This window comes from Puccinia triticina, chromosome 1A (genome assembly GCF_026914185.1).
Source record: "Puccinia triticina chromosome 1A, complete sequence".
Lineage (NCBI taxonomy): Eukaryota > Fungi > Basidiomycota > Pucciniomycetes > Pucciniales > Pucciniaceae > Puccinia > Puccinia triticina.
Window position 1 is genome coordinate 3,151,115 of NC_070558.1, and position 119,649 is coordinate 3,270,763.

At 48.8% G+C, this 119,649-nt stretch overlaps 19 protein-coding genes across 19 annotated transcripts; 8 read left to right on the top strand and 11 right to left on the bottom strand.

Annotated features, from left to right (window-relative positions):
- Positions 1 to 416: 416 nt before the first annotated feature.
- On the bottom strand, positions 417 to 1,212 carry PtA15_1A394 (uncharacterized protein; the record flags this gene model as incomplete). Its single annotated transcript, XM_053165417.1, has 4 exons — positions 417 to 571; positions 648 to 744; positions 823 to 1,085; positions 1,173 to 1,212. 4 exons carry the CDS (start codon positions 1,210 to 1,212, stop codon positions 417 to 419), a joined length of 555 nt encoding a protein of 184 aa, XP_053016611.1.
- A 1,330-nt stretch (positions 1,213 to 2,542) lies between these two features.
- On the top strand, positions 2,543 to 3,054 carry PtA15_1A395 (uncharacterized protein; the record flags this gene model as incomplete). The annotated part of the gene is made up of 2 exons (XM_053165418.1): positions 2,543 to 2,599; positions 2,662 to 3,054. The coding sequence occupies 2 exons, from the start codon at positions 2,543 to 2,545 to the stop codon at positions 3,052 to 3,054; spliced, it is 450 nt and encodes a 149-aa protein (XP_053016612.1).
- Positions 3,055 to 11,347: 8,293 nt separating this feature from the next.
- Positions 11,348 to 13,816, top strand: PtA15_1A396 (uncharacterized protein; the record flags this gene model as incomplete). Its single annotated transcript, XM_053165419.1, has 5 exons — positions 11,348 to 12,000; positions 12,076 to 12,826; positions 12,925 to 13,051; positions 13,118 to 13,449; positions 13,547 to 13,816. The coding sequence occupies 5 exons, from the start codon at positions 11,348 to 11,350 to the stop codon at positions 13,814 to 13,816; spliced, it is 2,133 nt and encodes a 710-aa protein (XP_053016613.1).
- A 334-nt stretch (positions 13,817 to 14,150) lies between these two features.
- Positions 14,151 to 14,486, bottom strand: PtA15_1A397 (uncharacterized protein; the record flags this gene model as incomplete). The annotated part of the gene is made up of 2 exons (XM_053165420.1): positions 14,151 to 14,260; positions 14,360 to 14,486. The coding sequence occupies 2 exons, from the start codon at positions 14,484 to 14,486 to the stop codon at positions 14,151 to 14,153; spliced, it is 237 nt and encodes a 78-aa protein (XP_053016614.1).
- Positions 14,487 to 17,711: 3,225 nt separating this feature from the next.
- Positions 17,712 to 18,487, bottom strand: PtA15_1A398 (uncharacterized protein; the record flags this gene model as incomplete). The annotated part of the gene is made up of 4 exons (XM_053165421.1): positions 17,712 to 18,097; positions 18,191 to 18,280; positions 18,358 to 18,366; positions 18,463 to 18,487. The coding sequence occupies 4 exons, from the start codon at positions 18,485 to 18,487 to the stop codon at positions 17,712 to 17,714; spliced, it is 510 nt and encodes a 169-aa protein (XP_053016615.1).
- A 7,302-nt stretch (positions 18,488 to 25,789) lies between these two features.
- On the bottom strand, positions 25,790 to 27,627 carry PtA15_1A399 (uncharacterized protein; the record flags this gene model as incomplete). The annotated part of the gene is made up of 3 exons (XM_053165422.1): positions 25,790 to 25,911; positions 26,019 to 27,380; positions 27,477 to 27,627. 3 exons carry the CDS (start codon positions 27,625 to 27,627, stop codon positions 25,790 to 25,792), a joined length of 1,635 nt encoding a protein of 544 aa, XP_053016616.1.
- Positions 27,628 to 28,793: 1,166 nt separating this feature from the next.
- PtA15_1A400 (uncharacterized protein) lies at positions 28,794 to 30,299 on the top strand (the record flags this gene model as incomplete). The annotated part of the gene is made up of 3 exons (XM_053165425.1): positions 28,794 to 29,337; positions 29,417 to 29,739; positions 29,814 to 30,299. 3 exons carry the CDS (start codon positions 28,794 to 28,796, stop codon positions 30,297 to 30,299), a joined length of 1,353 nt encoding a protein of 450 aa, XP_053016617.1.
- A 697-nt stretch (positions 30,300 to 30,996) lies between these two features.
- PtA15_1A401 (uncharacterized protein) lies at positions 30,997 to 33,667 on the top strand (the record flags this gene model as incomplete). Its single annotated transcript, XM_053165426.1, has 8 exons — positions 30,997 to 31,034; positions 31,118 to 31,145; positions 31,231 to 31,286; positions 31,384 to 31,417; positions 31,487 to 31,634; positions 31,706 to 32,329; positions 32,416 to 33,386; positions 33,488 to 33,667. 8 exons carry the CDS (start codon positions 30,997 to 30,999, stop codon positions 33,665 to 33,667), a joined length of 2,079 nt encoding a protein of 692 aa, XP_053016618.1.
- Positions 33,668 to 34,882: 1,215 nt separating this feature from the next.
- Positions 34,883 to 35,932, bottom strand: PtA15_1A402 (uncharacterized protein; the record flags this gene model as incomplete). The annotated part of the gene is made up of 3 exons (XM_053165427.1): positions 34,883 to 35,388; positions 35,465 to 35,590; positions 35,662 to 35,932. 3 exons carry the CDS (start codon positions 35,930 to 35,932, stop codon positions 34,883 to 34,885), a joined length of 903 nt encoding a protein of 300 aa, XP_053016619.1.
- Positions 35,933 to 37,855: 1,923 nt separating this feature from the next.
- PtA15_1A403 (uncharacterized protein) lies at positions 37,856 to 39,709 on the bottom strand (the record flags this gene model as incomplete). Its single annotated transcript, XM_053165428.1, has 10 exons — positions 37,856 to 38,069; positions 38,206 to 38,300; positions 38,363 to 38,406; positions 38,541 to 38,574; positions 38,656 to 38,721; positions 38,799 to 39,059; positions 39,125 to 39,308; positions 39,392 to 39,455; positions 39,537 to 39,557; positions 39,649 to 39,709. 10 exons carry the CDS (start codon positions 39,707 to 39,709, stop codon positions 37,856 to 37,858), a joined length of 1,044 nt encoding a protein of 347 aa, XP_053016620.1.
- Positions 39,710 to 45,185: 5,476 nt separating this feature from the next.
- On the bottom strand, positions 45,186 to 57,342 carry PtA15_1A404 (uncharacterized protein; the record flags this gene model as incomplete). The annotated part of the gene is made up of 15 exons (XM_053165429.1): positions 45,186 to 45,409; positions 45,523 to 47,425; positions 47,490 to 47,983; positions 48,081 to 49,409; positions 49,471 to 49,617; positions 49,696 to 51,807; positions 51,884 to 53,101; positions 53,182 to 53,548; positions 53,650 to 53,981; positions 54,059 to 54,292; positions 54,368 to 54,461; positions 54,531 to 56,664; positions 56,770 to 56,881; positions 56,977 to 57,236; positions 57,326 to 57,342. 15 exons carry the CDS (start codon positions 57,340 to 57,342, stop codon positions 45,186 to 45,188), a joined length of 10,977 nt encoding a protein of 3,658 aa, XP_053016621.1.
- A 4,139-nt stretch (positions 57,343 to 61,481) lies between these two features.
- Positions 61,482 to 62,340, bottom strand: PtA15_1A405 (uncharacterized protein; the record flags this gene model as incomplete). The annotated part of the gene is made up of 5 exons (XM_053165430.1): positions 61,482 to 61,633; positions 61,716 to 61,775; positions 61,838 to 61,930; positions 62,010 to 62,090; positions 62,199 to 62,340. The coding sequence occupies 5 exons, from the start codon at positions 62,338 to 62,340 to the stop codon at positions 61,482 to 61,484; spliced, it is 528 nt and encodes a 175-aa protein (XP_053016622.1).
- Positions 62,341 to 65,453: 3,113 nt separating this feature from the next.
- On the bottom strand, positions 65,454 to 67,358 carry PtA15_1A406 (uncharacterized protein; the record flags this gene model as incomplete). The annotated part of the gene is made up of 11 exons (XM_053165431.1): positions 65,454 to 65,493; positions 65,586 to 65,641; positions 65,722 to 65,822; positions 65,924 to 65,989; positions 66,071 to 66,279; positions 66,350 to 66,478; positions 66,550 to 66,558; positions 66,654 to 66,802; positions 66,887 to 66,973; positions 67,047 to 67,137; positions 67,213 to 67,358. 11 exons carry the CDS (start codon positions 67,356 to 67,358, stop codon positions 65,454 to 65,456), a joined length of 1,083 nt encoding a protein of 360 aa, XP_053016623.1.
- A 1,105-nt stretch (positions 67,359 to 68,463) lies between these two features.
- Positions 68,464 to 69,138, top strand: PtA15_1A407 (uncharacterized protein; the record flags this gene model as incomplete). Its single annotated transcript, XM_053165432.1, has 3 exons — positions 68,464 to 68,584; positions 68,643 to 68,741; positions 68,816 to 69,138. 3 exons carry the CDS (start codon positions 68,464 to 68,466, stop codon positions 69,136 to 69,138), a joined length of 543 nt encoding a protein of 180 aa, XP_053016624.1.
- An 867-nt stretch (positions 69,139 to 70,005) lies between these two features.
- On the top strand, positions 70,006 to 70,388 carry PtA15_1A408 (uncharacterized protein; the record flags this gene model as incomplete). Its single annotated transcript, XM_053165433.1, has 2 exons — positions 70,006 to 70,082; positions 70,157 to 70,388. 2 exons carry the CDS (start codon positions 70,006 to 70,008, stop codon positions 70,386 to 70,388), a joined length of 309 nt encoding a protein of 102 aa, XP_053016625.1.
- Positions 70,389 to 70,999: 611 nt separating this feature from the next.
- On the top strand, positions 71,000 to 72,048 carry PtA15_1A409 (uncharacterized protein; the record flags this gene model as incomplete). The annotated part of the gene is made up of 3 exons (XM_053165434.1): positions 71,000 to 71,054; positions 71,105 to 71,412; positions 71,821 to 72,048. The coding sequence occupies 3 exons, from the start codon at positions 71,000 to 71,002 to the stop codon at positions 72,046 to 72,048; spliced, it is 591 nt and encodes a 196-aa protein (XP_053016626.1).
- A 4,174-nt stretch (positions 72,049 to 76,222) lies between these two features.
- Positions 76,223 to 76,643, bottom strand: PtA15_1A410 (uncharacterized protein; the record flags this gene model as incomplete). The annotated part of the gene is made up of 2 exons (XM_053165436.1): positions 76,223 to 76,360; positions 76,431 to 76,643. 2 exons carry the CDS (start codon positions 76,641 to 76,643, stop codon positions 76,223 to 76,225), a joined length of 351 nt encoding a protein of 116 aa, XP_053016627.1.
- A 9,618-nt stretch (positions 76,644 to 86,261) lies between these two features.
- On the bottom strand, positions 86,262 to 87,307 carry PtA15_1A411 (uncharacterized protein; the record flags this gene model as incomplete). The annotated part of the gene is made up of 5 exons (XM_053165437.1): positions 86,262 to 86,320; positions 86,421 to 86,524; positions 86,633 to 86,847; positions 86,945 to 87,055; positions 87,221 to 87,307. The coding sequence occupies 5 exons, from the start codon at positions 87,305 to 87,307 to the stop codon at positions 86,262 to 86,264; spliced, it is 576 nt and encodes a 191-aa protein (XP_053016628.1).
- A 5,982-nt stretch (positions 87,308 to 93,289) lies between these two features.
- PtA15_1A412 (uncharacterized protein) lies at positions 93,290 to 93,684 on the top strand (the record flags this gene model as incomplete). The annotated part of the gene is made up of 2 exons (XM_053165438.1): positions 93,290 to 93,558; positions 93,621 to 93,684. 2 exons carry the CDS (start codon positions 93,290 to 93,292, stop codon positions 93,682 to 93,684), a joined length of 333 nt encoding a protein of 110 aa, XP_053016629.1.
- Between the last annotated feature and the right edge of the window lie 25,965 nt (positions 93,685 to 119,649).

Genomic DNA, 119,649 nt, shown 5'->3' on the forward strand with positions numbered 1-119,649 from the left:
CATCACATAACACACGAGTCCCTCTCTCCCGGAGGGGCTTTGCCACCAACCAAACGCTTTTCCCATCAAAGCTCACCCGAAGAGGGGGCCTCCAACAAGGTTGATAAACATTGATTTGTCTTGAGTTGTCGACATGAGTTGGACTTGGACACCGAAAAAATAATATATGACCTGCCATTGCAGCGCATGTCAGGGGGACGCTTATAAATTGTTCTTTTTAGTTTGCAACTCCTCTGATCACATCCAGGAGTGAGACGACTTGAACCAAAAAACATTTGTGTACAAACGAGATGTGTGCCTATAAGAGAATGTGCGCCATAAAACCACATAGAAAATGTCACGTTGAGAAGGAGAATGTGCATTGATGTCCAGTTCGAAGTACGATGCAAGTACCTCAGATGGGGTAGAAAAAGAGCTTAATAGAATGGGTTAAGTTTAAAGCCGCACTGCGCGAAGAGTTTCAGATCAAGGCCTTCACCGGTTTTGTGGACCTCTGACTTCAAGTCAGCTTTCCCGGCCTTGAGGAATGAAACCATCGCATTAATGCTGGTCGAAGTGCTTCGAAAAGTGTCTAAGGATGAATTATTGATAATTTCAGTTTGACTAGAAGGATTCCTCAGCCTACGAGTGGAAACTGATCTACGCACTTGCACAACCTTTCAGCATAGATGGATGAGCCTTTAAGGTTATCAACAGAGGTTGAAACTCGACCAGTATCTTAACGAAACCCTTGGAGAGTTTGGACTGCTCGTTGGTTCATCCACAAGCAATTTTTAAGCAACATGGCTCCTCATGAAGACGGGGAGAGGTGGGGTAACTTACCGGAGATCCCCTGTGTTGATTGTAAGTCTTTGAGCAGCTATTAGCCAGAGCTTGAAAAGATTTTTGGAAACCAGCAAACGTTCCAACAACAGATTTCAAATCGTTAGCCTTGCAAGCATGCTCCAATGGCTCGTGAGCCTTTCGAATTTCGTCGTGGATATCACTGAATTCAGTCTTCAGCGCCGCAGCACTGTGGTTGACAAGACGCGGCCTCAATTGGGACGAGATAGAATCGCCATTCGAGAGGACGACTTGCGCTAATACTAAAGGCAAGAACGCAATTTTTTTATATCAAATCAACCTTCTGCAACATTTTCGAGCTCAAAACTGGCGATTCTGTAAAGACTCACGTGAAACCAGCGATAAAGCGATCAACAGTCGGAGGAACATTGTGAGATCGAGACTAGTGCAGGTGATGGGACAGGAGTTGGTTACACTTCAACCCTTAGCAAGTATCCAGCGTGGGATATCGATGAGAAGAAACTGGCGAATGGCCGGAATATGAAAAGGAACTGGGGTATAAACTCCATTGAAGAGAGAGAGGACGCCTTATAGGGGCACCTCGAACAGAAACACAAGGACAAACAACTCCTGGTTACAAGCGACTACAGCCGTAAAACCGCGGGGCGAACTCCGTACTACGCACCTACCGCAGCTTAGGCCCCTCTAGGGACCCTACTGGTGGTAGTGTGGGGGACTCCTTCCTGCCCGGGGGCTTGGGGAGGGTGTCCCCTCTTATCTCACTTTGCTTCTTAAGGTTCAGGGAGGCGCGTTGGTTTTCCTTCGCGCTTTCCCTAGGCCGACTTGAGCCCCATTGGGGGGGGGGGGGGGGGTCCAAGCCGGCCGTGTGTGGGTCAGGGGGGCTTTGTATCCCATGTCTCTCGAGCTTCCGGAGACTCCTCAGATTCTATTCTGGATCCCGGTGGCTCGAGAGGGGTGAAAAACCCCCCGGAGCAGAAGAAAAGGAGCACGCTCTTGGGGGGTCGGTGCTAGACCCTCCATGATCTGTGCACGTCTCCTAGAGTGTGATCTGTCGAGGTGGGTGGGTGGTGTCGAAGAGAAAACGGAGAGAGTGCGTAGAAGATGGGATTGGGATGCTCTGATCGAGGGGAGAAGTTGTGAGCTGGGGAACGGAAAGGGTGCTGAGAGAGCTCCCTTTTGTGTCCCCCTCGCTGTCCTTTCCCCTCGGGGCCCATCCTAGCTTAACGAAGCCTCTCAAACGGAGGGTCCGAGGGACCCCGCCCGGAGGGCTCTCCGTAGGACGGGAGGGGCCGCTTCGCGGCCAGCCTCAGCGAGCCTCCTGTAAAAGCCCCGGGGAAGGAAGAAAAGGTACCACCCGACTACACGATCGTAGCGGGCATCAACTCTCCCCCGGAGAGGTATAACACCAGGCCATAACACCTCCCAGGGGGGACTTGTGTCAAGTTAGGGGCCCATCCTTGGGTCACCTATCTCGCCACGTATCTCAGAGGCGCATCAATGCCTCTGCTGCCATGTCGACAAAGCTTGGGTGCTAGTCCCCCCGCCAACTGAGGCTTCTCACTTCCTAGGGGGAAGGCACCTGAGGACACTGTAAACCAATTCATGTAGCCTAGCTCCCGCGTATGTGTGAGCTGGGCTAGAGTAGAAGGCTACTCCCCTGCACCTGAACCCAACCACTCAACCACTTGAGCACCGGGCCGGCCTCTGCTCGCGAGTTGGCCTTCTTGCGGACCAACATATGCTACCAACCACGGAACAGCCGAACAAGGCCTGTCTCAACTGCAGAGCAAGAAGGGTATGCACACACCCGCATGCTCATGCCTTATCATGCTAAACCTGGCCTTTTGATCCATGTAGACCAATCGTGATGCAGTCAAGCCAATATGTTTGTCGTGCAAACACTTGGGCCCCAAGCAGCAGTCGCAGTGCAAGTACGGCCAACCAGCAGAGTGGCTGGAATCAATTGTTTGTCCTAACCGGACCCAGCAGAACCAGATATTAGAACTCGAGCTGAAGCTGGAATCTCTCGAGCGCACGCTAGCCCAGCTCAGCACCTTGGCTGCCATCAAACATGAGCAGCAATACAACCCATCCCCACATCACTTCACCGGCATCACCACTCTTTGCAAACCCCAGAAACTCATTGAGCTGGCAGAGGCTGCCGTACTCCGTTGTCAGTATTATGTATCCGCCCTCATAGGTCTCAACCTCAGGCCGGCCTCTGCTCACGAGTCAACCTTCTCCGCTTGAATTGATATTTCAATTTATCATATCCTCACCCAACATCAGCTATATTCTCTGTTGGAATTTCACTTGTTTCAGCTCTCCTAACCATTTCTTTTTTTCTTTCAATGATTGAAACTTGTTTCATGTCTCCTTTATTCCGGTGAAATTTTTCTTATTCATTATGCTTGAGTTATTCACACCCACAAGTCAAACACATTGTATCTAGTCTATTTAAACCACCTTAGACTAGAAGAAAACAAATCATCAGTCTTGACCATCTGTTCCTGTGTGCGCACTTGAGCCCACTGTGCGCACTTGAGCCCACCCACTGTCTTATCTGCGTCGAGTAAGTTATTTGGTCCTTTTTTTCAGACTATTTGTCTGCTATCGGCTAAGCCGATCTTTTTCTCCGCCCGCTCCGCTTGCCTCCGGTTGTAATTTCTTCATTCTCTGTTAGCCACCCAAAGTATCAGTTGTGAGAAATTGTTTTGTAGTCATTTTACTTTAGCCTCTTGATATTTGTTCAATCTGGTCAATTGTGTTTAGAGAAATAAAGTACTCATTTCTTCTTGAGCAACCCAATTGGCCCGTGTCGCCATCACAATGCTTCATCAAGTTGGATTGATTGTCCTTGCCTTTTTTGTAAGTTTTACAGCACATTTTGCATTTGTACTTAAGCTTTGGGCAGGTAGTCTGATTAATAAAAGGAATAGGTGATCAGTGAGTAACAAAAAGTTAAGAACAAACAAGAAACAACATACCTCCCCTTCAGCATACACAGGCTCCTCAACGTACAATTCAATATTTTTGTATTTTGTCACAGTGTTCCCTCAATTCTTTTTTCGCTTCCTAGCCTTAGCATTCTCTCTGTCCAATTCCTGAGGGAGGTTCAGAAGCAATAGTGCTGCATCATCATTGGGCTTTTTGCTTTCTGAATCAGACTCCAGAGTCTTCAAATTTGGTTTGGTGGCTTTTCTTGGCATTTGAGGTCTTCTTCTGTTTGTTTGAGCTAGCCCGCTTTTTTTTTCTGAGAGGAGTTCTTCTTCTTTTTCTTCTTGGAAATTGATTTTTGGACTAGAGATGGCACTTGGGTACCCGTTTGCGGGTACCCGGCACCCGCCAGCAGGTACCCGGAACACCCGCTCAGCACCCGCCGGCGGGTGCCGGGTGCGGGTGTTCAGTTTTTGGGCAGGAGAAAAACGGGTACCCGCCCATCTTGGTGGGCCAGATGGATCGGAGGGATCTCTCCACTTGAAGAGGTGGGAGGTGTACATACCACCTCAAGCGGAGCAATCCCTCCGCCCAGAGGTGTGTACACCTCCTCAACCGGAGGGACTCCTCGACCGGAGGAGTCCCTCCGGTCGAAAAGCTCGTGCACCTCTTTGACTGGAGAGATCCCTCCGGTCAAGGAGGTACTATATCCCCGGGAATCCAGGAGGAATCCCCGGGTCAGCGAGTATATTGATGACCGGGAGGATTCCCTCCCGGTCATCGATATCATCAATGGCTGGGAGGACTTCCTCCCGGTCATCAATAAATAATCAATGGCTGGGAGGACTCCCTCCCGGTCATCGATATAATCAATGGCTGGGAGGACTTCCTCCCGGTCATTGATATAATTGATGGCTGGGAGGACTTCCTCCCGGTCATCAATATACTCGCTGCGATGACCGGGAGGAAGTCCTCCCTCCCGGTCATCAATATAATTGATGGCTGGGAGGACTCCCTCCCAGTCATCAATATAATCGATGGCTCGATGGCTGGGAGGACTCCCTCCCGGCCATCGCAATGAGCTTGCTGACTGTGGTAATCCCTCCCGGTCAGCGAGTGTATGTATTGCTGACCGGGAGGGATTTCTCACCGGCAGTGAGTATATCAGAGCGGGTACCCGCCCCTGCACCCGGCACCCGCCAGCAGGTACCCGGTATACCCGCCGAGGACACGCCGGCGGGTGCCGGGTGCGGGTGCGGGTGTTGAGATTTTGCAAAATTTCAGGCGGGTACCCGCACCCGCGGTGGGTACCCGGGTGCGAGAGGCCATCTCTATTTTGGATGTTGGTTTTGGAGGAATCAAATTCACTTTTGTCAAGTATGGAACGGCGGCTGCCGTTACTCAATCAAACATAACTTCCATGTGTTTTAACAGGGGTGGTAACTTGGCTTGATTGGTTTGATGGAGGTTGAGGAGGAAGGTCAGAAGATGGCAGATTGCCTGAAGGAGGTGGATAGGCAAAGCCACAGGGAAGTGTGGAAGGATTCATCAGCCCAGATGGCAAGTTTTTGAGTGGAGTGCTGTATTGGCTGGAGCAAAAGAAGCAGAGGTTCTGTGTTGAGATGCTGGAGCAAAAGTGGTGTTGGTTTTGTTTCAGTTTGAGCAAAACACCTTGTTCATACTCAATCCACGTCTGAGGTGGGGCAGGGACAGAATTTGGCAGCAGGTCAGCCCACTAAGTGATGTCTTGAGGAATTTGCAAAAAGAATTCTTCTATCACATGCAATCTCAAGGCACCAGTGTCATATTGAGAGTAGATTGTCTGCTCAATTGCAGTGTAGCACAATGCCAATCTTAAATGTAGTTTGCAACCTCTCACAGATTATGTGTGTGATCACCTCAAACTCATTTCCATGCAATTTGTACTCAGCTCAATGGTTAGAGCATCACTCATGAATGCTGAGTATTTGAGTTTAACTCTCACAGTACACAAGGTTGTGGGTTCAATACCCACTTCACTCAAACCATACTTTTCACAAGTTCAATATGCCAGTAGATCAACCCAACGCTCAAACCCGCGAGACCACTGTGACCACTATCACAGGCAGAGTTCTTGCCAGCAAGACTAATGACATTGTGCTTGTCCTGGTATCCTTTGTAAAAGTGTTGACATACATGGACCAGCATTCCCCCCTCCTCTTTCTCATTGTCTCCAAGGAACATCACACTCACACTTGCTTCATTCCCCAGTTCCAGAATGGGTATGTTGTCCGGAATTGGCTCCCTTGTGCGCAAAGACACAGGAAATGGCCTCTGGGTTGTCTTTATTGGCCTGGGATGTAAGACTATGAACAAGGTCTACAACATGCAGCACATCCTCTATGAACAGCCCTGGGCCAAGAAATACAAGACCTTGATTTTTACAGGGAGGCGGACATTATATGTAATGTGAAAGCCATGTGTGCAAAGATTGCAGCAATCCAAGCAAAGCTTGAGAAGCCCAAACTGGGTTTCACTTTGAATGTATTCTACATCAACCAGAAGCAGTGTGTGTTCCAGTTCCTGCTGTGACTGGAGATGTGCAAGGAGGCACTATCTAAGGAAGGATTTCATCTGGCCACAGATGATCTCAAGAACAGAGAAGAAATCATTGAAAGGCTGCATGAAACAAGGATCAAGCATGTCAGCTTCAAGATATGCATTTAATGAGTGCCGCCGCAGGGACACAGTGAGCACTGAAAGCAATTAGGAGCGCAGGGTGATCTAGTGCCAGTGCAGTAAAACCTGCTCAGGTCAGGGGTTCAATCCCACATGTGAGCATTACATGATAGTGTATCAGGATATGTAACTGAATTTCACATGTATTGTATCATCTGTTCCAATACAACACTCTGCTCATCTGTGTATCGTAATCAGCTGGCGGATACATGTATCAAAAATACATGTATTTCATTGGCAGCCCAGTACAATACAATTTATACACTGTATTGGGTGGACTTTAAAATACAATACACAAAGATACAAGTACATGTATTGGAATTGTTGCACCGTTGCTGGTGTATATACATCCAATCTAAGTTAGGTTTCAATACAATTTTCATCTTACTACTCCGCATCCACCTGTGTGCCACAGCGGGTTGAAAAGGAACCCCGGGCTGCAAGCTCAACATCAGCCGGATTGTTGCTTTGCAAACAGTCTGATGTCAACTGTGGGCTGATACACTAACTGTATTGTTAGTTTTTTCCACTGTGATACACAAATAATACTTTATCCTTGATTTTCTGTCAATAAAAATACATCTTTTTGATGTTATTCTTTTTGGCTTTTATTGTATTGTTAGTGTAGCTGAAACATATCAGGTTGAAAATAACCAAATCCTATTTTTATGATTGTTATATGTTGTTATTCCTGATAACAAATACAATAACTGTTAGTTTATCTCTGTAATTAATTATAAAATTACTTTCATTTGTAATGATATTTCTGGTAGTAAAGATGGTTTTGAGTTGCAAAAAAATGAATCTAGGACATAATGTTTTGAGAAGCATTTTCTAGAGGCCAAAAACCATGAAGTTAATGTAGTGCAGAAGATTGTTATTTTAACTCTGACACACTAAATTTCAGTGAAATCTTGGTTATCCAAAAGAAATACACTACCTGTTAGTGTATTTTTAGTGTATCCTGGATAACAATACCCAAGATCTTCAATGAGAAACTTTGGATACACTAGAGTGAGCATAGAACAGGTTAAACCCCGTTCTCAGGTCAAGAGAATGGGCCGCCAGAGACTTTCTAGTTTCAAATAGATCAAGAGAGCTTCAATCGGGAAAGGCCGGAAGGGAGTAGTAATGAAGTGCTGTGAACCACTACTCCTCCCCCCGGCCAAAGATGAATGATTGAGAAAAGCTATCTTGAACAAGAGCTCTCCCTTGGACCAAGGAACAGCACACGCCGTCACCAAGTCACCAAGGATGTGGGCCTTTGAGCAAGTAAAGGCCCATCAGAATCATAACAAACCATATTGTTGCCTCGCCAGTCCCGCCCTTGTCCCATCAACGTGTTTGCCAGCCTGTCCTTGCCTTGATCTTGGTATTCTTGAATTGGTTGCCTTTTTTGCCGCAGACCCTCTCTGAGAGTGAGGTTGCGTTTTTTCCCTTTTCTATTGGTATTTTTATCCCAACAAACCAATCCTGGGTTTTTTTCAACGTCCAAAAACCCCCTTCACTGGGCCCCAGAAGTCACAGGCCTCAAAAAACCTCTGCGCACCAGTGCGCAGACCCTGTAAGGAGCGCAGAGGGCACTTAAACACCCCAGGTGCTCCTGACCCCTCCGTTAAACCCCTTTTTTGAGTTTATTAAAAATTACTTATCAAGTTATTTAGCATTTCTTCTGCGCTTTTGCCACGCGCACCACCGCACCGTTGCGCAGTCACCGGTGTAGCTAGAAGAGTATTACTCTTGGCATCACCGCGCCTGACAATTGTGCTATAATTGGGGATAACAATACCCCATATGTCTTGCCACATAACCATGGATACACTAACGGATATTGGCCCGTAGGGTAGTGGCCCATTGTTGCTGATGTGATTACCAGGTCAAGGCGCTCATTTCTGCCAACTCTCTGATAACTGCATCAGAATTTGTTGAAGCTGCAAGAAAAGGCAGTGATGATGTGGAAAAATGGGCCAAGACAAAAAATGCTCACCGGCTGAGAACAAAACCAGGGAGCCCTAAAAGGGGGCTAAGGCTGCTAGCTTGTGCGGTGGAAAAAGGCACACGCACTACAAGAGACTGGATGTTGGTCTCAGGGAACAGGCGCAGAGAACTGATGAGTTTTATTTCTTCTGTAAAGCAAGGTTATAAACTATTACAACTGGGGGACAAGTTGTGGGCAGAAGGTGGACATAAATACATAATATTCATCTGGAGGGAGGAGAAAGGAGGGAAAGATGTCTGACAGGGAGAGAAATGGAAACCTGGGCAGTTGCAGTTTCAACAGAGATGACTGAAGTTTATATGCTCGAAGGCCCATCTCTTACAAAGCTGTGCCAGTGACCATGTAAGGCCGTCAAATAGGCAGCCTGGCGCCGATCCCTTCGCCGTTGCCGGTTGGCGTGTTCTGGTTTCCAGTCAGAGAGTCGTTCTAGTCCTGATCGCGCCCGCTGCTGCTAGTGTGACATCATCCAGTGCTATGTGAACCGTTGGCACCCCCGGCCCCGGGACATGGCGTCGGAGATTGACTGGTTGTCCCGGCAACAGCCTTGGAGGTCGGGGGCCGGGGGAGTGACACTGACGGGTCGATCGAGCAGTGATTCACCAGGGGAAGCAACCTCGACTGGTTGAGACACCACCCCAAGCAATACCAAGCCGACGCCAGCGACGAGCCATCAATCAAATCCCCCACTCAGCCATCCATCCAATCATCGTCACAAGCAACTTCACCAGCACCCCATCCTTCAAACTCCAGCACCCATCTCTTCGGAAGACTTTTGCTCGCACTCCTAACAGACTATAAAACAGGATGGTGAATAACATATGTTCTCAGAACTTCCTTACCCTTTGATATCCATACGTACCTACAGCAAGCTGACTTTCTCCTTGCATGATTGCTACATGAACGATTCGTCAGGCTGCTCAAAAATCCAGGTATGTGTGAAGATAGATCATATTTTGTCTGTTCTGTTCTAAACGAGTCGCGAGGCTTGGATCTATCTTTTCCTCGTGAGAGATCTTATACTTCTGAAGGCTGGGATCTTGCTGACCGTATGATGATTGTGTTCCTCAAACTGAATAGAATCCAGCAACGAAGAGAAGCCAAGTTTGCGGAAGCATTAAGGACCGGCGCGCACAAGAAAACAGTGCCCGATGGCCCCAAGGTAAGACCAATCAAACACAAACCCCTACACGCCGCCGTCGTTGAAAACGTGGTCAATTGCTTGCTGACATCTGATTTCCTTGTACCCAACGGAATATGAATTGCACGTCGTCGGGTAGGCTTCAAAACCGAAGTTTCCACTCTCGATTATCTACGGCTTTCTGGCCTTGTTCTTAGGAGGCCGTGAGTTGGATCTCCTGAAATTTCTGTCTTACTGACTCTCAGCTTATTTTAGGCTTGTGCAAAAGAGCTGCTACTGACCTTTCGGTTTGATATCGCCTCTCTCTCTCTCTCTCTCTTGCGTGGATTTCCGGGTTGGAGACTACAGTCATCTTCGAGTTCCTCCGATTAATCGTCTAGTCGTTGTGATCTTATCGACTTACAGATCTCCTATCACTTGAACTCATTCTCTTCGCTTTCCCGTTCGGGCCCCCTTGTAGCGCTCTTTATTTTCCTGGGGGGCGGTTTGTGTTGCTCTTATCCTCCGCCTTCGATTAAACATGTGACCGGTCCTCTTTTCGGCGAAGCTGTGTTTGTATATACATGCATGTTTTGTTAGATAAAGAATGGGGAGTAGTAGTACATAGACTGGTTTTGTTCTTCTTTCTTTGAACCGTTGATCTTGGGAACACTACTTTTGTCATGGGTACATACATAAAAATAAATAATTGCAGCTGATTTCTCTCCACTCGTCATTAAAAAGCATACATAGCTTTATACAGATCCAAAAGTTTGCAAATCAGGTGTGATCCCAGTAAGGTTACTTGTTAACTGATTCGCCATGAACAGCACTTTCATCTCTCCATTGGACAGTGGCCCACATCGTGCTAAATATGTGATGCATTCTCTTCACATGATCTGATCATTACCAAGAGTGACATCATGTGGCGTAGCAAATCTTGACACGGTCAGTCAAGCAATTTTTGAAGTGTTTCGTGACGATGCTACTCGAGGGTTCTTCCAGGGGCTCATGCCGTCAGTTTGGAGAGGCGGCGCAGGCGGGTGGACAACGCTTTGCTCTGCTGCTTCCATCTCCCAGCTTTTCTTCTGATCCGCCCCGAGCTTTCGTTTGTCTGGGAGCTGCCGTACGGACCAAATTCTTGTGCCAGTTGAGATGCTTGTGAAGGATTGATTGGCAGGGGATTCCTGTTTGTATGTATCAGCGCATCCTGGCAGGAAATCGACAGTTCTTTGATCAGCTGGGCACTCTGGGATTGCAATGACAACGGTCCTGCAGAGGCCTGGAGATCCCCAACAAGATGTTGGTTGTACATGCGACTGGCCGTCGGAAACGGTGAAAGACAGGGGATGTATGTATGGGGCTGTATGTATGTATGTATTTTTTTATGTAAACTTTATCTTCCACCCATCTCCTAGCTTAACTAAGCCTCTTGAACGGAGGGTCCGGGGGACCCCGCCCGGAGGGCTCTCCTCCCTGCGGGAGGTGCGGCTTCGCCGCCAGCCACAGCGCTCCCACCAGGGGGGACTTGTGTTAAGTTAGACCCATCTCGAGGTTCCCAAACAGTTTGTGCTCGCCCAGACTGCCACAGATCATTACAAATTTCGACACATCCACCCGGCCGACGTTCCCTCTGAGCCGACTCCCCCCGCCTCGACGCTTCTCGAGACCAGCCAAGAACCCCAGCCAGCAGCCCCTGCATCGCCGCAATCGCCCGCACGAGCATACAGCAGCCATATCTGCACAGTTTTCATTGTTTTCTGCAGCTCACGATGTACTCTGACGAAGACCAGTCGTCGATTGTCGAGCTCGTCGACCAGTCCTTCACCCCGCCGCTGAGCTATTCCGAACATTCCAGCCGGTCGTCTGAGAAGGACGAGGATACCGACTCGGCCTCCCTGCCTAGCACTCCCTTCTCCGCCAGCCGGGTCGACTCCCCGGGGCTCACCGATTCCCGTCACTTCCAACGCCCGCTTAGTCATCACCACCCCTTCCCCAAGGCACCCGCCGGCCTGCCCAGCCCCAGCCCCAGCCCCACCCAGCTGCTCCGAGGACCACCGCCCCCCGCGGAGGCCCAGGCACCCTTCTCCGGCGTCGGCTGGCGGCTCGGCACCAAGCAGACCGATCCGAACATCTTCAAGCACTCCAGCTCATTATCATCCGATCCGCCCAACTCCAGCCAACTCCTCCATCAGCAACCCGCCCGCTCGTTCGATCACGACCCGGACTTCGTGCCCTTCCCCGATGACCCGCACTGTCTGCGCCACGCCGAGTTCGGATTCGATCCCAACGAACATGAATTCATGTGGACCAGCCGGTTCAGCCCTTCAACGAACCCGCCAAAACAGGAGATTTCTGCCGAGGACGCTGGTTACTTCACCTATCTGACCACCTATTGGTCATACCTGCTCGTCTTCTTGATTGGGTCTGTCTACTTCCTATTTCCCCTCTTCGAAAGGGAACCTGCCTGATGTGTTCTATTCATGACTTCTTCGATCAGGCATGTTCGCGATGCGTTTGGCAAAACATTCTCTGCCCAATCTCACGCTCATTTGAAACTGCACAACGGCTATGCCGCCTTAAACTCAGACTTCGATTCATTCTTTACGCGGCGAGTGAAATCCAGACTGGACGACTGCTTCGGAAGGCCAGTCACCGGAACGCCTGCCCGGACAATCACTTTGCTCGATCGGACCTCATCCGACAATTGTGTCTCGTTCAAGTACACTCAAACCACCACTCAGGCTCTCAACATTTCATCCTACAACTATCTTGGCTTTGCTCAATCCCAAGGATCATGCTCTGATGCGGTAGAGGCAACGATTTCTGAACTCGGTGTTAGCTCATCAGGCTCTAGAGATGACGTTGGAACGAGTCCGCTGCTCGTAGAAACCGAGAAACTCTTGGCCCAATTTGTTGGAGCCGAAGATGCTATGTTGGTCTCTCAAGGGTTTGCGACCAATTCGACCACCCTGCCTGCTCTCGTCGGTAAGGGCGCCCTAGTGATCTCGGACGAATACAACCACAACTCCATCCGCTTCGGAACCCGGCTCAGTGGCGCTATGGTCAGAACCTACAAACATAACGACATGAAAGATCTCGAGCGACTCTTGCGAGAAGCCATCAGTCAGGGGCAACCCCGTCGACTCAGGGCTTGGACCAAGATCGTTGTCGTTGTCGAAGGGATTTACAGCATGGAAGGCTCCATAGTCGATCTACCGAACATCTTGCGCTTAAAAGATCAATACAAGGTGCCCTTCAATCATCATCAACCTCAAGAAGGAGAGGAAGAAGAAAAAAAAATATGAAATAATTGTTGATATGTGGCCTTCACTCTGTTTCTCAACAGTTCTACCTTTATCTAGACGAAGCTCATTCAATCGGGGCATTAGGACCCAACGGCCGCGGCACGTGTGATTATTACGGAATCGATCCGTCCCGCGTTGACATGCTGATGGGCACCCTTACGAAATCATGTATGTGAATGAATCTGTCTCCTGGGAAGCCATCAAGTGAGAAGCTTGCTGACGATTATCGATCAGTCGGTGCCAGCGGAGGATACATTGCAGGAAGCAAAGCAGTGATCCAACACATGCGAAAGACCTGCCATTCTTCGATCTACGCCGAATCTCTATCCCCACCAGTCATCTCGCAGATCCTCAGCGCCGTCAAATCGATCATGATCGAAGAAGCCCCAGTATTGTCGGGGCTATCTATCACCCGCCAAGCTGCTATGCCAGAAGGAAAACGACGATTGAGACGGCTCGCTTTTAACGCTAGGTACTTGCGCGCTGGATTGAGTAAATTGGGCTTTATCGTTATTGGCGATCAAGATTCTCCCGTGGTCCCATTACTGGTTTATCAACCCGGAAAAGTCAGAATTCTGCTAACTTTTTTAATTTATTTGATGTCACAAATCTAATCAATCGGCTTTTTTTTTTTTTTTTTAAATAACTTGTGGGGAAAATAAGATGTTATTATTCTCAAGACTAATGTTACAAAGATATTCGATAGTGGTAGTGATAGTAGGATATCCTGCGACGCCTCTGGTCTCAGGGCGAGTAAGGTTCTGTGTTTCGGCGGCGCATACGAAGCAAGACATCGATCAGATCCTGATTGCCACCAACGAGATCGGCGAAGCGTTGGGGATGAAACTCAACTGGAAAAAGTGCCAGGCCGACCCCTGGACTGTCGACAGAGTCATCAGTAATGCCAAGGAATTGGTCCTTGGATCCGCCTGATTTGCGCCCTTGACTCCTCCCATCCTTCTAAAGTCCTCGCCAATTTTCATTCTCCCCAATCCCCTTCACGGGCTCCTTCCCTACTCGCAAATAACCTCTCTCTATTTCTCTCTACCAAGATCTTTAAATTAGTGTCTCTTCTCGCGGCTTAGTTGTTATTCCCTTCCTGATATATCCGGCACGACCATGTCTCTCCAAAAACCAAAGCAAATAAAAACATACACCCTTTTTCTTCCTCTGTTCCTGCACCAGGACATTCGTTGGCACATGTCTCTGCCATTCTCGGCAGCATCTTTGTGTGGGCTATTATTGGTGGGATCCGTTAATCTAAGAATTAACTGCCGCCAAAGATCGGATGGTCATTGGAAGGTCTGATGAGCTGAACTGGATGGTTATCTGAAGATGTGAAGCTAGATTCCGACGCGTGTAGAGAGGTTCCGACGCCTAAGAGACCATTCCGAGGACCAAGGGGGATTTATTGATGAGCAGAGAGATGTAAAATATGTAGATCCACAACAAAGGGATCACCGATAGCAAACGGACAGAGAGATTGTCGACAGTCGATGATACGAGACCGGAGCTGAAGGTAGAGATACAAGATATGTATGTAGGCCGGCCGGTAGGCGAGGAGAGCCTGTGGTGTCGCTGGTGTCGGGCGGTGGATGCTCATGGTAGACCGTTCGGTCCTTCACATTTGATCGATGAACGCTTTTAGGTTGAAGGGTTCAACCCTTACACGTGTGGTTGGGACTTGTGAGTAAAAGTAAGGTGTTACGCAAGCGGGGTGGGGTGCTGGGTGTTACAGCATTCCCACCGCGGGCCCTAAATCGGGGCCCTAGTTGGAAATTTCAGGAGTTTACCGCCTCAACCCGACCCACCGCGGGCGCTATTTGCGTCAAAAATTTACGGCCGTCCCTAAATATCGACCTCGAGTCCCTACATGTAGGGACTCATGTAGGGACTCCTAGAGACTCACCTACCGACTCCTCCATCCCCCCTCGACTCCCTTTCACGGAACAAAGTCACGTGAAACTACAACTCCCACCATCAGTCACACCCCCGAACAATATGTACCTTGATGGCCAAGGCAGGCCGGCCATCAAGAGCTACTCCCCTCGACGGCCCGTTTGTTCCGGTCATCGAGAGGAGTACATACTCCCCTTGATGGCCGGTTCCTTCTGGTCATCGAGAGGTGCACATACTCCCCTCGATGTCCGGTTCCTTCCGGTCATTGAGAGGAATAGTACTCCCCATGATGACCGGAACAAACTCATGGTCTGTTCTGATCATCGAGGGGAGTACATACTCCCCTCAATGGCCGGTTCGTTCCAGTTATCGGGAGGAGTACTCCCCACAATGACCGGAACGACCGGTTTGTTCCAACCTCATCGAGGGGGGTACATACTCCCCTCGATGGCCGGTTCGTTCCAGTTATCGAGAGGAGTATATACTCCCCACGATGACTGGAGCGACCCGGTTTGTTCCGATCATCAAGAAGAGAATTCCCCTCGATAACCGGCCTTTCATATGATTGACGGGGGAGTGGACCGGGGGCGACGTGTGCCTTTCATGAATTTTTAGAGACCTCGCGGTGTATGCCGCAGCAGTTTCGGGCGCTAAAACTGGCTGCGCACTCCCAGAGATCAAATTTTAGGGCCCCGAAAATACCGCCCGCGGTGGAAATGCTCTCAGTAAGCTGAAGTTTTGGCGCTGATATCTGAGATATTCAAATATCCAGATATTCAAAAAACCCCACCACCAGGAAAAATCAATAGTCACTAGATGACAACTGACATGACACCTGCTCCAGCTGGCTATCCAGCCTCTAGTGCAATTTTCACGAGCTGATCCTCAGCTTTGTCCCAGGCACAGCTGCCTCCAGTCTTGGCACAGGACAAGCCACTGCTCAGCCTTTGCCTGAGCAAGAACGGGCATTGATAAATGCACACCTGTCCTCCGGGGGCACGCCCACGACCACGCCCTTCGAACAGGGCGTGTGGGACCGCGCACCCTTTATCAAGGGCGTGCACGCCCCCACATAGGCGTGCACAAGCGTGCACCGTGCCTGCTCGCCGAGAGCCCCTCGGTGGGCAGGCGCAAGTACATATACCTGCTTGCTGAGAGCCCCTCGGCGGGTATGGTGTATGTATCCCTGCTCGCCGACAAGGATAACTCTTGGCGAGCAGGTATACAAACACCTGCCCGCCGAGCCTGCTCACCGAGAGCCCCTCGGCGGGCAGGTGCATCTATACCTGCTCGCCAAGAGAAATCCTCGGCAAGCAGGCATACAGATCCCACCTCGCCGAGAGCCTCTCGGCGAGCAGGTATACATATACCTGCCCACCAAGCCTGCTCACCAAGAGCCCCTTGGCGGGCAGGTGCATTTATACCTGCTCGCCGAGAGAAATCCTCAGCAAGCAGGCATACATATCCCACCTCGCCAAGAGCCTCTCGGCGAGCAGGTATAGTTGAACCTGCCCGCCGAGGGGCTCTTGGCGAGAAGGTATACTTGAACCTGCCCGCCGAGGGGCTCTTGGCGAGCAGGCTCGGCGGGCAGGTGTTTGTATACCTGCTCGCCAAGAGTTATCCTTCTCGGCGAGCAGGCAAGGCTCTTGGCGAGCGGGGATATGTATGCCTGCTCGCCGAGAGGTGTATGCCTGCTCGCCGAGGATTTCTCTTGGCGAGCAGGTATACATGCACCTGCCCGCCGAGCCTGCTCACCAAGAGCCTCTCCGCGAGCAGGTGCAAGTATACCTGCTCGCCGAGAGGCTCTTGGCGAGGTGGGATATGTATGCCTGCTTGCCGAGGATTTCTCTTGGCGAGCAGGTATAAATGCACCTGCCCGCCGAGGGGCTCTCGGTGAGCAGGCTCGGTGGGCAGGTGTATGTATACCTGCTCGCCGAGAGGCTCTTGGCGAGGTGGGATCTGTATGCCTGCTCGCCAAGGATTTCTCTGCGCGAGCAGGTATACATGCACCTGCCCGCCGAGGGGCTCTCGGTGAGCAGGCTCGGCGGGTAGGTGTTTGTATACCTGCTCGCCGAGAGTTATCCTTCTCAGCGAGCAGGCAAGGCTCTCGGCGAGCAGGTGCATGTATACCTGCTCTCCGAGAGGCTCTCGGCGAGGTGGTATCTGTAACTGCCCGCCAAGGGGCTCTCGGCGAGCAGGTATACTTGCATCTGCCCGCCGAGGAGCTCCCGACGAGCCATGGTGCACGCCCGTGAACGCCCATGTGGGGGCGTGCACGCCCTCGCACGCCCATACAGGGGTGTGCATGCCCTTTCGCCCTTTATCAAGGGTGTGCGGTCCCACACGCCCTTTTCAAAGGGTGTGGGCGAGGGCTTGCCTCCGGGGGACGGGTGTGTGTCTATCAACACCCGTTCTTGCTCAGGCAAAGGCTGAGCAGTGGCTTGTCCTGTGCCAAGACTGAGGGGCAGCTGGGCCTGGGCCAAGGCTGAGCAGCAGCTTTGCCTGGGACAAAGCTGAGGAGCAGCTTGTGAAAATTGCAAGCTAGAGGCTTCAGCTGTGCCAAAATGGGCACTGAGCTGTGTGCCAGCCAGCCCTGAACTAGCAGATGGAGTAGCTTTGGAGCTGAAACCAGAGCTGTGTTATGTCAGTTGTCATCAACTGACTACTTTTTTTTCCTGGTGCACCATTCTGGACCTTAGGACCCCGGGTGATTGCCTCTATGAGGGGGTCTATAGGGGGGTTTTAGATGGAGCACTCAGGTGGCATCCTGTGGATGGATTGCTGATGGCATGTGAATGGACAGACTCCGACTGAGGCGCAGGCCGATGGAAGAAGAGGACAAGCTGACAAGAAAAGGCGGAGGGGAAAAGGAAGGGGGCAAGACAGATGGCTATTGGGGAAATGCTACATAGTCTGAGATAAAGAACACCTATATACGGTCTTGTAATCCTGGTCGGCCTGGTGCGTGGCCAGCGGGGACTTGCGGAGCAGGGATGCCAAAGTGATCTGCCATCTCTCGGCCGAGATTGAGCTGGGTGTTGGTGATTTCTTCAATTCGAGTCAAGCGGTTTTCAATGTTGCCAAGTCGGGTGTCAATAGTGACAAGCTGGGTCATAATCCCTTGATTGTTGGCACGACTTTCCTCCCGGAGTGCAACAACGGCTTGGTTGGTGGCACGACTTTCCTCCCGGAGTGCAACGACGGCTTGGTTGGTGGCACAACATTCGGCCTGAAGGGCAAGGGTGACTTGGGTTTGGGCACGGGTTGCTTCAATAAGGTCTCTTATCTCAGGGATGAGGATAGCACCCAATGGTTCTAGGATGGACATACATACAAGGAGTGCTTCATTCAGAATTCAAGAAAAAAGGGCAATGAACTTCAAATAGGCATTGAGATTCAGGGACTTACCAGTCTGGGTAATAGACAGAAGACTTGTTTTCACCATTGAGTTCGTCGCCTCGGCAAGCGGAGTAGAATCCACGGGCACCATTGATTTACCTGTCAAACCAAACAGTTTTCAGCTAAGTCAGCAAATCAGTTCGGATGTTGAAGGGGATGTGGGATGGATGGCCTACAGTAGATTTCTGTGGTCTTTATAAATCAGTCAGATCAGACAGCCACATCAACAAAGGTTGGGGGGTTTGCTATGCGTGGTGGTTTGTGGGGTAAGACCGGTTGACCTGGTATGGGGGTGAACAGGGCCATGTGAAGTTTAGTGAGTGGGAAAGTGAGGTAAGGAAAGGATTAAGGATTAGGTGTTTGAGGGAGAAAATTACGAAAAAGGAGGAAGAAAGTGACAAACACATATACTGAGAAGGGTTCTGAAACCAACCAGGTACTGCCATAAGCTCTTCTGATCATCAAGAACTAGGCTTGGCAAAGGCATAAATATTAATCAGGTACTTGAATCCAAGCTCCGACTCATGAAGTGGTGCGGGCGGGCACCAACCTGTCCGCCCTGAATTCAACCGCGGGGTTGAACGTGGTGGATTGGTCAAGCTTGGCTGTTGGCCTGATCCGCCGACATGGCATGTTGGTGGGGTTGGCTTCAACACCTTGTCAGATGGGTTGTATCCTGCCAACCCATCCCCGCCAAGACCAGCGTGCCCACGGCAGAGACTGGTTGGGCACCACATGAGCCCAACCAACCTTACACAGCTGGTGGCGCTCTGAGCCCTCTGGACTCAAGCAGCCACCAACAGCCATCAACAGCCACCAACGCACCTGACCCAGCCAGAAGAAAAATAACACACACAATGGAACAGCCTATGTATAATTAGCAATTGTACATCCCCAAAGCCAGGGCCAGTTTTACGGCGCCAACAGCTGAGCTGTTCCCGCTGTGATCGTTGCCGTTGAGGTGTTGCACGCCAAGAACTTTGCTATGTACGTTTCTGCTTTTGTTTATTTACAAAAATGCTCACATAATTAAGGCTGCCCAAAGAAAATTTCTGTCCAGCCGAACTTGCCTTGAGGCCAACCTACTTGGCTAACTCCCTCCTCGGGGGAGCAAAGCAACCTCCAATTGCCAAGGGGAGGGTCCCTGCGGGACAGTGTCCCCCTCCACAAAGAGAGGGACTGATAGTTTAAGTTAGCCTTGAGAGATGCCAAAAAATTTATTTCTGGTTTGGTTTGACACAAAACACACCGGTCCGGGTCCACCGTAATACAATAAGCACCACAAGCGTTTTATGCCAACAAAACTGACCCTTGCCCATGAAATGTTTCAGCAATGCCAGCAGTTAACCAAAGATGTATGAATATATTATCTAGATGATAAGAATACCTGAGCCTGTTTGAGGGAGAGGGGATAAGAATAATGGCATATGGCTATTGAGCTGTAGATAAGCACAAGAACCTTGGTAGATGGGCAAAGATGTAGTGCCAGAGGCACTTTTCAAGAGTGCCGGGGCACTATTCATAGTGCCAGAGGCACCGCAGACTGCAAATCTTGAGAGAATGTGAAATGCTGAAACTGCACAGATCATGAGGTATCCCTTGGAGTGCAACCACTGTAAAGGGCGTTCACATTTGTTGGCTAAATTTTCAGGTCAAGTTAACCTGAGGTTTGATTTCAGGCTGAGGCTAGCTAACTTTAGCTGACCTTAGCCTGAAATTATGCCGTTTGCTCACCCGGGATCCGGACCAGTGTGATTGCCGGTTGGGTTACATTGCCAGAAATTGGCAAGTTAACCCGGCAAATCTGAATGCTCTAACTGTATTATGTATCCAACATAACCCACATCCATACCCTTTTGAAATGATTGCATATACAGCTTTTTCTCGAACTCTTGTCCTTGAAAATCTGGATGGTTCTTTTTTTGTGGGACAAAAACTTATGCTCAACGTATATCAGCAGCACTGTGATCATAACTGGTCAATCATGTTCATGACCACTAGTGGAGGACTTCCCATATCTGCAGCCCCCGCAGAACCAGAGCTGCAGCCATAAAACCTTAATTTTTGCTGGGAAATGCAGTTGCAGGGGCTGCAGATCTGGTTCTGCAGGGGAAGTCCTTCATTCTGATAACCACTGCCATGGTGAACATCTTGTGTTGTTCCGCGCGGATTCATCATGTGGGGGTTTCAATTGGGTTTCATGTGCAGTGACTGTGCTTGCCGCCGCAGTTGTGGCTGTGCCGACTTGTGCGGGCCAATTTGACCAGACCTTGCTGGCATGAGCGGCAAACCCCAAATGTCTGTTGGTAAGGACACTTGGACATGAATGGTGGCTAGCAGGCCAATGTATGCTGCTGATGTGGATCAGAAGCAATGATGGTGGGTGAAATTCACAGTGACAGATGATAGTAGACACCAGTGCTATGATACGCGGCACGCCCTTGAGAAGCAGAACCATCATCCAAAATCAAAAATGTTGTACGGTGGGGTGGACAAACTCCACAATTGGAGTATAGGAGTTGGAAGAGGCGGGCAAGTCGGAGCAATAGAACCCCACGGATTCTAGTCACAACAGATTAAGAGCCTAAGTTCTACCAACAGCGCTAGCCATCTCGACTCGACTCCTGGCGACATTCAAATTGGTGTATGGTGACGACTCGTTGAGACCGACCTGAACTAGCGGGACCCTTACCACCACCAACAAGAGTGAAACATCCCAAGCAGACGAAGGCGTATAAGGAGCTCCTAAAATTACCTCTGCTACCTCCTTCTCCAATCGAAGAAAAATCGGATCCTATAGACATCGATCGGCCTCCATCTCCGTTCATATCGGCAATATCTTACATTTTTTCCAAGACAATAACTCGACACATCGACGAAGGATTATCGACCTCGGCTCCAACTCCAACCAACTATTGTCTCTTTCAAAATCCATTTGGACTAGCTCTCACGGCATTCATTCCGGTACCTGAATACCAGCCGACGTACAACGAACCACAATCAACTTCACCAGTTCACTCACCATCTGAAACGTCATCATCCAGTCATTCATTGATCGTCTCGGATATATCGGCTATCCAAGAATTCCCCGGCTTCTCCATGTCACAATCGACCTCCGAAATATCCCCGAAGACCAAATTTTTACAACAACCGGGGATCTACAAGCAAGACGTAGAACCCTTGGCGGCCAATGGAACTAACTTCACAAAATGGAAGAGAAGCCTTAACCGAGTGTTACTTCTCACACTTGGTATTCCCAATCTATTCGACGACCCGAAGAACTACGCCAAGGTCAAAGACCAGGAGAATACGAGCATCCTGTACCTCATACAGATCACCATCCACGATGAACTTCAGTCAATCACGGATCAATTCACTACCGGAACTGAGGCGTTTGATGCTCTCCAAACAAACTTCCAAGGGACAGTACTCTTTCGACAGATGGAACTCATCGACAGACTGCTTGAATTTCGCATCACGGGTCCTACGACCGACCCCTCTCAGGTCCAAGGTTTTTTCAACAAATTGTTCGACACGCTTGCTGATCTCAAGAAGGTGGGGGCAGCATTGCCTCCTGTGGTGGAAAGCCTTATTCTTCAAGCGGTTTCACCAGTTCCTCCTTCGATGTCTCGGTCACAGATGTTTCAAAACATTTCCCTCCAACTCGGCTCCAAAGAGGGCATTACGGCACGGGACGTCCAAACTATCATTACCTCAGCGTACGGCGAGAGTATTCGATTTGACTCGGGTCAACAACCAAATGTTTCAGTCTTCAGAGCTTATCCACCTCCAACATGGACGGCTCAGCGGCAACCATCCTGGAATCCGACACACCTCCCGTCCACAACTCAACCTAACCCGCGGGGTGGATTCACTGGACAACAACGACAACCTCCGACAGCTAAGAATCCAACTCAACGCCCTCAGAACGTGGGTATGCCTGGGCATCCCACCGTTGACGACATATCGGCCGCACTCAATAACATTTGAAAGGGAAATCAAGGCCCGGCCGACCCAACAGTGCACAAAGGAAAACCATGCTCCTACTGCAAAATGTTGGGACATTGGAGATCGTCGTGCCCGACTCTCCGCAGCGATGCCAAGCTGCCTCCTCCCAATACAGATCTTGGTCGCCCCGCTTCCGGTTACGCCCGTCAGGCCGCACCACCAAACGACCCACCCACCGTCTTTGATCAGAATGCGGCAGTTCGATCGGCGGTGGGCGCGGATGCGAATGGTGCCGCCGGCGCTGGCACGGTTTTGGACTCTGGGGCGACCCACCACGTGAGCGGATCTTTCCTATCTTTTTCCTATCTTCGCCCTCTCCAACCGCCGATGAAACTGAATCTTGCATCATCTACGGGTTCGATGTTGGCGACTCACAGTGGTCACCTGAAGATGGTCAATGGGGATGGTACCCTAACAATCCCAAAGGTACTATTCAGTCCGGAAATGACCGGAACACTCCTTAGTCTAGGACAACTCATTGAATCCGGCTTCCGACTGCTCTTCCTTCCGAACCACAACATAGTTCTGACATCTTCCTTTGCTTCAATCACCGCTTGTTTCCACAATTGGTCGTGGATTATCACTCCTGAATCTTTTCATTTCTTCCAGCCGTCTATCTATCAAGTATCCACACGGTCATCCTCCAAGTTAACAACTCCGGCATATGACTGGCATTGCCGCCTTGGACACGTGTCCGACGCAATAGTAAAAGAATTCCTTCAACATTTCATCCCATCTTTCAACCTCAAGTCTTGGCAACCCTTCATCTGCGAAACGTGCAAACAAACAAAAAGCGAACGCCGACGACACTCTCTTCCGGAAGTTATTCCACGGGAAAACCGACTTGATCTTATTGTGACGGATGTAATGGGACCATTTGATCCTGATATCTCCGGCAATTGTTTCCTACTCACTGTTCGTGACCACGCGACCACTTATTCTTTTGTTTTTCCTATCAAATCTTGTTCCGAAGTCCCGAATATAATCATCGCTCTTGTGAAGAAGTTCGTGTTACACTTCAATTCCGCCCCCAAATTTATCTGCTGCGACAACGCCAAGGAATACACGGTTCAACCATTAACCGATTATCTCGACTCAATCGGCAGTAAGATCATATTCACCTCTCCATACACCCCTGAACAAAACGGAGAGGCGGAACGTCTCAATCGCACCCTCGGGGACATCGCTTGTTCAACTTTGGCCCATTCTGAGCTACCGTCAAAATTATGGTCCCATGCGTATCGATGTGCATGTTATCTCGTCAACAGGCTCTCAAATCAGCGATGCAAGACAACACCGCTGGAGATGTGGTCAGGCCGCCAACCTAATCCAGACTCATTCCACCCATTTGGGGCTCGGGCAGCTGTTCACATTCCAAAAGAACGACTTCGCAAGTTGGATCAACGTGGATGGACCGGTTACTTGGTCGGATATCAAGATGATGAGAGAGGGTGGTTTTTCTGGAATCCAACGTCGCAGAAGGTCGTAAATTCAGAGTGTGCAAACTTCCTTGACTTTCAAGGAAAGCCTTTGTTTCCGGCACCGTCCGAGTTTGCTAACAACCACCTTGTTCGTAAAGTTCTGGCTTTGGGACAAGAGCGAACAACTGAAATATGTGACGAACAGGATTCTCAAATTCACACTCTACAGGCAATCTCTGACGCGGAAATCCCGACTAACCTGAAGAACGCTCTCAAATCCCCCGCATCATCGGCATGGCGTGACGCATGCATGTCTGAGTGGTCTCAGCTTGAACAGATCGACACATTCGACATTGAGGAAAAACAGGACAAGCACTCGATTGGCACTTGTTTTGTTTTCGACATCAAGAGGAACTCTGACGGTTCCATCAACAAACTCAAGGCTAGATTTGTGGTTCGCGGCTTCAAACAAAGACTTGGCAAAGACGTTTGGTCGACTTTTGCTCCAACAGCTTCACTCTCAACACTCCGGGTTCTACTCACTTTATCGATCAAGAACAGGTGGATCATAAACTCTTTCGACATCACGGGAGCTTTCGTACACAGCCCGATCGACGAGACCATTTTTGTAGATCCCCCGATTGAACTGTTCCCTCACTTGGCAGGAAAAGTTCTCCAACTAAAAAAGGCCCTTTATGGAACCCAACAAGCCAGCCGTTGCTGGTGGAAGCATTTCAAGAGTCTTCTTCATGGATGGGGTTTTGAGTGTGACGAGGTGGAGGAATGTCTATACAGGTACAAGAAGGACGACTCGGTTATAATTGTGTGGATTCATGTCGATGACGGGATTGTTTTCGGTAATAATCAAAGCGATATCGATCTTTTTCGGAGAAAAATGGAAGGCAGTTTGAGGGTGAAGTGGGACGCACGGCCGGATAAACTAGTCGGCATAAAACTTGATTATACAACAGACTCCATATTTTTAAGTCAACATCTCCTGGTCGACCAACTGATTCAGAAATACAAGGAAGAAGTAAATCCTATCCTAGTACCCACCAACACACCGCTGCCGACTTGCGACCTCACTACGTCGTGGGGTGAACCGGTTTCGGCAACCTTGTATCCATCCTTGATCGGCTCAATCAATTACCTCGCCTTGGGGACCAGACCTGACATCAGCTTCGCCGTGAATTACCTGGCCAGATTTAGTTCAAACCCCAACGAATCTCATTGGAACGCTCTATCACACCTGGTTCAGTACATCAACACCACCTGATCGAAACGACTTCGGCTACATCCTGTGGGAGACGATCTGGTTACGTGGGTGGATGCAAACTGGGGGGGAGAGTTTCAACGATTGACTTCCGGATTTATCATCACACTACTGGGTAGCCCAGTGGCCTGGGGTTCTCGAAGACAAAAGGTAGTCGCAACTTCGACGTGCGCGGCCGAATTTATTTCACTAGGGTCGTCGGTAGACTTTCTACTGTTTCTTATTCCTATCCTCAAATCCTTCGATATCAAACTCGCATTTAAAATCAAGTGTGACAACCGTGCGGCCGTCCTTGTTTCGGATGACAACGCCTCAAAAGGTCGCATGAAAAGTCCAGAGCGGAATTTCTTCTTTGTAAACAATGCGGTCCGGGAACATAACATCAAGCTCGATTGGGTTTCAACATCGGACAACTTGGCGGATTTCTTCACCAAAACACTTAGATCGAACCTTCACTCGCTATCAATGGATAAAATTTTCACTTGATTATTAAATTTCTTCTCTTATTTTTTTTTACTCCTTTAAACTCATATCTTAAATCATCTAGACATATTCCTATAAAAGAAAAAATTGTTTCCTACACATCTCCTCATGTTTTTTTTCTTTCTTTTTTTTTCTTCTATCCTTTCTGGTTGTACTCATGGTGTGGAGTTTGAGGGGGGATTTTGTACGGTGGGGTGGACAAACTCCACAATTGGAGTATAGGAGTTGGAAGAGGCGGGCAAGTCGGAGCAATAGAACCCCACGGATTCTAGTCACAACAAAAAACACGTAGATACTTCTATGTTTGGAACCTTTCACAAAAGATTGAAACCTGCTTTTGTCAAGTGTTTTGTAATTACAAGGTTGCAAATGCAAATTCACGACTTGGTATGCCTATATCTTCACATGAGAAATTGCGTTGATCTAAAGACTGGCAGAACCATGAGATTCTAGAGGAAGAAGTAAGGATGTAAATGCAACAGCAAAAAACAGAGAGCCACTAATGTAGACTGGTAAGGAACTCTTTATATTTGTACACATGAACACTTTGATAAAGGAGAACACAGGAAATCCAAGCGATGTGTGCGGGAGACAAGGAACCAAGTCAGCCTCATTTCGCAATATGCATAAAATAATTCAATAAACCACTTACCAACAGGAGCTAAGGTACCACAGATTCTGCCAACTGAAGCGGTCAGAGCGTTGCCAGTACCTCTATTTTTTGTGACAAAGATTTCCGGAGTGTAAGAGTATAAGATGGACAGTAAGAAGTTGGTATTTAATCCAAACAAACAGTTCCAGACCAGGAGTATACTAGAGGATTTAGCGGTTAGGGATCCGAAAAGAGAAATGCCAGTCAAGGCGGACGTGATGGCCAGTGAGCCCTTTCGTCCCAGTTGCGGTGTTTGCGTCATTAATGCCCCTATTGCTGAGCCTGGTAATCCTACCGCTGCGATAATCAATGAGTTTCGATAGGTGGTGGAGGTTTCGTCGCCAAATTTGATGCCTCGCTGTGTTTCAATTAAAGGGATGAACGCGTTGTAGAGTGGGAATGCTAGTCCAATGAGAGCCCAGATCGTGGTAATTAATCCGGTCGACAACGCAAGTACAGGTGTGTTAAACAGGCCGCTGAGGTGTTGGAAATCGAACCGCCTCAATGTCCGCATCAGTAGCGTCTTAGGACTGGTCAATTCATTACTCTTCTCGACCACGTTTTCAATAGATCCAAATTGTTCTAAGTGTGCGATGGTAAGCGAGCATTTGACTCCATTGCGACGGGCGACTTCTTGCACAACCGCTACAGCTTCTTCTGGTCTTCCCTTTCCCATCAGGTACTTAGGGCTTTCGTGTATTTCGATAGTAAAAAAACGGGCCAAAAACATCAAAAATGCAGCGCTTCCGACGGAAATCAATAGCCATCTCCAGCCTGCATTCTCGCCTCTGGTACAGCTCTGAGCTTTGGGTTGACATGAGAAGTTGGATAACAACGGCCAGGCGAGAAGTGTGACGAGAAGTTGGGCTATCGACCAAAAGATCGATAGAACTGTTAATAAATACTGATGAGAGCCCGGTAAAAATTCTAGAAATATCGCCGAATCTACTGGTAAATTTCCACCGACGCCCGTCGACCAAAAAAATACACACAGACAGATGGATATAAAGTTTGTCGAAGAAGCTGAGAGCAAGGCAAAGATGGCCGTAGTGAAAATCGTTATGTTGAAGCCTAATTTCCTTCCAAATATATCGCAACCAAAACCCCAGATCAAAGCGCCGAACAGCAGGCCGAGGTTTTGAGAAAGCGTTAGGAATGCGGGCTGTTTTGCGCTGAATTCTTGAGAGACGGGGACAAGTATGAGTGAAGTGACGATCGGCCATAAGTTGTCAGCCGCCCAGCCGAATCCAACGACCACGAATAATTTCCATTGATATCGTCCCATCCCAATCTCTTGCATCGCTGCATTTAGGATTCGGGCTTTAGCTTCGTATATTTTCTCTGAGTCTCCCTCTACTTCGCCTGTTCATTCCACGATTCAGAGGAGAAAAAGTTTGTTAACATACACGTCTTCAATCAGCCCAGAGTGAACTTTAAACGAGCCCCCAAAATACGTGCCTCGGAGAGAATCTAACGCCAGATGATCAAGCAAAGAAGGGTAAGAGGTCCCCAGAGCGCGCGCGCCGGTTTTTCCGTTAGAGGTGCGATCATGCGTCGAAACAGGATCAGAGTTACCACTGTGGTTTTCGAACGAGCGCACATCCTCCATGTTTCCCAGGGTTGATCGAAAAGTGATAAGCAGACGTGGAGGAAAGACAACAGAGTGGCTGCTTGAAAATACGTTTTTTTGCAGGCTTCCCCCCAACAATCGTCAAAAGCCCTTTCCGGTGTGCCTCAAGGGTGGAATCGCTTTCAAAGGATCACTGCACGTGACCTGGTAAAGGTAACTAGCAGCAGCGAACTGCAGATAACCAACTAATTATGTCATGTTTATGTACAGTCGTTATGTTATGTAATTGATGGGAATTTGATTGGAAAAATCCCCATCAAAATAGGGCGGAGTTTGTTTTGAGTTCTGCAGATACTCGCGGAGAGTTGTACGAGGTATCCAGCAGCAATTTACAAAGGGTATCAGGGGGTCCGGCCATGCTCCCAGAGAAGGGAGCCGAGAGTTGGAATCCTCCAATCGAGAGGGACGAGGAAGCCAATCCGTCATTAGTCCTCCCGTCCTCTTGGACCAATACATCAAGCAGAAAGGTCCGAGAGGGAGGGAGAGACCGGTTATGTGTCACTGGATCTACATGGATGCACCCAGAGTTCAACTTCGCCAAACGCTTGTAAACTTCACACTGCTGCGGAGTTTTTGCCATGACGTAATGAGCAAATAGAAAAAAAAACAATCGGTCTGTTCTCAGTCGAGGCGAGGTTCGATAAGGTTTGTAGGCGATAAGCTAGATGGCCTGCGTCTGCAATACATGACTAACTTCTGGCGAAAGTTTCCGAGAGAAGTTGTTCTCCTCGCGCGCAGCGAATGCGCAGCCCTGAAGCTGCGTGTGTAAACAGGTCACGGTCGAGATCTACAGACCCTGCAGAACCAGATCTGCAGCCCAGCCCCTGGGAGTGCTTTTTTTTCCCCGCAAAAATGAAGGTTTTCCTGGCCTGAGATCTGGTTCTGCAGGGGGCTGCAGATTGACGGGATGTCCTCCAGTTATTGGAACACCATTGTCAGATTTCCCCATGGTCGGAGGTGATCGCCCAGGTAAATTCTGCGCGCAGAAATTATGCGGCGGGCTGGAAGTGCCAGAAAATGTACGACTTCAGAGAGGCCACAACCTGCCACGACCTGGAGAGCTCTGGAGCACAGCTTGCGCTCTTATGCCTCTGCGTGACATGCGCATAGAAATGGTGACACTTGGTTTTATTTCTGTGATATGTATGCGACTTTTCCTGATACTTGTCGGCGCAGCTGAGACCACCACAGGGAAAAAGTTGAACAGTTTTATCGAACTCGGCAACAAGTTGATGAGCCAACCAACACCATGTCCGCCTTCGATCGGTCCATCGCTTCCACCGAATCGACCACCAGAAGATGTAGTAGGGGCTGATGAGTTAATGAAAGCGGCTGGATGGGACACCATCCCACTGTTTATGAAGGACTTGCCCAAGGAGCTCAATCAATCCGATCCGAAGGCACCGGCCAACCACTCGCTTGAAGCTCTCCAGGCGCTGATTTACGACGAGGATGAAGACGAAAAGCTACGGTCACTCGAAGCTCTGAAGGCACGAGCAAATGAACTGTTTGGGTGCCGAGATTACAGACAAGCTTTAGGGTTCTATAAACAGGCCATCGACATATTGGAAAAGCCGGCTTCTGCGGATCCTTCACACGCCGAGCCCGAATCAAAAGCCAACGCCAAGATTCCCCAAGAGCTCCGAAACTCAATATATTCAAACCGCGCTGCCTGCCATCTTTCCTTAGGTCGGTCAAACGAGACTGGGTTTATTTTAACTTCTCGGACTGATGCTTTCGTGCGTTTGACCTACCTTGGTCGGATCAGGGAATTTCAGATCGTGTCTAACGGATTGCGCAACAGTTCTGAGTCCCCCTCTCCCGATACCTGCGACCAAACTAGTCCGGAAATGCTTCTTTCGGAGTACAAAAGCTTTGGCATCACTCGAACGATTCGATGAGGCATTAGATTGTGTCAACAAATTATTGGCAATTGATCAGCGAGACCATCTCACAGATGATGAAGAACCTCGAAAACTAAAACAAGAAATTGAACGCCAAATCGCCCATCGTCAGGCTGAAAAACGGGCGAAAGAATTGGCTATTGAAAGGCGAAAGGGGTTGGAAAAGGCTTTGAAGCATACACTTCAAGTTGAGCTATTTTTCCTCAAGCTTTCCAAGGCCTGCTTCACTAGACTAATACTAATATAATCTTTTGTTTCTAGTCACGCGGAATTCTCGTCCCAACTCACTGTCCGTTTCCGCCACCTGAATCGAGTCTACCCGCAGGATTCGAGCCCGTTCATTTTGAAGAGATTCCGACGGACATCGAACCAGCCAGGCTAGTCGAGACGATGAAGGAGATCCCGCTGATATACCCGGTATACGTGCTCCGACCAAAGGATGAATATCCAACGAGAGATCTCGTACTACGTTGGCACGAGGATGATCAGATAAGTGCTCATCTTGAGGCACTTTGTGGTGGGACAGATAGCCATCATCTTTATCTGATTACCTCCAAGCAGAGGATTCTCAAGTGCGGCAACAACCTCACCATCAGGAAAATCTTAAACTCAATCTCCAAGAATCAGTCCGGCGATTCTCTGTGTCTGGGTGATCTGGGGAATTTGGAATTCTTTCTTTTGCCAGTAGGGCAGTTGGAGAAAGAGTGGATAGATATGACAAAAAGAAGTTTCTCTAAAATGTCCTAGCTGTCTCTACTGCCTGTTTCCTTTGGCATCTGTGGTTGATGTTGGTCATAGAATCTTCAGGCATGACAACTCCGCAAGGGACCTCGGTCACCGTGATGTTTTAGAAATGTAGTGGTTCTGTTAATCAATTCTCCAGGGATAATTGTCACAAACTCACAGGCTTCAAGGAAGTCTTGTCTGTACGGCAACGCTTTCCGTCTAACGAAATTTCATTGGTATATCTTGAATTTCTTCTGGCTACCTCGGGGATATAGGTGGCTAGAGCATATCCACTAGTTTCCACAATGGTATGTACCATGATAAAGCTCTGCCGCCTGAATTCCTTGCGGGTGTATATGTAATAATTATTCGAGCAAATTTTGTCCTTTCTGATTAGAGGCACTCGTACAGTCCATGATCAATTCAATAGTCTTAATTAGCTTGATCAAGGGGTGATGAAAGATGGTGCTCCAGTCGTGTTTGCAGTGACCCGGGCCGCGTCGGCGTGCGTCGCGCCGCATGGTTGGAGCTAGTGATTACATAATCCGAGAATTTTCCGTGACATAACGGTGTGATGAATTTATTTGGCTGGGCGGTTCCTTTTCGATCCTTGGAGATTCGCTTTGTCTTGCATCCATCCATACGCAGGTCCACCAGCCGCGAGGAGGGCCAACTCATCACAACATAGACTTCTCATCCAATATATACTCCCAGCACGATGGTCAAACGACAAGCCGAAAAACAGTTAACCGACCGGTGCGCGCCATGTCTACTTCTTTGTCCTTCTAAGCATGCGGTGTAGCAGTACTCACCTTTGTTCCCCTTCCTGCCCTTTTCAGGAATTGGAACGACCAGGAACCCGATGATGTGAGTTAGAACTAACGGCCAGGCTGAAGACTCATGAGAAGGGCTTATTGCTTTTCAGTACTGACACCTGATCTCGTCGATGTAGACTCCATCTACAGGAGCACTGAAAACTGCATCCCTTCAAGCTATCAGTAAGAGGCAGTAAGTGTCGAGATCTCTCCGCCTAAACCCAGTACCATATCCTCAATAAGTAATTCACCGGCCCCTTTCTGCTTCACCCTTTCTATTATACGTACAGGATACGTAGCTTACCAAAGAAGACTGGTGCATCAGTTGAGTCGTCTTTTATGATTTTACTATTGTCACCAAACATTAGCTTTCTCTGACCAACCCTGATACAGGCATCCCCAGCTGCTTCGCAATTTGGGGCCGTCCCCCCATTCCCTGCCATCAGTAAACCTGCCTCGACACTATTTAGCCAGCCATCTCAATCGGTTCAACCTACACCTTCTCTCAATCTATTTGGCAGTTCGAGTAGCTTTGGAGCTGGCGAGTCCACATTTTCCTGAACTAATGATCTTAACGGGAATGACGTCTAACCTTCACCTATCAATATCTAGCCAAACCCACTTCTTTTGGGAGCGCTCCGTTGGCCATGTCGACCTCGTCTAGCTCGACTGAACCTCCGAACACTGAAGCGTTGTTCGACTACTATGCATCTCTACGTGGTCTGAATCTATGTGCCACAAAGGCCTTCGACGAACTCATCACGAAAGACGCGTTTGTGGACCTTAGCAGCGCCTTCGATCATGTCAAGCAGAAATACAACGAACACCGCCGTGAGATTCAAGCCAAACTTGAACGAGTGCAGCCATCTACAACCGATAAAGCTAGCATATCTTCAACTGCCGAGGCACCCGCTAAATCACTTTTTTCCTTCGGCTCAAACGGAGCTCAAAAGGCATCAAGCATCGGAAACACGTCTTCTACTGCCGAGGCGCCTGTGAAATCTCCGTTTTCCTTCGCGTCTAACGGTGCCCCAAAGGCATCAAGCACCGCAAACACATCTTCAACTGCTGAGGCAGCTGTGAAATCTCCTTTTTCGTTTGCGTCAAACGGAGCCCAAAAGGCATCAGGCACCGAAAGACTTTTTACATCCCTGCCGTTTTGTCCTCCAGAGCGTCTTTCCGTGTCTGAGTCCGAGCAGCAACTCTCTCCCGATGAGACCGAGAAGACCAGCTTACGTTAGTTGACATTCCACCTACACTAACATAACATCCACCATGGCCCTGGTTATTGTTGACCGAAGTCTTTTGTCCTACTCATCTAGCTTCTACCAATGGTTCAGCAGCACCAGATGGAAAGGCTGGCTCTAGACCCGGCGCGTTTACAATGGCTGCACCCATGCGACCTTCGCCTTTGAGATACGAAAGTCAGAATTCCCCAGCAGCCAGCCCGGCCCCGGAATCTGCAGAAGAAGCCGCGAAAAATCCTTCCAGTTTAGCTCCGATCGCTGAGCTCTCCAAACCTGAATCTTCGCTCTCATTAAATGCGGAGACTGGCAACCCGCAACCAAAATCGAAAGAACCGAATTCCGATGGCTCTTCACCCACACCTCTTCTGTTCTCGGACAGTAAAAACAAGGCATCTTCTCTTTTTGGGGCCGCTGGGGCGTCTGCAGCTGGGAATTCACTTTTCGGGTCGTCTTCCGCGTCAAATCCTTTTAACTTTGGTTCCTCGTCGTCACAGAACTCGCCGCCCAAATCGTCTAGCCTCGGTTTTGGGTTCGGGGTAGGAGCCGCTGGAAGTTCCGGTGTGTTTGGTGGGTTTGGCTCCCCAAAGAACGCTTCTAACCAAGCTACCCCCTCCAAGAATGCATTCAACCCCGTCGGCTTCTCGTTTGGCGGCAGTCCACCAACCTCGTCTGCCATGCCAACCAAGACATCGGAAGCAGTTCCGTCTCAACCGGGATCAACGACTAATAATTCCAATAGCAATCTGAACGATAAACCCAATACGAGTTCAGACAACGTACCGGAAAATGAAACGAAAAGTTCTGATGATCTGGTCACTACGACAGAAATAAAAGCTATCGATTCAAAGAAGGGAGAGGAAGAGGAAGAAACCCTCTTTGAAACTACTGGTAGAGTTTATGCTTTGTTGGACAAAAAACAAGAAGATGGGAAGATCCAAAAGAGCTGGGTCGGTTGGGCTATCTCTACCGTCAAATTGAACAGGCATAAAGTGACCCAACGATGTCGCATCTTGGCTAGAAGTCAAGTCAACCAAAGCATCCTGATTGTAAGTTGTTTCTCTCCGTAGACAAGAATGCTGTCAGGATGAATCTAATCATCAATCTTGCATTGGGGGTTCCCTTCTTCTCGAATTTGTTTTACTTGAAGAACTTCTATGTGAGACCGAATCTTAAACCCGAGAATCGAGGCAATGCGGTGGAAGTCTTAGGCTTTAATCCCGAAGGTACCCACCTACAGGCTTACAGAATCCGACCTTCATCGGTCCAAGTGGTCGAAGAATTCTTAAAAGCCATTAAGGGTGTTGTAGAATCACTATCCGAATCTTGAGCAAAAAAAACCCATGAGCTTGCAGCCGCCGTAAGTAATGGAAAGGAGAATCGACCATCTCACTGCTCAGTTATGGTTGGCGCTTCTTTTTTTCCGTTTTTTCCTCGTTTACGCACGTTCAACAAGATCGTATTCGAGTAAATGTACATTCATCCCAAAACGTACACCTTTCAGTGATAAAAATGCCCCGAAATCCGATCACGTCGTTGTCTACCAATTTTTCTGTGTATAGTCACCCCCAATCCCCTCACCTGTTCATAATCACCTACATGGAACAAGTGATCCCATATTTGTTTCTCCTTTTTATGGTAGACAGCATGATAATAAAGATGATCAATTGTTTGAGAAAGAAGTTGTCAGAGATCTCAGAGAAACAGAAGCATCCTTTTCCGCACTCATCAGGTTTGGAAAATGTTCAATGGACCCCGGAGAGAAAACTGTCATCATAGCTTATTCTGACTTTCCTTCATTGACAGATGAGTGAGCATGAGCCCGCATCTTGCGCATTATTGACCCAGTACCATGAGAATAGAACCAAACAAAACCTTCCATGGTAGCCATACTCCAATATTTTGCACACACTCTTTTCCTCTTTCTCAGACGCCTTCGGGGGACTATCTGAACTATCTAGAAGTCCAAATGGGTTTTATTGAGGTATTTTTTGTAGAGACAACTAATTTTCAGCTTCTTTGGGGGATCCAGCTGCACTTCACTTTTGATGAACACTTTTTGGAATGTTTCTTCTCATGCAGAAACAGCTGAATGAACCCAAAAAGTTTACTTGGATCAAGCCAAAAGCTTACTTCCAACCTCATACGACCTTAGGCTTCAGTACATTCAAAATAAAATCTCGGATGTATTTTGCACCAACAAAAAAAATTGAATAAGCCTCTTCTGACTAGTAGTAAAAACCACCAGATCTATTTTGTGTGTGTATATGAAATCCAGAGGGAAACCCCGTGTGTTGAAATGATAAAAAAGAGCAATCATGTAAACAGGAGGAAAAAATAAATACCAGAGCTGAATGGTTCTCTCCCTTGCTTTGGGAAAGTAAACTTGCTCCTGGCAGATAGTTTTCCATCCTAGCATAAACATGTGGAAAAACATACTAAACAGAAATTGTGTGAACAAAAATTATCCAATTTGGGATCACTAAGGCATACTAAAATCCAGAACAGAGATCCGGTAAAAGAACTAGAAAATAAGTGATATGCGCTATTTCGGTTCAACTTCCCTGACCTCATCTTGTGACTTTTTCTTTGAATTGCGTAGTGTGAGTCTGGGAAAACAACCTTTCTGCTTCTTCTGGGATGTGGGCAAAGAATCCATCTTCTTCTCCTTGGAATTTCCGACTATGACACGCCGCTCCACCCATCCAGCAACATTGTTCAGTGGCTGTAGTTTTAGCAGTAGAGCTTCAAGTTTAGCAATCTTCTCCGTAGAAAGCTTATCGAATTCTGTTGCGTCCTCTGGCTCGAAGTTGGAGAAGTCCTCTTGATAAGCAACACGGAAGTTGATTTGAACTACTGGGGTCTTTGAAAGCGAAAGCTCATAAGTACTGAGTTGATCAATCTTCCTAAGGATCTCAGAAAGCTCCGGGACAGATTTCTCCATAGCTTCGATGTCTTGGCCCACAGTTACTTTGTGTTTGAAGTCGTACTTGTAATGGTATTTTAATCTGGTTGTGAGGAGCTCTGAGACTACCCAAAAGGCCGGATGAGCTAGATTTCATCAATAAACTCAAACATTTGATCAGTATCACCCATCCTGGATTCCATATTAGTTTTGAGTACTTACGCTTGCCCATAGGCCATGGGAGATCATAGGGAGGCTTCTCGCTCTCATCCCGAAGTGCTGCGGGGTTCTTGATGAGATGGTCCAAAACCTCACTTGCTCGTTGAAATAGAAACTTGCTTCTGGAAGCTAATATAAATCATGTCTTCTGAATTAATATTCTTCAGCAAAAATCAAGTATGAATTTCTAAATAACTCACGTTCATCTTCTGGATAGTGAGGGAATCTATTGGGATTATACAGGGAGTGTTTTGTGGAGCTTCCGCTCACGCTGGGTGATTCAACATCGGACAATGCTCTTGGGCACTGCATCACATTTTCAACTTCAACCTCTGCGCTTGGAACCACAATTTTGCGGTCGCGGTCGGCTTCCGCTTGCCCGATGGCATTCTCAGCATCTTTCCCATCGAACGATGCTTCGCTATATACAATTAGGAAGCTGATGAGGAAGATATACAAAACAGAAGGCATTATGCTTATGAGATACGCAATGAAAGAAATGTGCTGGTAGGTCCAAAGTGGGTTTTGAATCGCCTTTTAAGTTTATTGGCGAGTGTGCGCTTGCCTGTCCACAATAGCCATGCTTGCCATTTATGAACGTTTCAAAAGGCGATTGGTGGGTGACAGTTGTACAAAGCAAACATACTCAACTACTCCCATTTTGTGATTTCAATGGCATTAAGTCGCGCGGGCTCAGAAAAAAATTAAGCTTTCTCTCAAAGCAGTTTAAAAATCTTGATAGAAATTTGTATTGGGTTTCAGCGAAGGGCAAAAGTATGAACAATCAATGGTCTGGTCCGAAAAAAAGATACACGGCGCGTTCAGGTGAGGGAATCGGCAAGCCCTAGTGTCATCCATCCATATGGTACAATGAATTATGATTTTCACTGCGGCGCACAACCAGGTTGCAGAAGGCGTCAAACGTTTGACAACCTTGCTCCTGACTGCTACATCTTCTGTCAGCCTGCTATGTTCCGCACTATCCCTAGTTTTGCCAACTCTAAATCTAAAAAATCGCTCGAGGTTTTGGCCAGGTTTGGCGATCCCAGTCGTGATTTTTGTGGATCGGAGCTGCGTAATATGGATAAGTAATGCGAGGCCGTTTGTCCCTCTCCAACATGACACAACAACGACCCAACATCGCTTGTCGCAGTGAGGTAGAGGAAATCAAAGGTCCTCATGTCGGTCGGAGATGCGTTGCTAAGTATTAATCAGGATAAGAAACCAGCTGTCGTGCACAAACTATGGATGCGGTTTAAGGTTTTACTTCGAAAAGGTATCAATGCGCCGCCGCCTGGTTTTTACCAAGCTCTCCAAAAACATTAGCGTGGTGAAAAAAAATGAAAATAGGCATGGGCAGTTCATTTCCCGTGGGACCGGAGCGGCGACATGCTGATTTTCAATTTAAATTTCCTGTTGAAAGTCAAAAACATCCTCGAAATGAGTCGGATAATTGGCGGCCGTGAAGGGTCGATTCGTTGATGCGCAGTTGTTTTCTTTTTATAGAGCGCAAAATTGAGACTGATGACATCCCTATCCGAGTTAGTATATCGGCTAGTATGTCCGCCTTTCATGTTGAAGGGCGCGGAGGAGACGGGTTCGATTCCCGTACTCGGAAGGCAAATCTCGGCTCAGAGGGACAGATTCGTTTGTTGCTTTTGAAGCGGGTCTCGTCACCGTGCGACCGGTGGCCTGCGCAGGTTTTTTATCAACATTCTTTGTATATAGATTGCACGACGGCACCACAGGAACTGATACAGGATCTCTTGTAGTTGGCGATTTTTGTTGCGCATAAGATGTGAAATCATCAAGACATAAAAGACTGGTTGGTCTTGACAGTGCAAATCAATATAGGAGTTTTGTCTCAAGCACGTGTTTTTAAAAATGTATATAGAGAAGGGAAAACATCTCGGCAGCCCCCATGTCTGAAGGAGTCAATCTGGCAGGTGATGTAGTAATACTATTATTTACTACGGACAGCAACATTTGAAAAGAGAACTTTGAACAATGTTTTAATGACCAGAGATGATGTGGTATAGATTACAAGGTTCACTAAGGCTACCTGTAACTAAGTTGGCTCTGAGCTCTAAACCCTATTGGCTATTACTAGATGTCAGAGATGAAACTCACAAAAGAGGTGACGAAAATGTGAATGACGCAAGAAGCAGATGAACGTAAAACCACAAATTTAACAACCAAAGGGAACAAATTTAACGGAATCATAAAATACTATACATGGTCAATCAGGGTGGGTCCTGCGGGGCGGCTTAGAAACTTGACATGTAACGAAGTGAAGAGATGAAAATTTGGCTTGAAAAGGCGTTTGCAAAAAGGTGTCACAGTGAGATGTTCAACACCTTGTACAGTGACCAGGGTCGGAAAGCCCGATACTCTTCAGGAGCATGCAGTGTGATTGTCTTTGCCTGATGTGTGTGAATGAGAAACAGGTCCAAAACATGATTTTTCCGACCTGTTACGCACGATTCCCTGAGAATAATAGACAATCTTAAGGCATGTGGCCCAGAGCTTTTGGCCGGCTATTCCAGTCGGATCTCTTGCATTGGGATGGGGTGTGGCTGGTCTCCCGGGAGGTACCAAGTAGGACCCTCTGTTTCGTCCACCAGAAACGTGATTTGTAAAAAGACGAAGTAGGAGGGGAATAAAAACGCTTATCAGTAGGTTGCAGCGACATTTTTCAATAGGACTGCAAGCCAAACCCGCAACTGTTGTCCAATTTGACGTACCCCAATTCCAGTCTCTCCACTTCCGAAGCAATAGCAGCGTACAGTGGTGTGAAGGCTGCATCTTTCGCCTCCACGATAAGGGAATTGGGACCTTTCTGTTATTATTGTATGGTTGCTGTCAGTATGGTGGTGGTGAAAGGTTGTGCGGGGAACTTACGTGGGGAATAAGCCGCATGGTCAACTCGCGTAGTTTCTTGCTGTCTGTTAATTTGGTAATGTCAGTCATGAGTTCAAATTCAAGAGGCCAAATCTCACCTATGATCCAATCGATTGAGACGGGAGTGTGGGACGGCCGACGGCGAAAGGCCATTTATGAGATGGAAAAACATACCCACTTTGTAGCACTTGATCACTTATGAAGCCCGGATGCTGATGAAAGTCGTGGAAGCGTCATCCACATCGTCAGTTGGGGCATCTTTCTTTTCATTTTTCGAAAGCAAGGATGCATACCACTGCAAGGCAAATAATCCCAGTCCCTTGTAAGCGTCTTTGTAGTTCGCGATTAAAAACTATTATCTTTTTTTGTTTGTTGAAGTATAAGGTTAGTTAAACGCTTTCGATCAGGAGATGAGTTCATCACGTAAGAGACTCACGGAAAGCATACTATTGCCATGCCTTTCCAAGGCCGAGCATCGCCTTTGATTTAACCCTTGCGAACTGGCGAAATCCGGTTCACTGTTCAACTTGTGACTTGCGCTTGTGATGTTGACTATTCTAGCATGCCGCCCATCAGCAACTTGCGCCGTCCGCTTCATCAAGGGAACTAAGCGTTCCGTCAAACAGAAGTGGCCAACGGTGTTACATGCTTGAATTTCTATGCCATCCTCGCTGAGACTGTAAGATGAGCAGCGACTCTGGCAAAATGGACGATCCTTCAATCAGCAACATACAATCTGAAATTTAACCAATAGATACTCACAACAGCAGCATTATTAATCAAGATATCGAGCCTATTCTCGCGCTTTAGGAAAGTACTAGCAGCATCCTTACATGTTCGGAGTCGCGTCAAATCAAAGTGGATGTAATCAAATGATCCATCTGGCAATTCTTTACGAAGTGAGATGATGGCCCGCTGGGCTCGCTCTTCATTTCTACAAACCAAGCTGATAGACACCTTTCGCGTTACCACCAAATTACGTCCGATCATGGAGAATAGTAGAATGAACAACTGTTTATTTCCACTTACTACACTTTTGCACCTTTCCTAGCCAGCTCAAGACTGATGAAGTAACCGGTCCCGGTACTGCCCCCTAGAATGGTTCAGAACAACAACATAAGAAAATCTGCATAGGTTAATGCATGTTCCTGGAGACTCTGAGTGATTTACACACCTGTCACGATGGCGACCCGGCCTAAAAGAATTCAGAATGATGATGAAAACGTGTCGGCTTCTGAATGAGCACATAAGATAATCAGCATTACCAAAATATTCATGTAGCTCACCAGTGAGATCAGGGCTGTCTGACAAGTTCCAAGAAGTGGATTTAGGCGTCTTGCATAGCATGTTGCAACGCGCAATGAACGTTTTCTGGACGACACTATCGAAGTTGAGTTCCACGGGGTTATTTCAAGAAAACTGTCCAGAGGTAGGTATGGGAGGCCAGAAACCTAAGGTCAATCGCGGCGCTGTCAAAAACCGGTTTGCAACCACGAACTTTCTCGGACCGATACTTTCAGGTTAGACGATGATAGAATATCTGGATAAGGTGGACCGACTGCGGAAGGAAGTTGTTCTAACTTCTGGACAATGGATGTTTAGCTGCGGGCCAGTGTGGCAAGGAAAAACGGAATCGAACTACATGCAAACAGGGAAGAGAATCTTACGTGGAAGTCCCACACAACGAGAAAAGTCTGTTTGTATAGCTAACCACAGGCGCGCTGAGTATGTAGGGATAAATACACGTTTGCACGTCGATCAAGATTCAACCCTAATAACCAGGCAGGGGACCACGTGAAGAGCTGCACAACATGTAAACAATGAGCCAGTGATCATTCTTGATGGCCTCCCTCGGCTCGATCGGTCGGATAATGTTGAACAAATATGTAGCAGTAGTCTGCAGTAGTTCGTGAATGGAACACTATGGATTACACTGCTTCGTGGATCACGGGGAACGACCATGTTTATGAACATCGAAAAAGAATTGGAGTGCTGCTATGTGGATGCCGAATTCGGGGACTCTTGAGTCTTTAGTTAGCTCCGGCAAGCTGGGTCCGATTATGTACAGAGCCCCAGATCCCATCGCACATCAACCCTCCCAGGGTATCTGGAACATATTCTTAACACGGCCGTTGATGTCAACAACAGGCGGATTCTCTACACGTGCGCTGCACTGGAATTGGCTGGAGTATTGATGTCATGAAAAGGGCCGCTAGAATCAGGTGTCACCCCTTGTCAGCCCCATGAGCCCATGCTACGGTCGAGGGAGTTTGCCACGGATTATGATCAGCATCGGCTTGCACGATCTTTGGACTGTAGGTGCGAGATGATCCGCTAGAAGCCATTTCCATTAGAGCGGGGCGCCGATAGGGGTCGATCCAACTTGTGCAGCGCAAGTCCCGATCCCCTACCGGTATACGGGAGCGGAAAGGGCTGATATAGTTCGGGTTCCTGGCTGGAGAGGCCTGCGCCGATCGGAGGGCCTTTTCGTATTTCTTTCAGGAGATCTTCTTCAAAGCTCAATCCGACTGAATGGGTCAGAGTTACTCAGTTAGCAGAAAACAAACAACCGCTAACAGTTTTAAGCGAAGCGGAGTTTTCGATTGAAATAAGGCTGAATTTTAGTGTAATAGAAGCTAAACAGAACTATTTTCAGGGGGCATATTTCTATCTCAAGCTGGCACATATTTATGTCAAGAAAGCTGTGAGGGATGGATTGGAATGTTCTCAGTTGGACAAGCCCCCGTAACCCCACAGGTTGATTTGGTTTTTTCTAACTGTGCAATGGCTTGGCGATGGAGCCAGTTGAATTTTTCTGCATGCAGGACCATATTCAGGTGCCACAGCAACAGCGGTCCAGGTCCTGGACTCCATCACCCAACCTGCAATGCAAAAGGGGGGTTTGACCAATTTCCTGAATGTTAGTGTTTCTGCAATCTGGTCCTGCATCCAGGAAAATTCATGCTTGAAACCCCCCTAATCCTGTGTTCAAAGCTGATGTGCATAATTAATGAGAAAATCATAAATGTGTATTCTGTGGGAAGCCTGCAGAGTTGACGGGATTCTCTGCCAGCAAGTGTTAAGATCAAAACATGCATGCAGCCATGCTGGAACAAATCAGACTCAAGCCAGCCAGCTAGGGATGAAACCGGGTCGGGTTCGGGTCGGAAAACAGTGCCCAAACCCGACCCGGGTATAATTGCGGGTCGGGGCGGGTCGGGTCGGATTCAGGTTAGCACTGCCCGAACCCGACCCTGCTTGTGATGAAGTCGGGTCCGGGTTGGGGCGGGTCGGGTCGCGGGTCAGGATTCGGGTCAAGCCATATTTATGGCTTATTTCCATGCCAACAGCTCATGGAAATCATTCAATCAATCTCATTCTTATTTAGTAATTCTGTCTTATTTATTCAATGTAATTCTGTATATATAACACAATATCGATATTTTTTCAATGAATGTGAAAGAGGTTGGATAAAAAAACATCAGAACTTATACTATATCAGTCGGAGTCAAGCTCAGATTCTTCGGGCTGTTGGTCAGAGAGGCCCTCGTTGGTTCTAATCCAATCTTGCCCGCAGACAAGGGCTTCGAGTGTTTTGGGATTCAGCTGATTTCTAGAGGGGCTGAGCACTCTTCCCCCAGTTGAGAAGGCTGACTCGGATGCTATTGATGTCATTGGTGCTATTAAGAAGTACCTCGCCAGTTTTGAAAGGGTTGGGAATCGGACTGCGTTCGTTTTCCACCAATCGAGGATATCAAACGACGGAGTATCGACGGCAACCGTGCCTTCTTGCAGATAGAGATCAAGTTCTGCCGTAGCCGTGACTGTTGGTACAGTCTTTGTCATCTTGCTTGCAAGGTACTCCTTGAAGCAACTTTCCTCGATGTCTTCAAACGTATTTTTAGAATATAAAGTTGTACTATTGTTGATTGATTGAGAGCCTTGAGAGGCATTCAAAGTGTTTGATTTTGGTTTTGCGTTGGAGGCGAACTCGTTGAACAAGGCGTAGAGTTGTTTTGTTATGCCATCGATTTTTTTCGGAACTTCACATTTGTCTGTGTCCGAATCACAGTTTTTGAGGAGCAGAAACTCGATGAGCGAAAGCTTGTATCGCAGATCGAAGACGAGGAAGATTGCGGCCTACTCTTCAGGGTTTTTCCAATATTTGTCGTACTTTTCTTGCATCGGTTCCACTAGATTGCAAAGTTCAGTCGGTCCGGATTGAAGAACATCGTTCAGCTTCTTTTTTATTCTAACTATATTCACATAAAGCATGTGGGCTGTTGGACAATGAGTCATGCACAGCTTCAATGTTGCTGCGGGTTTGAGAATAAACAATTGAAAATGAGTACATTATTCAAATGGATAGAGTAAATAAAATGAATATGTCAACTAACCAGTGTTGAATATTGAAAGAAAATCTTTCATTGCCGTGATCTCCTCCCACTCTTTGGCAGCAGGACAGTTGTTATAGTTCGCATCTTGCAGGGCTAGATTCTCAAAGGCCTCTCGGTACGGTATAGACGAATTGAGCATATGAAATGTTGAGTTCCAGCGCGTTGGCACATCGAGTACTGGCTGGGCTAGATTTCCAATATTCGTCAACTCAAGAGCCTCTTTGAATTGTCGCTTTCGGGAGGGGGTACTTCTGATATATCGGACAGAGTCTCGGATCTTGCTGATGGCGGGAGAGAGCTGATGCAAACCATCTTTGACGATCAGGTTGATGATGTGTGCGGCGCATCGCACATGGAAGAACTTCCCTTCCATTATCGGTGGGGATCGACTTTTGTCTTGAAGTAACTGTTTGACTCGAGCCACGGCAACATCGTTTGCAGCGGCGTTATCGACAGTAATAAAAGAGACTTTGTCAATAGCTTTCCATTCAACAATCGCTGAGAAGAGCTGCTCAGCGATTAGCAATCCGGTGTGAGGTGGCAGAAGTTCCTTGAACGAGATGAGTCGCTTTTTCAGAGTCCAGTCGGACGAGAGGAAATGCGCTGAGATCACCATGTAGGGGGTTTGATTTGAAGTCGTCCAGAGGTCAGTTGTTAAGGCAATTTGATTCGCTTCGACGATCTCAAGGGCAATATTGGCTTTGGTTGAGTGATACATCTCCAAGATGTCTTTCTTGACGGTTATTCGACTATAGAGTTTGAACTGAGGTTGTAAGCTCGCCACAAATTCCCTGAACAGCTTACTCTCGACCGACTTGAACGAACATTTGTCAGTAACGACCATCTTTGCAAGAAGATCACGGGACTTCTGCTGAGAAAACACCCAATTGGCCGGTGTCGAATTCTTTGAGATTTGCAGCATAGTCTGCCTGCTTCGTGATCAATAAGAGGTGCATCGTTTGAGGTGTTGCCAAAGGTGTTTCGTTCCGCACGAGCTTTTGGCAGATAAAGTTTGCTGGCAGTACCGACATTGTCCTCTTTTCTCTTCACCTGTTTCAACATTCAAACAAAATAAAAATAAATAAACATTAGAATATTTTTGATTCAGAGAATAGAGAAAGTAACAACCAACCTTCCCCACTGGGTTTGAAGTGGTTCCATATCTTGCTCGTGGTTTTACGCGGTTTTTGGCCTTGAGACGAACTTTTTTCTCCGGTTTGGGAAGCTTTGTTTTCCGAGCGGGGAGCTTTTTCTTGGGATTCACGGGGCTGACTGGGGTCCAGGACTTGGACCTCGTCTTCGGCCTCACTTTCCGCAGGTGACTGGTGGTCTTGATCAATAGAGCCCTTGGCGTCGTTAGTTGCCCCGGTATCGTCTTTGGTTGAGGAGGGGACGTGCTTCTTGCGCTTGAGGGGGCGTACTTGTTGAGAGCGGGTCCTGGCCATGGTGAAGTCGTGGGTAACGGGCCGGTAGCTGAGAGCGGCAGCCTGAGTATATGTACATATATTCAGTGCTGACAGGCCACAGCCCCGCAAACTATGATTGGTGGCCCAGTGGGAGCGCCGGCCGCGCAATTGATGTAGTCTGGGAGCGCGGGGCCACGTGTTTTACATGGGTACCCGCCTGCTGCGCGGGTCTGTAAACGGGTCGGCGGGTCGACCCGACAGCCAAAATGGCTGCCCGAACCCGACCCAAAAATCTGGCGGGTCTGAGGCGGGTCGGGTCGAAAATGGGTTTTTGTGACAAAGGTCGACCCGAACCCGGCCCCAGACCCGACACGGGCCGGGTACCCGCCGGGTCGACCCGACCCACTTTCATCCCTAGCACCTGACCGAAACCATTACACACCAGACAGCCTTCGTATATACGACGTCTCACACCGTGAAGAGAGTTATTTTGAGATGATGATGATGATAGATAAGACCACACAAAAGAAGACCGACGACTACAAATGATTTCGGTTTTGGTTTTTTCAATATATGTTAAAAAAAAGCGGGGGTGCGGAGACACAAGACAAGCAAAGAAGAAGCCACAGAAGGACAAGCGGCAGAGGCGAAGACGACCCCTGGCCCTGCGATCTGCCCATAAAAAGTTAACCATATGTATATGTATGTTTGTGTAACGGAGAAGCAAAAAAGAAAAAAAGAAAAAGAAGATAAGATAAGATAAACACAATTCAAATAGGAGGGAAGTACGGAAACCAAGACCGGGAAGCGTAAGACACAGCGGAGATATGTATATATAAATGTGTGGACTGAGCGGAGATATATGTATATATACTGTGTGGACTGAGGGATGATGAACGGATGATGGAAAGATCAGAGACGATAGTACGGCTGAGGAGAGCGATGGAGAAGCAGCAAGACACCGCGCGCGGGACGTCTGCCCCCGGACGGGTCGCAAGCCCGGTTGGTGGTGGGGTCAGGTCACCGGTCGCCGCGGCTCGGCCCCCCGAACGCGCGTCCCGCGCCACTGCTTCCGCCGCCACTGCTGCTATTACTGTTGCCGCCGCCGCCGGGGCCGTTGCTGTCGACGGGCCAGTACGACGACGACGACGACGAGGGGCCCGCGCCTCCTCGGACCTTGGCCCTGCCCCCGCGGGGGGCATACGACGACGAATGATGGCTGGGGAGCGGGCTGCGGAGCATACCTGGGAAGCGACGATACAATTAACATCAGTCTTTCAAATCTCTCTTAAAACACACACACACACTCGATCTCCTCATGAAGGAGGCAAGCGGATAAAGAGGTGGCCAAGCTTACCATCGTATCTCGCCCGCTCGCTGCCTTCGTTACCGCTCTGCTGGGACTGACGAAATGAGCCAGGGGGGCCGGGGCCGGAGGTGCCCAAGATAGGAGTAGTGATAGCGCGATGGCCGGAGAAGTGGCGCATGGGCGGGAAGCCGGGGCCCCCGCGATGGGGAGGGTAATGGTAGGGCGGGTTTCGGGGCGGTGCGCCGGCATGGTGGGTCGGGTGCGGAGGCAAGCCGGGGTTTGGGGGCAAGTCCGAGAAGGACTTGCTGGTCGTACTTGGCGCATGCACGCCGCCTGAGGGACCTTGGCTAGAGTGGTGTGGGTGGTCGTTGTGGCCGGGGCCTGCAGACTCCGGAGGCCAGGAGGCGCGCGATGAATTGGAATTCGATGGCACTCGAAGCGTTCTGCTCGGAGGGTCGCGACTTGATCCAGACGAGATATTCGACGGGCCTCGGGGATTGGCTCGAGATTCAGACAGACCTGAGGGGGCAGAGGAGGCGGGCGAGATACTTGGCTTGTAAGCCAGAGGGGACAGGGGGATCTTTGGGCTGCGTTGACTAGACAGGGCCGGCATGGTCGATCTTGAGGGGGGAAGATGTGCAGCTGGGTGATCTCCGCGAGGGCCAGGAAAGGTAGGATCTGTAGGAGTTTGGACCCGAGACTTGTGCGTATTCGAGTCGATCGGGGTGGGCTGCGAGCCCCCACCACTTGGAATCGGAGGAGGTTTTCGATGTTGATGGGCCGGGAGATACGAAGCGACGGGGACAGGAAGCGATGCGACATGGACTGAAGGGGAAGGTTTGGGAGGATCAGGACGATTATATTGAGCAATATTGGCCGGGCCGGAGGAGGCGGTAGACGCCGATTTCGAGGCCGACAGTTGCTGAGAAGGCGGCTGAGTAGTGAGCGATTCTGGTGCAGGCGAGGCCGTTTGTCCGAGTGGCCGATCATCCGGTGTCTCGGTGCCGGGGAGCTTGGATGAGTCCACTGCCACACGTGGAAGGGCAGATTGCTCTGTGATAGCAGGCTTCAAATCACCCTTAAGACTGCTGGTGGAAGTGACGGGGGTCGACTCGAGTGGTGTCCGACTTGGCGACTTTTGGCAAGGGGGGCAAGAAGCAACGGCACGAGTCCCGCGACCCGACGATGTCTCCTCAGATGGAGACCCTGGCGGCGAGGGCGAACATTCCAACTCAGGTGAGCGAGGAGACTCCATGCCCATCAAGATCGAAGGCGATATCGGAGGGAAGTACATCGTTGTAGCTGAGGGACGCGATTCAGATGCAGCATTCACAGTATCGTCAGCCGGTTGGACGTTGTCTACGTTTGGCTTGCGATCAGACTGCTGAGGTGGGAGTGGCGATAGATTCAGCCTGGTCGAGCGCGGGGGCGAGGATCGGGCCTCGTCGGCAGCAACGTGGAGCGTCGATGTAGATTCTTGCTGGCATGGTTGAGCGTGGGGGAGCGGGACTTTCTGGAATAACTGGGGGCTTGCCGTTGATGATTGCGGATTGACTCGGGAAAGCTCCAGCTCAGGTACGGCCGGGGACATCGATTGGGACTGATGGCGCTCCTCTGACAGCGACGGTCTTCTTACTTGGCGTCGACGATAATCGGCGATTGATAGGCGGGGCTTCGGAGGAGGCGGGTGTTGGACGACGATAGGCGAAATGTCCATATCTTCCTCGCTGTTGTCTTCGGTTTGCGCTGATCGAATCGCCGTTTCGGTGCTCGTCGAAGCTCCGGCGCGCTCAGTCTTGATGGGAGGGGGAATGTGGTCTGGTCTGTTCCCATCTTCACGAGTCGTGGCTTTGAACAGCCGAGGCGGTGACGGGCCATCTGGAACGACGGTGTTCGAGCTAGGCCCTTCGTCAATCTCCATCTGATCCGCGGGTTCGTTCGAGGCTGGGGGCTACGAGGCACAAAATAAAAGTCAGGACAGCCAAGACATAAGAGTGTGTTTTATTTAGACTCACAGTAATCTCTGCATCTCGTATTGGCCTTCGATCAGCTTCGCTCAAGGACGGAGGCTCGACGTCTTCAGAAGCAGTGGTCGTGGATAAACCGTTGGGCCGTTTTTCCTGTGACTCCTGAGCATCAAGCTCCTCTACATGTGGCTTTTCCACATCGGGTGTCTTCTTTTTCTGCTCTTCGTCTGGTGGCTGTGAGTCTTCACGGGGAACCTGTTGTACGACCTCATTGATCGTCTCTTCCTGCGCTTGATCCTGTTTTTCACTAGTGATCACTGGTGTTTCTTGACCATGCATCTCGACTTGCTCTTTACGACCGAGCCTCTCTCGTTGCTGGTCTTGCTCGTCAATCTCTCCATCTGATGGGGTCGACATGGATTCGATCGCGACACCATCGATATCGTCTTCATAGGCGCCAACGACAGGCTCTTCACAACCTCGAGCGCTAATCTTGACCTGCCGCAATTCTGAGTTTAGTCGAGGTATGTTCGGCTCCAAAGCTATGGTAAAAAAAAAAAAACAAAGTCGAGACGCGTTTAGCTCAAGACTGGTGCTCGGGCTGATAGGGCACATGTCATGCGAGAAAACACAACTGACCTGTTTGCTTATCCGACTTCTTCAGGCTGACCACATCAACAGCCATGTTGCTGCGGTCCTCGGCGATATCCTGAGGGGGAGGCCTCGTTGGAGAAGGCGAGTCGGGCAAAGGGTCAGGTATCTTTGCGTCATTGTTGGCAGACTGGGCGCGAGCTTTCTCTTCTTTTTTGAGAACCGAGGCGACTAATTCAAGCTTGCGAGGGGACAAGGGGAGCAGGGGCTGGCTGGACGAAGAAGGCGGTAGCAAGGGAGGCAAGATGGGGATCGGTGGCGGGGGCTGCTTCCGTTGAGGTTCTTCGGCCACCGTCGTCAAAGGCGGTCGGTTGGTCGTGAAATGGATCAGGGGATTGGCGAGGGGGGCGATAACGACCGGTTCGGTGACTTGGCGAGATCGGTAGTCCTTCAGGCTGATCCGCTTTGGGGCTGCCTTTTTTGGCTCGACAGGAGATGGTTCGGCGGGGCTTGGTAAGGGCGGATTAACTTCAAGAGCAGATGTACTGGTGCTACATTGTGGAGGTGGCGGATCGGATAACTGGGCCACAGCTGGTCTTTCGATGACGGAGGAGCTTCCTTCAACAGGCGGTTGGGTGCCTTCGGATTCTTGTTTCTCGATGACAGCCATGGCGGGATTTGTCTCTTGCGTCGGCGCAGGAACGGCGACGCTCGAATTGACTGCGATTGGCTTTGAAGCAGGGACCGGGTCGAGTCGGCCCACCTTCTGCGCGATGACAGAGGCATTGACCTTGGCCAAGGAGTTTGAAGCAAGATCAGCAGCTGACGACAACGTGGGGATCGGCGAGACTCCATCGCTCCGCTGCAGCTTGCCAGCCGTCCTTTCGACGACCTCCTCCTCATCGTCGTTGTTTTCAGAAGGCGACGAGGACCTGATCGTCAAGCGCATCTTAGAGCCCGGCTCCTTGACCGCTGGGGCGGCGGAGACATCTTGGCCCTCCTCCTCCTCGTCGTCTGACTCCAGATCGGAGAGACTACTGGTCTTGTTACTGTGATTACCTTTCCGGTAGCCAGTAGGGAGAGGAGGCTTGAGCTTATCGACCCCGCGGAGCTCGGGCTTGTTGTTCAAGCGTGTCATACCGCTGCCGGCCGGAAGACCGCCTCCGGGTCGTGCTGAACTCGCCTTCTTGACAGGCGCCATCCGCACAGGAGGCTTGAGGATATTTTTACTTCGGATCCGTTTCCGGTTGTTGAGGTAGCGCGGGGTATGCGAAGACAGCATTTCCTCATCGCTCGAGCCCAAGATTGTCGTCGAAGCATCGGAATCCAGTAGGTGTTCGTCCGTTCCCTCAGAAGGCTGACTGAGAGCGGAGTCGTCTGAAACGGATACACAGAATCAGTCAAGTAGATCTTCTGGGAACAAAGAAGGAAAACGTACCTTGAGATTCAAGATGCGATTCAACATCCACACTGGCAGATCGCTGAGAAAGTCTCGTAGGCGAGCCAGCCTTTGTTTGTTCTACGGCTTGGTTGGGGACCATGGGCTCGGGTGACGGCCTGATTGCTTCTTGAAGGGTTTCGGGGTCTTGAACAGAAAGAGGTGGGTCAGGAATGGTCGGGACAACCTCCGCTGCAACTTGGTTTTCGGTCGGCGCTGCTTCACGATCCTCATCATCATCTATCCTTCGAATCTGAGTGGTGTCAACATCGTGAACCGGCTCCGGAGATTTTGGAGAGACAATAGAATCAGCTACCATCCGGTCCGCCGCTAGATCCGCTACCGATTCAACTGTTTGCCTAGAATCTTGAACCATCGATGCGGTACTGGAATCCGACGGCGGCGTCAGACGAGAAACCGGGAGCTCGTTCTGGTCGTCCGTTGCGAGCTGACTTGGGCCGGGTTGCGCTGCAGTAACGCCATCGGGCTCGAGGTGCTGAGCGACCATTGCAGGCGAGTCTTGCTTGGGGCTTCTTGGAGCCGTAGTCATCTCTTCGCCACCCCGTCCGACCGAGGCCAATTGGGGTGGCGAGGGTCCGAGATCTTGAGCCGGCAGTTCAGTTGATGCCGGTACAACATCGCTCCGAAGTTGATCGATGTCTTGCTCGATGTGGCTGGCCTCCAAAGGCAACACAGATACAGGCGCCGCACCTACCGTCTTTCCAAAAAAGGTTTCTGGTTGAGAAGCGAGCGACGGAGGCTTCGGGAACTGATACCCAGGGCTAGGACCAGGCGGCGAAACCTGAGTCGGCGGTTCTTCGACCACTGCTTCAGGGTACACTTCTTCCTCTTGGACTTCACCTTCCTCGGGCGTACTCGAGGGTGGCTTTATTTCTGCTGGTGAGGCTTCGGCGGGGAGAACAGGCGGGCCATCGACTTGTCTTGGCGGCTCCGGAAGATCGACAGCCGCTTCGGTGATGCTGCTCTCTCGTGGTTCCGGTACTTGAACTTCCATCGCGTGATCGGGCTGATTTCTTGCCACGCCTGTCGGACTAATGTCGTCTTTCCTTGTCTGATGAGCTTCGGATGCTCGCGTGCTTGGATCCGAGACACGTTCACTATCCGCGGTGACCTGTTGCGGGGGAGAGACCTCTGCGAGTTGAGGTACCACTGGCGACTCTACATCAACGTCTTCACTTGCACGCTTGTTGGACCCTGCATCATTGGGATGTTGCAGATGGGTCAAGTTCGACGGGCCAGGTAGATCGGCCAATGTATCTGGTCCGGGCAAGACGATGGATGACGGGTCGACACGTGCATCACTACTTAGATTGGTCTGCTGGGCGCCGGGTAGTACAGCGGATGGCGATGGATGAGAAAGTGGGCGTTGGTTCGGTTGACTCTGAATACTGGACTGTTTTTCGGGCTCCGGCATCTGCTGCTGAGTCTGGGCTGAAGGCGGTGGATGGGCAGTTGAATCCTGGCTAGGCTCGACCTCCGGCAATGTGACTTCCTTCTGGACGACTGGATTCGGCACAGTCGGACCTGGTTGCCGCAGCTCCCCGACATCGCTTACCCGACGGATCTTGTGGACTGAAGGCTTGCGGTTGAAGACGCTTCGACTGCGGGGTCGTTTCTGCTTCTTGGCTGCCGGTTTAGCTGTCCGCGAAGGGTCAGTCTGGACGGGCTGAACGGTCGAATGCAGCCACCAATCGCGCCGCAATCCAAGCAAAGGACCCAAGTCAATCTTCTGTTTCTTCTGTCGGCTAGCAGTCGGTGCGCTAGCATTCGAAGTCGCATTTCGGCCGACCTTTGAGGGCAAAGGGTTCGGCTGTTCCAGAAACGAATACAAGACCAGTCTGAACCGTTCTTCAAATGTTAGAGGTAGGGTACTTTCCTGACGTTCCTTCAGACCGGAGATCGACGTCATTTCACCACCTTCACTATCGAGACAACCGTCTTGGTTAGACGGAAACATCGGCTCGCCTGCGCTCAAGCACCCGATCTTCCACATCAGATTGACAGCGCAACTTTTCTTTCGCTCGCATCCACAGAACATCAGCCCGAAGAATGTCAGCGTCACGGCGGCTAATTTGCAGCTCAGTAACTTGAGATCGCTGCGGGACCAAGGCAGAAACTGGACCCGAACAGGAGGCAAAGTGGGGCTCCTTTGTTGTTGAGCTTCGAAGGTGCTGGAATGGCTGAGTAATCGAGGCAAGAGATGGACTAGGTGTTGATCGTCCCACTCCCAGGGCAATATGATTTCTTCGCGGCGAGAGATGTCACTGGCGGCGAAGATTCCGAACGATACTTCCCACGGCAACGGCTGTTCACAATCTACACAAGTATACCAAAAAAAAAAAAAATGTCAACAATAATGAAAAATACAGTCCGATTTATGAAAGCTCCTAACCGGCGGTAGACCAAAGGTTATTCGAGTGATGATGACGATCCAACCCTGGCGTAGGAAAAGCGCACGAGCGACCAGATGGCGTTGCACTCCGAGATAAGTCAGGTCCGCTAGCAAGTTCGGGGTCATGGGAGCGAGGAGCCTGAGGGGTCATGATGATGTTGATGAACGCGTTGGGATGACAGCCGTTCCGGATAAACCGCATCTCGTTGCCATACTGTCGGCTGTCAATCACGAGTCCGTCGTCGATGTGTGCCGAATCGGGGTCCCGAAGAAGCCGTTTCTCTAACTGCGTAGACCTGAAGAATTTCACGTAAGGCTTGTTGCAACCAAGACTTGTGTATTGGTTATAGATATCCTCGGTGTATTTTTTCATCGAGGTGATCGAGCCTTTGAGGGAAGCGATGTAGCTGCCGCGAGAGATGGGCTGGGTGCTGAAAACGCCGTGAGTGATCAATCGCGGTAGCGAGGACGTCGACGAATTGTTGAGCGAGTTAGAGAAGGTGGGGCAAAACGGGCTGGTAGCTAATGATGGGAAAAAGTTGATATTAGACGGCGGGATGGCCTTGATCGTCAGTTTCGGGGGTGGCGGAAGCTCGGACATTGTGACTGGAAGGAACTGTGTGCTGGCGAAGGCGTGAGGCACGGCACGTTGAGACTTGACAGGCGTGTCGGTGGTTTGTGTCAAATGATCGAGGACTTGAAGGGGCGACTTGCAGGGTTCTGTTGAAGTCGAGAGTGGTTTGGTAGAAGCCGCGACAGCGGCTCTTTCGGCAGATTCGACTTCTTGACCGGGCACCTCCGCATCCGGACCAACCGGGACGTCCTTTTCGGACAAGCTTTGGATTCTCAAGTACTGCGTAATTAGCTGCTGAACCTGAGATTTGACATCCGCATCCATGTAAAGATCCTTCAGTGTTGGTGTATACTCATAACGCCAGGCCTCGTATCTATCATCCGCGTCTGCACCGTTCGGAGCTGACGCAGTGTGGTCAGTTTCAACCACATTGGCAGTATTCGAACCAGAAGCTACTTGGTCGAGGGGTTGCTTCGAGGAATTCAGCTTGGGTTGGGCGAATTTCGTCGGCTTGCGCCCAGGTTTGCGAGGAATCGAGTCCTTTGGCACGGCCGAAGCGTCAATTCGCGGGGCAGGCATTGATGAGAGACTTTCTTGTAGGCCGGACAAGCCTAGTCCATTATCGGGATAGGATGTTGTTGGCACTGAATAGAGCAAACACACACGATGGAAGTGTGATTAACATCGATCCGTCAGTCAGAATCGGTTTGTACAAAGTACTTACGTTTGTCAAGGTGACCCGCAGAGGTTGCCTTACCCTTGCCTTTCGCGTTGCCGGTCGGACTTTGTCCAGAAGGTTCGCCCTGTGCAGATTCGTTAATGCAAACTCCGCTACTTACCCTGCTCATCGCAATGCTAGCGGCAGGCGAGTCAACCAATGATTCGGAATCATTTGCGCCTGCCTGGGTAGATAGACTGGGAGAGCCTGGGGTGACAGAGTTGTCGTCAGCTGGCGGGTTCCGTGATCGAGTGTCCGCTTCTTTCTTGAGTCTCTGCCGCTGTATTTGCTCGGCCCGGGAGGCCATTTGGATGAGTTGCTTTCTGCGCTCAGGAGAGGGATCGCACCTGTCACAAAAGTAGTGCTCTGGAACCTGCAGGAAGTGACGATAAAGTAAATCACGTGGAAGTATGAATCAGGTGGAATGAGCTTGAGCGACGATCTACGCGGATATAAGCAAGCGGCGAAACTGACCTCATCAATCGGCACGTTGACGCAGACTGCATGCTGCCAAACCTCACATGTCTCGCACTGAATAGTGAACCCGTCGTCGGTGGTAACGGAGCAGATGCACCTGATCACTCCGTCATCTGCCACTTCGTCTGCCCCATCTCCAGTGCTGGATGGCTCTGTTGATGACTCGCGATCTGCATTGCTGACCGTAGTTCGGCGCGCAACTTTGGGTCGGGTTGATTCAGGGGAGACGTCGGCGGCCGCATCCTTCTGTTTGTCCTGAGCCGGAGGAGGATACTTGGAAGCAGGAGAGGAAGGGCGTCGTAGGGGCGAAAGCTTCGGTTTCTTAGCTTCTGTGAACAAACCCGGAACCGTGGGGATAATCAGCACCAGCGCAATCTGCCTATGAACTTTAATAAACAACAATTACCTGTCGAAGGTCCGGGTTGCGGGACCGGCCTTGGATGGGTTGATGGTCCAACGCTCGGTAAACCTTTAGATCTTGGCCGTTCGAACTGAGAAGCCTTAGGTGATGATTTGGAAGGCTTCTGGCGGCTTGTTCCAGGATTACTCGACGAGGAGGCTGTTGATGCGTCGGCGTAGCTGAGTTGAGTCTCGACGATGTGCGCTCCGGCTTGAGGCCTTGACTGTGAATTTCCTGCATCTGAAAATTCCAAAAAAAAAAAAAAAATCCTGATCAACTTGACTATCGAGGGCAAACATTAATTACGTGACTTACTGGAGAGCTCGTGCACTTTCTCTGTTTTACCGGATTTGAGAGGCCGCCGAGGATGGTTACTTACCACGCCATTTTTCTTTTGCTGATGGGACTCCTGGGAATGATCAAAGGAATGCTGTTGTGGTGATGGAAAGCCATTGATGGGAGCTTGCGACCGACTGACCTGCTGAGCTGGGTGAGAAGATACAATTCTTGAGCGGCCGTCAGGGGAGTTCAGGATTTGTTTCGAAGGGGGTTCCATCTGTGTTGGTTGGCGCTGTTGGGCTGTGCTCGGATGCTGCGGGTATTCGTAATGTGTCGATAACTGCTGTCTCTGTGAAGGACTGGGATAGGAAGGGTGCTGCATGGTGATCGGGCTGGCTAACGGCTCTCGACGGAGATAGGTTGCGTGTTGGGTTGTGATATTTTCAGGCAATGGCTGGGAAAATCGGGCTTGATCACCAGCCGGTCGGTCTGGCGGGAATCTCGCCCGAGGAGACTGCTCGGGCTCATGATTGTAGGACTGGTGGGAGCGTGGATTTTCGTTCCGGTGGAAACTAGATTCTGCTTGTGTAGGGTGACCATGCGCGGTCTGAAACCTGGGAGAAAGTTCGTGCATGTACACGGGCTGGGGGCGCGGCTGACGAGAGGGCTGAGGCTGATTGGATAGATCTGTTGAGCGCGAGCTTCGGTGGCGGGGGGGTCCTTGCGCAGATGAGTGGAGCTGTTCAGGAAGGCGGTCAACTTGACGGGGCGAGCTGAAATGGGGATCGTCAGATAGATGAGCAGATGGATGTGAGTGTAGATGAGAGGAGCGTAGAGGGTGCGCTGAAGATATTGCTTGCTGACTGAGCCTTTCGTGCGTGGCTTGGGAGGGATATAGATCAGCATTTTGATGGCGAGGTGAGAGTTGAAGTTGGAGATCGGGGGAAGTCAGGGTGATCCTTCGAGGCTCTGGCTGATAGAGTCGCGGCCGATCGGGTGAGGTGGTGGGTGAATCGACATGGTGAGGATGTCGAATCTGTTGAGGCGGCAAACTCATGGACATGTGTTGAGCATTCTGACTGCTGGAAGAGGTCGCGGGACGGGATGCTTGGTAGGGCAGCGAGCTGTTGGATATGGAGGGAGAGGGGCGAGATGTATCGGGATGCTGAGGTCGATTCTGGGAAGGATGCAGGAACTGATGTTCGTAGGACGGACTTTGATGGTGCGGGTGCCGATAGGAGTGCTTCGAATCGGGATCTGCACGGGAGGGAGATTGGGTCGGGAGGGTGTGACCGTCGGGAGTAGAAAGACTGGAGTGTTGGCTTGCCTGGTGGGCAAAGCTAGTCCGGAGATGCAGTTCGGGTCGGTGATCGTGCGGGTATACGGGTGAGTGGTGTTGTTGAGGATGAAGGGGCTGGCGATGGGTAGGATAGGAGTGGTAGTAGACGGCAGGGGAACGGGTGTGATGGGTGTCGTTGGATCCGGCGGGATGAGGATTTTCAGAGCGGTAGGGATGTCCATAGCCTGGGTGGGCACGCTCGGGTAGGGGTTGATTGGCGGTGAGTGGTGTGGATGGCTTGCTGTAGGTTGACCGAGTTGGAGTCTCGGCGGGATCAAGCGTCGATAACATCGTGCTGCGGGAAAGCTGAGGTGAAAGGCCGGCGGAAGATCGATGGTGAGACGACCACTGCTGTTCGGCACTTGGGGGGCGTTGATGAGAGGCGGATGAGAGGGGTGTTGAGGGCTGGTGGGTTTGAGGGTTGGCTTGTGAGGTGGAGGGTTTGTTGATCGTAGGTCGTGGTCTGCTTCGGTTGGGATCCCTCCTTAAGATTGATGATTCGGCTGTTCCATCTGCTTGGCGAGGTGCGGTTGAAGAAGGGTTTGGAGGGCCAGGATGGTTGGAGAGGAGGCCGGCCAGACTGGATGGTACTAATTCACATGCTTCAGAGGATGGGGGCTTGTGGTTTTGGGGATGGTTCGACAAGTAGCTCGGATGGTGATAAGCCTGGGAGCTGGGGTTGGGTAGGATGGTTAGCAGGTGGCCAAGAGCCGAGAGAGGGTGTGTGGTTTGATTGATGATGCTCAACTGATTCAAGTGATGATTCGCGGGGGAGTGTGTGGGTGGGGGGGGCCAGGCGGAAGAGGTGCGGCGATTGGTGGGTTCGGAGGGCTGGAGGATGTGGCTGCTGTGCTCTGGACGGTGTTCAGGAGGCGGCGAAGCTGATGATTTACGTTTGAAGCCGACGATTTTCCGGGGCTCTTCGTGGGGAAGACGATACTGTGGGTGGTGGAGGGCGTGGTGAGCCGAGGCGGATGGATGGGGCAGCGGGGGGCTTGGTTTTTGGAGCGGGTGATGGCTGGGGGGTTGTTGGTGATGGTCGCCATAGGATGATGATGGGTGATGGTGGGTGGAGTAAGCGTTGGTCAGGTTAGAGGACCCTTGGGCAGCGGGGGGCGGCAGATGGGGGGGGTGGTGGTGGTGAGGGCTATTGAGCTGATGAGACGGAGGCTGATGATAGTTACCAGCGGATCGGGTGCTTGTCGAAGTGGCTCCGGAGGGGTTGTGGGGCGGATGGGCGGGGCGGCTGGCGGGGGGGATCGAGCGAGAGGGCGAGGCAACGCTGGTTTCCTGGGTGGGCATCTACTGGCTGGGGGCGGAGACTGGATGGGGAGAGGGCAGGATGGATCAGCTGGAGAGTTCTCGGGAGGCTCGCAGTCGCTCGAGAGTCGAGAGGAAGCGCTTCGACTGTTGCTGGCAGAGGGGGGGCTACCCGGGGAGGGTTCTCTGCGGCTGGCGGGGGGCTCGGGTGGGCTGTTCGGTCTGTGGCTGGCAGCCTGGCTCGGTGGCCGGGGGAGTGCTGGGCAGAGGGAGGGTGAATGCAGTTGGTCGGCCGGAGGGAGGGAGCTGGCAGGGGCAGCCGCTCCTCGGGGCGAAGACACACACACACACACATACTATGCACATACGCCTTCTACGGCTAAATAGAAACTGACGAGGCCGGACAACTCATTTTTAATTTTGCGTTCAAGTTGGTAAATATATTGCGCAGTACCATCTTGTGTACATACGCAGCTGTGCGAAAGAGCGGATCAAGAGGCCTTCGAGAGCCCAGCCCCAAGCTCCACACTTCGCCCAGGAATCCAGCTCAGGATGATGAATGCAAACAATGCGGAGCGCCAAACTGCTCCCGTCAGCCAGCAGCCAATTCACAAACACGCAGCACCCGGACAGCATATGTATTGCCCGTGAAACTTGCCGATCAGAAATTGGGCATTCCGATCGACCGATACATCGCACTGGCCGATCATTTCCACACACAACTTCTTATTTGATTATCAGACTCAGCCAAACCCAAAGCGAGCCTTGTGGGGTGCGGTATTTATCCTTCTAAGGAAACTCCCACCACCATCGCAAGGGGTTCTAGCTCATCGGTAGAGCGCTCGCTTAGCATCCTGGTTCAGGCGTGTGCGAGAGGTACAGGATTCGACTCCCTGGTACTCCATCTCTTTTTGTGCCCACATAGCAGGGCCCTCTCAGCATCCACATTCCATGGGCACGTGCATTCTGTTTTAGAACAACTGACTGCACACATGGCAAGGAAATGCTCAATAACCTGGCACAAGCTGAAAAACCTAGCAAACCTGAAAATCACAATACTCCAAGTTCTACTCAGTCCTCAACTCCTCTAACTTACCCCCAAGACCCTCTCTTTATGGAGGGGGGACGCCATCCCACAGGGACCCTCCAAAGGAGGGACTTATACACTGTGCACCAGTGCTTGCCCTACTCTTTTTTGTTTTTTTACTGTTTTCCATCCTATTGCTTGAACCTCCTCAGTCGTGAGGAATAGCATGAAGGTTCCTCTGGGCCAAATGACCCCTTCCTTCTCCTGCATCTTGTAGGATATGTAGCATTATTTTTGGACCTTCTCACCATTTTATACTGTCATAATAAGACTTTCAAAGTACTCCCTGTACTCTGACTGGTGGCTTTACATCACGTAAGCAGCCTGTGGATGTATTGCCCATGGAAAACAAGGAAAAAGACCAATGTTAAAGTGAGTGGGGCACTTGATTTTTGGCATGCTTGTAGAGAAGAAGCAGGTGGTCATGGGACACTGAACAAGAAAAGAAAAAAAAGTTGAGTGGATCAAATTTGATAGTGTTTCTAAAATAATGCCCTGCCAAATGCCAAAAAGAGTAGGGTGGGTAGGGGGGTATATGGCGCAAGTCCCTCCTTCAGAGGCTTGCTTTGCAAGGGGCTCCCCGCGCCAGCCAGGCTGCACCAGACCCTCCAAAGAGGGTCTTGTGATAAGTTAGTCAACTCCTCATGACACACCTGTGTAAATCTTCCAGGGTCATCTTCCCATCAAACCTTCAACCTTGTTCCCCAATCTCTTCTCTTTCATCACTCTAGTAAGCCTCAATAGACACCTCCACCCAAGCCAAACCAACTCCAAAATAAGTTGAAAAGACCCCAAAGCTCATACTTGCTAAGACATCCAGATACAAAGATCAACATCAATCACTTAGAGGGTCAAAAACTCAGCTTAAATGATCCTGGAAGTACATATTTGATCTGCAAGGTGGTAAACAGATAGGGAAACCATCAACAACGTACCAATCATATAAAAGAATGAGGGGCTTGTAAGACAGGGGTAGTTTATGTATAGCTCTCTCCTTGAGGTCAGGATCCCTCCTTGAGGTCAGGATCCCTCCTTGAGGTCAGGATCCCTCCTTGAGGTCAGGATCCCTCCTTGAGGTCACAGGTACACCACAATCAGAGCACTCTGGTGTCTTTTGGGCCCTGGGGAATGTGCCCAGGTGTGCTCTAGGAGGAAAGGTTCAAGATGAAAATGAATACACTTCTTGGTAAGATTCTTGTTGTATTAAGCAGTCCTGGAAAGAAACTGAATTCCTGGGCACACGTGAGTAGGAGGACTACAAGTCAATAGGGGGGTTCACAATCAAATTCTACAAAACTTTGGAGCTAAACTCAAGGCCTTTATTATGAACAGGATTTTAGGATTTTGGTAAGTTGCACAGTTGCCAGTTGTACTGCTAAATCAGTCCAATTTATCAATTTGTAATCATAAACACCTTAAAATTGGTCCTAAAATTTTGTAGGTTTCAATTGTGAACCCCTCTAATGAGAGAGGTCTCCAAGAGATTTTTTTTAGCAAAAAAAAGATAATATCTTGCCAGTAGGGCACTGACATATACCTAGATAAGATACCAGCCTGAGTATTTATGGTTGTTTCTGGGGGATTGGGGAGGGAAACTGGATGACTTCCCATTGATTCTGGGAGCCTCCCAGATCTCAATTTACACAACCAAACTCTTAATTTTCAGGAGAAAGTAAAATGTTTTCCTAGTAAGCCTGTAGCTCATTACTTTCATGTGTACTCACCAGGGGAGAATTTGACACACTCTCCAGAGAGTGCCAGAGTCTAATTTTATGTTGTTCTGGGTCTGATGTGAGTCAGATGTGGATTAGGAAATGATTGATAAATTCTTCAGATGTCAATGGGAAGTGTGTCAGAAGTGATGCCAAATTGTCACAGGACCTTGTGCAATGTTGTTGAGAACCATTCAGTTTTCTAATGACAAATTAATTAAAACCTGTAATGAAATCATAGCTAATCAATGCCCAATTATTACTCATTTATGGCAAATTTCTGTTCATCAATTTCACTATGTCAAAGGGGTTTGACCCAACTTAAATGTGACTTGCAGGGGTTTTCATGGCTTTCTGACTGGTTTTTACTTGTAATGGAGCTGTGAAAGGCCCCTCCATTGATTTGTCACCCTAATGTATGCGCGTACACAAAGGTGACATTGGCGAAGTGGAAAGAAACTCACATGCATATGCATGGAGACATTGGAAAACAAACAAACACAAAAACAACTCATAAGCTCATATATGGTAAGAAGCCAAGATGTCTAGCTGAAATCTGGGACCACGCACCTCCAAGCTTGACTTGACTCATATTTTCACCCTACTTTCATCCTTTTTTGGGGAAATTCTAGATGATACCGGCCTTATTTAGGGAAATATGCCAATTCAGATGGGCCTTTCACATCATTCTAACGGGGGTGTACATGTTGTTGATGTGCGGGGGGCCCAACCTGAGATTTGTAACAAAATTACACATGCGCACATGAAAGTTAAATAAGCAAAGTTAAAACAATGACCACCTTCATGTGCATGTAAAAAATATGAATTGAACCCCAAGAATTCATCTCAATTAACAAACAGTTCAAATTGAATTATGATTTGATTGTGACCATTGTGTCTTAGTGGTTTCAACCACATTCCAGTTGTGTTCCAGTTGACTTCTGCATGACTTCTGGATTGTTTATGCATGAATCCAGGATCAGTTTCAGATCACTTGTGGATTAGTTCCAGAATTTTTCATCAATTCTTACACTAATTTCATCAAAGGCATCCAGCACAGTTACGCAAAAAGGGTACAGTATGGCACTCTCTGGAGAGTGCGTCAAAATCTCCCCTGGTGACTGTTTGTTGTTTTGGTAGATGTCTTAATTTAGGACTTGGAGGGGCATCTAGAGCTCTCTAAATGCCAACCAGCAAACATCCACTGTTTTTAAAATTCCAGCTTGAGTCATATGGGGCCCTTCTCAGAGATATGAGAAATTGGATCCCTTTGGGGCATCAAGTGGGAAGAAAAGAGGCCACATCTTCTTTTTGAGGTTTGGGAAGCAACTTCAAAATTCCAATCCTAGCTCCACAATTGGAGAATGGACTCTCAAAAAGACCTCAAGCTGAAAGTTGGTCCTCAAGACCACTGGCCAGTCTTGGAACAGTCTACACAACATCCAACTGCCTTTCTCAATATCTTGGGGGTTGTTTAACCAATATGATATTTAACTGGTGGTAATCAGTGTTTGTTCAACAGGAACTAGAAGCTGGCTACCAGGCCAATGTGATAGGTAGAGAAGAATGCTCACATAACTGAATATGATCAAGTGAAGAAATGATTAAAGGAAATAGATAGCCAGGCAAAAAGAGGAAGTTACAACAGCTGTAATAAAGTATGCTTGACGGTTTACATTAAGTTTACAAAATCCAACTTCAAGGTGAGATGATCAGATTCCTTAATCATTAAGTGGCATGATATGGATGCGGTCAATTCCAGGAAAGCCACGTTGATACGCCACCTGGGTTACTTGTGCTGGCGCTAGAAGCACGTGAGGCTTTGGATCCATGTTTTGGTGAGGAGTTGCTGACACAGTTTGAAATCGAAGGAGTTTGTTCGTCTAGAGTGCAACTCGAGCAGACTGAATTGGGAAAGTCATTAAAAAACGTTGTTGTATTGGCTCCTGTGGTAAAACGCAACAGCATAAGGGTGGTTGCACTTACCAGCGGCCCCGGTACACTGATCGTAGCAGGTAAACTGCTCATCGCCCGATGTCCAGCAATCTGTTCCAAATCAGCACTCAATCAACATTCAACTCCTTTCAGACGTAGATCACCGGACTAACTTGTTGTTTTCTGGTTTTCATCTACGTAATATTTTGCGCATTCAATCGAGTTCACGGAGACATTGGTAGTCTGCGATACACAATTCGTACATTCTGGTCAAGCAGCGAGCACGACTCGTCAGTAAAAGGCTCTGGGAGATTCTGGTACTCCGCTCTCTGACATGGGACATACTTCTTGTGCCTTCACATGATTTCTGATCACAGATGAAGAACCTTTGTGGACTTTGAGCATTGCGGCAAGTCATTTGGTTCCCTAGATTTATAAGTTGGGGCAATATCTAAATGTCAGCTTTTGAGTGGTAGACTCGCAGACAGCATGAGCCTTGCCTTGAATAACAATCTTCTTGAGATAAGTGCTTACCTGTTGGATCACCACTCGTGGTGATAGGCTGATAAACATACGTGCATGTTTGCGGTGCTGAAGGAGTCGATAGAGGAGCTGAATCTGATACCAGCGCCAACAGGCAATACAGGAAGAGGTGGGATGGTTGTCGAGAGCGCATTTTGGTTTCGGGGTGAAAGAGGCTAGTTCGTGTGATTTAAATAGTCGCTGGCAGTAGGTCCTGCGGATAGTGAGTTTGGAGGTCTGTCTACTCCGCTGGTATGTCGGACGGGTTTCAGAAATCCAAAAGGGAAGCTGCAGAGCTGAGTCGGTGATTTTGGAAGCCTGGAACGATAAGGCTGAATTCAAAGTGTTTGTCAGGTGACCGGCAATGGAATATCTCGGGTGACAATAATGCGTGCTACTGGCGCAGGAGGGTATAAATAATTGTGTATTACTCCAGACACTTGCCCTCCTATGACCAGTCGACGCAGAAAGGCATGCGTACACAATATGAAACTTACAACACAATTCTGGGGTAGGACCAAGGTAGCGTTGCAACGATAGTATGCACATTTGTTTCAGCGGTCAATTCCTGGAGGCAGCATCAGGCAGCATCTGCTTTTACTCTCGATGTGAGCTGTTTATGTAAAGATGTCACACTTCTGGTCAGCTCCGACCCGGGCTTGCTCAGAAGTATGGGGAAAGGCAGGGAGGTCTTCTACTTCCGGCGGTTTACGCACGTTGCATCCACAGACCACGGCACCTTGCTTTTGCTCTCCGATTAATCTTCTTAGCCTGCCGGTTGGTCAGTCTAGGCGCCCTCATCCACACACTCGCCTCGGCCCATCTATCAGTTGCTGGAATTGGCGGGTTAGCTACCTTCTCTGTGCTTCGCTTGGATGGATTTTGGCTCACAAGTTATGATCTGATTCGTAGCGAGCGGAACTATATAGTACGAGCCGACTCAATCTTCGTTCATCATGAAAACATCACTACATTCCAGCCTTTTCGTCTTGATGATCATCCTAATGGTAGATCAAGCTATAGGTCCCAACCCAATCATTTGCATGATTAGGAATCTTTTCGAAAGGGGAAAAGTTGGTTTCCAGTCATTCTTTGGGGCTTCCGATGGATACAAGCTCATTCAAGATCCTTATTTGAACAGTTCCCCGTCTCTTTCACTGTTCCAAAAAACAAAGTGGGGAATCTCGCGGTACTCAATCGTCCGACTTTGCGGGTATACAAAGTGGAGATGCCTGGAGGACCCCGATGGGTCGTTTATGCTCTTGTAGAACTCGAAGCACCCGTACGCTTCAAGGTGAACTTGAAAGATAACGATAAAGCACTGGAAGAAGAGTTCACCCTCTCACCAGCCCACGCACAATTCTTATCACGAGAAAAATATCCCCATGATCGAGATTTGCAGATAACAATCATCTCCATGGGGAATTCCAAGGTTACACCCATTTGAACCCTAGCCTAAAACCACCATCCAGAACCCCTCACAGTCCAAACAACGCAAATCTGGGTATTTGAACATCTCAGATACTCTGTCAGATGACAAGACACAGAAGAATAAAAAATATTTATGTATTTCTGTAAATATAAAAACACAGGAATAAGCAACACATTGGTCCCAACCTAAATAAGTATTGTCACAACTCACCAGTAACTTGGCCCTTCCCTGTAAATTGACAAGTTTTAGAAGACAGTTAATGTTCAAGTTTTGGCTATTTCTGTATGAATTTGTTAGTCATAATATATGTAGATGTAGCAACACCCAACCCTGTCAACGCAAAAGTATCAAATACTGATAAAACAGGACCCACAGCATGGGTTTGGTGGTCTAGTAGTATGATTCACCCTTAGGGCTTCCGAAGCGCTTGGGTGAGGTCCCGGGTTCAATTCCCGGCCAGACCCTTTTGCCCCATGCGCCGCGGGAATATCCTCCACTCAGCCGGCCCGGGCCACCGAGCACGGCCGCCGGGGTTTTTTTTTTTTTGCGACAGCCTGACAGGAGATCACCAAAGATCTGAATGTACGTCATCCTTACTGATCATTGTGACGTATATGGCAATCCTTTTTTGAATTTTGGCTGAGAGACTGATGTAGCAACCCTCGCGAACTGCCCTCTCCCAGGACCCTGGAAACCCCCTATAAATGGGGGTAATGAAAATGTATGAATTTTTTGGCAAAAACCCAAAATGGTAGGCACAAAAACGGTATGAATGGGCTTTTTTGGCCTCAATGGTAAGCACTTCAAGTGTATGAATTTTTTTCCTGGGTAAGGGAGGGTAGTTATAACTAAGATGTATGAAATTCCTGAGAGTGCAACAGAAAAGCCCCTTCCCCCCCTCAGCAGCCCCCCTTGTCTTAGGGCCTATATCATTGGCATAGGGCATCAAAAGTCAACAGCAATGGTAGGCATTAAAAATGTAAGAAAAACTGGAAAATCCCCTGAGTGTAGGCATGAAACGTGTATGAATCAAGTCAAAAAATGTATGAATTTTGGCGAAATTCTGGATTTTACATTACCCCCATTTATAGGGGGTTTCCAGGGTCCTCCTCTCCCTCGCAAATCTCAAGATACCAAACAAACAGCGCGCATGTCATCGAGATCATCCCTGATCATCCTCACTAATACTATTCATTGATATATGTATGTATATGTAAATAATCGGGAAACATGGTTTTTTCTGAGGACACGTGTAAATAAATAGTATAAATATGTATATGGGTGTGTATGAAGAGGATTCGAAAAGAAAGAGAGAAAGAACATAGCATATTAAAGGAGATAAATAACACATAGGAGGGACAGAGAGAGAAGGTATGCGAACAAGACAGAGACTAGGGGAAGCGGACAAAACAGAAGGAGAGTGAGTTTGTAAGGAATGTGGGAGTGGATGTGTTTGTGTATCTGTGTGCTTGTATGATTGTGTGTGTATAAAATAGTCAGGTGGCGAGGGAAGAAGCAGACCACATCAAAAACCCCGGACAGAACCAAAAAAAGACAAAGTGACTAAATCAAAAATCGAAGCGAGTCATCATGGAGGGAGGAGAGATGAGAATGAGAACCCAAAAAGACCATGAGTAAAAAATTGCAGACCATTCATATAAGTAAGTAATAAAACATGACACAAAATAAGTAATAATGATGATGGTTGAGGTACGATTGTAGTGGGAACAGAGGGCATCGAGGGATGGGATGGGATGGGATGGTTTGAATGAGCTCCACGGCGGGAATTTTGAGAGAGAAAGAGGGAGAAGACACGTGCTCTCGAACGATGTTCTTCACAGAATGATGCTTTGAAGGTTTCGCGTGATGATTATGCTTGATGCGTTGATGAAGGGGGATTTCAAATCAAATACGTTTTATCAGATTGGTAGGAGCGAGCAGACGGAGATCATCAATGGAGCACTCACTCTGTCACCGAAGCCATCACCACTCGCATCAGGGACGTGTCAGTCGCACATGTATACTATCACCACACAGACGAAAAGCTCCATTCGGTTAATGACATGGGTTGTGAAGTGTGGGCGAGGAGCGATGGGGGCTTACATGGGTGTAGATCTCTTTCTTCGTAGATCGATTCAGCCGGACAAACCGATCCTTGAAATACGATCGAGCAGCTTCGTAATCAGTATCATCACCTTGGTAATCTGTGCGAGTTCAGGTTTGATGGACAGAGAATGGAGGTAAAACGATGGTGAGTCTTGCGCTGAACGTCATATTGAGCAGTATTTGTGGAGCTTTTTCGTACCCGGAAAGTGTTTTGAAATGGGCGAGTAGCAAAGTTTCTGCTTGAACAAATCAGTCTTGTTCAAGACTGTACCGAAATGGGAGATTTTTGAAAAACAAAAAAACGTAAGTTTGCAATCAAAGCATATTTGAAGGATAGGAACTCAACAGAGGATCATAGAAGTTTGAGTAAACCACTGTGAATTTGTGATGGTGTCGAATAGCATCAGCGCTTCTTGCATCTGGTTAGCATCACCGTCCTCGAGCAGTCGGGCATCGTAACCAGAGATGGCGACCAGAAACAAGACGGCAGTGACGCCCTCGAAGCAATGAATCCATTTTTTACGTTCACTCCTCTGTCCTCCCACGTCAAACATTCTGTAAGATTATGTTGGCCCATGTCAGTCACCGTGATCAGAAAAATGGAAATGTTGGGGTCGGGACAGACCGATAGGTCAGCTCGGACACGTTGAACGTCGTTTCTGTGATTCCGGTTGTTTTTCCTCGACAGTGTAGGATATCTAGATCTGTGGGGACATATGAAGGATGGAATAGCCTGTCCAATTCAGGAAAAAAACTGTAGGGCACAGCACAGTCATGAGTGGGTCACTTCAGCAAGCTATAGAGTCCAGAGATTATGTGCTCAACTAGTTCATGCTGCATGCGAGATAGGAGGGAGAAGTCAATGAATATGTTCCCAACATGATGGTTTGTCATGTGTTCTTCGTGGACGGATGTGTGAGCAGACGCACTTTTCGGGCAGAGCCCATTCGTTTCCCGAGTCCATCGCTTTCCTGATCCCTCCATCGACCCAGAAAAGACTGAGTGGTTCGAGGTATTCGATAGGAAACGGTTGTCGGGGTTCGAGATCTACGTAATGGTTGAACATGGGTACGAATCTCTGGAAAAAAAAGGGGGGAAAGTGATGGTTTTTAGTTGATGTCCGCTGGTTCGAGATCGGATGGAGGCTGTGTGGGAGACGGACCATGAGATCGGCGTTTTCTAGCTCGATTTCTTCCTTGCTCATCACTTCAAGACATAAGCGCATGCCCTCGCAGATGTTCATGAACACCTAAGCTCAGCCGCAAAGATGTGTGTGTGACTGGGTGAGTATATATTAGTTGAGTGGGGGGTTGGAGACGAACCTGCTGGCGATAGTGTTCCTTCTGGGAAGAAGTGAATCCGCCGCGGTTGTGGACGATTTGCATCTGTTTGAGGACGGTGGTCTTGCCTGACCTGGGATTGGTGATGAGGGGAAGGAAGCAGGTGAGTGATGTGGAGAGGTTGAGGTTGGATGGGAGTGTGACTGACTCTCCAGCGCCGAGGAGGAGGATCTTGACCTCCTTGGTCATCTGTTTCTCATCTTCCTTGAGTGTCTTGTCGATGATCTTTGAAGCCTTGACTTGCTGAAGATGTTCTGGGTCGGAGTTGAAGACGCTCGAGTAGCAGTTTCCCATTGATAGGGAGTTCTTGCGGTTTGCGTGGTGTGGTGTTGTTCTGGGTGGGTGGGTGGTCAAGAAGAAGAGAAGCGTGAGGGAGGGAATCAGGCAAAGGCCGCGTGTGGGGAAAATAAATAAATGAAGTGAATAGTTGCTCGTGCTTTTCGTTGGTTGGTTGGTTGGTGGGATGTTTTTTGTTTTTTTTTAATCGTTTTGTTTTGTTTTGGTCGACTATGTATTAGTTTTGTTCAGTCTGCATGGGTTTGGGGGGAGATCCTTCCAGGCACAGCACACTCTGCAGATGATTAATGTGATGCGCACAAGCTGGCTGCCATGAGCTGGTCGAGTGGGATTGGGCGCAGTGGGAGTGTGCCGGTCAAGTGGGGCGTGGGGCCTGCGACTCCCCCGTTCGCCGATTCCCATTCCCACTCCCACCAACCGCCCAGACGCACCCAGCCCAGCGGCTGAACACAAAAACCCATCAGACACGTCTCATCAGCAAGCCAATCACACCCATACAGCCCTCCAGACCCACCATCCCACTCTGGAACACTCACTTCAAAAATCTGTATCGCGCTTCCTCAAAATTCCGATCGGCAGCTACGTAAAATGCCCAAACTTGCATCCATCATACACTAGGGTTTAAGGGCGGCGGAAAGAATCTCTTAAGAGTACATTCGGGCATGCGCTGGACCAGGCCCTGTGGAGGGGATCCAAGTCCCTCCTTCGGGAGCGTCCATTAGTGCCAGCCACTGCCATCCAGGTACAGTAACATATGTATGCACCAGCCTCTCCGAACACGGGGACTGGTGTCAAGTTGCGCCTGGCGGCCTGCTGAAATTTGCTCCAGCCCAGCCAAATTGGGCAATTTCAGATGCTGTAATTAGCAGGTGCCCTGATGGTTTATGAGGGGTGGGTTCATTGGGCAAGGTGGGCGAATCTGCTGGACCCCAAAACCCCAGTCAACTGTATAAAAAGGTTGCTGCAACTCACCAGTCACCAGGATCGTACATATTTATTCCTTTGTACGCATCCCCTTCCGACCATCCAATTCAACTGCTCACAAGAAGACTGACTCCATCCAATATTTTCCTTGACGAAGATTCCATTTCCAGCCACAAACATGGCAACTTGGCTTGTACAAACGACCAGCTTACCACAGCAAAGCTCCAACCCCTCAACCCCGCAGGATCTCATTAAACACCATGTGTTTATAGCAGAGATGACTGCCCTCCAACAGCTCAGTAAGTGTCTCATCTTGGCCAGTTCAATTACATTGCTCTAACATGTATTCTCTGCCAGATGATCAAGCAGACCGTCAGCTTGACACTCAGCTTGCAAAGGCAATCGTCGAAAGGCACAAGATTGTCCGTGAGCTCATTAGGCCTGAGGGCTCAGACAGTAAGTTTATTGCTTTTTTTTGGTTTGTCCGATATGTGTGGCATTCAACTAACTTTTCATTGCCATCAATATAGTTCGTGACTTGTTGAGAGAGTGGAAGGACAAGTTCGCTGAACAATTAGAGGAAAATCTCACAAAGTTTAGATCAGAGCTCGGGGTCATTCAAGATCAACAAGATCAAGAAACCCACAAGATCAAGAAACTCCTTGAGGAGCTCACCGAGAAGGTCGAGGGGGTAACTGAGAAGCTAGAGGAGTTGGATGAGCATACAGTCAAAAGCTTTGATCATGTTTTTGCCGAATTGGAGGAGCTTCGACGTTCGACTGCAATCCCTGTCTCAACCATGGAACGGATGATCCGTGCTGTCAACAAAGCACCCGAACTTCCCACCGCCTAGCAATGAGCAAGTTCTTTGCTACTCTTTAAGCTAGCTGTTTTTCTGGATCATCTACCGTTCAACTCCTTTGTAATCTTTCCATTTCCTTGGCAAATACATTCAATAGGGGGGTTCACGTAAGGCTGATTTCGAAAATCAGCAACCAAAACCAGCAGATGCAGCTTTTGAAAATCGTGAGAAAACAAAAAGGTTTGGCTGGGCAGCTCCCCTTTGGAAGCAATCTGCAAGGCAAAAACCTTACTCACAGGTGCATGAGCAGACGAAATCAGCATTGCTTTTTTTGCAACGTGAACCCCCCTAATATGTCTCATTTCCGGGAAACCAATCCATATTGAAAAAAACATGAAATGATATGTTAGGTTGCACATGTGTTCGTTCGTGCGGAAAGGCTGGAGCACCCAGCTGACCGCCTTGTATTTGCCACCCCACACAGAGCCCATCTCCCGAAGCTTGAGCCATACATTCATCAAGTACGCCGACTACAACCGACGTCTCTCCTTTTTCCTTTTGTCATCATACGATTGACTAGCCCCCAGCTCGCCTCCCCAGCCCGAGAGCACGCAACATACCGGCCGATCTGACGAATCTGGGATAGCCCTCGAGGACTTTCATCTATTGACTTTCTGCATCCCCTTGGGATTATCCGAAACACAGGCCTGTTTGCCTTCTCTCAGCTTTGTAGCAGTGAGTCAGCAGATTGTCTCACCGACTTCAGCTCTAGGTCAAGAAAAAGAAAGAGAGGGTATCAAAGGTAACAGAGATGCCTTTTTTCCCAAACAAACAACAGATTACTGGTGGGCGACGTCATCGGACCATATTCGGAGAAAGCCTATCCTACCACCCGGCCCGACTGGGCTAGCGATTAACATGATTAGTCTGAGTCTCCAGACATTTGGCAGGCATGGTTGTTGGACGATGTGTTGCAGGAGTCATGAGATTGAATCGTACGTCCAAAAATCTATGGCTTACTGCTTTGGATGGGCGCTGATCGGACGATTAAGTTTCCTGTAATTTACAGGAAACTTGCCCGGCCCAGCACTGATCCCGAATCCCCGATGAGCAATTTAATTAGACCAGCTTCGCCGGGTCACCGAGGAATATTCATTGACCCTCCCCTCGCTGTCTTCGTACATTGTCCGGTTGGAATAATCCTAGGCCCTTTGATCGGCGGGTATTTGGCCAAGGCTGCGAGCCAATATCCTGAAATCTCCGGAAACATCCAGTTCTTGGTTGACTATCCCTGTTTCTAACCCTGCTTCATTGCCGGGATGATGAATCTTTCAGCGGTGACCATAGGCTTCTTCTATTTGAATGAGGTGTGTCGAAACTTTCCCGAGGTCTAATCACTACAAAGCACTTCCATAAACACGACGACTGACCTATTTATGCGACCTGACGAACACTCGCCTCGAAATAAAACGCTCGGAATCTACCGCTGAGCCACGCACGAAAGTGATGAAGTCGAGGAACTCGGCGGCTCGGAGCCCGGCGAGAGTCTTGCCAAGCCGAAACCAAAATTTTCAGCGATATTCACGCCTACGTGGTTATCAGTGTTCTCCTCGGCTCCCTCTGGGTGTTTTTCCAGATGTCTTCCTTGGCTACTCTGATTCTACTCTTTGCCTACACTCGTAAGTTACTCAAATCCAGAGAGGCAATCATTCTAGGCCGCAACTCGTAGTTTGCTTTTTTCTGTTATTGCTTAGGGTTTGAGGATGGTGGACTTGGGCTTAATTGACGACAACTGGGCAGGTGCAAAACGGGCAAGCAGAGCATGAAGAGGGACGAGGGCTGAAGCAAGATGTGCTGCCCATGGCAAAAGAGCAGAGAGGCCTATGGAGTTGATGCTGGCTCTTAGGTGGCTATGGTCGGCTTACTCTTCGTCTTGGCTATCAAAAGCTTCGGTAAAATGTCGCTCGGTATGTCTTGCATTTATTCATTTGTCAGATCCATGTTGGCTGACCTCCAGTACCTTTATTCGAATATTCTCCCTTGAAAACGCATATCATTTGGAACAAGATCTGGCAAACTCTGCCGCCCTCCACATTCGGTGCTCTGAATGGCCTGGCTCAAGTAAACAGTTTCCCTTTTTCTCTCTGTGACGAGCGCTTGGCCGAACCCATCTTCCCCTCTTCTCTTTCCCGCCCTTCTTCTCGCACAAGTCGTTCTCAGGCTTGGACGTTTGGCCCGTTCATCACCAAAACGCTCGTATCGATCAGCATCAAGGAACAGTACCTGGACGGAAACTTGATCTGGCTATGTCAATGCGGATTCCTGGTAAGCATTCAACTTCCCTGGAGAACCAAGACTCTCTTTGGACAACTGAATTGCAATGAAGAAAAGAAAAGGTAATTAAGGAACTTATCACGGGGACAGGTTGTAAATTTCCCGCTCCAGTTGTCTTACTTGACTCTCTTTGCTCAGATGATTAGAATCCAACCCACCCAGGTCAGGAAAACAAAGCTTCGCCCAAGGCCCATCAACGTACTGACAGAGATCATCCAGAAGATTGAATCAGATCAAACGGCAGATTGAAGAACTTTCAGCCAACTTGGCTGTCCAACCTTCCTTCCTGTTAGGGGGGTGTTGCTGGATTTGGAATGCGCCTCCTACCAAGAATTGAGAGGGCAAGAAACTGTTCAACCCCTACCTGCTTCCTCTTCTCAATTGCAAGTCGCTCCGGAGCACGCGCACAAACTGGCAACACGATCGTCTACATCTGTTGCGCGAGCCCAACCTAAGCCCTTCTTGATCCAATTCTTGTCCGCCGAGTACCCGCCACTCGACCCTTTCAGCATCCGTCCCGGCTGCACGCGCCGCCGCTCATTTGGCCAGCTCGTCCTGAAAATCAAAGGCCGCCAAATCGCTAAATACTTTGCTGAAGATCTTCTATCCGGCCTTCTGTCTCATTAATCTGGCTAGAGTTTCATCTCGCTCTTGTTATCTTCTTGTTGTTGCATCAATCATCATAGGAGCGCCCTCCTTGTCAATATTCATCATTTTACTATAAGTATTCTTCTCCCTATCGCTTATCTCCTCTGATACCCTCTGCTTATTATTACTTCTCACCTTACACTTTCTTGTTTATTTTCCTGGAAGTGTGTCTGAGAAATTCATCCATTTGGCTGTAGTTCCTCGCCTGGTACTTGCCCCGGACTACTGCGGCGCGGTGTCCGCGGCAAGTGCGGGAAGTGAGGCAGAAAGGGGTTTCCCATTTTCTTGCCTCAACCAAATGAGCTCTTCCATTTTGGCAACAAAGCAAAGAAGGTGTACACCACGGACGCAAAAGATCGAAAGCCTTCCAAAGTTCAATTGAAAGATGTTTGAACTCCCCGCCAGCAAGAGGGGACGTCGCCAACTTCGTCAAACTAGTTGACCAAGTGAGTTCAAACTGAGGTTTTGAAGTCCTTTCAAAGGCCCTTTGTATATAATTCAAAGTACCCGTTGTGGTGATCAGTTCTGGAACTTGTGTCAAATTGTCCACGGAGCAATCAGTGCGGCGCACAGGCGGTGCGGAAACGGTGCGGAAACGGTGCGGAACGGAGCGGAGCGGAGCGCACAACTGAAGGCAGCGGCGCGCGGAGCTCGACGGCGGAACTGGACTCAGACTAAGCAGGCCAGCGCGGACTGGATAGCGGAGGTGGTGATTGGGGGAAGCCGTGGCAGCCAGAAGGGCGGCGTGTGGGATCCTGACATCATAGGCTAGACAGGGGCGTGGAAGCTAGAGAGAGGAGTTTGACGGCGGTCGAAGGCAAGCGGCAGAGACGACAGGTGTTGGCGTGAGAGCGGAGCTTGGCGGATGACGTACGTGTGTGTATAGCGCCTGACGGATGACGAGTGTGCGTGTGTGAATGGAGTTAGCGGATGGCGTGCGTGGGAGGCGGGCGGAGGATATCTTTTAGTTCTCTTCCTTTTCTCTATAAAACCACGGTGGGGGAGGAAGGATCCGGGGGGATCATACTCCCCACAGACTCTCTTTTACGGTTTTTTACTTTACTTTGCGGATTGTTGTGCTTCTTTTACTTTGCGTACGTTGCGGACTTGCTTTACGTGTTACCATTGTGCTTGCTTTACGGCTGTTTTCTTGCGGTTGTTGCGGAGTTATCTTCTTTATGCGGCGGAGCTTTATTTTACTGTTTACTTTGTGGAGCTGGATTATTTTACGTTTTTTACTTTATTTACCCCACTCAGAGCCCTACAACACGGTGGAACTGTGGAGCGGAGTTTCTCCAGATCACCCGACTTTACCTGGGAATCATCTTGGAGCGGCGGGGTCCTGACATTTCTACGCAGTGTCCACTTTTGTTCATCACACCGTGACATTGAATATTGTTTGGGTGGAGACTTTGAATACAACATGAAGTTTCTTCAAATAATAATGGAATAACCTTCAAATATAATTTGAACTCCGCTGAGTTCAAATTATAATTGAAGGTTGACTTCGGGATACCATGGGATTTTAATCAAAGCAAACTCAATTGAAATTTGAACGTACCTTGGAGAGTACTCAATGTTTGAAATGAAATCAATATGTCTGGGATGCAGACCCGGGGAATTGATCCCTTGTACCCGCCCCACACCCCCCCTAGCAATTTCCTTGTTCTGCTTGCCAGGGTTCAAATGGCTCAGAGCCCCACAAGGGGCACTCATTTTGTGTACATAGGATTGTAATATCATTGCTTATTGTGTATAATCTTGTGTATCTGGGAGGTAGGTGTAGCAAACTAACAAGATAATAAACAGTGGGGGGGAGACTCGTGTATCTGGGAGGTAGGTCTAGCAAACTAACTAGATAATAAACTGGGGGGGGGGAGGAGGCATATGGATTGGAGGAGAGAGATAGATGTAGGGAGAGAGAGAGAGCAAGAGGGAGGGGGAGGAAGGAGCGGATAAGTGACACTAGTTTGGTGGTCCAAGTTCAATCTTGACCTCAGGCGTATTTTGGGCTTGGAGAATAGATTGCGCACGCGCCTCGACCTCTTCTTCAGATGGAGGTTGTTGATCTGTTGGTTCATGACTCCGGATGGTTTTCACATCATCCCAGAGTTGCTTGTCAATGTCAAAAACTAGCTTAGCATAAGCGGTACCATACCCCGGGGACTTCCTCCTTAATGAGGCAAGGTCCTTGTCAATGTCATCCCAGAATGACACTTGCTTCGACTCGTTCTTGTTGCGCAGGTTGACCATGAAGCGGATGTAGCACATCCTTACCTTGGCCCCTGAGGTAATTCACTTGTCCGAGTGAATCTGCTTCGCACCGTGTTTTTTGAACGTCGGATGGAACAAGGAGTAGATGTTGGCAATGCAAGTCCAAAGGGATGGTACCTTGTCCAATCCTTTTCCCGTCATGCCGGCCTTGAGCAAACTAGCCAGAATCGACTTCTGCTCTTTGATACATTTGGAAACAAGGGTGTCGAAGTGCTCCTTGGCTGCGCCTTTGTTGTAGTTGGGCGGTAGATGAGTCGCACGGAATTCTGGGGGTTCCTTTGTAATGGCAGCCTGGCAACACCCAATATCAGTTTGTTATCGGCAGGGCATAGCACGGTGGTATTTGACGCGTTTTTTGGGCCCCTTGAATACTGATTTGTCGAATATTCGAGTATTCGGAGATATTTGACGGAAAAACTCCAAAATACATTAAAAACACCAAAAAATTACATTTTTTGTGTTTTTGACTTATTTTGGCCCATTTCTGGGCCATATAATTTTGAGGAGGTCATCCTTCGAACATATAATGGTGCCAAAGGCGCTTATAATATTGCCAGAGGCATATCTCATAATGGCGGACGCACTATTCAGAGTGCCGGACGCACTTTTGATAGTGCCGGACGCACTTTTCATAGTGGCGGGCGCACTTTTGATAGTGGTGGACTCACTATTCAGAGTTCTGGACACACTTTTGATAGTGCCGGACGCACTTTTGATAGTGCCGGATGCACTTTTGATAGTGCCAGATGCACTTTTGATAGTGCCGGACGCACTCTTCATAGTGGCGGATGCACTTTTCATAGTGGCGGACACACTGTTGATAGTGGCGGAATCACTGCCGGATGCACTTTTGATAGTGCCGGACGCACTCTTCATAGTGGCGGACGCACTTTTCACAGTGACGGACACAATTTTGATAGTGGCGGACTCACTATTCAGAGTGCTGGACACACTTTGGATAGTGGCGGACTCACTTTTCATAGTGGCAGACACACTTTTCAAAGTGGTGGACGCACTTTTCAAAGTGGCGGACGCACTTTTCAACGTGGCGGACGCACTTTGCATAGTGGCAGACACAACTATTGTAGTGGCGGACACACTTTTCAAAGTGCCAGAGGCAGATTTTTTTTGTGTTGCATCAAAGGGGCTGGTATAGGGCCTGTGCAAACTCATCTGGGGCCTTTGGGCCCCAGAGAAGCTTGCATTGGCCCTCTACGCGCCCCTTTGAGCCATTATTTGAATTTTTTCAAATATTCGAGCTTAAATTTGCCCAGGCATTATTTGACTTGAATTGAATTCAAATACAAATACTCAAATCGATTCGATTCGATGTGCTATGCCCTGGTTATCGGAGCAGGCTGAGGCAGGAAGAGATTTGCATACCGTGACACAATTGAAAGGTGTGTCTGAGACCTTCAAGCAATGTGACGCCCGGCTGCCATAGGACTGAAGGTCCTCTTGAAGGAGGAATTCTCAAACAGTGTTTTGGAGGTAAGACTTGAACTGTGTACTATACCCCTGCGTGGGGTCGGGCGTGGACTGGGGCGGAGTCGGGTCAGCAATGGTCATCAGCAACGGCTGCGGAGGAGGGGGGCCCCGGTGGAGTGCCAGCAGCAAGATGGCCAGTGTGCGTTCCTCTGCGGACATCTACAATGAATATGGAGTTAGTTCTTGTAACCCCAGCGGATAAGCTGAAATCTCACCTGGATTAGGGGCTGTGCACGTTGGATCAAGTCGGGGCTGAGGGTGAAGGTGCTCTCGATTGTTTGGAGGGCGTTCCCAATCAACTCAAGGTTGTCCGGGCGGACTCCAACAGAGCCCGTAACACTCGATTGGGAAGAACGGCTATGGGCCGGACTGGTACTAGGGGAGCTGTAGTTTATGCCGGGGTTGGCTCCAGGCATACCAGGACTGGGATGCGGGGCGTATGGGGAGGGTGGTGGACCCATTCAGGTATATCCTGCGTTTGGTGCGGCCCAGCTTGGCTCAGGCAAGATGAAACGGCTGGGGTAGGGGGCTGTTAGGGAATAGGCTTACAGGAAGACAGGGGCACAAAACACTGCCCTTGGCGCCAAGGAATCACTCACCAGGGTCAATTGGAGCTTGAGCAAGGCCCAGAGATCCGATTCCCCAATCCCCAAGGGCTCGCATGCCCTGATCAGGCTTGTTGCTGAGTTGGATCCCCTCGTGCCCTTGGCCTTGATGTTCAGGGTGCGCCATTGGGTGGGGACCGGTGTTGTATCCGTGTGAGTCCAAGCAAGGCCCATGTGGAGACATGTTGGAGTAGTTGTACTGCCCATGATTGAGTCGTCCGTGGTTTGCAAGGTGAGGATTTAACTGCTGGCCCCGGGGCACTGTTGGATCGGCAGCCAACGGATTGGGGTTGCTGTTGAGCTGATCCCATGTGGGGTGCCCGCTGTGTTGAGTTGTCTGTTAGTCTGCTACCATGATGTATCACCACAGTATGGAGGGCTGTTGGATTGACCCATGAGCACTACCAACCAACCACCCAGCTGGCAGCCACAAGCGTCTGTAGCCTAGTTGGTAAAGGCAGCACTCTAGTATGTGTCTCAGCATAGCTGAGGTCGTGAGTTTGACTCTCACCAGACACGTCTTCATTTTACAGTCTCTACAGGTTATGAGCCCAGAGCTACCTGAGCGCAACTTGCTTACAATAGAGACTTGATGAATTTGTGAATTCTTACTTGTAAGACCACGCAAACCCCTATAAGCCTACATCTAGATCATGGGTTCAATCCCTACGCTGATCATCTTTCCTGGGTCTCATTCCCACTCTCTCTTGGGGTCAATCCCCACTTCCCATCATGTAGCAAGGGGGGGTGTTGAGTTGTCTGTTAGTCTGCTACCATGATGTATCACCACAGTATGGAGGGCTGTCGGATTGACCCATGAGCACTACCAACCAACCACCCAGCTGGCAGCCACAAGCGCCTGTAGCCTAGTTGGTAAAGGCAGCACTCTAGTATGTGTCTCAGCATAGCTGAGGTTGTGAGTTCAACTCTCACCAGACACGTCTTCATTTTACAGTCTCTACACGCTGAGGGGCTGCGACATGTCTCGGCGATCTTCCTAAAGTGTTTTGGGAGACCAGGAGTGATAAAATTGTTGGGGTAAGTCGTATCAGGGCCATTCAGATATGGGATAGTGGGATAGGGGACTTACGGGTGATGATTGATTGGTTTCAGATGTTCCAAGGGCAATATTGAAACTGGTGGGATTGGTGGGATGATGTTTGCAATCTTCTTGGTTGGCAAAGAGCAAAGATCAAGACAAAAGTGCTTCAATCAAGACGTGGCCGAATACTCACCAAAGACAAACGCGAGCTCATGTTGCACGTAAAGGCCCGGTGACCTCTGATATAATTTGACTTTCCAAACAAGCCGGACTTCTGCCCGAGTCGGAGAAAAACCTGGACATTTGCTGCGGACTAGGCTGCAGTGTGGGCCCAATCTGCCTGCGCGCGGAGCCAAATCCTGCCCTCCGTGCAGTCTCTTTTGAAAACCTTCAACCTGCTGAAGCACTTTTTGGCAGATTTATACCCTCATTCTATCCAATCAAATTCTGCAAGAAGGTCTCAATCAAATAAATATCTTCAAAAGCATCAAATTCAATCTAGCAAAAAGCCTCCCTCCCTACTTTCATAATTATCCAGCCATTCAAGGTCTTCAAGGATTACAAAATACAAACATAGTGACCGGGGCCAATCCTCCCTGCCTGCTGCTCATGAATCCCCCAAATCCAAGCGGTCACCAATCAGTGGCTCCAACCAATCATCCTGGTGAGTGCTACATTGGGTTCTGCATTGGTGCATGTGGTGAGATTCTGATGAGGTGTTGGATTATGTTTCATAATATGTTGACCTCAGGTTTTGAGGCAAATTTAGATCCTGATGGCAGATACCTATACAGATGTGTGATATGTAAATCAAAATGGGCCAAGGAGAGCAACATTCCATTACACCTTCAAACCAGAACACATATGAACAATTGGACGGAACTCCAGAGTTTCCAAAATGCAATGGCTCAATCAAATTCTCAAGCACAGGGTTCTACCTCTGCACTCCCTCACACTTGGGACCAGGTGCCTGCAGTGCCCCAAGTTGAATTTCATCATGAAGATATTGCTTTCCCTCATATGGGAGCAGCAGAGCCTCATATTGTGGATGTAGACATGAATGACAGTGATGCTTTTGGTTTTGGATCAAGCAAACAAGGCGAAGTCATGGGTGGTGAACAAGGCATGCTTCAGTGGGTGTAAGGACTCCGTTTGAGTCCTTCACTGGTCGTCGTTGAGGGGCACGAAAGACAAGGCAAAAGCCTAAGAAACCGTCTAGTACCAACGTAGGGGCTGTATTGCAGGTATCTAGCCGGGAGAGAGTGAAGCTCTCTCATATGTAAGTACAACTAGATCATAAGGGATTGAGAAGAATGAAAGATAGCTTACCTAGCCGGGAGAGAGTGAAGCTCTCTGCTGGACTAGGGAAGTAGCAGGAGGAGACTAAGTACTCTTGTAGCTTATGTAATACTTGTGATAGCTCTTGTGAAAGGTTATTGTGAGACTCCAGGGATGGGGGCTTACAGTGGGTTCATGATGCACTGATGGCTGGTTTGATGGAAGATGAAGTGTTATCCCCTGGTCACGATGAGGATGAGGATGAAAAATCAGATGCAACAATGGAAAATTTGAATTGGTTTCCCTTCAGGTCCAAGGGTGTGAGTAGTTGATTTACCCTTGAAAGTTGAAGTATGAATCCTGGCTGATCGGACCAAGCCATGACTACCATACAAACTCCCAGCATCTGGTCTCAGCACTCATGCTAGGCCATCTGCACAATTGCTTATCCCGCACCATGTATCACCAGTTGCGGGCCATGCTACTTGTGTGTGGCATGAAGTTGCCCCATTGGGACAGCATCAAACAAAACCGGGATTTGATCCGGAAGACTGTAGATGTGAAAATCAACAAGCATGTCTCCATATTTAATAATAGAGAATGTCAAAACGGACCCAGGTATAATTTACACCGCCGGTACCCACGTGTTTTTTTCCAAAAACAGGCACCCGGCACCGCATCCGGCACCGCCTGGTGGGTACCAGCGGTCTTTTAGGCGGGTACCAGCGGTCTTTTAGGCGGGTACCAGCGGTACCCGCCAGATTTTTTTCATCAAAAAGGTCACCAAGAGGTGTCCTTGATGACCGGAATGGACGCGTCATCAAGAGGTTCTCCCCTTGATGACCGCAACAGGTCGGTCATTGAGGGGAGGACCTCTCAATGACCAGAAAAGCAATGACCGACCTGTTCCGGTCTCATTGAGGGTGCTCCCCCAACAACCAGCACACACTTGTCATCGAGGGGAGTGACAACTCCCCTCAATGTTTGCACCAGGGACCATCCTCGATGACCGGTCCTGGCCAATGACCGGTCTATTGTCAGTCATTGAGGGCAGCTCAGAGCGGGCCAAGGGCCGGGGGTTACCCGATTAACCCAGTGGGGGAAAGCGGTACTTAGGGGCGGTACCCAGGTACCGCACCGCTTTTTCCAAAAAAACGGGCACCCGGCACCGCCTGGCGGGTAAGGTTTTCACCGGAGTTTCTCCGGCAACTCCGGCGGATATCCCAGATATTTGCCGGATTGAGTTTCCACTTGATTATTCCTTGAATTATTTCCCAAATATTGGGATAAAAATCAAGGAGTATTTGAAATCCCAACAAGTGGGGCCACTTTGAATTTTTTTCAATAATTTTCCATCACTTTGAACGGCGTTCGGAAAAGATGCAAGGAAGTGCGTCCGTGGTGTAGGGTTTGGGCGCAAATCAATCCCTCACCTGATATCGTGCAGACAGGGTGGGCGGGAGGAGTCAGAGCAACCCTGATGATCTGAGGGGGGAAGTGTTGCAGCTATGAGCTTGAGACTTCATCTGCAGGGGGACTCTGTAGAGACTGTACAATGAAGATGTGTCTGGTGAGAGTCGAACTCACGACCTCAGCTATGCTGAGACACATACTAGAGTGCTGCCTTTACCAACTAGGCTACAGACGCTTGTGGCTGCCAGCTGGGTGGTTGGTTGGTAGTGCTCATGGGTCAATCCGACAGCCCTCCATACTGTGGTGATACATCATGGTAGCAGACTAACAGACAACTCAACAGACTCGAGCTTACACCCGTGTTGGGAGTTACAATTACCAAGGGAATAACTCTATTCATCTCATCAGTTAGAGTTATGCAATCTTGTACAAGTGTCTACTAGCTACTGCGGCTGCGCCCCCTGTTGTATGTAGTTTACTCAGCTTGTCGGAACCGGTCCCGCTCTTTCCTCACCAAGAGTTGGACCAATACCAACCAATCCTGAGCTGATCCGGCGACGTGTTTCTTGTTGTCAGGTGAGTAATCAATACCAAGAGTTGGATTGATACCAAGCAATCCTGAGCTGATCCGGCGACATGTTTCTTGTTGTCAGACTCACAGAGAGTATCAGTTCTTATACACCGCGGGACAAGTGGGGCGTCAAATTGGCGGCAACCGTGGCGCCAACCCCGCATGGGAAACTACGCCTCAATGGCGCGCTGTGACAATACCCTCCACAGGCGCTCGCTATACACCCATGTGGCGAGTGGGGTGATGCCCCACATGCGTCACATAAGTCGAACAACCAGGGGGAGAGGATTGACGCCTGTCAGTGTGGGAAAAAGAATTATCTGACTGCTTGCAGGGGTCAAACACGCGGCTCGGCCGCGCATGATCAGCTCAAACTTAGCAAGTTCCTCAAGACTTCGGGGCTGAACTTGCGAAGTAAGCCTCCGTCAGGAGGGACTTAGACCCTAGTGCCCCAAGCTCGAGTAGCAAGAATGGAATTTTGGGGTACTTTGGTTTTTTTTCTATAGCTCACCTCTCACACCCACTCCCATGTGATTAGCTCAAGGTCAGCAGAAGATGCTGGAGAGAAGAGTAGAAATTATTCTATCTCCATTGATCCCCTCTACGTTTTATTGTGGACAGAACTGTGGAACTGAGGTTCTGAGCACAGACCTTTTCCATGTAAAATCCACAGATTCAGTGTTTTTGATGTTTTTTTTTTGGAGTGGAGGGAATGGATTGAGATGCCTCAAATTATCCAGGTTGGACGGGCAAAAGCCAGTCTTCAACCATAACAAATTTCTCTCAAGAAGGTTTTGGAAGCAAGGAATTATACACTTTTGAAAATTCCTCCCACCAAAATCTAGAATCTTGCCCCCGCAAAAAGGGGCAATAATGCACAAGTCCCTCCTGCTGAGGGCTGTTGGAGGCTTGCTTTTCAAGACACACACCTGCAGCAGCAAGGGACTTGGTTAAGTTTGTGCTCAGCTCGAACTTAACTAAGTCCCTCAAGACTTTGGGCCCCCGGGGGGTAGGCTGAACTTGCAAACTAGCTTCCGTCGGGAGGGACTTACACCATACCTCCCCACATTGGCACAGCAAGAATGCCACTATGATTCCAGCAACGGTGGGCCAGGTATGCTAACCATAGCATTAGCGTAGCCAAATTCCGCTAACTTTTAGCGTAGCATTAGCGGAATTACACCATCTTCGCGCTAACGCTACGCGCACAGGGTGCGCAGCTAATTTAGCTGTTAGCGCAGATGCAAGAAATTGCGCTAACACTACACACAGAAGGTTCCAAAGAGCGCGCGCTACGCTGTGCTACAGCACTTTTAGCGGAAAAGGTCTGTTTTTCCGCTAAAAGCGCTGTAGCGCAGCTTAGCGACTGTAGCGGCGCGCTAACACTAACAAGGAATTGGCGCGCTGTTAGCGCAGCGTAGCGGCGCTAACAGCGCTTTAACACTATTCAAAATTGGCGGGCGCTTTTTGCCGCTACGCTAACGCGTAGTGGCCCACTGTTGATTCCATTTATGTTCACAGCTGGTGAACAATTTTGGTCTTGTAGGGCTGATAGCATCCTCTGAGAGAAAGCTACACAAAAAACAACCACCCATTGTGCACACAAGCTGCAAGGTGCAGCGGTCAAGTTGCACACTGCTTGTAATTCCAGCTGTTTGGGGATTTTTGTGGAGTTTCTGCGGGTGGCATGATTTTTGCCAAACACCTGAAATTATGTAGGTTGGATTGGAAAAATCAGGCCTACACCCTAAGCTATTTTATTCCAAAGAATGTCAAGGGGGCAAGGAATTATAGAGCTTCAAAAATTCCACCCAGCCAAACTCAGATTCTTGGCACGCCATGAAGAAGGGGCAATAGCGTGCAAGTCCCTCCTGCCAAGGGCTCTCAAAGGCTTGCTTTGCAAGACACACACCCGCAGCAGAGGTACTTTGTTCAGTTTGTGCTCAGCTGCACTCTGTACTGACTGCCACTGCGGGCATCTTGAGCAGCAACATCTGACGGTTCAGTGGAGATTCAAACCCTGCGCAACAAGTATTGCAGCAACACTTGTCCGGCTGATGGACAGCCGGCCACCAAGGTATGTACACACACCACACCTCTTGATGGCTGGCACAAGGACCGGCTGTCAGGAGGTGTCCACACTCCTCTTTATGGCCAGCACAAGGACTGGCCATTGAGAGAAGTCCTTGTACCGGCCATTGAGTGTATTCCACACTCCTCTCAATGACCAGCATAATGACTGGTCATTGGGAGGAGGAGTTCACACTCCTCTTGATGACCAGCACAAGGACCGGTCATTGGGAGGAGGAGTCCTTACTCCTCTCAATGCCAACACAGACTGGTTTCAAGAGGACTGCATGCGCCTCAATGCCCGCTCTGCACAGTCCACTGAGGGAAGTATGTTTGTACTCCTCCCAATGAGAAAGCCTTGGGCCAGCCATTGAGAGGAGTGTGTACTCCTCTTGATGACCGGCCGTTGTGCCGGCCATCAAGAGGTGCCTGTACTCCTCTTGACGCCAGTGTGTGCTGGCATCAAGAGGAGTGAGGCCTCCTCCAGATGACTGTTCCATGAGCTGGTCACCGAGAGGAGTGAGAGGAGTTTGTAATATTCTCAATGGCTGGCACATGGACCTGTCATCAAGAGGTTGTTATGTGCTGCGGTGGCCGGCTGTCCAAAGGCAAATCAGCCGGCCAAATGTTGCTGCAGCTGACACTGCATATTCTGATATGCAGCGTCATGATGCCGCTTCAGGCCATAGCGACAGCAAGATGCCCGCAGTTTGCACTACTGCGGTTTCAGCTGACATTTGGCGGGAAACATGGGTCTTCAATGTCCCTCAATCTTCTCCTCCTCCAGAGGGATGTGTGAACAGAGGCTTGGGATCCATGCTGACTCTTTCAAACAAACCAAGAAGGTAGTTGGAGGCAATGTGATGTGTTCATGTGGTACGTGTGCTCCTCCATCGCACTCTAACCACACGTGCTCATGAGAAAAATAAGGACTTCGACGTAAAACTGATTGCTAGGACCGTTAAGTCGCGAAGTTATGAGCTTTGTACAACATAACTAATCCTACCGGCAACACTGAAACAAATAAAATACATGGAGTGTATCTGGTAAATGTTTTATTGAAGATGGAGACCTACATGTCCTATTTTTTGTTTTCAGCCATCCTATACATAATAAGGGCTAAAAACAAAAAATAGGACTTGTAGGTCTGCATCTTCAATGAAAAACGTTTACCAGATACGCTCCATGTATTTTATTTGTTTCAGCGTTGCTACCGGCATGGAGAACCTCCTTGGCGTAGTCGGCAGGGGCACAGCTTGCAACCCTCAACTGCAAACGGGGGTTCACACCCCTCCCTTGTCTTTTTGTCTGCTGCTTTCAAGCCATACCCCCCAATTGGAGTATGTACCAGCCTGGGCGCCCCATGGAAGTCCAGCAAGCGCCTATGGACAGTATTGTCATAGCGCGCGCCAGAGACTTATGCGTCCTCTGGGAAGTCACAGCCTTTCAGGATTTGCCCCGCTGTACAGCCTCTCTGGAGGTGTTGCGGAGGCAACACTCTTGTAGAGAGGCTTGTGTGTGAACTTGGGTTGCGGGGCTGACAGGATTTGCCAATCACCCCAATTACCCCTTTAAAATAGACATAAGGAAATCAATGCACCCAGTCCACAATTCCAATAGATGTATTCCATCTTTGCGCTGATGCGCATCTTGTGAGATATGTAGCTTTTCCAGAAGTTGTAAACTTGATTTTCTGGTGACAAAAGAAAACATCTTTGATTTGCTCTTTTTTTACAATGGAATACCTGATTGCACTTTGTGCCATTGGACTAGAGATGTCACTGGGTACCCGCCCACGGGTGCAGGTATCCTGAATCCTGGGTTTTTAATGTGGGTACCCGGGTACCCACACAGGTACCCGCCCCAAATTTCCCCTCAATGACCGGAAAGAGGGGACTGGAGCCCAATCACCGGTCTGTTGGTCAAGAGGGCTGTCCAGTACTTGAGGGGACTGCATCTGTACAGTCATCAAGGAGACTGCAGCCCTCTCGATGAACGTTCTGTCCGGTCATCAAGTGGACAAAGCCCTCTCAATGACTGGTCTGTCCAGTCATCAAGGGGACAGAGCCCTTTTGATGACCGGTCTTTCCGGTCATTGAGAGGGATGGCTGCAGGTACCCCCGGGTACCTGCCTTTCGCATCCGGGTACCGGGTGCGGGTGCGGGTGTCCAGAATCCTGGAAATTTGAGGCAGGTACCGGGGTACCCAACGGGTACCCAGGTGCAAAGTGACATCTCTACATTGGACTGTTGAGCCTATTAAACCCATAGCTCATTTCACGTGAGGGCCAATATATGCACCTCTGTGAGTCTTGACTGGCAGTTGGTAAGCTCCTTGGGAGAGTTTTTGATCACACTCGTTTAGTCAGAACTCTAATAAACAGACAGAAAAGCAAGCCAATAGAACAAGTTGAACAGACGCCACAAAGATGCCTAGAGTACCAATCAAAGTGCTAACAAGGGCATCTTCAAGTTCTTCATCAAGTTCCTCCTCAAGATATTTGAGTGCCGCTCCAATGTCTCCCAAAAGTCTAGCTAAGAAATTCTTCAAGAATCAAGCTGTCCGAGACAGTAGGATCAAGTTCATGGTGCACTGTACTGCCAAACCACCTGGGGGTTCAGGCAGGGTGTTGGCCTCACCCCAACCACCTGCACCCAGGTGGTACTTTTCAGGTGCCAGCCTTACCTTGTTCTCTGCCTACAAGGGGGGTGAACTGTGAGGTACTGTGTGGCTGTGTGAGCAAACTTAACAAAAGGCCCAGCCTCTGTGCAGGCATGCAGTGTTTGGCTAGTCCCAAAGCAACCCCAACCAGAGGGAGGGCCTTGCATACTAAAACACTTTTATTGCGTGAGCTGATTCCAAGGTTTGCCTAGCCTTGTTTGCATCACCACACTCTCAACACTCAACATAATCTTTCTAGGTTTTGATACATCATACTTTTACATGGTCTTGATTTGTACATATTTTTTTATTGTAAAATCTGGGTTGTATCCAGTGAATCTTTTTTATCCAAGTTCAAGATTTTGAACTTTAATTTGGCTTGCCCCATAAGGCAAGGACCGTGCGTAGTCATACTACTTGCTGTCAAGTTTGAAACATGAAGGGGGGAGAATACTACATGCAATAAAATAATACTGAAAAATCAAGCAGATAACCTGTCAGAAAAACCAAAAAAGAAAAAAGAGTGGAATAGAAACCAGGAGAGAAATAATGGTGTGTATATCAAGTCCGGCTCACACGAGCTTTGTGCTTTTGCGCGTAAGCCTGTCTGGTCAGACTGGGCTGCCACCCAGAGACGCTCACCACAAGTGTTAAGCTCACTGTGTGAGGCAGCGTGAAGCAGGGGTTCAACTACTCAATAGCCTCTGCAATTTGCTCGACCTGGCTAGAGTAGTTGAAAGGTGTTGATAAAGGTGAACCGCATGAAAAACTGTGATGAGTGAAAATTAATTCACACATCCGGTATTTCCATCTTGAGTACCCGATTAGTTTTTTTCTTCGGCACTGGTGCTGATTCATGACGTAGAAAGAACAAAACACCGTTCAAACAGTTGACATAATCGAAAAGGTAAGGTCCCCAGGTTTATGAGACAAGGTACAATGTATTTACCATTTGTGTTTTCAGTGATGTAGAACTTCCTTAACAGTATGATGGCTTCTTCACGTCTATAGCCACCCAAAGCAGCCAGCGGCCGACTGTGAATTAAATTCGGACTGTACTTTCGTTTTGGACGCATACCACCATAATCAATCTGTTTCAGTGCTTGCGACCTGCGTTAAACAAAACCTAGAATTGAGGGGGGAGGAAACCGAAGACTGAACTCATTGTGAATCGAAACTACCCCTCCACAACCGCCAAACCTATCGTTCGAACAACCAAAGTAAACCAAGTTGATTCCAAGCTGTCTTAAGGCAGACGAACACATGAGGCAAGGTTCGACGGTAACGTAGAGCTTGACATCATTCCAATTGATCTTGTCTGCTGACATTATTGAATGGAGGCCGGAGATCGCATCGAATTCTGCGTGTAAACAAGCCTTTATTTTCTTTTATTAATTCACTGATGACCTGTTTGAAGAGAAATCGTTTGGAATTTTCATGTGGCGCTTTGTAACATAGGCAGGGGGTGCTTACATTCTTGGTCTCATTAGTACGATTTCGTCCTTTGGACAGAACTTGCTCGGTCGTTTTGCTCACTAGAACACATCCCACTGGAATTTCATTTGCATCTAAAGCTTCCTTCGCCTAGTTTGGAAGAATCATGAAAAAAAGCCGTGCTGGCCATCAGAAATCAGACCCTACCAAAGGTGAACTGTAAAATCAAAAGGAACCGTCGGATCGATTTTCAGATATTCCATATCGAGTTGCTATCGCCAAGAGGGACAGGTGCAGGTGAGTGGAGAGATGTACCATTTCGATGGCTTGATCCATCAGGAGCAAGTCGGATAGATTTTGTTTAGAGCGGTTGATCATTGTCAGCTTGGATTTTTCTATCATCGTGTGATTGTAGCGCTGGAGCCTGCGGGGTACCGAGCTTCATCAAGCCTCTCTGGAGGAGAGCCCCGCAGGGTCTCTGTCTCAGACGCGAAGCGCGAGGGGCGCCCGAACAGTCAGTCCCTGTTCTGCCTCGCGCGGCCGCAAGCCTCCGCAGGTGGGACTTGGGTGAACTTAACACAAGCCCCGCCGTCTGCGGGGCAGTCACTCGCGCGAGCCGCGAGCGACCCTCCGAAGGAGGGACTTGTATCTACACCACGGGTTCATTTTTTGAGATGCAGTGCGCTGGCTCGACTGCGGGGTCTGAACAGGGTGGACTTGAGTCTGCTTTACCTGTCTGCCCTTTATCTGACAGCGGAGGTTGGTCGAGGGCAGCAATGGGTCAGATGTACAGTGGGTCATCTAATGTTTTTGGCACCACATTTTTCAATGCAGAAGATCAGGCCACAGCCTTTAAGTCATGAGATTGGCTACAGGGTTGAAAAATAAGTTCCTAAGAATGATTATGAAATAAAAAAAAGTAAAAATAAAAAAATGTAAAATGAGGAAATTTCTTAATCCAAGTTTATTTAGAGCATCCACCCTTGTTGCGGTAAATTTTTAGGTAGCCAGCGAGTCCCGCAAGGCTCAGTTGCTTAGCTAGAAAAAAAACCACCCTCATCGCTAGGTAGCGGCTCAGTAGGCTACACATATTTAGATAAAGACACCACCACCACCTTTGTGTCTACATAAATATGTATGTACAGTGGGTAGACAATTGTATCCACCACACCATTTTTGGACCATAGAAACTCAACCAACCAACTTCAAGTCACTAGTATTGGTGAGATGGTTCAAAATATTCTTCAAAACACAAATATGAAAAAATAAACACAAAAATCAAAGTTGAAAAATTAAACAAAAAAACCAAAAAATGTAATAATTTTCTCAAAAAAATTTGAAGATTGTGAAATGATAGTATGAGATCTGAAATGAATGATTATAAGTAAAAAAATTGAAAAAAATTGATTCTATGTGGTTTAAAAGATGTGCGCAGTGAGTCATTCATCAGCATACCTGGCATTCTGGCACTGTAATTTCCCCATTTTGACTGCAGATTGTCCACCCACCAAGCCAAGACTTTTTTGGGTCACATTTTTTTCATTTATTATCATTCTTTTCATGTTCCACTCTTGCTTTCTGCCTATTCAACTTTCTCTGAAAAAAAGAATTAAGCTTGCAAGAAAAACTTGTGTTTTTTCAACTTTTTTAAAAAATCACAACTTTGTTTTTTCATTTTTATTTTATCATATTCATATTTTTAAGCCTATTTTGAACCATCTCACTGGAAGGAATGACTTGAAGTTGGTGGGGGGAGATTCTAGAGTCCAAAAACGTGTGGTGGATACAATCGTCTACCCACTGTATGTATTTAAGCACAACACAGCCCACATATTCAGAAGAATATAGGCCAATGACCCAATGCCTGGTCTACTGAAGACCAGTCATCATTTCAACTAGGTTATCCCAATGACTGGTCGTGTTATCCAATGACTGGTCATCCCATCTATGACGGGTCTATTGATGATGGATCATTCAATGACCAGTCATCACATCAATGTCCGGTCATCCTATCCAATGACCGGTCTATCAATGTGCGGCCATCCTATCATTGACCGGTTGATTGCTATCATTGACTGGTTGATCAATGACCGGTTGACCAATGACTGCTTGATTAAGGACCGGGCTGGCCATCCTGTCATTGGCCGGTTGATTGATGACCGGTTGATCAATGACTGGTTGATCAATGACCGGTGAGTCAAACTGTTATGTATATTGTATATTATCGTTTTTTATTTTTTCTTTGGTGGGGGGTGGGGGGTGGAGAGGTTTTGGCATGTTGGTGTAGTATGTACTTGTGTTTGGCAAGGGTCGGGAGGCTGGTCAAATTTTTCCTTACAGAGGCTCTGTAGCCGTTGGTAAATCTTGTGAGCCTTAAAGATTTGCCAAACAACTACTTAGCTAAAGAGCCCTAAAGAGGGAATGAGGGTGGAAAATTGCTTACATACTTTGTAAATCTGCCTTAAAAAGCGGGTTTACAGAGACAAGGGTGGATGCTCTAAATCCTCTGAATCACAAAACAAAAATTCAAGGGAAAAATTGCAAAAAAAAAAAAAAATCAAGGGTTTCCCCTCTACAAGTTGCAGAAAAAAAAAACATGAAGGGTTTTCCTTCTACAAATGCCAAAATCAACAAAAAAACATAATTTTACAACAACAAAAAAAGGGTCAGCCTAAATGCACTCCAAACTTTTACTTCATGCACTCCACATTTTTGGCTTTGGGGGGCCAGCACTCCAAAAAAGTTGGAGTGCCTTGATTTTGTACTCCCAAAACATGGAGTCCCCAGATGGGCACTCCATGTTTCTTGGAGTACACAACTGGGTACTCCAAAATTGACCAAAATAGGGGAGTGCAGCTAGATGCACTCCAAAAAAAATGGAGTGCAAGACCAAGCACTCCACCTTTTCAGTGAAGGATTTTGGCTTTGCACTCCAGCTAGCAAATACCAAATGGAGTGCATTGGGGTCCACTCCAAGTCTCCTTTTTTTTGGAGTGCCCACAGCAATCACACCTCTTGATGACCGGTCTGGACCGGTCATTGAGGGGACTCACACGACCAGTCATCCAGAGGACTCATACCTCTTGATGACCGGCGCGGACCGGTCATCAGTCACACCTCTTGATGACCGGTGTGTACCGGTCAACAAGGGGAGGTGCTACTCCTGATTACCGGTCTTTACCGGTCATCGAGGGGACTCCCACCTCTCAATGACCGGCGCGGACCGGTCATCAGTCACACCTCCCGATGACCGGCACAGACCGGTCATCAAGAGGACTCACACCTCTTGATGATCGGTCTGACTGGTCATTGAGAGGACTCACATCTCTTGATGATTGGTCAGACCGGTTATTGAGGGGACTCACACCTCTCAATGACCGGTCATCACCGGTCATCAAGGTGAGTCACATTTCTTGATGACCGGTCAGACCGGTCATCAAGGGTAATAACACCTCTCAATGACCGGTGTGTACCAGTCACCGACGGGAGGTGCTACTCTTGATGACCGGTTGGTCTGACCGGTCATCGAGAGAAGATGTTACTCCCCTCGATGACCTGACCGGCACAGACCGGTCATCAAGAGATGTGACTCACATCGATGACCGGTCATCACTGGTCATTGAGTGGTGTGAGCCCTCTTGATGACCGACCGGTCATTGGGAGCATCAAGAGGTGTGAGTCCCCTCGATGACCGGTCTGTGCCGGTCACCGAGGGGAGTAGCACCTCCTCTCGATGACCAGTCAGACCAACCGGTCATTGAGAGTAGCACCTCCCCTCAATGACTGGTACACACCGGTCATCCAGAGGAGGTGTTATTCTCCTCAATGACTGGTCTGACCGGTCATCAAGGGATGTGACTCACCTTGATGACCGGTCATCACCGGTCATCGAGAGGTGTTATTAACCTTGATGACCGGTCATCACCGGTCATCGAGAGGTGTTATTACCCTTGATGACCGGTCATTGAGAGGTGTTATTACCCTTGATGACCGGTCTGACCGGTCATCAAGAGATGTGACTCACCTCAATGACCGGTGATGACCGGTCATTGAGAGGTGTGAGTCCCCTTGATGACCGGACTGACCAATCATTGAGAGGTGTGAGCCCTCTTGATGACCGGTGATGACCGGTCATTGAGAGGAGGTGTTATTAGCCTTGATGACCGGTGTGACCAATCATCGAGGTGTGAGTCCCCTTGATGACCGGTCTGTGCCGGTCATCGGGAGGTGTGACCAGTCCGCGCCAGTCATTGAGAGGTGTGAGTCCCCTCGGTGACCGGCACAGACCGGTCATCGAGAGGAGATGTTACTCCCCTCAATGAACGGCACAGACCGGTCATCAAGAGGAGATGTTACTCCCCTCGATGACCGGCACAGACCGGTCATCAAGAGGTGTGATTTCTGTGATTTCCCTCAATGACCGGCGGTCCGGTACAGACTGGTCATTAAGAGGAGATTTTAATCCGCTCAATGCCAGTCTGTACCGGTCATGGATATCAGGAGGATCAAGTGGGGTGTGTTTGCACATAGCCCGGTTGAAGTTGTAGGCACTCCAGCTCTGGCTGGAGTGCACAGTACTGCACCCCCCTTTTGAGGAGGAGAAATATCAGGAATGGAGTGCTGGGGGAATGCACTCCAATCTGATGGAGTGAGACTCATGGGCACTCATTACATTTCCTGGCCACTGGTGTTCTTTGTGGTGCACTCCAAAGAGTCTTGAGTCCCTGGTTCTGCACTCCAATTGACTTGGAGTACTATAGTCTGTACTCCAACAATCATTGGAGTGCACACTCCATACACTCACTTTTGGAGTGCTTTTGGGATTTTTTTGGAGTGCATTGAGGCTGACCCCAAAAAAATACAACTATAACCTGCAACCAGCCACCTAACATCAGCAAGCTGATGCACCGTGGCCCACTGTCCATCCCTGTCTAGCAGGGTTAAAAATCAGTGAGAGGATGACCCCCAGCGCGCCGCATTGAAGGCATTATGCAAAGGGGGGCCAACGAGTTTAGCCCCTCAAACTGTGCAAGTGCAACAGCAAAGGGGGTGAGGAAAAAACGCACACTGGAAGTACAGCGGCAGAGGACACCCTGGGGATTATCCAAACTCAAGGGCACCTCTTTTTATACACGTTCCAGTTCCCCCAGCAAGCTTGCATTGGCTTCCTTGACTTGGCCCTGCATGCTATGTACATATCCTTGGCAATAATGCCACCGCCACACCGCTGATGCATCTTTGAACCATGCGGCACTGACTTCATATGGATGTAACCTACACACCCAGACAAATCGGGCAAAGCCGCGGCGCCAGCTGGGCGTTACATGACGCCAGCTTGGCGTCATGGTGATAGGGGGCGGGGCGCCCAAGGCCAGGTGGCGTCAGGACCCACATCAGGTTGTTGTAAGCCACGCTGGGTGCCTTCCGGTCGCCCGTCCTGCAGGCCAACCTGTCGTGATGGTCAGGCATGCGTCAATCTCTTGCGCTGCGGTGGTGCCGGTCAGGCTGCCGACATGGGAGGTCCACATCAGGGGGTCGCCCTCAGGCCGCCAACCTGCCCCGGTCGCTGGAGTGGCGACAGAGTGAGGCGTCCGGCCGCACAGCGCGGGCGAGCCGGCCGGTCTGCAACCTGATGACGCTGGCCATTGACCTTGCATGCCCGCCGTTTAAGGCCGGCGACCGCTATGTACATGGGACAAAACATCCGAGGAACAGGTGGCTTGGACCAAAAATGCTCGCCATCCGCGGCGCTGAGGAGCATGGCATAAGGCCTGCGGCGCTCTCAATGGGGTCCCTATCATGGGCACGCCGGAGGACTTTCTGGCACTTCAAGCACACAACCAGCAACCAGCACGTTGGCATCGACGAAAAACTTGACGGCGAACCACTCAATGACTCTGTTGGATTCCTTGCCAAGAATCTTGATGGCAAACTTCTTGACCCTTCCAACTTTTCTGTGGACTGGTGAGCTCAGGATCCCGATTGTACTTCATGGTCCAGCCGCCCGATACACTCCTCCAACTTTGCTGACCAATTTTTACAGCTATAATTTCATATATCTCTCATTCCTAATTGTTATTACCCATTCAAATTAAGACCTCCTCTTATTCATGCTGGTAGCTAGTTTTAATGCAAAAAGAAAAGTGTTACTATCATCACATTTTTACAGTGTATTTTTCTGAATATGTGCTGTAATCCAAAGTTGATAAAATATACTGTGTGAGAAGCATTTGACTATGGATGACAAACTGGTTGGATAAGGTGTGATATATAAATGCAGAGCCAACAATAGTTATACAAAGAAGAACCCAGGCTTACAATATTGACACAGAGCAGGGATTGCTGGCTATTAGCCTAGCTCCCGGTTGCGCGGGCTGCACAGCCATGCTGATTAGGGCTATGCGCACAGCTATTAACACAGCCTCGGGTTACCCACCGGCGGGACCCCGACCTTTAAGTAGAGATACCTGCACGTGCACAGGAGCTGAGTTCCCATGCAACTCCAACCATTGGAACTCACCCAACTTCGCCGTCACCACCACCCCATCCCCTTTCCTTGCTTTTCCGTCTGCCCCAGCCCAACATATCCTTTACACTGATGAGTTTGACGCCATCCTTAAACGGCCGTTGGCCCGGCATGCCAAGCGACGACAGTAAGTTTACCCCTCCCCCACCCTCACACCAGACCTTGAACATGCTAACAAGGGACGCCCAGCCAAATTGAGATGGTAGGTGATACCCCCACCCCCTGCATCTGGTTACCCACCCTGCCCCCCTAGCATCTTGTTCCCCCACCCTTCCCTCTTCTCCCATGTGTGCCCCCCCCCCCCCCCCCCCCGCCGCGCTTCGCCTGTATTTCCCCTTTTTCTCATCCCTGTCAACCCATGTGTAGCAAAGAAATAAACCTCTATAACCCAATATCTATACCTCTGTGGCCCCAGCGGGCCCGGTCCAATATGCCCCTTCACAACCCAGCCGTGTTGCCCCAGCCATGTCTCATGGCTCCACAGGCGAGCAGGGAGCCTCCTTGGTGCAATACCCCCGCCTGAGTGGTAGCTGCCCAGGTGTCATGGATCTAGTGGCTGCAGACGTGCTGTGTGGCCCTTGCCCACGTCCCTGTGGGTGACTCATAGTTGACCACCATGATGGCCGAGCATCGCCCACCAGGGATGGCCGCTGTTGATCACCATGATGATCCTATGGCAAAACAGGAACGGTCTCCTGGGTGTCCCAGGGGACAACTCCCATAGGCAAACGCTGCCGCTATGCAGATGGACAACTGCCAGCCAGACAGGCCTCATTCCGGCGCCCAACCCCTCGCCTAGCATGCGCCAACTGGACATGGTTCCCCAGCATATCAAGACTTCAAGTTGGCGCCCCCCCCAGCCTGGGCGTCATGTAGTCAACCCAGGTTGGTGCCATCCTGTACGCAGGTATGGCGCGCGGCCTGTACGGTGTAAAGCTCAAAAGTGTTCCTGAGAACCTTTTTCTGAGTGTGGAAAGGGATGATTGAGGTTTTCTCTGCCTTTGTTGGGTCACTAGACACTAAAACAAACTATTGGAAGGTTTATGTAGTGATAGTGGAGGTGTATCAAAAGATGGCCTACTTTGAGCAGGTGGCTTAAGGGTTATGGTGATGTAGCTGATGTGTAAGTGTTGTAATGAGGTTGTAATTTGTATGTAAGGGTGTAAAACCACAATATAGAGTGGGGCTAATACTGTAGAGTGAGCAAGTATTGTAGTGTTATGGGGTAAGCTGAGTGCAAGTAGTTTGCTGAGAGAAATTACAACTGGGGGGAGGAGAGCCTCCTTAAATAGAAAAGAGTGAGACATTTTAGCTCCAGGGGAACAAGAGAATGAGGGGTTTTAGCTGGCCTGGCCTGTCAAACTGATTCTATCTGCAAGCTGCATGAGGGGTTTTTGCTATCTTGACACCTGCATGATGTCATCTGTCAACTGTCAGACTGCAGCCCCTATTACACTATTCTGCATGCACCTGAATAAGACTGCATAAGCCTGCATCAAGTGTGCATAACACTGCATGAGACTGCATGAGACTGCATGACATGTGCATAGCACAATGTAATGAGTGCAGCTGATGAGATAAAGTATATGTAAAGGTTAGACAAGCTGTCACTGTCAGGGTGGTCCATGTAACGGATTACATGTCCTGGGTAAGTGTGGTTCATGTAACAGATTACATGACCTGAGTATGGTGTTTGTGTGTGTGAAACTGACTGATGGTGTCTTGAAAGGGTTGTATCTTCTGATCCAGAGGGGTGTAAGGTGTGTTGTCCATGGTGTCATGTGTAGTTTTGGCCGTAGAATCCAGTGGTGCAACCAGATTGGTTGATTTGATAGTGTACATATGAGAAAAAAGGAAATTTTGAAATGGGCTAGATGGGTAACCATAAAGCATACCACAACGGTGTGGTAAGCCAATCCTGAATATGGCACCAAAATCAAAGGCCTTTTCCCTCACTATCAGCCACTCTGGACTACTCAAGGCCCCAGCTCCCGCAAGGACCAAGGCCAGGACAACTCATACCCATCAACAGGCCCCCCATTATCTCCTTCCTCTATTTTCCCCACCCACACCAACTCAGTATTTCTCAGGCTCCCAGCTAGGCACAAGTGGGAGAAAGTCACCCATCAGACAGAGCCAGACTCTTAGGAAAGACCCTGGATATTCATCATCTTTTCCTCCCTTCCAAATCCAGAATAACGACCCCATCTTGGCATTAGCCACACATGTAATAACCATAGAGATCCCATCTTGGCTAAACCCTTGTCCCCTTTGTTTTAAGCCCTTCCCTTTTCAGCCTCTCATATGATATGTAATCCCTTTCTCCTGGTGTTTCATTCACTGCAAAAATAACTTGGTCAACTGCTTGCAGTTGACATGCAGGATACTCAAGCCAAGCTGCCATTGTAACTCCACATGAATGCAGAAGTGCCTTTGTTGGCACAGTCACTGTGCAAGGTGCACAGTGACTGTGCATTGAAGCTTGGGTTGAGTCAAACCTTGAGCAAGGCTGGTGTAACACCACAAGCTTCCTCAGAGTTGCCGCATGTCAACTGCTCACAGTTGACACAGTTTTTTTTGCAGTGATTGTCTCTCCACATTCCAGCCTCATTCCAGAACTTTCCATCCCCATAGCATTTTTAGCCTCAGCCCCCTGATTGAGAATTTTCACTGTTTCATATTTTCTTCCAACCACAACTCAGCCTCATAATATTTTGTATATAGTCTGCCCTCTTTGGCCCTACCTTTTGCTCCCCATCAGATCCTGCCCCAGAAATTCAGATAACTGGTCACCCTTCAATAGCCTAGTTTATGCCAGGAAATCAGACTGGAAAAACTTGATATTATCCTTGACTCCTACTATTAGATTAGTATACCCATTAAACTGAAACCCTACAGACATACCTCAAGAATCTCCATAGCCACAACTTTCCTTAGGAGTCCAATATTCTTTTTCTTGTTCCCCTGAGAGGCAGCCCTTCAAGCACCAAATCCCTCTCAAGCTCTATTCTTCCCTCAGAGTAGTTCCACAATGGCAAATCTAGATGCTGGAGAGCAACACCCAGCTGGTGTTCCCCAATTGCGGGGCCCAGGTGGCGCCCCCGACCGGGTTAAGTGGGCGCCCCAATTGTCCGGGTGTGTACCTGATTTTGAAATGTAGAACTTAAGTAAGGACTAGAGGCCAAGGCAGCTTTGCTGCTGCAAATACCAGGTTTAAATCCCCAAGCCCCTTGTAAGTTGTATGACCTCCTTCAAAGAGTCTAGGCCCAATTTATCAGTAATGGATTGGGACCTGACTAATTGCACTGCAGTTGATATTCATTTGAAGAAAATTATGATATTATTTCTAAGTTAAAAAGTGCTACAATTGATTGACACTATGGCAGAGTTTGTGTGTCAAGTCAAGGTAGTACACTTCCCAAAAGAAAGTGAATCCACAGCCATGGCTGACAACAACAATGGGCCTTTAATTTACAGTTATTGGCAAAGTAAATATATAGTAGATGTTTTTGGCTCAATACTATAGCAGATAGCACTCCAATCAGTAAGGCCCCGTTTGGCTGCCGCGTTATACGTCATAAATGGTTGGATTTATGACGCCGCAACCCAAAGTTTGCCCCCCGTTGCCACCAAAACTTTGAAACCCCCGGGGGTTGCGTGTCATAAATTCAACCATTTATGGTGTATAATGCGGCAGCCAAACGGGGTCTAAAGAATTTTTCTTTACTATAACACATATTTGATTTTTTAATTTTTTATACAGGTATGGTATTAGTTAAAGTAATTTGTTTTGTTTTGTTGATGGGAGCTTGCAAAAGGCTCCTTATAACCACAACCAGGCACTTGTACCTAGTTTTTCCCCTTTTTATTTCAATAAGCAGGGGTAAAAGTACATTTAAACCTGCTTTTACCCCTGGTTATTGAAATAACTAGGGTTGAAATATGTTAAACAGGGCTCTCTACTATATCAGCCCATTGGAAAAAAAATCCTTTACTATAACCAGTAAAGTACCAGAGATGATAAAAACATCTATATTACACCACCGCTTGATTCTCAACTTTGAGTTGCGTTGGCGAGCCCGCGGGGTCAAGGGAATGTCAGGTTTGACCTGCCTGCCGCAAATTTGACTGCGGAGGCAGGTCAACGCCGGGGACGGGTCAGACCCATCCAACCTACCTGTCATGCCAACACAACCAGCCCATTCTGTTGGCATGACAGCAGGGCCAGAATAGTGCCATGGCATAACCCAGCCAACCATGTTTGGCCCTGCTGAGCAGGCCAACGGTACGGCTGGGTTGGGCCAACTTGTTGGCCCCGTTGGCTTGACTGTACATCAAACAAGGGTCCAACACGGCAGACAGCCAAAGAAGGCTTGCCAGCAGCGGCAAGCCAACACCGTTGGCTGGTTGGGCCCACGTCAAGCATTGGTCATGATTGGCTCGCCATCCAGGTTGGCAAGCAATCATTGGATTGGGGGTTTTTTTTTGAGCGAGGGTCCTATATATGCTTTTGCTTTAGGAGAAAGGTAAGGAAAGTTCCATTTTTCAAACAAAAAAAAGAGAACATGTCAAACAAAGGTTGTCAGCATGAATACTGAACAAGAAAACATGTGGTTCATTTTAGCACACCGGGTGCCAAGACAAAAGGTCTTTAGTCTTGCGGTGGAAGCAGGACCCTGGTTGCTGGGCCAGCCAACTTCTGACACTGCGGGCATCTCGCTGTCGCTGCGGGCCGCAGCGACATCATGACGCTGCATGTCAGAATGCAGCGTCAGCTGCAGCGACATGGCCGGCTGATTTGCCTTTGGACAGCCGGCCACCACAGTAGATACATAACAACCTCTTGATGACCGGTCCTTGTGCCGGCCATCAAGAGGATTACACACTCCTCTCACTCCTCTCGGTGACCAGCTCATGGACCGGTCATCGGGAGGAGTATGTAAGGACTCCAATTGGGAGTCCTTCACTAGTCGTCGAGTGGGGCACAGAAGGGGGAACCTCGAGTTGAGATTCTAGTTCACGGGCTATGTATTGCAAGGGAGGGAGCAGTCTAGCCGGGAGAGATGTGGTCGCGGTGATCTCTGTAAGTACATGAACAAGCTGGAAGAAGAAAGAGACAACATAGAGGGAAAGGGAAAAGGAACAAGACGGCTTACCTAGCCGGGAGAGATGTGGTCGCGGTGATCTCTACCGGCTAGGAGGGGGAAGTGAGAGCTAAGAGATATACGTGGCCGGATGGGGTTTCTGTGATTCCTCTTTTGAAACCTTGCGGCGCGCGGGGGCTTCACAGAGTCCACACTCCTCTTGATGCCAGCACACACCGGTGTCAAGAGGAGTACAGACACCTCTTGATGGCTGGCACAACAACCGGTCACCGAGAGGAGTACGCACTCCTCTTGATGGCTGGCCCAAGGCCCGGTCATCAGGAGGAGTACATACACACTTCCCTTGATGGACGGCACAGACCGGGCATCGAGGTGCATGTACTTCTCTCAACGCCAGCCTGTGTTGGCATTGAGAGGAGTATGGATTCCTCCTCCCGATGACCAGTCCTTGTGCTGGTCATCGAGAGGAGTGTGGAATCCTCCTCCCAATGACCAGTCGTTATGCTGGTCATCGAGAGGAGTGTGGACAACTCTCAACGGCCGGCACAAGGACTCCTCCTGATGGCTGGTCCTTGGGCCAGCCATCAAGAGGAGTGCGTACTCCTCTCGGTGACCGGTTGTTGTGCCGGCCATCAAGAGGTGCGTTGTGTGTACATACCCCGGTGGCTGGCTGATGGACAGCCGGCCAAGTGTCGCTGCAATACTTTTTGCGCGGGGTTCAAATCCCCACTGAATTGTCAGATGTTGCTGCGGACCCCAGCAACATCGAGATGCCCGCAGTGTGATAGCTCTGGGTTCAAGCCCAAGCTTGAGGCAATTTTTGAACCAGCCGAGCAATTGCAAATATTACGCAGGCATTGCATACTGCAATTCACATTGCGCAAGTCCGGTGCAATGCATGTTGTGTTGCGCTGGGCTCCTGTCAAGGATTTGCCGATGCACTTCCATCATGAAGGCCTTGCGTCAAGTATGTGCCAACGGCGGACTCGGACGCAAGGCCTGCATTGGAAGAAATGCCGACTGCGGCACCGACAGCCTCCCATGTTGAGACATCAGGTCGGCCACCAAAACAGTTTGGTGGCTGTAGAAAGCAACAAAAAAAGGAACAACTCCCTCTTTTCTATTAATCTCATCTATTTAAATCTCAATCTTGTCTTGATTCAAAAGAGCAGTCACTCTTGCTCTTAGGTACATATATGATAAATTTTTATCATTATTTTGCACTCTCATCAAATTATCTTTGTTATAGTCTAAGGAGTGAATCTTGGTCCTCTCAAATTTCTCATTTTTGACCAGGCCTGTCATTTGATCCATACATTTTTCCATCTGTTTGCCTCTGGGGATGTCAGAGGATTTACTTTCCTTTTGAACTTTGTGTTTTCTTATCCATAACTATATACAGCTTTTTGGGAATGGCTGAACAGTTGAGGTAGTCACACCACTTGGCCAACTTTGAAACCTCCTAATATCCTAGGGGCCTGTGACGGGTGGTATCCTCTTTGGGGTGATCCTGGGTTATCTGGGGGTGTGGTTTTGGTTGTCTGAAGTCTGTGTATCCTCCTGATGCAAGGGGGATCCTGACTTCAAAAAATTCCACAGTTTGCTTATGTAATTACATATATACATGTGGTTGGCGTGCCTCGTAGCGCTTACACATCACACCTGTGCATGTGCGCCACAACTCAAGAACTCTGGGAAGGAGTAGAGTTACAAAGAAGTGCTAAGTTGTAAGTAGGGTTAAAATTGCATGGGGAAACAGAATCTGCAGTCAAAACAAGGATATATCTTAAGATGAAAAAGACATGAAGTAATTCATAGAAAAGGCAGACTTTAGGTCAGCTGCGCTTACTCTAAGGCTGACACTTTTGGACAACTGTTGAACCCTAGCAATATCACAGAGCGGCCATTTGGAGGAGTGATCCATTGGGCCAGGCCACCTTTAAAGATTTCTCCTTGCCCAAACCAAACCCGGCTGGGCTTGGGCGGCTCATCAGCAAGCACACCCAATAGCCATGCCTAGTTCACCTTAGCATGGTATGCCCCGGCAGTCCGTGTGCGGGTCATGGACCGCAAGAAAGCCCCGTCCCACAGGGCATTCCCTGGCGGCTGTGGAATGGGTTCTAGTGCTACTTCCAGGTCTTCTTTCTTGGCATTCGCAAGCACATCAGGGTTGGTGGGAGGCTCACGCTGTGTGGGTTTGACAATTTTGGCTATCTCAGACTGCGGGCTTAGAGGGCTCAAAGGAAGTGTTGTTACGCGGCTTGCCTGCCATGGGAAACTGGAATTCTGTGTTGTCCAATGAAGCTTTTGAGACGTTGGGTGTTGACTCTCCCAGCTGAGAGGGATCGTCAAAATTGTCAAGTGGATAAATTGCTGAGGCTTTTCAATCAGTGATTGGGTGTTGGCTATAGTATCAGGCAAGGTTGATTGTTTGGTGATGTCAACTCTGTTAGAATTCTAGCCACTCTCAGTCTTAATTATTTTATTATCTTTATTTTAAAATTATAGTTAATTAAGACTTGTAGCTCTTAATTTCACTCAAAGTTAAACTAGACGTGTAGATCTAGCAAATATTATTTAGAACTGTAGTTCTACATCTTCATGTTTATTTTGGACGTGTAGCTTCTAAAATCCTTGAGACATGTAGTTCTCAATTTTTTTCATCTGTCACAAGTGTGACATGTTGTTTTAGTTCTTATAGTCTTCTGACGTCATTGTAATTGAAGCATTATTTCTTGTTGACCACCTCAAGATTAATCCAAGTATATTAAAGCTTCAGGTTTGTAGAAAAAAAAATCAAGGGTTTCCCCTACAATTAAGTAAATCACAAAAAAAAAATCAAAGGTTCCCCCATTTACAAAAAAAGCACCGTGGCCCAACACCCATTCCTGTCTAGCAGGGTTAAAAAGCGTTGGGAAGAAGACCCCCAGCCCTAAAGCACAGGGGGGTCCCCAAATATCCCTTGCCAGACTGCGCAAATGCAACAGCGGACAAGGGTGAGACGACCCCCGGACTGGAATTACAGCCCGTGAGTTGCCTGGGGATTTAAGATCCAACACTGGCCGCTTTTTATAGACCTCCCCTGCTCACCCACACCATTGACAAACACACGACTAAGCACACCTACCCCCCCCACCCCGGCCCTGACAACAAACCAGCCCACCCAGGCAAAGACACAACCATTATTGTGGTTACTACCCACAAGCAGCGCCGCCGCCTTCGCCACGCCACCTCAACGCCTTTGCCTCAAGAAGACCACCAACACCTTCTGACCTGCCTCTTGACACCCGGCTCTGGCCCAGCAGCGCGATGATAAACAGGCCCCCGACTCTGCTGATTGCTCCCCTGCTGGCCTCGATACCCTGAGTTGCTCCACCCTTCTCCACCCTTGAGTCCGTCGTTTGGCCGAATACCGCCACCAACCCTTGCAAGGGTCAGTACCGCATGGGCCTTGATCTTTCTGGCTATGAAAAGTTCCGCTGTCTCTCTCCCTCTCTCTCTCTCGTTTGTGCACAGCAGCAAGACGGTCTGACAATCTGCATTTCTCCTTCTCCAGCAGCAGGCCCAGGGGTCAACCGCGAGCCAGCCAGACAAGTTTGATCTATTCAGCTCGACGTTGTCTCCGAGCGATCCGAACCAGGAAGGCAAGTTCAAGTACGGGTTCCAGGCCTCTTGGTTCACCTCTACTTCGAGCTCCTCCAACGAGCTCGCCCCTGCAGCAGCAGCAGCACACCTTCTTTGCCCCGAAGTTTCCCTCGCTCGTCGACCGCATCACGCCCCCCGACATCCTCAGCGCAATGGTTCAAACTTCGAGATCTGGGAGAAGGGGATCAATCAAACGCTGCAAAACGTCTTCCATATCAATAAGTTCACATCGGCAGAAAGCAACTTCACCAGCCGCCTCGTCGACGAGCAGAACTCGATTTCCCGGCTCCCTCGGTCCACCGTCCATTTGGATATCCTTGCCCTCATTGACAGCACCGATGAAGAGGACCCCTACTCAATTTTCGCGCTGCTCGAACAGAAATACAGCCCATCCGTCTGTCAACGCAAGTTATCCCTGGCCAAGCAAATGTGTGCCCTCGTTGGGAACAAGGGCCCAGGCTTGGAGGCCACCTTCGCCGAATCAATCCGGGTCACAGTCGAGCTCAAGCAACTTAAAGTCACCGTCGACGAGCTGGTGGGATCGTTGCTCCAGACCTCCTTTGTTGCGCCCATTGGTGTCGACACTGAAACGTTTGCGTCCTCCGTGGAACAAAGCCTCAAAGGGAAAGAAGCTCCTTCATTCAACAACGTTTTCACAAGTATCCAAAAAGCAACAGTGAACCCAGAGCACAAGGCCTCTTCGGTCGCTGATGGATATTCTCCCATTGATCGAGATGCAGTACATGCCCGGGCATCCACCCCCGTTGCCGCCGCACCTCTCACCCCATCGCCATCTCCACCCAGGACCCTCCCAGAGACGCTCTCGACAGCAGATGAAGCCCTAGATGCGCTTGCGTTTATTCCTATGTCGGCATCCCACCGGCAGTGCTTGGATGAGCTCGTTTGTCGCGTAAGTCTTCTTTTTGTACGATTGTCTACTTTAAGAACTGGTTTTTAACCCGTCCTCATGCCGATAGATAATCCAGCTCGACCACTTCGATGGCACCCCCATGGCCCACTCTGCCCGCGACCAGTGGCTCCAGGACGGTGTTGCCCCCGCCGCCGTCCAGCCGGACGTCTTGGAGACTAAGCCCTCGACGAGCGTGGCGGTGTCGAGTCCCAGCAGCACGAGCAGCTCCAGCAAGGCCTCGTCGACCCGTGTCACCGCCGCCGCCGCCCCTGCTACCCGAGACCACACTACCTCTGCTGCTGCTGCTGGTGCGACGTTGGGGGAGAAAAAGGAGCGCGAGGATATCCATTCCAAGATCTCATTCAGCGGCGGCCCGTCCTGCCTGCCTAGCTCGATTGCCGAGGCCCGCAAACGCTCCAAACAGATGCCCTACTTGGCTCCCACTGACTCAGAAAACCCCGGCGGCCTTAACAACAACAGCAACAGCAACAGTGCCGCTGCTGCCGCCGGAGGCGCCGGCGTTGGTGGTGGTGGTGGCGGCGTACAAGTGGGCAATGCTATGCAGTGTCTTGATTGCCAAACTACGGTAAATATACCTTCCTCCTCCTTTTTTTTTGTGTGGATAGTTTTTTTTTGATGTTCAGGACCCATGTGATTGGGACAAAAACATAATAATCAATGAATGTTGAACGTGAGCTATAACATACTTAATTCAACCTTCTTCTAGGCTACTCAGGATTGCCTTGTTAGTGCTGCTACGTGGTGATGCCACTGTTCAAGTAGCATGATCACGTCTTGTTGAATAATCAAAATCAAGTTTGAAACCCAAATGTGTTTTTTGACCTCATTAAACTCAGCGCCTTGTCAAACAAGTAAGATGAGATAATAAATGTTTAATTACACAGCTAACTTGCTGGACGTCTTGCTTTAAGGCCATTGGGTGCTGAGATCAACAACTGAGGTTGGCTGGATGGCATTGCCCTCCTGAACTGTAAACTTTCAGCAATGAATGAGATGAGCATGGTCACAATCTTGATATTTCTGACTGCCTTTGGAGTGAGAAATTGAAGTTGGGTAGCATTGATGTCAGGATGGTTTTTTGTGTAATATGACTTGCCATTGTGGTTCAATCTGAGAACCCATCAAGTTAGGGCATAGTTGTGGAAATATTTCACTTGTTGAGGACCCAAGGTAAAAGTGGTTAAATGTTGCTACTTGGTGTGTTTGGGACGGCATCAAGCCACAGTGCGTGATTGTGGAGCAGGCTTAGTTTCAACGTTGGGAGTCTGTAAAAAAAAGACCTGTAATCAAATCCAAGTACTGAGTACCTAGGTAACAGGCAACACAAATAGTTTAAAAATGAAGGAATCTTCTCCTTTAAGCTGCAAGAGACAGTGCAAGCATGCAGTGATGGCTGTGAGTACTGGGACAATAATTACTTATCTCAAGCACTCTCTGAGGAAAGAAGCATTTATCAATTGAGTCTATCAATGCAAGTGGACTTTAGAAATGTAGATTTTCTCTGGTTAATGTTGAGTGTTTGGTTGCAAGTGTTTGTCAAAGCTCTTTTCTGCATAAGCTCATTTACTGTCAAAGTGTTTCTCAAATGTTTTAACTTTTAAGTAGCCCATGGGTTCTAAAACCAAGTTATGGCTAGGTGTGATAAATTAAAACTAATCATTTCATGAAGTTTGATTGCAAATTAAGTCAAATATCAGAGGGAAACATGATTCTAGAAGAACTGGGGCATGGTGAAATGTCTTAATTCAAATAGTGATAAAAATGATTTAATTGCAGCTTAAGGACAAGAGAGAGCTTGTCTGATTAAGAATGCCAATATACTACTTCAAGTTAGATGTAGCCCAATTGATCCTTAAGCAGGGGATTCTCAACTCAGGGCGCCCAGTGGCATCAAGGCACTGCAGCGGCGCAGCTGCCTTGGTCTCTAGTCAAGATAATAAATTTCCAAGAGCTCCTCTTTCAAAATTTCTTCTTCATCCTCTTCTCAATCCAACAACGTGTCTTTAAATCTAACAAACTCATTTCTGTTGTCCTTGCATTAATAATTCATCCAGCACAACAACAACCAGTTGACGTGACCTAACAAAAGTTTTTGCCTATTAGCCAATGCCCAATGATTCCTGCCAAAGCCCGCGATGCATCCCCTTGACAATTCTGACGATCCATATCAGCCGGGAGAGCCAACCCCCGGTGTCTCAAAAGTTTCCTTTGACTAGCGCTGGAGCTTGCGGGGTACCTGAGCATTTTACCCCATCCTGGGCCCCGCCCGGCGGGTATGATCGAGTGCCGGGTACTCAAATGATACCAACCGGACCCTACTCGCGGGTATTCGGAGAGTCCCGCGGGTACCCGGGTGGCTGTGCAGTCCACGAGTATACCCGGCTGACCAAGGCTATAACCGACAGGCTGGCGGGTATACCCGCCACCCGGTGAAAAATTCAGAGATCCGCCGCGGAAAGACAACGATCCACCCCCACCCAGTTGATCTATCCCTCTACATGTGCTCGGAAAAACCTTGAACTCTCTATTTTTTTCAATTAATTAAGGGTCTTGGAAAAATAACTCCCAAGTTTTGGGAAAACGACTCCCATACGTCCGCGCAACCGTTTTTCGACCACCGCTAGACGTCGACCTAGACCCTTTTTTTGGGTACGGCTTTTTTGGGAGTTGTCGACCCAAAAAATTATTTTTTTGGGAGTCGTCCCCACTAATGGATGACTTCCCGTCGTCATTTAGAGAGCTATAGATGCCCCTCTAAATCCTAAATTAAAACACCTATCAAAAAATCAACCAGTGCACATGAAATCAATAAATTGTAGGGTTGGGAAAACACTTCTCTTTTTGTCAAAAATTAAGAATTTGGGTGTGTAAATTGAGATCTGGGAGGCTTTCAGACTCGACGGGAAGTCGTCCAATTTTTTGTATCATTTTTTAGGGGCAGGCTTTAGGCACGCCAAAAAATTCCCAGATGCACGACAAAAAAGGCGTGCACTCCTGACCACTCCAAGATTTTTGGAGTGCAGGATGGTTTACTCCAAAACCAGCCCCCATTTGGAGTGCACAACCCTGCACTCCAGGTGGTATGGAGTGAACACCCCGCCACGCCAAAACCAGCCCTCAGCTTACCTCAACCGCCGGTCTGCGGCGGCTACACATGTCCCTCTCAATGACCGGGACCAACCGGTCATTGAGAGGACAAACACAGCACTCTTGATGACCGGGACCAACTGGTCATCAAGAGGACAAACACACCCCTCTCGATGACCGGGACGGACCGGTCATCAAGAGGACACACCCCTCTTGATGACCGGCACAGACCGGTCATTGAGAGGACAAACACACCCTTCTCGATGACCGGGACGGACCGGTCATTGAGAGGACGCCAGTCATCAAGAGGACACAACCCCTCTTGATGACCGGGAAAGTCCGGTGTGGTGGCCCCTCTCGTGGCCAGCTATTCAGGAGCATCACCGCCGCCAGCAGGATCATCAAGACTCAAGTTTATTTTCACTTCCCAAGACTCAATTTCCACGCTGGGGTGGACAGAAATCCGTTATTGGGTCCCGCGACTCAATGAAAGTTGATTAGGTAATCCGACATTGGGTCCCGCGACTCAATGAAAGTTGATTAGGTAATCCGACATTGGGTCTTGCGACTCAATGAAAGTTATGGTGCAGTCCCGACTCCCCAGGCCTCAAGATCTCTTCTCATCACATTTCCACCTTCAACTGGCTCCCCTATCTCTCCTTTTCCTTCTGTCCATTTTCCCATCTCCCTTCCTTCTCAGTTCCCCATGCCTCTTCAGCTTTCTTGGTCCTAACACAGCGCCTGATGTGGGTTTATTTCCTTGTTTGTTTCTGATTTCTTTCTCTTCTGTTTGTTCTGCCTGTCTTGAGTGTTTTCTGTTTTCTCTTTCCTCTTTTTATTTTCCTCCCTCTGGTTCTTTTCTTCCTGACTCATCACGCTGTGTTTTCCTTAATTTTCCCTTGTGTTGTTTCCTTTCTTCTTTTTTATCTTGTTTGTTGTGAGTGTGTGCGCGTGTAGCGCGCGGAGGATGTGATGAAATGTATGTGACATGTCGCCCGGAGTCCAAGTTCAGCTCGAACTTGGATGATGGGTGGCCATGGCATTCTGATCCCCGGAATACGGACCATCACTGAGCTTATAGATCCTATCTTCAGAGTTTCAACTTACGGGCTCCGCCCGCCGATCATCCTTCATCAGAGTTTTCCGGATCTTTTTCCTTCCTCTTCCTTAAGATCACATCTCCCTTCCCCTCAAACAAAACAACCGCCGCCGAGGATCCAAACCCCCGGCGAACTTCTCAAAACCACCCAAAACCCAATAGCTATCCCTGATCCCCCCCATTTTCAGCGCTCATCACCACGGACCACCCAGCCACGAGGGCAGCCTAAACAGCACCCATCCCCTCACACGACTGCCTCCGCTTGTATGGACAGGAGTCTCTCACCGGCCATTGAGAGGACAAACCCCTTGATGACCAGGAAAGACCGGCCATCAAGAGGACAAACCCCCCCTCGATGACCGGGACAGACTGGACCGGTTATCAAGGGACACAGCTCTTGATGACCGGTCTGTGCCGGTCATCAAGAGGGGCTTTGTCCTCTCGATGACCAGTCTGTGCCGGTCATCAAGAGGGGCTTTGTCCTCTCGATGACCGGTCTGTGCCGGTCATCAAGAGGGGTGTGTCCTGTCGCTGACCGGTCCGTCCCGGTCATTGAGAGGGGTGTGTTTGTCCTCTTGATGACTGGTTGGTCCCGGTCATCAAGAGGGGTTGTGTCCTCTCAATGACCGGTCTGTGCCAGTCATCGAGAGGGGTGTGTCCTCTTGATGACCGGTCCGCCCCGGTCATCGAGAGGGGTGTGTTTGTCTTCTTGATGACCAGTTGGTCCCGGTCATCAAGAGTGCTGTGTTTGTCCTCTCAATGACCGGTTGGTCCCGGTCATTGAGAGGGACATGTGTAGCCGCCGCAGACCGGCGGTTGAGGTAAGCTGAGGGCTGGTTTTGGCGTGGCGGGGTGTTCACTCCATACCACCTGGAGTGCAGGGTTGTGCACTCCAAATGGGGGCTGGTTTTGGAGTAAACCATCCTGCACTCCAAAAATCTTGGAGTGGTCAGGAGTGCACGCCTTTTTTGGCGTGCATCTGGGAATTTTTTGGCGTGCCTAAAGCCTGCCCCTATTTTTTATTATTTTTAATATGTATAACTTTTTTGTTCCACGTACTAGAGACATAAAAATTTGAGAGCACAGAGAAACATACATAAAAAGACAATACTGAAAGTTTTAGCAGTATTGTCCCATCAGAAAATGAGATATAAGGGATGTGCACCAAAATTAGTAGGAAAATAACTGCTGACTGTGTAACTTTTGCGTTACACACCCAAAATGTCCACAAATTTCAGAGATATCTTAAGACTGCATAAAATCTGTGATATAAAATTTCTGGCATTATTGTTCCATCAGAACATGACACATAAGGGGCGTGCCAAATGCTCAGTAGGAAATGACTGCTAACTGTGTAACTTTTGTGTTACACACCCAAACAGTATAAAATTTTCAGGGATATTTCAAGACTGTAACTCCTCTGCGCTATAAGGTTTGTGGCATTAGTGTGCCATCAGAACATGAGATATGAGGGGTGCAGCTCCACAATAGACATGCTCCCTACCAGCGCACAATTTGTACCTCATGTTTGATGACACAAACTCTCAGAGCTGCCAGAAATAATGTGGACAAGAAAATATAAAAAGTGTTTATTCAAAAAATACTAGAGAGGAATAATATTCACAATATTTATTCAAAAAAGACTAGAGCAACCACCAATACATGAAAACTGCAAATGGAAATACTAGTAAAATTTACCACTCTTGTCAGGAAAGAGGAGCTTTCTTCCACCTGTTTGAGCAAAACAATCAGAGTATCTTGCCTCCCAACCTCGTGCCTCTGGGTTGGCATTTAGCTTCCAGCTCTTTTGTAGGGAAGGGGCAGGGAAGACGTCAGGGGAGGATAGTTCTAGGGCCACAAAGTGATCAAGTCGCCGGATGAAAGCCAAGAAGATCGGGGGGTTTTGGTTAGGAGGGCAGAAGGAGGGAAGGAAAGTTTGAGACCACTCTTCAGTGAAATAAAAAACTGGCCGTTGGAAAGTGTTGGCCAGTGCTTTGCCAGAGGAGGGCATCGCCATCCAATGAGCCATACCGCAACCTTTGGTACCGGAAAAGTTTATTCTGGCCAGAGTTGACTTGATGTTGTGAAAATTTCTCAACTTCACGTACCACTCGCCTTGTTTGCTGATTTTGTTGGCTAGAGCTTCTCGGACTGCACTCCAAGCACCCTGACCATTCCCCAAGCACCATTCCACCGCGCGAAATCCACAATGGCCATCTGAATCGACATCAAGTATTCGCTTGACCGAGGTTCTGATGATGACTGGGAGTTGATTGAGCCAATTCAGTCGGTCGACTGGTTCTTTGGATGGTGGTGGGGGGACTGGAGCTGTTGGTGGTGGAGGGACTGGAGCTGTTGGCGGTGGAGGGACTCGCGTGGCTCGCGCGGCTCGCGGAGGAGGTACCCGGCTCGATTTCGGCGGAGGGGCGGGGGCAGACGAGGTTGATTGAGCAGGAGGGGAAGGTGGAGCTGGCTTCTTAGCGGTGACGCGGGTCGGAAGTTGCTGCGGAGGCGCGGGGGCAGACGAGGTTGATTGCAAAGGAGGGGAAGGGGAAGGCGGAGCTCGCATCTTCCAAGCGGCGCGGGACGTACGTTGCAGCGGAGGGGCGGCGGCAGACAAGGTGGAGTTCACAGGAGGGGAAGGGGAAGCTGGCTTCTTAGGCGCGACGCGGACCGGTTTGAAGCGCTTTGTTGGGACTTGGGCTTTTGGCGGCGGAGGAGGAGGAAGCGCAGGTGAGGAGGGTGATGGTGATGGAGACGGCAACGGAGAAGGAGACAGAGCAACGTTCTTGGCGGTCTTTGACTTTTGGGCCGGGAGTTTCCTCTTCTTGGGCGCTGGTTCGTTCTTCTTCTCTTCTTGCTTCTTCTTCTTCTCCTCTTCTTTCTTCCTTTTTTGTTGCTCCTTCTCTTCTTTCTTCATTTGTTTCATTTCTTCCTTCTCCGCTTTTCTGGTTTCCGCTAGCTTCTGTTTCTTGGACTTCATCATTGCTCCTTCTTCATTCTTCCTTTTATTTTCAACGCGTTCAAAGGCGGAGGGGTCCCTTTTTGTAGTTTTTGGTTTGTTTGGCGTGCCTTTTGGACGTCCACGGGTGGTCTGAGCTTGTGTTGGTTCCTGGATCGTCACGACGGTTCCAGAGCCTTCCAATAGGCTGTTGATAGCTTGTAACTGGGCCACCATCTGCGCGGGATTCATCTGCAGGAGCCTTTCGCGGATCCGGTCGACTTGCTTGATTTGGGTGAGATCAGCGTTGGTATCAAGAGCATGAAGATCCTGGGGGGAATGAAAAGACTCCAGTTAGTAAGGGAATGGCGCAGGGGAGGTTAAAAATTGGAGGGAGGGGTGGCAGAGGGGCAGTGGCAATGGCCGGACGAATGGGAGTCGACGGGAGTCGTTCTTCCAATCGAGGATCCGCGGCTGGGGGATTTGGGAGTCATTGGGAGTCGTTATCCCAATTGGCATGCCGCACGGACGGAAAATGGGAGTCGTTCCTGTCCCTGGGGCACGCGGGGGTAAGAGCATCTCCACCCGGGGAGGTAAAAGTGGGTTGCTAAAACCCCGGGATGGCAACTCAATTCTTGCATATAGCAACCCGCGCGGCTCTGGCACACACCCTTGGTTGCTATAATCCAGAAGCACTCCAAGATGACCAAGTCATAAAATGGAGTTACAACCAACCTAATGAACAATACAGCCAGTCACCAATTGGCGATAGCTTGCAAAGGTCCCTAGGACCGGTATAGCCGGTCATCAATGGCTTGCCAAGCTCTTGATGACTGGTATAGCCGGTTTTTGATGGCTTGCTGCAAAGCTCTCAATGACCGGAATACATCGCCAGTCATTGATAGCTTCCAAAGCTTGAGCTTTCAAGGCTCTCAATTGGTATAGCCAATTGAGAGAGCTCGATGACTGTATATCCAGTCATCAAGAGAGCTCTCGATGAACGGTATAGTCAGTCATCAAGAGCTCTCTCGATGAACGGTATAGTCAGTCATCAAGAACGCTCTCAATAACCGGTGTAGCCAGTCATTGAGAGAGCTCTCAATGACCGGTATATACCAATTGAGAGAGCTCTTGATGACCAGTCATCAAGAGGGCTCTCAATGACCGGTATACCCAGTCATCAAGAGAGCTCTTGATCACCAGTATAGCCAGTCATTGAGAGCTTGCAATATTCTTGATGGTTGGTCATATGTGTAGCCGGTCATTGATTGCTTTTGATGCTCTCAATGACCGGGCAGACAGTTGGCAGGACAGCCAGTCATTGATAGCTTGCAGTGCTCTCAATGACCAGTTTGGTGGAGGGTACATATTTGTAGTTATTCTAGGGTAGGTGTAGGCACTTCTGATGTGGGTAGGGAGGGGGGGATGAGCTTGGGGAAGTTGCTATTGAGTTGCTAGTGGGTTGCCATACATAGCAACCCAATCGAGATTTTTAGCTCCCGAGCCAAAATAGAAACCCGTTTGGCACCCCGGGTGGGTGGTGTTTTTTGGGTTCGGGTTGGTAAACGCGGGATAGCAACCCGGTTTACCACCCCGGGTAGAGATGCTCTAAACGGGAGTCGTTGGAGAAAAATGGGAGTTGTCCGTGCAAAAATGGGAGTTGTCCGCGGAAAATGGGAGTCGTCATAGGAAAAATGGGAGTTGTCATAGGAAAAACGGGAGTTGTCCACAAAAACTGGCCATCCAAGCCCCCCCCACATGACAAAAAGATAAAAAAAACCCAGATCTTACCTTCATGTGCCACTGGACATGAAAATCCTTGGGGAGTATCTTCTCGCCATCCATTGCGCGCTGCCAGAGTGTATGCTTACAGGGAATTCCCATCCGGTTTTTGTAACACCCGTTGCACCTGTGCCAATTCTCCAGGTCAACACTTGCTCTCAGGTTATCATGCGCCTTCCGGAGAGCAAAGTGGGTGATCCGGCCGTGACAGAGCAAGAAAATCTTCCCTATTGATCAAAGGCTTCTAATCTTCTCCTTGTGATGTGCCGCAGAGATTTTGTGCGATTGAGCTTCAAGCACATTCGTGATTAACTTGATGACGGCGGCAAAAGAATTTTTGGGGCCCAGGAGATAAGATTTGATGAAAGCATGTGATGAAAGCATGTGATGATTCAATTCAAGACGTTGTCCAATGGTTGAAATGAGGTATATCCTTTGTCCAAGCGTTAGCATACTTTTCACACACCGGAAGCCATGTCTCAATCATATAATCTCCAAAAGCTTCGCCGTATTTTGCGCAAAACCGACTGAAGCTTGAACGGAAATCGCCAGGACTAGTCATCTTGATTAAGTTGCTCCAGTGTTGAAGCATTTCGAACTCCTTCGCCTTGTTCTTGATGTGTTTCGCGCCATTGGAGACCAAGTTCTTCTGCATGTCCAAGTGCAAAGCATGTGGGTTGAATCAAGAAAATTGGACTGGAGAGAGGAGATGAGAGCTTCTTCTCGGTTGGTCAGAACAACAGCAGGAAGGGGAATCTTGTTTGAGGTGAAAACTGTCAGGAGGGATTCAAGCGCCCAGTTGTAATAATCTTGTGTCTCTTTGGCAAGAAAGCAGAATGCCAAACTGAAAGACTTGTTGGCTCCAGTGACACCGGTGATGTGGAGGAGAGGCATCCAATACTTATTTGTCTTGTACGTACAGTCGAGGAAAAGGATCGAATGGTACTGATGGAGAAGCTTTACAGAGAGGGAATGACAGAAAAAAAGGCCCTTGAGCTCGCCAGATTTGTCGACCTTTGTCATAGCCGTGAAATTGGTTCTAGCCAGCATTTCATTCAGGTGAATGATGGGACTGATTCCTTGCAACATCTCTTGCGCAGCCCGCTTTTGTGCTGAGTAAATCGTATCAATTGTGGTCAGGATTGTCTTGTCGGGGTGCAGCTTCTTGAGGCATTCAAGTATTTGTGCCAGTCGCAATCTGGCCTTGCCAAGTCTTTTCATTTCTTCGTAGAGAGTGTCGCTGAGCTTACGGTGAACAGTGTGGGCAACGGCGGCGGTGGGGCGGTGATTATGAGTCGAGTTGGAGACTGTGAATTTCCAGTGGCCCTTCTTCTTCTGGTTGTATACGGCAGTGGCGAACGGACAGCCAATCAATTGAGATGATATATTTTCACAAGTATCACCTTTACGTTTGTTTTTTGCAGGATCACCTCCTCTGTATCATTTCAATGTGGATTTAATGTCAGTCAATACTAACAGAAGAATGAAAAAGAAGTGGGAAATAACAGACCTGACACATTTAAAATGGACACTCTTTCCAGGAACAGAGCTTTTGACCGATATACCATAGCCATGGGCACAAGCAAATTCTTGGATGGCTTCCTTAACCAATTCAACGTTGTCATAATTTCCAGCTGGCGGAGCAGGAATGTTGCCGTAGATCATCCTTTCTCCTTCTTCATTCAATGAGTCTTCATCATCCGGTTGATTCTCGTTCTCAAGTTCCATTTCTTCAAACTCCTTCTCAGTTCTCTCATCAGCAATTTTCTCAAGTATTTTCTCAATTTCTTCTGCGTTTTTTTCAGTTGGAACCGTTCCAGAGTTTGGATCATTGTTATTATTATCTTTATCTAATTCTAAAATTACAATACAATCCTCTATGGTTTTCTCTTCTCTGGCTAGCTCTACATATTCCTCAAGTGTCTTCTTGTTTTCTGGATTATCTAAGCTATAATCTTCAACTTCTTCCTCATTTTCTTTGTGGATTTCTTTTTCTAGTTTTTTTTTTTTGGCGATTTCTTGAGTAATTTGAAGGAGGAGGGGGTCTAGGGTGACGTCTTGAAGGGCTTCAGTGGTCTGAATGCAGGCTTTGACGGCGGCAATGGCCTGGGAGTCGGCGGCTGCCGTTTGGGAGTCGGCGGCGAAATGGGAGTCGGCGACTGCCGTTTGGGAGTCGGCGGCTGCACTCAGGAGGTTGGGAGTCGGCGGCTGCGGGACGTGGGGAGTCGACGGGGTCACGGGAGTCGGCTGGGGCTAGACCTTGATCACGGGAGTCGGCGGGGGCTAGACCTTGAGCACCGCCGGCTAGGAAGGCTCCTTGGGGGTCTAGAATGGCCAGGGTGGCTCCGTGGTCCTGGGCCGCGATTGCAAGGGAGTCGGTGTCAATGCCAGACCCGTTCGCGGGGCCTTCGGCAGCGTCTTCATTGGCAGCTGGATCAAGGGTGTGAACAAGGGTGTTGGAGGCTCAGTGCCTCCATTTTGGATGGGAGAGTCGGCAGGGGAGGGAGCTTACCTGGCCCTGCGGCTGGGGTTTCCTTGGCGTGCTCGCCAGGCACTGGGGCCTTGGCGTACTGGATGGCGGCAACAGGGGGCTCGGCGAGCTCGAAGGCGGCCATAGGGGGCCCGGCGTGCTCCATGGCGGCGACAGGGGCCTGGGAGTCCTGGTCCTGGACGGCGGCGGGGGCGGCTGGGTTAATCATATTCTTTGATTGATTGGGCGGTTGGTGTGGACGGGTGAGCGGTGATTGGGCAGTTGGTGTGGCAGTTGTGGTGTGTGACTTGTGTGATGGGTGGGGGGCTCGAAGGGGAGTCGTCACGACTCCCTGGGGGCTTCTGTGGCCCCCGCGGCTGACTCCCAAAATAACGCAGGGGGCACTCGTTTTGGGTGAACGACTCCCAAGCCCCCCGAGAAAAAAATAATAAAAATATTCATTAAAATTAGTGCGGATGACTCCCAAAAATATTTTTTTTTGGGTTGACAACTCCCAAAAAAACCGTACCCAAAAAAAGGGTCTAGGTCAACATTGAGCGCTGGTCAAAAAACGGTTGCGCGGACGTATGGGAGTCGTTTTTCCAAGACCCTTAATTAAATAGATTCTACTTTCTACCATAGTTACATCAAGAATGTTCTTGCTAATGACGGTGGTCGTTGCTATAAATAGAGCCTTATTTCTCCAGGTTGTACCAAAATTCAAAGATTATAACCCACGAGCATCAAAAGAAAAGTCAAAGAATAAATTTTAAATAATAAACTCGCAATCTATCTCCGCTCTTGTGTCTGTTTTCTCTGCTTAGTAATATTTATCATCATGAGTGATATTGAAGTTATTGGCTCCGATGATGCAATCCAAACCCCCGGTACTGCCACCGCCCCCTCTTCATCATCACCAACTCCAAACCAGGCGCCAGTTCAGAGAAGTTGGGTTTGGGCCCACTTCAAGCTCTTAAATGACAAAGGCAAGGTTGAATGCCAGGTTCCTGAAAAGAAGAAAAACGGTGAACCCTGCAAGCAACAATTGACTCAAGAAGGGACCGCAAGTACGAAATCAATGAGTGAGCACTTGAAGCGTATGCATCATATCCTGCCGCCGGGACAAGAGAAGACAAATCAGTTGCTCCTCCCCAATCTTTGCAAGCGGCAGAGGGTTGAACAACGGGTTGGTTATCCATTTTTCTTTTTCTTTCTTGTAATTTTATCTTAGCTGACTTTGTTTTTTGACCAAAGCCTGTTCTGACGGCTAGTTTGCTCAAGCAGGCCATTGGTTATTTCATTGCTGAGGCCGACTTATCATACTCAATTGTGCAACACAAATCCTTTGTTCACTTATTGGAATTGCTCAATCCCAGCACTGTCAACATGGAGTACGGCCAAAAGACCATGGCAGATGAGATTGAAGAACTGTATATTTTCCACCACAATCACATTGAGGGAATCCTCAAGGATACAAAACATCTATCATTCACTCTTGATGCGTGGACCTCACCCAACCAGAAGGCCTTCATGGCAGTCACGGCACACGGAATTACATTGGATTGGAAGGTGTTGGATGTTGTTATTGGGATGCCAACGGTCCAAGGTAAACCCATTTTTGATCATTGATTCTAATATTTGTGACTATTCTGATCAGTTTCTAAAATTAAATCCACAGGTCAACACACCGGTGTAAACTTTGGAAACCTCTTTGTGGATCTAATAAGTGATATGGAAATATCTGATTTCATTGTCAGTGTCACGGCAGACAATGCTTCAAATAACTCAACACTGGCTCGGCAGGTTGAGCATCAATTAGGCACTTCAATTGTTGATGCTGATACACAACTCTTGGGCTGCATGGCCCATGTGATCAACCTTGCTGCCCACAATGGCCTCAAAGCCTTTGGTGCCAATCTTTCTTCTGAAGATACTGTTGAGAAAGAGGTATCATTGGATCACATGGATCAGACTGATCAACACAATGAAACAAGCGGCACACTTATCAATCTTCAGAAAGTTGTGAGTTGCATCCACGGGCTAGCAAACTTTGTTTGTGGCTCCCCTCAACGCCGAGAAGCCTTCTTTAAGGCTATGGATTTTTTTAATAGCCAAGGAGCAAATGAAGTTGCCTTCAACAGCAATGTAAAACGGAAAACCTTGATCCTTGATGTTCGCACTTGATGGAACTCGACCTACTTGATGCTGAAGCGGGCATTTTATCTCAAACTATTCTGTACAACATTTTGTAGTTTTTAATATCTCCTAAGTTGATGCATCCAAATTTTCCCTTCTGGATGCCAAGTGGGCTAAGGTGGCTCAAATCACCACCTTCTTGGAACCACTTTACAAAGTCACCAAAATCCTCTGTTGATCTAAATATCCCACTATCAGCAACGGTGGGCCGCTACACTGCGCTAGAAATCAGCTAACTGCCAATTACAGCAGCGCAGCTGGCAACAGGATTTTCCAAACTCCCTGAATTTTGCAGTCCTAATTGACTGATCCCTCAGGGAGGCTTATAGTTCAATCCACACAAGGCAAGCAGTTGAATGCTGCAAAACAGACCATGTTAGCTGAACTGTACTCCAAATGGAATTTTGGCTCTTCATCTGGTAACCAGGATGTCCTGACTCCCTGATGCAATGGTCCTTCTGGACCATTTTGATCAGGGAGGCTCCTAGAATATTCTCACCAGTTTAAGTGGTTCAATGCTGCGGAATGGGCCGCGTAATCCGCTGTTAGCGCATTTTTTGGTGTAGCGTAGCGGCCCACCATTGCTATCAGCATGGCACTTCCAATCTATATCTCTCTCATCAGAACTATCTACGGAATTTGAGGAACGTATGATGCTTTCGAGCTCATCCCGGCAGCCACTGAAATGATTGAAAAACTCAAGAAATACCTTACGCTTGCTTTAGAAAAGACTGCTCCAATCTGTGCCATGATTCTTGACCCGCGAATCAAGCTGAGTTACTTCGAAAAAACCCATTCATTCTTGGTTGAACATTGTATCTCAACCATAAAACCGTCCGATATATTGAAAAACTTCAAACATGAGGCCCGTTCTTTTGATTGAATTCCCAGCAAGATGAGACAAGGTAAAGCCTCAGAAAAGAAAACAAAGGCTGTCAAGAAGATTTCTATAATCGAGGCCAACATCTTTGGTCAAGGCCCTGTTGCAGATGACTTGATGGGGGAGATTCAGCAATATCTATCGGAGCCAAACTAGAAACAAAACACCAATATACTCTACTATTGGTCACGTCACAAGAACGTGTATCCATCTCTAGCAGCCATGGCAAAGTGTTACCTCGGAATCCCAGCCACAAGTGCACCATCCGAGCGCATATCTTCCTGTTCAAAAACCATAATAGGCTCACAGCATCACAGCCTTGGAACTTCTTCTATCAAACACCTCCTTTGTGTAAAGGAGTGGTACCAAAAATTTGATGAGATGATGGACACTAATTCAGTTACACTCAAAAAAGCCAAACTTGATGTCTCCAATAATGAGGACTCTGACGATGATTAAGACTCCATTGCTACTCTTCTGTTTTTATTACATTACTACTCTTCTGTTTTTATCACATTACTGCTCAACTTCTATATGAACATAAATAAAAACATTACTTGTCTACTTGTGCCAACTTCCAGACCTTCTCACCCAAAACATTTGGGTATCCGCGGGTACATGTGAGGTTGCCCGTGGCTCGTACCCGCTGTACTTGACCCCATAATCAAGCATCAGGAGCCATCCCGTAGCCCGTACCCGCCGGCGGTTATACCCGCTGGGTCCGGGTACGGGTTCCAGCGCTACCTTTGACAATGCAGAAGTCAATTTCCCCATGACAGGTCAGCCGCGGAGTGTCAAGTCCTTCAAGCCCTCTCAAAGCCCACACAGGGGGCCCCTGCGGGGCAAGCTCGTCGTCAAAATGAGGAGTATCTGGTTTTCTCCTGCAAGTCCATTTGGCTGTCACCAGGGGAGAATTTGACGCACTCTCCAGAGAGTGCCTGACTGTGATTTTATGCTGTTCTGGGTCTGATGTCAGTCAGATGTGTATTAGGAAATGATTTATAAATTATCAAGTCAATTGGAATTCTTTCATAATTTATGAGGAAGTATCACAGGACCTCATGCAATGCTGTATAGAACTGTTTGATTCTTTAAGGATAACTCAATTACAACCCATAATGAAATGATATTTACTCAATGCCTAATTATCAATCATTGCTGGTGAATTTATTTTGATCAATTTTGTCAGCTGGCTACTATGGCAGAGCCACCGTGACACTATACAAATAAAATATAAAAAGTAGTTTTACATATGAAAGAGACATTATTACTCTTACATATGTAAAACTACGCAAAAACATTGAATACATATATAAATAATTAATTACTTAACTTTGTGTACTTCATAAGTAAAATATTATAGAAGATTCTGATTCTATGGGTAAAATAACCTAGGGTACCTCACTCACACGTACCCTTAATTATTATCCCTTCCTTGTGTAAACTAAATTCCAAGTTTAAGCAAGTGCATCATGCCCCGTGTGAATGCACTTGCATGCTTGTATATCTAAGTACATATGTATACACCTAGTTTCAGTGACGTAACTGAGGTGTTGTGTATAGTTTAGAAGATGGCTTTATTTGTTGCGTGGCGCACCCAAGCCCGCGTGCTCTGTTGCCTAGAGCTCAAGCCCGCGCGCAGGTTGTAGATAGATGCATAATGCATAAACTAGCCCGCAACCAAAGCGCTTGGGCTACCAGTAAGTGATAATAGGCCAGAATACGCCCCAATAGCAATATTACATGTGTTATATGTCTTGTACACATGTAATTAATCACCAAACAAGATGTACTTATCACGTCATTCAATATAAAAATATTCTAGACTGAAAAGGACTCTTGCAGCGTGCACAGGAGAGACTAGAAAGCGCCCCCGCTTCTCCCAAGCCTTACTACACATAAATTACAACTGTAGTAAATATGTAGAAGGGGTCAAATGAACTGGAGCATTCAATAAGCGCCTCTAGAACATGTATAAAGCACTGCTTGCACGTGTACAAGTGCACAGAAGCTAGTTCTAGTACCTTCTGTGGCACATTTCCACGGAAATGAGTGTCACAGAACCCCCAAACCAGCCCCTAT